The 143,504-nt window shown below is 41.9% G+C and overlaps 2 protein-coding genes across 5 annotated transcripts; both read left to right on the top strand.

Annotated features, from left to right (window-relative positions):
* The first annotated feature begins 2,653 nt into the window (after positions 1 to 2,653).
* On the top strand, positions 2,654 to 25,781 carry DGAT2 (diacylglycerol O-acyltransferase 2). The gene is made up of 8 exons (XM_079319404.1): positions 2,654 to 2,778; positions 9,889 to 10,008; positions 10,971 to 11,078; positions 11,901 to 11,971; positions 19,296 to 19,500; positions 22,552 to 22,726; positions 23,381 to 23,583; positions 24,353 to 25,781. The coding sequence occupies exons 1-8, from the start codon at positions 2,739 to 2,741 to the stop codon at positions 24,505 to 24,507; spliced, it is 1,077 nt and encodes a 358-aa protein (XP_079175530.1). The 5' UTR covers positions 2,654 to 2,738; the 3' UTR covers positions 24,508 to 25,781.
* An 8,266-nt stretch (positions 25,782 to 34,047) lies between these two features.
* On the top strand, positions 34,048 to 120,827 carry UVRAG (UV radiation resistance associated). 4 transcript variants are annotated; one of them, XM_079299209.1, is made up of 16 exons: positions 34,082 to 34,269; positions 35,535 to 35,577; positions 48,394 to 48,511; positions 49,945 to 49,979; positions 51,726 to 51,887; positions 52,710 to 52,784; positions 55,218 to 55,303; positions 68,426 to 68,531; positions 70,373 to 70,499; positions 71,416 to 71,500; positions 72,034 to 72,121; positions 72,681 to 72,741; positions 74,755 to 74,920; positions 87,873 to 87,951; positions 105,576 to 105,667; positions 117,155 to 120,827. In XM_079299209.1, the coding sequence occupies exons 1-16, from the start codon at positions 34,247 to 34,249 to the stop codon at positions 117,852 to 117,854; spliced, it is 2,046 nt and encodes a 681-aa protein (XP_079155335.1). In that variant the 5' UTR covers positions 34,082 to 34,246; the 3' UTR covers positions 117,855 to 120,827. The 4 variants fall into 4 exon arrangements, with proteins under 4 accessions (XP_079155337.1, XP_079155334.1, XP_079155335.1 ...); XM_079299211.1 differs by lacking the exons at positions 35,535 to 35,577; positions 117,155 to 120,827 and adding an exon at positions 112,497 to 113,249 and having other exon boundaries at positions 34,048 to 34,269; XM_079299208.1 differs by lacking the exon at positions 35,535 to 35,577 and having other exon boundaries at positions 34,049 to 34,269.
* The last annotated feature ends 22,677 nt before the right edge of the window (positions 120,828 to 143,504 follow it).

Genomic DNA, 143,504 nt, shown 5'->3' on the forward strand with positions numbered 1-143,504 from the left:
GTGGAGCTACTCGAGACCTCAGAGCCCCTGCCAGTGCCTAAAGGGGCTCCAAGAGACATGGAGAGAGACTTTGGACAAGGGCCTGGAGTGACAGGACAAGGAATGGCTTCCCACTGCCAGAGGGCAGGGTTAGATGGGATATTGGGAGTAAATTCTTGGCTATGATGGTGGTGAAGCCCTGGCACAGGTTTCCCAATGTAGCAGTGGCAGTCCCATTCCTGGAAGTGTTCAAGAGCAGGTTGGATGGGGCTCAGACACCTGGTCTAGTGAAAAGTGTCCCTGCCCATGGCAGGGGGTTGGAAATGAATGAGCTTTAGCTTCCTTACAACCCAGACCATTCTGGGATTCTATAATCAGAATTCAGAGAATTTGCACCAAAATACATAAAAGGTGAATATATAAATAACAAGATGATGGATCTGGACAGATAGTGAACCCAGCAATTCAGCTATTTTCCATCTGCCTATTATGAGCTAGCAGTGTGATTTTTTGCTGGCTTTTCCTTCAGTTACAATAAGATGAGATACCTTAGCCTTTCTTTGCTTGAAGATAACTATTTAATTCAACAGGGAACACAAGGAGAACATTCTGTTTTCACTCAGCAGTATGCCAGAGTGATTTATTTCAGTTCTAGACACCCTTTTGGAGGTCTTAGCCAAGACCTGTTGGTCAAGACCCTTTCTTCAGACAGGCTCTTGCAATTTTACATTATTATGCAGATTTCCACAGGCCACTACAAGTGTTGGAACACAGCCTTATTCCCTAATGGGGAACAAACGAGTCCTGGTGCTATTTTGACTCATAAGGATGGGTGTGGGAATGCCTCAGGGGACTGAGAAGAAAAATAAACCATCCTTTCACCTCTGATTTGCGGATTTAAGCTCTCCACAGCAGAAAATATGACTATTTTTTTTTTCAATGAAACACACTGCTAGACAAGTCTCTCTGGGCCAAAAAGTGGATATTGCAGCAGCATCTCCATAAGCAACTGGAAAAAACTGCTGACACAGCTAGGCATAATCCTGCTCCCACCCAAAAAACTAGTCAAAAGTTGAAGCATTCTCAGGGCTATTTCAGTTGTGATTGTTACCTGTCCTCTGCACCTAAGAAGCTCTACATGCTCATTGCTTTCCATAGGCTTTTCTTTGAGGGATGTTGAAATGCTTCTTAAATACAGATTATTCCACTTTTTCCAAATTACAGAAGATGAAACTGAGATTAGGGAAGAGACAGAGCACTGATCCTTTGTCCAGAGCTATAGCAAAGTCCCTCCTTTACCAATTTACCCAGACGTGATATAGTTATAAAGAATCTGGTTTAATGTCATGGGAGCTGGGACAGACCCATCTGTCCCCAGAAACCTCAAGTGGCAAGTGCAGCTACATTAAAATATTGGTGTGGACACTTGTTTCTTATTGGTCAGTTAATAGACATGTTGTTAGAAGAAAATGAGGCTTGGTTTAGACATTACCTGCAAGTTATCTTCATGAAAATGACACTTAATGAAACCATTAGAGTTTCTGTTAAGTTTTAAAGTTTTCATTGATTCGATTTTCATTAAAATTAATTTTAAAATACATTAAAATGACTAAAATTTCTTCCTTTCTTCCTTTTCTCTTAATTTCATGATTCTGTCAGGAACCCAGAACTCCCAGAGCCATCTGGGGAAGATAAAATCAGCCAAGAGTGGGATGGGAGAGCATCTGAGCAAGAAGAGGGCCAGGGTGCCCTAGAAAAGAAGAAACTGGACATGCCCCATCCATGTGCTCTGCCAGCCCACGGCAGAGTGCTGGGCTGATCCCACAGTGTGGGGACAAGGGGAGGGGGATTCTGCCCCTCTGCTCTGCTCAGGTGAGACCCCACCTGCAGAGCTGCCTCCAGCCCTGGGATCCAACATCAGAACAACGTGGAGATGCTGGAGAGAGTTCAGAGGAGCCATGGAGATGCTCTGAGGGCTGAAGACAGGCTGGGAGAGCTGGGGGTGCTCAGCTTGGAGAAGAGAATGCTCCAGGGAGACTTTAGAGACCCTGCCAGTGCCTAAAGGGGCTGCAAGAGTGCTAGAGAGGGGTTCAAGGGACAGGACAAGGGAGAATGGCTTCCCACTGCCAAAGGGCAGGGTTAGATGGGATATTGAGAGTAAATTCTTCCCTGTGAAAGTGGAGAAGCACTGGCACAGGCTGTCCAGAGCAATTGTAGCTGTCCCATCCCTGGGAGTGTTCAAGAAGAGGCTGGACAGGCTTGGAGCCACCTGGTCTAGTGGAAGGTGTCCATGTCCATGTGAGCTGAAATGTAGCAGGGCATTTGTCTTGGTTTGAAAGACAGATGTCTATTAAGGAAGGCAGGACTCACGACCAGGCTGGATGGAGCTCAGAGCAACCTGCTCTAGTGGAAGGTGTCTCTGCCCGTGGCAGGGTGTTGAAAATGAAAGAACCTGAACGTTCTGTGCCAACCCAAACCTCCTGCGACTCCACAAAACAGGACATGAAACAGCTTGTGTAAGGGGCGGGCTCTACTCGGTCTCCCCGCTCCCAAATCCCGATTTCACGCCGAAAGCAGCACCGGGGGAAGAGCTGAAGCGTTCCCAGCCCGGGCTGAGATCCGCGGGCTCTGTCCCGCCCCGTCCCCTCCCCCGTCCCCTCCTCCTCCCCGCTATATCTGGGAACGGCCGCGCTCTCTCCCACTCGCTGTGCTGCCGGTGCCCTGCTCCATCCCATGGCCCTGCCCGAGTCCTGAGCACCATGAAGACCATCATCGCTGCCTACTCCGGGGTGCTCCGAGGTACCGGGGCACTGGGAAGGGCTGGGGATGGGTCCCGGGGCCGCAGGGGGATGGATGCTGCGGGGTCCCGGGGCCGCAGGGGGATGGATGCTGCGGGGTCCCGGTGCTGCGGGATGGGTGGGAGCAGCCCCCCAGCACTCAGCCTTGTGATATCCCCCCCTTTTATGGCCGCAGGAGCGTTGTTCAGAGGGAATAAGGAGGGGGAAGAGAGATGTGCAATGGCGGGGAGGCAGCTGTAGCTTTTCTTGGGTTGAGGATTACAGGTCTCTGCGCAGGTTTTGTGTTTTAGCGGCTCGGGATGCGCTCCTGGCTCTGGCTGCTCTTGCACATTTTGCCTATATATACATATAAACTACAGTGAGTTTGCACCTTGGAAATGTGGGCGTGGGACACTGGCGTGTAAACGAGTATTTCCTCCCCCTCCTTTTTGTCATGGTAGGAAGAGAAGTGTGGTGTTTTATTGGCACTGCGTGGCTGGTAAAGTTCAGTCTCAGCTCTGTGTCCATAGAATCATTTGGCTTGGGAAAGGCCTCGTAGCAAGTCCTGCTGTTTCATAATTGCTGTGGTCCCCACACCTACATCGAGGAGAGAGCGGAAAAAGGGCAACGTGTTGCTATTTTTGCTATTTTGTAATGAGGAGGTGAAGAGTCGGTGCTCAGCAGGATTTCCGTGGTGACCGCTTCTGCCAAATTCCCTTTAGCAGCCCTCGGTGCTGGTGACTTGTTGAGAGAAGTGGAATGGGTGGCAGTGGCTGGCACCGACACACTTCCCTGCACGCTGCAACATGTTGGGTAAAGGCTTTGGAGGGTAGGAAATCCCAAACCACGAGCTACCTTGCCTGCTGGTAAAGGCATCTCTAAGGATCTTGCAGGAAAAAACATTCAGCAAGTCGAAATGTTTGGCTGAGTAGAGTTTTGTGTCCCTTCTGCAAGGGTGCTTTGCTAGAGAAAGGTCAGGATTTGCAAACTTTGTGTGAAATTTGGGTCTTTGTGTGAAAATGTGGCTGGACAGCGATTTACCCTGTGATTTGTGGAGGGTCCTTGAGTGGTTACTCTGTGTCCTCAAAGACTTTTTGCCCTCAAAAAGCAAACTGCTAATACCTCCTGGGATGAAGAGCCCTGTGGAATGGATTGATTAAACAAATCACAGCAGAGCTGAAAGGACATGAACCTGGTGAATTAACCACTGAGGTCTTGTTTTTGCACTTGTCCTGCCCGGTCCTGGGTGTAGAGCTGCTGGTGCTCATCTCAGCCAGAAGCATTTTGGAGACTGATCTGAAGGATCAGTTGTGAACCTATTGGAGAGAAGACCTGCATGTGTTTCCTGTATTCAGATCTGTTTCTTAAAATAACTTTGCTAGCTTGCATGACTGGCAGAGGACAAGTTATATTTTCAGTTCAGAGAGGTCATTTGAATTAGCAGCATGTGAACTGTTATATTGAAAGTTAACTGCAAACTAAGTGCAGAGAATAAATAATTCAGGAAACCTATAAAATATGTAGGGTTGACCTGAGACCTCAGCAGCCACCCTGTTGGCACTGGCATGTTAATGTTGGATCTAGGACACATGCATAATTCAAAATGGAGTGTGGTTTAGGGACAGTGATTGGCCTCATCTCTAGATAATCCTGATTAGTGATGGAAAGCTGTCTTAACTCTCTTCAGGTCAGTTTTCCTCTGAGGCACCTCGTGGGGATCCTGCAGTGATATTTGTGCTTTTTAACTTAATTTTACTTATTTCTGCCAAGGGAGACTTGGATGTTGCCTTGGTGACTGCAACATCCACCAAGCCCTTGCCAGTGCTGCAGCCTGCCTGGGCAGGAAAGCACAGGGCTGGCTTCACAGCCAAATCCAGGTGCCTCCCTGAGGAGCTCTGACTTGGCCTGGGTTTGGGTATGGTGATGTAGGACCCTGCAGATCAAAACTGCAGAAGTGATGTGGTGTAGAGGTTCATTCATGAGACCTTATGTACTGCTTGAATGTGTTGGACAACTTCTCCAACTACAGAGGATGTGTAGAACAAACCCACTAGATCTTTTTTTTCTTACCTCCCTGAATATTGTTTTTTCCACATATCATGCTTGTGTAAAGGGCTGACTCTGGGGTGAGAATCTGAATGGCTCATACTGTCCTTTAGTCTTATTGCTTTCTGGTGTCTGATTTTCTCCTGGTGCTTGTAAATTTGGCTGAATTAAGTCTGGTTCTATTTAAATACAAAAAAAAAAAAAAAAAAAAGGAAAGAGGCGCAGGCATCTGCCTCTACATCTATCCCTGTATATATACAGAGGATATCCCTTTTTTATATCTTTTGATATCAACCCACCATTGCAAAAATCAGAGCAGATCTTGGACCAATGCCTAGGCTTGGATGATGCTCTGAGACACCTGGTCAGGTAGGAGGGGCTGTGGTCTCCTCTGACCTGCCCCACTTTGGCCATAGGATGCCCAGGAGATCTCCTCCTTGTGTTTGGCAGAGCAGCAAAGTCTGTCTCACCCCTCCCTCCTGAGGAAAGATGCCAGTGTGGCTGTAACACTGAAAGGCTGTCCTGTGCTGAAGTGTCTTTTCTAATGTTGCTTCATCAGTCAGAAGTTTGGGATGAGGAAGGTGATGTTGCTCATCTTTACATTGGAGTTATTCTTACACTGCCTGTGAGGTTTAGCAGAGCTCAGTTCTGCTCTGGGGTGGGCAGCCTGGGAGCTCCACAGGATCACAGCTGCCTGCAATGAGGTGCTTTCTCTTGACAGAGTTGTTTGGGAGGTGGAGGTCTGGGTTTGCTCATATGGAACCCCTCTCTGAGAGCTCTCATGTGCTCTGGGCACACTGATGAGCTGTATAGGAGCTGTATGGGTCATTCTCTCTTGTCCAGACCTGTTCAGTCTTGCTAACTTAAATCTAAGCTTGTTGGCTGGTCTGGGACACTGGGGTCTTGTGGTTTAACCCCCCCACAGCTGTGAGTATGGAGACTGAGGGCTGAGTTTAGTGCTGTGAGTAAATGCACAACTAACATGAGAAATGTGACAGATCAGTTTACTGGGGCTGGAGAATCCAGCTCCTTTCTAAAAGAGCTGATATAAATTGTTATTTGCATGTCCCTGTTAACAATACTGTTGATTTCCAGTTGTAGATACAATGCACTGTAGATAATATGGGATGGAGTGGCTTTCTGGGACAGGAGCAAATTTTAAAGTTGTTTTCAATTGCTCTGGGCTGGTTACTCATCATTTGTCACAGCACGGCTGGTCTGTATCTGGACAGATAAATTTGGCTATAACAGAAATTTAATTTGGTTAGTTTAGTTTGTTATAGAACTAAGCAAGTCTCTGGGTGGGCAGTGATAGGTTGGATTTAAACTTAAAGAGGAGACTTCTGCTAATTCTATTTCATCTTGCATGCTGATATATTATTAGTCAGGGAGCTGAGTGGTGTTGAGACCCTGACCAATCAGTTGTCTAAGCCCAGGAATTTTGAACCCTTTATAAAAGATGATTTGGAACAATAAACCAAGCTGTTTGTTCATGATCCTCTGTGAGTCCTGTGTCTGTCTCTAACCTATGACCTCACATAACAATTTCATAACAAATTGTTTATTCTATAGTGAATATGGTTGTGCTTGGGGCGCCCAGGTAAACCCAAGACACAAAAGAACTTGTGTTGCTCAAGGGGTTTTATAGGTGCACCAGCATGCTGTGTGGGCTCCTGCTCTTGCATGGGAGCCTGAGTCTTTCTGAATGTTCTAGTACTGGTCTGTTTTTCTTAGCTGTCTTTGCTGTGCCTCCAATTTCAGCTTCTCTGCCAAATATGTAGCTCAAAATGCCCATTTACAGTTAATGCTTTGATGGCTCTAATACAGTTTTCCTCTAAATAACCTCGGTGAAGCAGTTTAATTCTTGGCCAAGAATTAACATGCTAATTTTCTGGAAAAGGTGGCAGATGAAGCTTGGCTTTAAGAAGGTTTCAGTGTATTGTTAACTTTATGTAACACTTGTACTTCTCAGTTAATTTTTGTGGCTGACTTTTAATTAAGTCCTGTCAGTTTGGTTTTTCTGGTGTGAAGTTCTGTTTACTTCCACTCTCAGGATCTTTGATTCTACTTCCCTGCCTAGATATATGTTGTTTGTGTAATTTATCTGAAATAAACTGTGCTAGAAGAACACCAGATGCTGAGTCCATATTGCAGGGCTCAAATGCTTGGTCAAACCATTTGCTGACTCGAGGATCTCCTTGGTAGCAACTCCTGCTTTTGATGTTAAATGGAATTAAATGATGGTGAGCCCTTTAGAGGAAGTATTTTCCCTAATGGACTGAAGTCAAGTGTCAGTGTTGGGTTGTTCTTCTGTGGCTGAGTGCCAGCACCTCTTTCCCCCCATTTCTGTTGACTTGTCAAAACTCTTCTGCTCTGTGTCACTAGTAACTGGCCTGGCTCTCCAGAGCAGGGAGGGTCTTTCCGAAAATGCCTCCTGGCTGCTGAAGCTGAAAGGATCCAAGGCCTGCATGGGAAGTTAAATACACAGTGCCAGGTCTGTCATGATGGAAAGGAAGCTCAGGACTGTCTGGAAAGGATTGTCTTGGCACTAAAATCTGTAAATGGCTGGTTGATGAAATAGGTGAATCTGGAGTCTGCAGGTTTGGTGCAGAGGCAGACCAGATGAACTTGCCAGGTTGACTGACCATTCCCATGGTCCTTTCCTTTCCTACTGGGCATCTTTCATTTCTTAACTGGGAATTAAATGTTGGTATTCAGGTCATGGTAACCACTGACTCTTCTGGTGTGGAGAATCTTGTTGTCTTTGAAGGATATCTTTGCTTTCAGCAAGTAACTGGCCCGGGATGCCTGTCCAAGGGCAGGTGCTTAGAGCTGTCTTCCAAGCCACTGCCTTCACTCTGTCTGTAGGAGTTGAATATGAGTTTTATGTGGCTCAAAAAAACAAGCTGACAGGTTGATTTGTGCTACCCAATATTGGTCTATTTACAGGGCTGGCAATGCCTACAATTTGTTCAAACATCTAGAAAATGCAGACGTACAAATTCTCATCTTGAGGGGTAAACAGTTGTTCTCTTTGGGAAAAGGACAGGAATTTAGCTGATGTAAGGCTGGGATGTTTGGTTTATGCAGCCAAAGAGGTTTGGTAGTGTAAATGCAGGTACTGGAAGTAAAAAAAATTACATGGGCTTTTATTGTGAGTCACAAATAATCTCTAAGACTTTTGGCTTCTTTTGATGACATAGACATATGTCCAGTGACACCACTATTGCTAAATGCTTTCTTTAAACTTGTACCTGATAATCCTCAGTCTACATCAAGCCTGTCCACCTGCAACTTTGTAAGGTTTCTGGGATAGCAAGTTCCTGGAGCTGTGGCTCCTCAGCAAGAATTGAGCAACCTGGTCTAGCAGAATGTGTTCCTGTCCATGGCAGGGCATTGGATTGAGATGAACTATGAAGGACTCTTCGAATACAAACTATTCCAAACCCAAAGATTTCTTTTGCCCTTGAACAGGCAACTGGCTCTGTGAAAAAACAGGGTGAAGTTCATCCCTTACCCAAAATTTGGGGATTTGCTTCTAGATTTTACAGCATGGGATTGCTGAATGTCACTGCTCAGTTACTTTAGTGTGGCAAGTCAATGTATGGTGACAGTTTAACTCAACATATTCTCCTGTCTCACCTCAGGAACAGGAGAACTGCTTGCTGGATTCATTCTTCATGCTGCACTATGTTATCTTGTAAAGAACTGCCTACAGCTCTAGCTGCTGCTTCAGCCTGGATTAGTGCTGTAGGTTTGTTTACTGGCAGTTGTAGTGTTATGATCTATCCCAGGCTAAAACTTGATCTGCTTAGAGTACACACTAGTGGGATTGTCCATATAACATGGACTAAGCAGAACCAAGGGTCTCAACTGGGTGGTCTGTCTGTAAATTTAGACTGCAGCCTTTGGTGTGGCTCCCCCCTGAATATTCCAGGGATGAGGCATCCTTGGGTAACCTGTACCAGTGTTTCACCACCCTCACAGGAAAAAAATTCATCCTTGTCTAATGTAAATTGACCCTCATTCCTATGAAACTGTTGCTTTACATATTTAAAGAATGTTCCAGTTAGAGTGTCTTTGTAGGAACAACCAGGGTCATATCTTGTCAGCAAGAACTGAACCTACTCAGTGTAACAGCTTCTTTCATAGTCCTGATAACGGGCTGATCCTTACATAAAAAAGGAAATATGTAAATATACATGAACGTGATTTGTATTTTGGCTAGTGGTTGTAAATAAAGTATTGAAGAAAGTGAAGGAAAAGCCACTTGCAAGTGCTTCCTTCTGGAGGATGAGTGTATTGCCTAAAGCTGCAGTGGCTGGTTCTTCATATAGAAAGTGAGTGTTTTCAGGGTTTTACTCACTTTTGATTTTTTCCCTGCTTGAATATCTTAAGCTTCTACAAGAGTGGCTTTCAGCTCTTTCCTTCTTATTTACTGCTTGAGGAGTGCTGGTATTCCCCTTACTTGCAGAGCTGTGGATCCTCAGGGTTGTATACTGAGGTGTTGCTCAACCAGCCCTTGGGCTGTGCTGAGTAAGGCTGGAGCACAGAGCTCTCCTTGAACAGCCCTGGGAGTTGTGCAACAGGCCCTGAGAAGGGTGGATGAGAATAGCTCAGACCACAGCCTGGTGTCTGCTTGCCTGTGGTTTGAGGCAGCTGATCTTTATCTTGCTGTGAGCTCATGGAGTGCCCTCTTATCAAGCAGCACTTCCAGGAACTGGCAGTTTGAGGTGAGGGTATGTGTTAGGAACACGTGTTAACATCCTCAGCACTTCTATGCTCAAGTGAACAGATGCTTGCTCAGGTGGGTACTGATAGCTACCCATTCTTCCCCTCCAGTATTCTGTAAAAGCTGGATGTTGGCACATGACGATCCTTCTTTCAGGATGCCCAAACTTCATTAAAAATATTAGTTTTAGCAAGCCTTGCTTTAAAAGCAAGCTTTTAATTTATCTGAAACCTCTTACTAAATAAGTTGGACTTGATGACCCTTCCTTCTATGATTCTATTTCAAAGGAAAAACACTCATCCCTTTACTCAGTGTGCAAATGTAACTTTATTTCTTTTATTTTTCTTTCTTTAGGCACGGGATCGAACATTCTTTCTGCTCTGCAGGATTTGTTCTGGCTCTTGAAATCCAAAGCAGAGAAACAACTCCAAATCATCTCTGTGCTGCAATGGGTTCTCACTTTCCTTATCATGGGTAACACCTTTTGGCCTAAAGCAAAAGTTTACCTGTAATTCTGGATGAATTTTAATGTAGAAATGTTAACTTTTACATAAGCATTAATTACTAGATGTGTACTGCGTAGTGTAGTTCCTGGGGTGCATGGATTTTGTAAACCAGTTACATTGATATTTTCAACAATAAATGACTTTTGCTGGCTCTAGAAAATCATAAGAGCTGTGGAAACACTGAGTGATGTTTAGCTCGTGCCTGTGTCTATTGTGCAAATGAGGCTGAAACAATTGGAAATGTCTTACTTGGCTCACTCATGGGAATATCCACAGAGATTTCTTAGAAGCAGCTGGTAACTGATGCAAGTGATTGCAACAGGAATGCCTTCCTCTTGACTTGGTCTCCTTCCAGGAAGGACCAGAGATGGGCAAGCAATGTTTGTGTTAGAGCAGTAAAAGAGTAAAGCCTGTTTATCCCTGGGTACTTGGATTATGTGAAGCCTCAGGCTGCTCTCCTCTGATGGATTGTTAATAATTAAACTGGAGAATGGCTGCTCTCAGCATCTGTCTCACTCTGCCTTCCCAGTTCAGTTTGTGCTAAAATGACCATGTCATTAGTGGGTGGGATCCTTGGCACCCTGGTGGGATGGCTGATGCAGAGCTGGTGTAACCTGTGGGGAAAAAGCCCCTTGGTGTGGGCCACCAAGCAATCTTGGTGCTCATCAAGTCTGATGAAGCAGCTCTCCTACCTGGAGAGATAAGAGATGCCTGGAGGCACCATGAAGGGAAGGTTGAAGTTTCCCAGAGCTCTAGAGGAAGATGCCTCAGCCCTACATGAGGGGTTTTTAGGCAAATCCAATTTAATTGAGGATTAATGATCTCAGACTGAGACTAAGATTTCAGCATAGAAGAGTCAAAAGGCAAGGGGTGTAAATGGAGACCAATACCTGATGCAACCTTGTTTTCTTCTTCCCTGCACCTCTGCAGGTATTGCTTGCACTTTAATCCTCATGTACATACTGTGCACAGACTGCTGGGCAATTGCTGCTCTATATTTAGCCTGGCTGGTATTTGACTGGAATACACCAAAGAAAGGTAAATATTGCAGAACAGATCCTTGTTCTTAAAGTATCCCTGTCTCCATGTTTGTACAAAGAAGCACTTCCTTGTAATGGATGACTTCCTTTCTTAGTGTGACTTTGACTGAATCACTGACCCAAAGCATTATTCAGTGAAGCATTTAAATGTCAGCCCTCAGCATGAGCAGTGACTGCAGGTTTCACTGATGCTGAGGGCAATACAAACTTAATATTTACTATTATTGTGCCACTGCTGGCTTTTACTAACATATTTATAAGGGATAGGTTCTTTTTGTAGTTCAGAAAGGTCTTGAATCTTCAGGTCTATCTGTTCTCTCCAGCTCTTGCAAGGTTCAGATTGTGATGTGATTATTAAGATGTGGCTCCTCTGTGGAGTCAGTGTTGCTTCAAATTAAGCAGAAGACTTTTTTTCAGAAAAACCCTCCAAAAACCCCCTGTAGAAGCCAGATCTGGGAACCAGCAGTTATAACAAGCTTTGGCAACTACTTTCATAGCCAGATGAGCAAGTTCTCCATTGCTTCAGGATGACTGAAATCATGCAGGATTCTGGCATTTCCCAAAGATTGAATCTGAGTGTTTCTGGTTTGAATTGTAGAGTTGTCTACGGTGAATTTAGAGTCAGGCTCTAATTTGCTTGAAGTGCCTTGTATTTCAGAGTGTGCACTGATGATTTCAGTCAATGATGCAGGTGTCCCACTTGGAGGAATGAAAATGTTGATTCCTCTAGTGAGACAGCAAACCCTGGAGTCCTTTAGGCTTTTTTTATGGACAGCCATGTGGAAAGAGCTTTAAAAACATGATTCATTTTTCTCAACAGGGGGAAGAAGGTCCCAGTGGGTGAGAAACTGGGCCATATGGAGGTACTTCAGGGATTATTTTCCAATAAGAGTAAGTAAAAGTTTAACCCTATACCCTAGGATTTAACTGCTTTAGTGTGTTGTAGTGGCACCAGTCTATCTGTGACACTGAATTGTAAGCAGGACATGGCTCAGCATCACCATACTACTGTGATTAGAAAATCTGAAATGTATCACCAGTAATGGCAATGTGATTGCCAGAAGCTGCTGTTTCTAGTGGTTTTACCAGCTTCTTGGAGGCAATCTGCAATCCTTTTTTCTTGTTCATCTCTCTCTTCTGGAGACACTGGCACAGGATGTCCCAACAAATGGTGGTTGCCTTATCCCTCCAAGTGTTCAAAGCCAGGCTGGATGGGGCTTGGAGCAGCCTGGTCTAGTTGAAAGAGTCCCTGCTTATGGGAGGGAATTAGAATTGGATGATTTTTAAGGTTCCTTCCAATGCAAATCATTCTGTGGTTCTCTTCTGTGCTGAAGCAGTCCTGTGTAGTGCCTGACCCTAATATTCTTCCCCTCTCATAAATCATAAAATCTTGCTCAGTTTTTGCCTGTTTTCCAATAACACTTCTGCTCTGGCTGTATTGGATCAGAATATCTGGGACCCCTCTTCACCAAATGTGAAATTTGTCCTCAAGTCTGTTTGCTTTGGAGAAGTGGGTTTCCCCCCAGTGGGAATAGCTTCAGTTCTCCAGCTTGTAACTTGCTCACTACATACTTGTATTTTTCCTGCTGGTTCAGACATGTTGCAGAAAGAGAACAGGGCTGCCAGACTGCTCTGGACTGCAGAATTAGCTGGATGCCTTGGAGGGGAGCAGGGGTCAAATTTGGCTAGGAGGGAACTCGATCCCTTTGGAAGGGCACACAGCTGAAAGGACTATTATGTAAGGTTGTTGGCAAGTTTTATTCAGCTTGAGTATGAGGGAGGGACCTTGATACAGCTTTTGAGCTACCTATCCCCAGGATAGTCCAGCCTCAGAAAGGAGCAGGGAATCCAATTCCAGCAGGATGCCAAAGCAGCTTAGGCTGGATTCTTCCTTTGCAAAGTCACTTGAACTCTCAGGGTCCCTGAACGTGCTGCTGGTGAACAAGTCTTTTGTTGTACTCTTAGGAACATAGAACCATTTAGGTTAGAAAAGACCTTTAAGAGAAGTCTGACCATTAACCCAGCACTGCCAAGTCGACCATGAAACTTGCTGTTGTTAACAGGTAATTCTTGGCAAGTCCAAGTGTACGTGGAAAAATTCACTGTGCCTGCACAGACTGGAAGTCAGCCTGGGTCTCATGGCTGACAGAGAGCTGAGCAGGCTCTGCTGTGGAAGATGGGTTCAGATGTGTTGTGTTCTAGTACCAAGTCCTCAGTGCTGCCTTGGATATTGCTGAGGTGGGCTCTCTTATGCTGGGGACTTGATTCCAAAGGGAATCACCACCTGCACTGCTGGTTCTGCTGTTCTGTCATTCCTTTGATGGCACATTAATCCTTGTCTTCCTGGAAATATGCTCTGCAGAAGCCCTGCAGGTCAGATTCACTGCGAATATTAGAAGTTTGTCAAAGAGCTGGGTTGTTGAAGTAGGTTTAGAGATGAGATGGGGTGGATAAACTAAACTTTGCAGCAGTTTTAAAATAAATACTTGCTAGTTCACATAGCTCATTTGTGAGAACTCCTTATAGGTTTAATTCCTTTGCCACTAAGGGGGAGGAGTTGTGCAAGCTTCATGGAATCCACTGGTAATTCCCATGCAAAGGGCAGAACAGGAGGGCTGACAGCTGGGAGATGACTCCTGCACGTGTTTTGGGGCAACAGCCAGCTGGCTGCAGGCTTGGCAAAAGCTGCTACAGGGATCTTAGGGTAGAGGGGTGCTAGAGGTGTGTTTTTTGCAGTTATGGGACTGTTATGAACAATATCTGCTTAGGATTTTAGGAATGGTACCAAAAACCAGAATGCCTTGAGCATGGTAACTCCTGGGTTGAACTAGTTAACTATTCTTGGTCAAGAGAGAGATGGGTCTACAGAGGATCACCTGTTTAAATGTTCTCTCTGCAAAAATCCCTTTTACTGGATCCTGATCAGTGTAATGGCTCAGTAGGGCTTGGTTTGTGTCCCAGCCTTTTGGTTTGTCAGGGCAGCCTTCTGCTGCACCTCATGCTGTGCCATGTGCTTGCTGAGCACTGCAAGGACAGATCACACCAGTGACAGTCACACTGGTGGCACTTGTCATGCTGAACTCGGCTCTGGCAAAGTCTGCACACAGAGCTGTGGTAGCTGCATCCATGCCTGCACAGGTACCAGCTGTGTTGGGCTATCAGCTCAGATTCAATTCACAGAATCACAGTACAGTTGGAAGGGGCATTAAAGTTGTTTCATTGCATTCCTCTGCCATGGTCAGGGACACCTTCCATTAGACCAGGTTGCTTCAAGCCCTGTGTAGCCTGGCCTTGAACATTCCAGGGATGAGGCAGGTATGCATCTTTGGGCAATCTGTGCCAGGGCCTCACCACCCTCACAGGGAATAATTCTTTGCTGTATTTGACTTGCTGTATTAGAGCAGCTGCATGAGAATCAAGCTCTGCTTCAATGTTTGTGCTGATTAGGCTGGTCTCACTGGAGTCAGCAGTGCCTCCCAGGCTGAAACACCAGGACTATTGTACCCATACCTGGAGATATGAGGTCATGTTTTGTAATACCAGGTGGATTTGGAAAGCTGCCTGAATCTGGCTCAGTTACTCAGCATGAGCAGTGGTTGGCTGCATTCTCTGGGACTTCACGTAGCTGTTCTGACAGCAATCAGCAATTTTAGGGCACTAGAAAATTATGTTTATCTGCTGGTTAATGGCTGGCCTTGTAAATAGTGCTTTAAGCACATGAAGCAGCTGAGGAATGTTCCAGTGAACTGAGTCCTGTCCCTGAAGTGAGAGGTGAAGCCCAAGCCCTTGCAGCTGTGTGCATGGGGCTGGCCTGGGGCACATCATCTGCACCATCTCCATCTCATGCTGTTGATCCCAGCAGCCTCCTGAGCACACCCTGCTGATCTGAGGATGTCATGCTGGGGGTGCCATCATCCAAAGGTTTGGTTTTGGTAAAGAAGCTGAGCATTTGAACATCTCTATGTGCAATAGGAGTCCAGGTAGCCAGGACTTCAGACATTTGGCTCACCTTTGTCAGACTGTGAGCACTTCAGGTGTGTGCAGGGAGACCTGCTCACTTCAGTGGGAGAGTGGGCATCTAGCCAGAGCAAGAATTGCTGCCAAAAGTGTCTTTTTTCCCTCCTCAAATTGTCTTGTATTCTGTGTCTTGGCTAGCTTCCTGGCAAAGCTCCTCCTCAATTGTTTTCTATGAGTTGCAGAATGGAAATAGAAGGATTTGATTGCTCTGTCCTAACCTAGTGCAGTGGAAGGCATTCCAACCCATGACAGGGGCTTACAACAAGCTGAGCTTTAATGTCCCTTTCAACCCAAGCCATGCTGTGAATTTATGACATGTATCATACTGGGAGCCTGACAGGGGGTCTTCAGGTCCTGGCTTGCACTGCTGGGAAGATAAGATAATTTCCTCATAGTGCTGCTGGGTGTGATGCAGTTGAGTGCAGTTCTTGGGTTGTTTTGCAGGCATACATGCACATGAGACCTGCTGCTTGGATCTTGCAGGATGAGCTCTGGTTTTCTGCTCTCTGCATTCTTCCACAGTCAGTGCTGCTCAGCTCTCACTCAAACAACTGATTATGTTCCTGCTCTTTGGCTCCTGGTGCTGAGCAGCAGTGGTTCTGCAGTCCCCTTCCTCCCCTACTGAAAGTGCCACTGTTTCTAAAAATAAAATTGGCAATATGGTTCTTTAAGCTTTGTCTGGCACTTAAACACTAACACTCATTTCCTTTACACTATTGCACTGTTTTACTGTTTCTATAGGCTGGCTTAGTTCTGTGTGAAGAAATCTGTTATTATTAGACAGGTGGATGGACTTTGCTCCCAGAGAAACAGGTTTGGTGTCTAACAGCAGCTGGGAATAGGTGTGTTAGTGCAATGGGGTGAAGGTTCAGCTTCACTTCCAGTGCTGATTGTCTGGCTGAGATGCAGCAGGGATGTGCTGACTCTGCCTCATCATGGGAGCACCAAGGCTCCAAAGAGCTGTATGGGACTGGAGAAGACCTTGAAGGCAAAAGAAAAAAACAGCTGGGGGCTCAGAACAGAGTTGCAATAGTGTTGTTCAGTGACAGCTACAGCAATTCCTTGAGGCAGCCTGATAACACTGTTTGCTTCTCAAGGGAAGGGTTCAAAGAAGCAGCAGGGAGTGATCAGCCTCCTGAAGAGAGGCATGGAATCATAGAATGGTTGGGCTGGAAGGGACCTTTAAATGCATTCTAGATCCAAAGCCCTATCTTGTGCACTTCACTGCCTTCACTCTTGCTTGAGTCTAGAAATACATGATTTACAGTACTTCAGAAATTCTTGCTTCTAGATTAATTTTAGGGAGAGGTGAAGATATTGGCAGGTCAGGCCCCCCTGGGCTGACTTTGTGCATTAGCAGATTCAAGACCTCCACTTGCAGAGAAGTGCCCAACCCTGTCTGATGTCTGTTGGTCTTAGGTTCCCTGGCTTGACTTGGGTGGAAGAACACATAGAATCTCTAAGGTTGGATAAGACCTTGAAGATTGAGTCCAACTATTCCAGTACCTTTTGGGGTAATTTTTCCCTAATATCTAATCTAAACATCCCTTGGTGCTACTTGAGGCTGTGTCCTCTTGTCCTGCCACTTCTTATTAGAATAGACTGACCCTCATCTGCAACCTCCATGGTACAAGCAGAGGAAAAGCACATATGTGTGAATACCAGGCTGAATCTCAGCCCTTCTCCCTTGCCACTGGTTAGTTGGATCCCTGCATAGCCCTTGCCCAGCTCCTGCAGTGGTGTGGGTGATTGATGGTCGTGGATATTGCCAACCCTATGGCTCTGTAACAGGAGCTGTTGGAAAACATCCACAGTGACAAGGCTGCAGCTTGGCTGGGGCTCCTATGAGGTATCCAAGCAATGGTCTCCACTGGGATCTGGGTGTCCTTGCAGTGGTGGAGGGGCTGGAGCAGGAGGACAGTTTGTCTTCTGCATGTGTGGCTCTGCCAAGCTCAACATGCAGGTGCCTCGTGCTCCAGGATGACAAGGACAAGCCCTCTTTCTGCTCTCTTTCCTATAAATGGAGCTGAGCTTGGTGCAAGGGAGAGATGAGGCTTAGAAATCACCACCTTGCTCTGACAGGAGTTTTAAGGGAGGAGTGTCTGCTGCTTGTCCAGCCCAAGACACGTGCCTGTATCTACCAGGCCTGTAGTCAAAAAGTCACAATATTGTCTAGGTTGTAAAAGTCCCCCAAGATGATCAAGTCAAACCATTCTGCCAGAAGTGTCAAGGCCACCATTAACCCATGTGCCCAGGTGCCACATCCAAAAAGCTTTTAACTCCCTCCAGGGATGGGCAGTCCACCACTGCCTGGACAGCCTGTTGTAGAATTCTCTCTCCAGCTGAGCAAGAACTGATAGATGGAGGGGTTGCTCACCATATCACTGCTTTTTTCCTGGAGATTGGTTTTTGGTCCTCAGTCTGTTTCTTGTAACTGATCAAGGGGACCCTCCTACTTTGGGAAATGAAAGCAAAGTCATCTACTAATTGAGAAAGAAGGGAAAGGAGATGAAAGAATGACTTGGTGTAATACAGGCAATGGGGCTCTGCAGAGCTGTTGCAACCACAAGCCTCTGTGCCCTCTTCCTGGAGCTCTGCATGACCTCAGAGCCAGAGGAAATCATGAAGAGGGCCAGTCAACTTGCAGAACGTGCTGCTGCACCATGCCTGCATCACAGACACTGTTTCAAACAGCACAGGAGCTGAGGGCAAGGCTGAGAACAGGGAGGAGGGAATCCAGTTTCTGGGCTTGCTGCTTTAGTGTAGCTCCCTGTAGCATGATCCAACAGAATGAACCTGCCTAGTGCCAAAACACTTCTTGTCCAGGACAGTGGGGTGGGTAATACTGGTGACATCTTGGAAATCTGTGGGGTTTTTTTTTTCCTAGGGAGCTGATGCAGAGTGGCCTTTACCTACACAGTTTGAGGGATGAGGTGCCAAAGCTTCAGCTTGTAGGTTTGAGAGCTGCTGGGGGGTTGCATATGGCAAAAAGTGGCACTACTGCAGCCTACAAAGAGGAGATGTTTAGATTAGGCATTAGGAAGAGATTGACTCTGAGGGCCGCTCCTGTTTCTCCTCATTGTTTTCCTGGTACAGGGTGCCCACAGGAGCTGTGGCTGGCCCATCCCTGGAAGTGTTCAAGGCCAGGATGGACAGGGCTTGGAGCAGCCTGGTGTAGTGGAAGAGGTTTGGAACTGGATTATCTTTAAGGTCTCTTCCAACTGTACTATTCTAAAATATGGAAAAAGTTAAATTTGATCTCTATTTTTGTGGGATGATGCAGCAGCCCTGCTGTTTTTGTGCTGTGTGCTTCCTCAGGGTGCATGTGTACTGCCTGGGGAAGATGCTCTGACACATGGGATGCTGCTGCTACCTATAGCATCAAAAAATCCCTCTCTGGCAATAGTGGGACCAGGGAATGGGGTGTTCTGTGCTAGCTAAGACAGCTGTGGAGAGTCCATGCTGTTCAAACAGAGGAGCAAAGGGTTAAGAATATTGCACAGCCTGACAACAACATGATTACAACTCCTAGAGTATGTCCTGCAGCAACCAGAGATGGCTTGAGGTGTCTTATTGACCCTTTGGCATGTAGGCCAGGGCAGAACCTCTTAAAAGGAGGGATGGTTTCCAGTGGTTACCACCTTCTGCACATTTTCCCCCTTGGAAGGTGGCCAACAGGCTCATTAACTGGTTGGCTCTTTTTTTTTAAGGCATTAAGTGAACTTGTTTCTGCTGTGAGGCAGTGATGTTTATGCTCTTTGTCCCTCATACTGGGATCTGAGCCACTAATGTGCTGAGAGAGGGCCTGGAAGGAGGTGTAGCTGTGGCTACAGAACTGAAGAACTTGGTTGGTTTGGGCAAGAGGTGTGTAAGAATTCCTTAGGTAGGAGTAGAGAAGCAAAAGGCCCAGGCTGCATGCCCTGTTCCTACTTGGCTGGCAGGCTTCTTGTGTCCAAGATCAGCCTGTTTATCCTGCTCCCACTGCTCAGGAAACTGAAGTCTAAATAGCTGCTCCTACCAGAGCCTCTGAAATCCAGGAGAGCCCATACATGAGTTCTTAGGCTGTTCTCCCTGGTAGGAAGAGAGACAAAACCTGGGGGTATGTGACTTTTTTTTTTTTCATTTTCTTTTGCTTCTCCCATTTTTATTTACTCCCTGAAAATACCCATCTTCAATTGAGCTCTTTTTTCTTTCCTAGCTGGTTAAAACCCACAATCTGCTGACCACCAGGAATTACATTTTTGGGTACCATCCACATGGCATCATGGGCTTGGGTGCCTTTTGCAACTTCAGCACAGAGGCCACGGGTGTCAGCCAGAAATTCCCTGGGATTCGACCATACCTTGCTACCCTGGCTGGGAACTTCAGGATGCCCATATTGAGGGACTACTTAATGTCTGGTGGTAAGCACAATCACACTGTGCATCTCTGCTCATGCTCTTGGCTCAGAGCTGTCTTCACTGCTTTCAGGTGCAAAGCTGTGTTGAAAGCTCACATAACCACTTCCTGCTGGTAGCACCACCCAAACATTGCTTTCATATAGTTGTCAAGAGGAAGCTGTAAATAAATGTGAAAAATCCTGTCTAGTGGAAGGTGTCCCTGACCCTGGCAGAGGGTTGGAACTGGATGACCTTTAAGGTCTCTTCCAACCCAAACCATTCAGTGATTCTGTGAATAAGACTAGTTTGGACTGCAGGGACAGGTGCCCTTCTGTTCATCCTTAACTCTAGGATACTCTTGCCCAAAAGCATAGTAAAGATATCTGACAGCTGGTGGTGTGGAAGGTGGAGATGTGGAACCAAGTTCTCCTAGTTATTGTGTGAAGGTACAGGAAGAAGTTGCACTGAGTGAAAATACTGAGTAACCACAGCCAGCTCAGCTGCTGGGCTCACTACCACATGACTTGTCACACATCTGTGTTTTGTGGTGCTGGTGGATGCTGTCTGCACCCAATCATACTGCTGGGTGCCTGCCAGGGGTGAAGAGTTTGGTATTGCAGGATGCCAGCTGTTCAGAGAGCCCCTTCCCTGAAAGGATTCCTGTAGATGGATCCCAGGATTATGCAGTGGTGATTAAGTGTGCTGAATTGCATTAATAGGTCTGTGTTAATGGAGTCCAGGATTTTAATGTTGGAGGGCTTGTAAGTTATAACTGGGCAGAAGAAGAAGTGTTTAAAGTACCAATAAAGTGTTCTTGCATGGCCTGAGCTTCCTTTTTGGAGCAAGGACCCCTGTCAATTAGATAGAGGTAAGGGAGTAGCACATAAAGACAGAATTGAACAATGCAGTAACCTGTTTGCTGTTTCTGGAACTGATTCATCAATAAATGACTTTTAAACAGATATCTTAATAAGTACCATGGCTGGGAAGATGATAGAAGTAACTGTACCTGACTCTGCCTTCTTAGAATTGACTATTTTTGAGATAACTGTCTTAATTGAGGGAGAGAAAAACTTAACTGGATCTGATGCAAAAAAAGGTGTTTATCCCTATCTAGAAAGGGCTGTATCTCAAGCAGGTTTTTATCTTCCTGTACTGATGTTAGTTACCCTGAAGTCCCTAATTTGGGATTTCACAGGACAGCAGGCATATGAGAAGTTGGGATCTGCTTTCCAGTCTGTCACATCTGTAAATTTAGTTGTGTTGCTTAAGTTTCCATGCAGCCTTTTTATACTTTAAAAAACTATCTTCAGTCTGTTCAGTATGACTGGCAGACAAGTCTTGTGGCCAAAGCTGCTTTCTCCTTTTTATAAGGAATGTGGGAGTAGGCATTAGCAACATCATTGCTGGCTGAGCATTTGTGCTTAAACCAGAGGAAAACTGTGCTTCCTCTGTTCCTATGATCTAAGCAAGACTGCAGGTGTGATGAAGTTAACCTTCTGAAAGCCAGAATTTGTCTTCACTTTCCTATATTAGAACTTGAGAGTGCTGATACAAAGGCCTTAACATCACTTGGAATGTGCTGATAATTCCCTCAATCCTTTTTTCTGTGGACAAACCACTTCCAGGTGGAATTATAACAAATCCTAACACTGTCCCAATATGCATAGTTGGTTTACAATTACTATAAATTCTTAATATTACAGTCTACTAGAGGTTAAGTTACAGCAGGAATCCTATAAGGCATGAGGGGATGACCAGAAAACCCTTTATAGTGTGTGAATGTGCTGAAGAGCAGAATTTATGTATTGCCACTTATCTCCATGTCTCATTGCACTTTCTGAAGGAATTATTTGGTGCTGTGAGCAGCAGTCACAAGTGTGAAAGTGCTGAACATAAATCTGTTGCCAGGCTTGTGTAGCCAACATGACCTTGGTGTGGAGAATGGAACAAAGCTGAAAGTTGGAGCAGTGAGTATAGTTTGAGCCTTTCAGAGGAAGAACAGTCAGAGAGATGTAGCTGTGTTGAAAGAAACTGATTCTTCATCTTCAATTCAAGTGTGGTCTGCTCTGTTCTTATCTGGAGCTGGGATAGGTGATGATCCTGATGCCCAGATAGACATCAAGGCTGGCAGACTTGTCCTAAGTCTCCAGGGCCTGTTCATCCTTTAGTTCTTGGCTCAAGCAATTAGTACCATGAGTGTAATAGAGCAATGACCTAAAGCAGTCAGATCAGATGTGTTGTGTGATGGGAATGTAAGTGATGGCATCCCACTTCTCCTTGGCTTATTCTGGCCAATAAAGTGAGCCAGGAGCAAGCTTGGGCACCAACTGTGGGGTAAAAGCAAGAGTTTAAAGAGCAATCAAATTTCTTCACATTTTTAAAGCAATACAGATGAAATTAAAGGTGCTGTCTTCAGGTTTTCATTTCCTCAGAGTGGGGTGTGGTGCTTTAGGGCAGAGATTGCTTACTAAAGGTGAAGGGGGGGGTCCTGTTCTTTCCAGTGTGAAATAGAGGGAAAGACCTTCACAGACACTTTCCTCAGAGTATGAACTTACATAAACACTCTGTCCTATAAATTGCAAGAGATTCATATTATTTCAGATCTGTCTTAAAGGTTTGTCCATTTATTCTTTTTATATCACTAAAATATTCTCCCACGTCTACTCCACCTACCTAATTTTTCTGAGGAATTAGTCAATATCAGACTCTCATCCATCAAAATAAGACAAACTGCTTTCTTCCACACAAAAGGTAAACCAAATCCTTTTGTAAAGTTTACATGGAGGGAGGATGTCTGACACCAATGCCATTGAAATCTTTGCTGAAGTCTTTTGATACAGGAAAACTTTTGAGAGCTGATGTTTGTGGAACTTATGACCAAGTCTAGTGCTGCCAGGTCTATGAACTGCTTGTTTAGTTGAGGAATGGGTTGCCTGCCAATACCACCCTCTCTGACCACAGGGAGGTTGGACAGTTCAATTTGCAATTGAGGCATAAACTTTGTGCTCTGAGAACATCCTGAAGCCATCAGCCAATTTCCTAGTGTGACCTTTATGTGTCTCTCCAACCCAGGTATATGTCCTGTGAACCGTGACAGCATAGACTACATCTTGTCCAAGAATGGCAGTGGCAATGCCATCATCATTGTGGTTGGAGGGGCAGCAGAGTCCCTGAACTGCACCCCAGGGAAGAACTCTGTGACTCTGAGGAACAGGAAAGGATTTGTGAAACTGGCTCTGCGGCATGGGTAAGGGGCAGCCCCAGTGCTGGAGCACTGCTGCTACCGTGTGGAAGGTGCTTTTATTTGAACAACTTGGTCTAGGTGAAGATGTCCCTGCTCAATGCAAGGGAATAGGTTCCCTCCAGCCCAAACCATTCTGTGATTTGGCTCCCTGAAGCAGCTGATACCTTGGAGGGATTCTCCTTTCTGCAGTTTTGCTGTGTTGTGTGGATGTTTGCCCAGAGCATCAGACATGAGTATCCTCTGGCTTTTGCCCCTGAGCAAGGTCCAGGGGTAGGGTGATCCCTGGGACAGCAGGAAGCTTCCAGGGCAAGGAGAGGCAGTGTCAGTATGGGGTGATGACCTGTGCAGCCCCCTGATCCCCATGTGTCTGAAAGGAGATGGCCATCATAGGAGTTGAGTATATATGGGAGCATGTCCAATGCCTGACTGCACAGTGTTCCACAGGCCCATTGTCAGTACAATTCTCTTGCATGTCTTCAAAGTATATCTGTTATGTCATGCCAAGTCTGGCTGGCTTATGTCAGTACCTTGTGCCTCAAAAACAAGCTCTGGGCAGTGGTACCAGGAACTGTGCAGCCTGGCAGAACACACAGCAGCAGGTGTGGGGCTGTCACATGAACTGCAGGGGGGGAGTCCTGAATCTTCCTATCTTTCTAGAGCTGACTTGGTTCCTGTCTACTCCTTTGGGGAGAATGAAGTGTACCAGCAGGTGATCTTTGAAGAGGGTTCCTGGGGAAGATGGGTTCAGAAGAAGTTCCAGAAGCACATTGGCTTTGCTCCGTGCATCTTTCATGGCCGTGGCCTCTTCTCCTCCAACACCTGGGGGTTGTTACCTTACTCCAAGCCCATCACTACTGTTGGTAAGCTTTTGGTATAAACATGCTGTGTGCCTCTCTAGGTAGCAGAATATTTGAATCTATGCTGTACACTTGATGTAGTTTGGTCTCAGAGTCTTGACTACAAAATGGCTTTCCCTTCTATACAAAACCTTGCAGCAAAACTGAGAATGAGCTAGAAGAATTTCCAGATTACAAGCCTTCAATTAATGTTCTGCTTCCAGGCAGTTTTGCAAGAGTTCTTTCTGGGGCAAAAGGCTGTAGCTCTACTTTCCTTGGTGTTGGATAGCTAAAGTCAGAAGCAACCTGGCCCCCCATGCTCCAGTGGGGTGCATGTCTCACAGTTTAATATTAAAGCCAACCCTAAAACTTGTATTTGAGTTTTCTAACCCAAAGCAGTGAGGCTTTGATGGAGGAGGAAAAAAGGTTAGCTTTGCTTTTGTGGTGTGTATGGGGGAATGCATAAGAAGAACTGACTCTTGGCTCCTGTTAACTGAGGAGGGATTTATCACTCTGCTGGAAACAAAAGGGGTATTTCCCAACCACCTTGAACAGTAGAGGCATTTGTGTAGCTAAAGCAAATCTGGTACTGCTACAGATGTGATGTGTCCTTGTTGTGAGACAGTTATGCTTCAGAGCCTGGTAAATGTGGGAGGAATCAGGCAAACCTCTGCTGTAATGGCAAACTGTGCCAGAATGAATGTGCTGAACTGCCATAGCTGTGTCCATAGAGGACAAATGTCCAGGTTGTATGAGCATTTAAGATAACGTGGATTTGTCCCTTTTTTATCAGTTGGAGAGCCCATCACCATCCCCAAAATTGATAACCCATCCCAGAAGGAAGTGGACTTCTACCATAGCATATATGTGGATGCCCTGATCAAACTCTTTGACAAATACAAGAGCAAATTTGGCCTGCCGGAGACTGAGGTCTTGGAAGTCAACTGAAGGCACTGGCTCAGCAGCATCTCCTCTTCTCAGAACTGACACATCTTTTCCAGGAGTCCAAGTTGTCATTGTGTACTTGAAAGCATGTGTGGGTGTATGTATCCTTCAAAGCAAGTGTTTAAAGTACTGCTAGACCACTTTAAAAAATAATAAAGAAAGGCTTTGCTTTAGAGAAAACCCATTACAAACATCTTTTAATACAAAAAAAAGCACAATTCCCCATTGCTGTGAGGATTTGGATAAATTATTGCCTTTGTAATCTGCTATATAATGCTGTTGGATCACCAGCAATGGATTAGAAAAATTCCTACAGCTACTGTACCCACTAGCACAAGCAATTTTGGGAAAGTAGCATGCATATGGTTTTCAACCTAAAAACCAGCAGGTTGATTTGAGCAGCATGGCAGTTTTAGAAGTGTGTTGCACAAGAGCCCTGTTGAGACATGCTTATGTAGCACAAGAGTATTTCTGCTTTGGAAAAGCCCTTTCTGGTGGCACAGTTGGGCTGCCAACCCCCCTGGTGTGGCATCTATGCTTGATGGTGCAGGAAACCAAGTGGGAAGAGTCAGGGTGAACCTTGATCCATAGTGTAGTGGATGATTTTGTGGCTGTAAGTTCACCACTGTATTTGAAATGTCAGTTTAGAAGCAGGTATGTCCCAGGTGCTGCTTGCACAGAGGCTTGTAGCTGGAAATATGGGACTTCCTCATAGCCACAGAACTCCAAGGATATGCTCTAGGAGCTGTGGGATGGTGCAGTCATGTATATCTCTGTTGTTGCAGACCTCTAGGGTAGCCTGTAGGGGGAAAATGCAGTGGCACTATTGATGCAAGTGCTTTGGATCCCAGAAGTATTTGGGGAAATCTAGAAGTAACTTCTGGCCTGAAGATGGCTTCTAATTACTCCATCCAGTGAATGTAAAGAGATAGCCTTTGCACACATAGGAATTAAAGTGAGCTACTTTTAAAAGTATTTATAAACTGTTTACGTGGATGTTAACATTGCTTGTAGTGAGATTTCTTGAGAGTACAATTTGTTTATGTATAAACCTGAAACACTGCACTACTTGCATGTCTGACCTGCCTTTTCAACCATTCAGTTGAGTGTATCTTGAGCTCTGAAATGTGCCTTTCTTCCATGCAAGAGGATGGTACTTCACATTCCTGGAATCTTGCCTCTAAAGACAAATGTACATCTGTCATATTTGATAGATTATTGTATTACAGAGTATTAATTTTTGTACAAATTTCTAGAAATAAACTTGGGCAAAAATAGTGGGCTGCTTTGGTCCCTTCAGTGCTGCAGGGTTTATGGCTGGTATTACAACAGTAGTTTGTATGATTGCTGTTGTGCCTTTTTTCCTGTGGGAAACAAAATGGTTTATCTCTACAAAACAGACTCACAGCAAAATCACCATCTCTGGAAGTGTGTATTGGTGGACCTGAAAGAGATTAAGGGTTGGAATTGATTTTAAGTGTCTTTTTCAACTTCACTGATTCTGTTCTACCATTTTCTTTCTTCCTGCATGAGACAGCCAGGATAATTTAAGCAAATCTAAAAAGTATCTGTGGCCTGTTATAGTAACAAGGGAGGGTTTAACCTGTTTTTGGGCTGGTTCTAACCTGTGAACCATGGAAGTGATCAATCAGTGCTGACTTTCACAGCCTGACAATGCTGTTCTCCAAGGTGAAAGCCAAACTGACTCTTTGCCCTTTTCACGCTTGGCCAATGGAATTTGAAAGTCACCTGTTCAGGAAGATAAACCTGGTGTGTTGCTTGCTCCCCTTTCCCTCACCCTAGTAGGATTGATTTGTATCACTGTTTTCTGCTAGCTGGTTGTAGCTCCAGTGACATCTCTGGAAATGTGTAATGAGAAAAGCTCTTTCTAAATCACTTATAACTGCCTGTGACATGTCACTGGAATCCACCTTTGAGGCTTCCATGAACTGGAGAAGGTCAGAGCTTGCAGAGCTTTTTCCAAGCAGTGTTTTTGATTATCAAGTTTTAGATCAAAGCATAGCTGTAGACTGAAAATCCCCCTAACACAGAGGAGGGAGAGAGTTATTTCAAGTAAGGCTCTGTTCCTGCAAAAAGGGATATACTAATGAATATCCTGTGATTTTTTTTTTTTTCTTACTGCAAGGTTGGATCAGCTCTGCTGAATTCTTGGCTATGCTGGAAGTACTATTAATTAAAGCCTACCATGAGATTGACACTGAACATTGTTCTTTTGCTATTTATCACCAGTCTATGAAAGGGGAATTTTTGTCTGATCTCAGTTTGTGCCCAAGGTACTAGCCCAGGTTGTCTCATACAATAGTGTGCAGAAAGCCAAATGCATCCTGGGTTGATCCTACATTGTGGCAGCAGCCCAAGGGAGTGATCTGGCCCTTTTGCTTGTGAGGGCCCACCTGCACTGCTGCCTTCAGCTCTGGAGTCCCCAAAAAGACAGACCTGCCAAGTCCAGAGGAGGCCACATAGAGGCTCTGAGGATGGAGCCCCTCTGCAGACAGACTGGGAAAGGTGGGGATGTACAGCCTGGAAAAGAGAAGGCTTCAGGGAGACTTTAGAACTCCTGGCAGTGCATAAAGGGGCTCACAGAGAGGTGTAGGAGGATTTTGGACAAAGGCATGGAGGAATAGGACAAGGGGCAATGGCTTCACAGTGACAAAAGGGCAGAGTTAGAAGGGGTATTAGGAGGAAATTCTTGCCTGTGAAACAGTGGCACATCTTGCCCACAGAAGCTGTGGCTGCTTGGAAGTGATCGAGGCCAGGTTGGATGGGTCTTAGAGCAACCTGGTCTAGTGGAAGGTGTCTCTCCCATGGCAGGGGAGTGGAACTAGATGATCTTTAAGATTTGCTTCCAGTTCAAACCATTCTGTGATTCTATAAACTTAAGCACTAATAGGAGTTAAAATTATCATCACAAAGTCAGAGGTGGTAATCATTAGGCAAGTGGTAGAGTCACGATCCCTAGGAGTGTTCTAAGAGTTTGTGGATGTGACTTGTGGACAACAGGTTAGTGGTGGCCTTGGCAGTGGCAGGTTAATTGTTGGACTCAACCATGACTGTGATTCTTTGATTCTGTACTATGCTGTGTGTGGCTGGGGCAGGGTCAGGATGGAGTTGCTATGCTCTTGCTGCCTTATCTAGGTCACTTCCCTTGGCTGAGATAGGCTGCTGTCCACAATAAACCAGCCCTGATAAAGCTGTTCTTACAATTTCTGTTGAGAAATGGGCATCTTTGCTTTCCTGTGGAGCAGTCTTGCTTTTACCTCAGCAACTTCCCCTTCCTCTGCTTTTGTTTGGTTGATATTTGAAGTACATTTGCACTTCTCTGGTTCTTTAATATCTGTCTTCCTAACATTCCTCATCATACCTGCAAGAATCCTGATAAATCTGTCCCTCATTAAAGGCTGGAAGAGGGGACTTTCCACTTTCACCACATTTTCCTCGTGTTTACACATAGTTACTGTCCTATTTTGTTGTCTTTGACTCAAATCAGAGCTCTCCCTCTAGCAAACAGAACAAAAGAGCACAACTCAGTTTATGGAAAAGGCATAGCAGTTGGGTGCAGGCCATCTGCTGTGATTTATCCCTTCCTTTACTGCCAGCCATAGGGCATCCTGAGCATGTTACATGAATCTTGGCTTCAGCTTTGAGCCCTTCACGACAAGAAGGACATTGAGGGGCAGGAGTATGTCCACAGAAGGGAATGGAGCTGGAGAAGGGAGTGCCAGAAGTGACTGAAAGAGCTGGGCAGGGCTCAGTGTGAAGGAAAGGAAGCTTAGGGGGTCTTTCTCACTCTCTACAACTTCCTGACAGGGGAGTGGAGGTGAGGGTTGGGCTCTGCTCCCAGGGGACAAGGGACAGAACAAGAGGAAACAGACTTAAATTTGCACCCGGGAAGGTTTACATAGTGTATTAGGGAAACTATTCACTGAAAGGGCAGTCAGGCATTGGAACAGGCTGCAGTGGCAGAGTCTCCATCCCTGGAGGGATTTAACAGATGTGTGGATGTGGTACTTGGGCACATGGGTTAGTAGTGGGCTTGGTATGGAATGGTTGGACTCAATGGTCTTGGGGGCTTTTCCAACCTTTATGATTCTGTGGGTTTGCCCAGCTGTTTTTTCTCTCTCTGTGAAGCAGGGGAGCATTATTTCCTAGTGCACCCACTATAAAATATGTGTGGGTGCTTTGCTTTAAGACCCTCGTTAATTAACATAGCATAAGCAGAATAATATTGTCTGTAGTGTGTACACAGCTTTTTTTTATTTTTTATTTTTTTTTTAATTCAGTGTGGGAGCAGAGCTGGGTTTAATGAAGGAGATTGAAAAAATAAACAGAGAGGACGTGCTGCCCCCGTGAGGTGCCTGTAACTCCATGATAATATATCAAACCCCCAGGCATTTTGGGGAAATGCCAAGTAGCAATGCCAAGAAATCACTCACTCAGACTGGAACAGCCTTCTTTGAGGAGGAGGCAGAGACCAGAAATGGATGCATTCCCCTCTGAATAATATTTTTGTCAATTTAGCCCAAGCAGCAGTACCACAAGGAATAACAAATTATTTTTCTACAGTGCAAATTCTCAAAGCTTCATGCTGCAAAATGACCCTCTTGAAAATGGTTCTGTTTGGGAATAGCTTAGATAATTTAAGTTTTTCCATTTAAAGAAAAATCCATAATATCAGAAATAGGCGTTTTCTTGGCTGTTTCTGCCAGGGATTCAAGATACCACATTATGCAGCTGAAAGGACAGGAAAAAAAATGCTAATGAAGGAATTTCTCTATTTTGCTTTGTGGTTGTTTCTTTTTTGTCTCAGATGGGGTTTTTTTGGGGTTGAAAATGTTTTGAAAGGCTGTAAAAGGCCATAACATAAGCTTGGTGGGAATTTGAACTCCATCCATGATCTGATTTTTTACTGGTTCCCTGATTCCTCTTAGATCTGATCCACAGTTCTAGCTCATCATACATTGGGAGGTTTTTTTCCCCAACAGTTTTTGGCTTTGCTGTGTGCTTTCTGCTGAGCTTTGATCAAGGTGATGCAGTGCAGGCAGCATTACCCTCCTGCCACATTTGACTGAGCCAATATTAGCCTCTGTGCCAAAATCTCATACTGCCACTGTGTGAAATCTTGGGAATGGTTGAACTTGATGATCTGAGAGGTATAAATTATTCTGTGATTCTATACCTTTATGTAAATAGGCTGTATAGCATCAGCAAGCATGGCACCCATCCATTCTTCTTCCTTGTCACATCAGAAGGTTTGGATATCCCAAACTCTTTCTAAATGCATGTAAAAGTTTCATCAGTGAAGAGTCAGTCAGAATATCATGACCTACAGAGGACACCTTTTAAGTATCAAAGATCAAGAAAGTCTTGATGGTTTTGTATAATGGCATTGTATTGTCTGGGAGATGCTTATAGTCAATGAAAGGACAAAGTTTTGGTGCAAATGCTGTCCTGGGGAGGCTTAACAGCCAGTAGGCTCCAATTAAATGGGTATACTGACTTTTGGTTTTTTATGTATATTTAGCTTGCATCAATGGATCATCCTGCAGAATTTTCATTCAAGGGGCCTTAAAGATCTCTGTAAATATTCCAAAGAAGGATTTACTTTTCCCAAGATGAAATGCAACAACTTCTGGAGTGGAAAGCACAATCGTGACACATCAAATTAAGTGATAAATCACATTACCACCTCTGCAAGATGAAAATGCAGGTGCAGTAAAGGGAGGGACTTTATTTCAAGCAGAATTCAGAAATAAATTTCCTTCAGGGACTTCTGATAATATACCAGGAGATATTTCATGACTGTACTTACCTGGGAGCTTAATAATTTTGCATGTAGTTTGGAAGACAGTCCTTGCAGCAGCTGGCAGTCCCAGTGCTTATTCACTTGGGAACCACTAGCCTTTGGCCTTGATCTGTCCACTGAAGTAACAAAGCATCTTCTGGTTGATTTACATGAGTTTTTAATGTAGTCCCTAGTGGTAGGAACCACTTTGAGGTGTCAGCTCCCTGACAGGAGGGTGGAGCCAGGTGGGAGTCAGGCTGTAGAAGGGGAGGAGGCCCTGCCAGAGCCTCCTTTTCTGCAGGCTGAGCTCCCCCCAGCTCCCTCAGATGCTCCTTGTCACACTTGTGCTCTAGTCCTTTCACTACTCATTCACAATACATATTTAAAATATATGTTTGAGTCTGAGAAGGAAGGTTTTTTCCATATAAATGAATGCCCTTCTAAGCACCAGGAGAGTAACAGATATTCTAAGCATCATTTGCCCTCCAAAGCACCAGGAGTCCTCTTCTATGTTCTGCATGGAAATTGTCTAATGGTTATGAGCTAACTTGAAAATGTCTTCTACTGCAAGTGGATCTCCTCTGTGCATATAATGTGACCTAAACAGCTTGATGGTGTGTCAAAAACACAATGAAGTCTGTGTGAGGTGGGGTTTATCTATAGTGGGACACTCAGGGAACTTATGTTAAATTAATTAAATCAGTTTTACCCTCACATTTATGCAGTTGATGGTGATGATAAAGTGCAAACAATGGTTAGTTGCAAATTAATACAGCCCCCCTTGGAGTTTACTGCATTAAAGACTTATATTACTATTCATTTAAAACCAAGGGCCTCCACATTGAAAAGATCTGACCTTTATTGTGCTTTTCCCTGTGAGCTTTTGATAAACTGCCTAGGGATGATCAGAACACCATAGGTATCTGCAAGTGTCTCACTGCAGTTCAAAATAACCTCTGTGAAGGGAGCAAACATATTCAGCTGCAACTAGCAATACAGATCCAAAGAAATACCTTGGACACAAACAAGTACAAAGTTCAATGCCCACAAAAACAGTTTCCTGTTTTAATAGCTATTGCTTGAGATTGATCCCTCTCAAAGCAAAGCCAAACAAACTCTCTTAACCCCACATTTGTGGCTGTAAATTATTTAATACACATTCAGTGCAGAATTTGGTTTTTTCTCTTTAAACAGCTCACAAACTTCAAGTATTTTGCTCTGCATTTGGAATCCTTCTACCCCCTATCAGTGAAGTGTGTTGTCTCATTGGAGTGATTTTGCAATGATCTCATACCCCAATAAGAAGCAAATTTGACCTGATCTGTGGTAGAACTAGGAGTTGTTGTTAGTCACAGTAATTTCTTCCCTTCCCAAAGATTCTATCACGTAAAAAATTGCAATAAAGTCTATTAAATAATATCTGTAATAAGATGCAGGTGGTATCTCTCCTTGACATCTTTTGAAGGACATGAGTCCTCGTGTCTCAGCTTCAATGCAAAAAGGCCACTGAAAAAGTAGTGCTTCCAGAAATAGCAATTAAATATTCAAATGTAATTTCTTACAATTCCTCACTGGCATTTCATCCAGCTTTCTCTAGAGGCTTTTCAAAAATATGCTTCATTCTGCAAGAGTCTTTACCAGATTTTGTTAATATTCCTTTTTGGAATTTTGTTATTAGTAATTTTAATTATCTTCTGGCTTTGCTTAAAAAAAAAAAAAAAAGCCCAGAAGAAACATTTTCTGGTATTCCACAATGTCAAAGTGAGAAGTTGCCAGTGTGAGTTTAGACAACACATAAATATAGGTCAGAGTCAGTAATCTGGTAATGTCTTCAGGTATTGAATTCAACTGAAGAAACCTGAAGATCACAAAGTCACAGACTGGCCTAGATTGAAAAGAACCTTAAAGCTCATCTTGTTCCAGCCCCCTGCCATGTGCAAAGACATTTTCTGCTAGACCAGGTTGCTCTAAGCCCCATCCAGCCTGGTCTTGAACACTTCCATGGATGGGACAGCCACAACTTCTCAGGGCAACTTGTGCCAGGGCCTCATCACTCTCATGGGGAAAAATTTCTTTGAAATATCCTATTTAACCCTGCTTTCCATCAGTGTGAGGTCATTCCCCCTTGCCACAGACTCACAGAGTCCCAGAATATTCTGAGTTGGAAAGGACCCACTAGGATCATTCTGTCATTCCAGGCCCTTGTCCAATGTTCCTTTCCAGCTCTTGCAGCTCCTTTAGGAACTGGCAGGGGGTCCAAGGTCTTCCTGGAGCTTTCTCTTCTTCAGGTAAACCCCCCAGCTCTCCCAGCCTGTCTCCAGGGCAGAGGTGCTCCAGCCCTTAGAACATCTCCATGGCTCCTCTGATCTCGCTCCAGCAGCTCCCTGTCCTTCTGATGTTGGACCCCAGGGCTGGAGGCAGCTCTGCAGGTGGGATCTCACCTAAGCAGGACAGAGGGGCAGAATCCTCCCTCCCCTAGTGGCCAATACTCTCAAATTCTTCTCCCCAGAGCTGCTCTGGTGGGAGGGAGGTAGATACTGAGGGGATTGCACTGGTGTGTGTAGGCATCATGGTTGGTATGATGTGAGTTGAGTTGGCCTGATGTGGGATGGCTTGGTATGGAATGGGATGGGTCCACCTGATGTGGGATGGGTTTGTCTGATGCTGGGCTGGTTGGCACAATGTGGGGCAGGTTGGTCTGTTGTTGGGCAGGCTGGGGTGATATGAAGCAGGTTGGCATGATATGAGGCAGGTGGATGTGCTGTGGGGAAGGTTCATAGAATCAGAGCATCATGGAATAAGCTGGGTTGGAAGACACTCATCAGGATCATCCAGTCCAATTCCTGGCCCTGTGTGGGACTCCACAACAATCCCACCATGTGAGAACATTGTCCAAACGCTTCTTGAGCTCTGTCAGATTTGGGGCTGTGACCACTGCCCTGGGAAACCTGTTCCAGTGCTCAATCACCCTCTGGATGAAGAACCTTTTCCTAAAATCCAACTTTAACCTTCCCCAGCTCAGCTTCAGGCCATTCCTTCAGGTCATGAGAGTCGAGAGGTTGGTACACGTCCCTCTGCTTCTCCTTCCGAGGAGACTCAAGACCTCAATGAGGTCTACTCTCCTTGTTCAGACTCTTCTCCAGGCTGAAGAAAAGAAGTGACCTCAGTTGCTCCTCATAAGGCTCTCCAGACCCTTCGCCATCTCCGGACCCTCTGCAATAGCCTAAGCTCTTTTTTATATTGACATGACATATATGGGTGTGAAACGGGGTGGGCTGGCCTGTTGTGGGGCAGGTGTCGCATGGGTCAGATGCGGGGCGGTGGATACGATGAGGGGCGGTGGATATGATGAGGGCAGGCCGGAGCGATGCGGAGGGGCGGTGAGGATGACGCCACAGCCGATCCCCACAGAGCGGGCCCGGCCTCGCAGCCCCCCGGCTGCCATGGCGACCGCCCCCCTCCCTCCGCTGAACTATTTTCCGTCCCACCACGTGATGACAACAGCTCCCGCACACGTGACGGAAGCCGTGCTGTCAATCAAACCCGATCTCCTCCAATCACCGCCCGCCATCGGGCGCCGTCCCGCCTTCCGGAAGCGGGCCCTCTAATCGACGCCGGCGCGCGTTCCAGCGGTTTGACAGGGCCAGCGGAGAGGGGCGTTGATTGGCGCCACGTTGAGCCAGTCGCGACTCGAGAATGCTGCCGAGTTCCCGCCCCCACGGCGAGAGGACCAATGGGCGTGCGGGAGGCGGTGCTTCGGCCGCCCCCCGGCACTGCGGTAATATGGCTCCGTAGCGGGCGGCCGGCTCGGCGTTGCTGCCGCCATTAACCCCTGCGCGCCCGGCGGCCTCGGGGGAGTGGAGCGGGGACCCTCCGTGAGGATGACCTCGGCTGCCGCTGCCGCCGCATTACCGCCCGGCTCGGCCGCCCGCGCCCTGCATGTGGAGCTGCCTTCGCAGCAGGTACGGCGGGGCCTCGGGGCGGCGCTCGGAGAGGGCTGAGGCGGAGGAGGGTGTCCTGAGGTGAATCAGGGGTGTCCCCTGCAGTGTGGGGTGTTCTGAGATGAAGGGGGTGTGCTCACTGAGGTGGGGGATGCCCTGAGGTGTGCACAGGGCCGTGCTCGCTGAGGTGTGGGTTGTTCTGCGGTGAAGGGAGATGTTTCCTGAACTGAGGGGTGCTCCCTGAGGTGTGGGGTGCCCTGAGGTAGAGGGATGGACAGGTGCTCCATGAGGGATTCCCCTGTCATTCCTTGAGGAAGAGTCCCCGAGCCCGTGGAAGGGCAGTCCCTGAGCCAAGGGGGAGTTTGAGCAGCTTTCTGCTAGGCTGGTGGCCAGGCGAGAGGGAGCGCGGGGCTGGGGGCTGTGCCTCTCTCCCGGGGCAGTCGGGTGGTGTTTCCTCTCCCAGGACTCTACTGTGCCTGCAAAGGGTCTGGAGCAGACTAAAGCTGGGAGTTGCAGCAGGAATAACCCCCTGAAAATCAGGGTTAAACTTGGGCACCTCGTGAGGCCGAAGCAGCTGGGGTGTCCTCTGCTCCTCTCTTGGCGAGGTGGGGGAGTGTGGATATAACATGAAATGTATTCTTGAAAGTGGTGAAATGTTCTCTCCCCATTGAATCCTCCCTTCACCTAACTATCTTTTTTCCTTGTTGCTGTAGTTGGCTTTTGGTTTCCTGGGCATTTGTCACACGTTTTAATTTTGGAGAGCAAGGAAGATTAGGTTCTGCCTGAGCATTTAGCAATCCCTCTCAGACTCTGTGCCCTTTCCCCTCTTGCATGCGGTGACTGACTGGAGGAGCTGGAGCAGGAGTGGTGAAAGTGGGAGTAAATAGCAAGTTTTGCTTTTCTTTAGAAATACTGTAAGATGTGAGTGTTATTTTGGCTTATTGGTGCAGTTGATGTTGTTAGGAAGTAGATGTGTGATCTGTGTTACTGGAGTTACATGTTACCAGGTGGAAATATAAAGAGTAGAGAAAAAATCAACAGATGTTAACTTGTAGTGGATCTAGAACTGCTCTTTTGCTATACTTGCTCTAGGAGACATCCACTTAGGGACAAAGGCAGGGAATGGGGGTGGCTAATTTGTGAGCAAGTACTTATTCTGAAATGTGTGTCTGCTCTGTTAATAAACAAACATGAATGCTGCTCTGTATGAACAGGAAACAGTGGATTGTCCTCGAGATCAAGTATGGCCTTCTCCTTGCTGAATTTTTGGTTTTGTTATTTCTCAGGCTTGTGCAAGGACCAAGTGAATGCTGCAGGGAGAAGCCTGAGGTATTAGTCATTGGACTTCGTTTGTGAAAGTGAGACCAAAACACAGGGTTTTTCTCCTAGGAGCAGAAACTTTTATAGGAGTTCCTAGGAGCAGAAATTGTGTCATCAATTATAAGATGTTCAAGTTGAGTAAATATTTATTGAGGATGCTTGTATGTTAATTGTAGCAAGTGTAAGGCTGTGATGGAGACTGAGGTATTGTTCTGCTGTGTGCTCTGCTAACACCATGTGCTGAGGGATCTGTGCACTTGGAATCAAATTGAGAGGCTCAGCTGAACACACTGATAGCACATCACCCCCTTTCTCCATATTATCTGAGCTCAAAAGTCTGTTATTGAAGTGCAAGATACCTTGAAGGGGCTCAGCACACTGGAGCTATTTTGCTGGAGAATTTTGAAAAAGAAAAGTCATTCCTAGTCTAATGTTCTACCTCTGTAATGTCATAGTCTGGCTGATGCAAGCTATGTAGTGCTATGTAAGGCAAGGTAATTGTTTGAGCTATGTGCCAGCAAGAAATCAACTTAGTGATTTGTTTCAGTAAGCAGCTTTCTCTAGAACAGCCAGTGCTACATTTTTTTGACTAGAAGAATTGAGAGCAGGATCGTCTGAGTCATGGTTTTAAATCTCTCTAAAGACAAATTCTCAACTGTGAATTCAAGGTGAGTGCTTTTAATGACTGAAGTGGCTTTTTAGGGGCAGAAGTACTGACAGTGTAATCTGAGTTTAGTCTAGTTTGAATTGTTCCAGTAACATTCACATGGATTAGAAAACAACATTCCTGCTACTGACACTTTTGCAGGAGTGAAAAGTTCCGTCTGAAACTTTTTGCTACTGTGATTATGCTTGTGTTAAAACTGACTGACTCCTTCTTTAACTTGTTTGTGTGGTGATGGGATGACTGAGGCAGAATGCCTTTTGTTGTTGTATTCTGTATTTTTAAGAAAGAGAAATAGAGGATATGGCTGTAAAGAAATGCATCTGATTGAGCATAAAATTCCCACTTGAATCCCTTAGTAATTGTGTCTGGATGTTCTCTTTTGCTGTAAGAGTGAGCACAACAGAACTGAAAATGTGAAATAATTGCAGTTCAGGAGCTGAGATTCTTTAGTAATATCTCTTCCCATTTACTTGATGCAAGAAAATTGGAAGTGTCATGAGAACTTAAGGATTTCTGAATGCTCAAAGCAAACTGTTCAATCCTGTCATTATAAGCAGTTCAAAGCAGTGGGTTGGGGGACCCAAACCTTTCAGTTTCTTACATATCCTCAGTGTAAGAGATTGGGCAGAAAAATGCAGCCTGGATGTAGAGAGGCAGTCATGCCACAGTCAAATGATCTGTTGAATGCTACTGTGCTAATTGCTGGCCAGAACAGATTTCACGTGTGGTTGTCTAGTGACAGGAAAGCACATAGTCATGGAGCCAGAAGCAGTGCCTGGGAGGGTATGTGTGAGGGAAGGAGACATGTCTGCTGAGTATGGATGTGGCAGTAGGGAGGGAAGGGTAAATTGTGCTGTTGTGCACATGAATAGTGTCAGACCAGTTCACAAACATCTCCTGACAGAGAGTGAAAGTTTCTGTGGAGAGGAGCAGCAATGATTTCAGCTACAGGTGTCAGAAGTGTATGTTTAGGGTAGAGCAAAACAGAGCAACCAACTGGTGAAATTTCTCAAGGACACTCTGAATTCTCCATTAACATTAAGGCTGTGATTCCTAAAGGTCCAGTTGGAGTTACGCACCTGTAAGAGTCCAAGAGGAGTGCTCACCATTCATGGCTCCTGGGGCTTCCATAACTGTGGGAGAATCTTTACCCTTGGGATTTGACCATCCAAACAATTCCATATCCATCTCACAATGCACTCATTAAATCCATCTCTCCAATTTGGAGAGAAGGATGTTGTGGGAGACCATGTCAAAGGCTTTACCAAAGGCCAGATAAATGACATCTGTAACTTCCTTGTCCACTGATGTAGTGACCCCATCACACAAGGCCACTGGGTTGGTCAGGCAGGACTTTGCTGTGGTGAAACCATGCTGGCTGTCGAGTCACCTCCCTGCCTTCATGTGCCTTAGCACAGCTTCTCAGAGTATCAGTTCTGTGATCTTGCCAGGCACAGAGGTGAGGCTGGCAGATGGCAGCTCCCAGGGTCCTCCTTTCTGGCCCTTTTAAAGATTGGTACTCTGCTTCTCCTTTTCCAGTTATCTGGGACTTCACCCAACTGTCATGATTTTTCCAGTATCATGGAGACTGGCTTGGCAGCTAAATCAGCCAGTTTCCTCAAGACTTATAGTGTGAAGGGCTTTGATCCCCCAGTCCCTATCCTGCTGTCCATCCATTCAAGAGGTGCAGGAAGAGAGGTGTCATTGCAGACTGAGGCAAAAGAGTTGTTGAGTACCTCAGCCTTCCCAGTATCAGGGGGTAACACCTTATTTGAGTTTATTTTTCTGGGTAGCATATGTGGAGAAGCCCTTCTTCTGCATCCCCTGCCAGGTTCAGTTCCAGATTCGACTTGGTTACTTTCTTTAAAGAAGTGTATCACTCAGGCACAACATTTTGGGCAACATGGCAGAAAGTGTGCTGGCAAATGTGTTTGAGGGGTCTTGTCTAGGAGAAGTAAAGAAAGTTACTGTGTGGGCCCAGGGCTGCATGTGCACTTTCAACTAAGCAGTGAGAAAATAGTATTTTTTAAACAATAGTTTATATTATTCTTGTTATATATTCTCCCTGAGTTATTTGGAAAAAAAAGACTGATTATATTTTACTTCCCTTTTCCTATAAAATATGGGGGGAGGGGAGGAATCAGAATAGTGGATGGAAAGTGTTGTATTGGAATATTACTTTCACTTCTCTTTGACACACACTCTTTACATGCTGAGTGAGAGGGAAGTGCTCTTCCAGTGAAACCCCACAATGTAAGTTGTGACCTGCTGGTCTTACTCAGTTGTGTCAATACCCAGCTGCATCAGTGTTTAGTGTTTGTAAGAGGAGTAGTTGTTAAAGTTACTGGAAAATTGAAATTTTACCCCAAAAGACTGGCTGTTAACCTGGGGCTGGATTTTTGCTATCTGCAGTGTACTACCTGTATTCCCTAAGGGATGCAGGTGTGTTTTGCAGACCAAATGATCTGTTGATAAGTTAGAGACTGTTATGTCCAGAAGCTGTACAAAATTGATTTTCATGCTTTATTTGGAATGTTTGTTGTGGGTTATGGAATGCTCTTAATTGAGCAACTTGCTAGCTAAAGACCCAAGTGAAGGGAAACTTTTTTGCCCTTGATTTATTCATCCAGCAACAGATAAGCATTAATATGCTTCATATTATTAATCATCATATTCTGTTTGCTTGTGCAGCCTAGAGCATCCTTAAGTGCTTCTTTAAGGTCAGAATTGCCATTGTTCTGATTTTGTTGATGCTCTCACTTCTGTAAGGCCCTGTGTACTTTTTGGGTGCTTCTTTCTGAGTATCATCTGGATATTCCCAGGTTATTCCCACAGCTGATGTGGACTAATGCTCTTTTCCCCAAGGTCATGTTAAGAGGCTTAAGAGGCTTCTCTCAACTGCTACAGTGTGTTATTAGTGAGGTGGGACTTGCACCCTGATGTTCTCTTTTCTATCTGGTGGGTTAGTTCCCATGCTGTGTCAAAGAAGCAGCTACATTTCATTCTTTCATCTTGAGACTAAATACTTAGACAAACTCAGAGAAAAACATCAATAAGGAAAGATGTTATTTCTAGCTGCCCCTTCTAAAAGGTTTTGGTTAAAGGTGCAAAGGCTGTCTAGTTTCCTATTATTTGCATCTTATGTAAACAACCTAGCAAGAAGAGCTTTGTCTGGCCAGTGAGCAGTATTTGTAAGATATTCTTATCCATAGTTTAGAGCAATTTATTTAGGGTGTGCTGACAGTTCTTGCTCTTTGGAGCTGTGGTGTTTGCCTGCTCGCTGGAGCTGTCACTCTTGATGTTATAGTGACCATAACCAAACACAACTGTTGAAACAATACACAGAAAGAGCTTCATTTGCCCAAGACCCTGTGTAGGCTCGTGATTTGACTTTTGAACCTTTCCTGCTAACATTTTATTTGTTAATTCTGTGTATTAAGTCTTTTTTTGCCACACCTTACCAGCTATCTTGTTTGTGTCCCAAGACTGAATGTGTCTTCTGTACCTGCCCCTACAATATATTTTAAATAAAAGGCTTTTACAGTCTTTCTGCAGATATTAGCACAAATTCTGGATGTGGAAAAAAAGAATAAACATGCAGAAGATTAGTGAGTCGTGTGAGCATCATGAGCTTACATCAGTTTTAGTCTTAGCTCTTTCAGTTGTTTTAGACTCTAAAGTAAGTGGTGTAGATTTTCTACATGTGATTATGGGATACAAAGAGAAGATTTCTTGTACCAGCTGAACAGTTACCAGCTGTTTACATCATTTCATGGGGGTAGAAGTTGAGTTCTGAGTTGCTTCTCAGTGTAAATGCAATCACTTAGTGAGAAGGGAGTTTAGAGGGTTAGCTAGTAGAACATCCAGGGGTGGATAGACCAGAGGACACAGCTGTCTTTCAAGAGTAATACATAGTCCTAAGTTTTTTCAGTTACAGTATAGTTACCTATTTCAATTATTTTCTGATGCTGCTGTTGCTTTAGTTAGTAATAAAGAAGCAGATCATGCCATAGACTAATGTATTTTGTTAGATCTAACATTGACTTCAGATGTTGCATTTTTCAACTCCATAATGACTATGCAAAGGACTGTTTTGCATTCAGATAGCTGGAAAATAATTACATTTCTGCATGAACCTTGTCAAGTATTGAGACATTCCTTATTCTTCCTGTTTCACTTTCTCTTTGTGTGAATTAAGGCAGACTTGTCTTTTGAACATCTTCCATTTGCTGCTGTTCCTGGTGAAGCTCTTGGGGCAGTACAGAATCAGGAGTAACCATGGCATGGGGTATGGATGATTAGAAACCATACTGACCCTGGATATGTTCATGTGAAAGCTTCATAGCTGTTTTCCTTCTTAAGGGAAACTTTCAAAAGCCTTTCAGCTGCCCAGAATCATAAAGGAAAGGAGGCACTTTGATTTAATGAACTGCAAGCTAAAATTCACAGTTGTGCATCTTGGAAAACTTTGAGCCCATGTTGATAAAATAGCTTGTTTTTTCTTGTGGTCATTTAGGCTTTGACTTTTCTTGTGGTCATTTAGTCTGGGTAAATCAGTCTGCACAGGTTCAATGTGTCTGGTTCCTTGCATAAGATCTTTGGGTATGTGGTGTATGTGAGTGTGTTGCACCTTCACAGGAAAAAAGGTGCAGTTGTGTTCCTACAGTGCATCTTCAAACTGATGGTATCCTCAGTTCTGATTCCTAGCAGAAGTAGTTTTTTGAAGACACTTGCAAGAAAGTAGCTAAATCTTATAAAGCATAGCTGTTGGTCACTTGACATGAGAAAGTGGAGATGAGGAGGTGCAAAAGGAGAGCCTCAAGTGATTCGTTGAACCCATTATGGCTGTATATGAACTAATGATGGCTGTGTATCATTGAGGGCCTTACTAACTTCAAGTATGTGCTGGAAGACTTTAAAATAGAATTTCCAAAAATTCCTTATGGTGAGTCCCACAAAATTGCATATCAGATGCATCAGAAGTAGATCTAAAAGCCTGTTTGATTCTCTTACTCTGAACTGTGGAAAACTGTTAAATTGCAATCCTCGTAAATTTTCCTAGGAAGTGTAAATTGGAGTACAAGCATTTTCTTGCCTTTCCTGTGGTTTTATGTAACAATACATCTGAGTGATGCCTGAACTTCCCATGTACATTTTTTGGATATTAAAAACTTTGTTTTGCAGCAGAGTTGACCCAAACCTTCTGTGGGATATGCTCCACTTAAAAAGAAGATATTAAAATGAAAACTTAGGCAGCTTGAAAACTTATATGAAATTAAGTATGAATTGTTGTCTACCATTTGACTTTCAAGAGATTGGATCATCTTAATATTCAAACATGGAGAGGTGAAAGCAAATAGTGAAATTCTGAGGAAGTTGGAAGGTGCAATATGGAGGTGTGGAGCAGTGCTGTGGTAATAAATAATGCTCATGTTGGCTAAATATAGATCATATTTTGGTAACTTTTCTTTGTTTCAGGGCTGGAGGTTTTATGCTTTTTAAGAAAAAGACCCACCTCAACCTGTCTGCTATGAGCTACAAAGCACACAGGGCTCTCTGTTCTAATATGACTTAATTCTGACAAATATCCAGGCATCTAAATAGCTGACATTGCAAGCTCAAGTCCCTTCAGTTCAGAAACACTGGATTTGCTGTAGTAACATTTGTGTTGCTAACTAATCTTTGCCTCCTGCTTTAATGCTAAAATAGTTGGAAGGATTTTGCTTAAATTCTTCCAGAGCTTCTGTGGGTCATAGAGCAAGGAACCAAGCTATGAAATTCATGTGAAAGCCAGGTAAAAACAGAGTGTGTACTATCTTATACAGAGGTCAGAGCTGATCCTGATCTCAAAAAAATTCAGGGAATTTATTTTCTTGACAAAATTGTGAGGAGGGCACCAGTCTGAAAACAGAGATGGTGTCCAAAGATGAAGACTGGCGTGGTGTGTCTTGATTAAAAACTATTTGATAAGTAGGGTACTCCATCAAAGGCTAAGGAAGGAGACCTGGTGCTGAAATTTTAGGCAGTGTTGAAAGTTCTTGTTCTGGAAATACAATAATTGCTTTTCAGCTCTTCAGGCCTCTGAGAGAGCCCTGAGTGGTGATATAATTTTGGTGAATTTGGGCTAAGTAATTTATGTAAACTTCTATTTTGCTTGTATAAGATGATTTCCCAGCCTTCTTAATGCTGATTTTACCATTGTATTTACATTTCAGACCAAAGTAAGTTTCTGATTACATGGGTTTTATGGAAAGTCATCAGGAATGGATGGGTAGGGCAGCCTTTTTCAAATTCAGTCACGCATGTATAAAACTTTCTTCCTGGGAAATTGAATTTAAGCTTCATTCTGGAAAATCTATTCCTGTTTATAAAGTTCTTAAAATATCTGCCTGATAGAATTTCTGAAACTTATTTATGGCCATGGCTACAGTTGGCCCACTGTCACTTAGTAACATCTGGAAGTTTTCAGCCAAACTCTCCATTCACAGAGGGGTCGGTTTGATGGCCTCTTGGTGGCTCTTGCTGGAAGAAACCAAATTACCTGCCTTGATTAAGTTCAGATGTCCCTTGACACCTTTGCAAATTTATTTAACATGGCAAAAGGTCTGCTGAGAGTAGAATTCATGAACAGCTTTGCTAAAAGAGCCTGTACTAAAGGTGGAAGACCCTGCTACTGGGAGAAGGCAGATGTGGAACAAAGAGAAGACAAACCTCCCCATTTTCCCATCTGTGAGCCATTAGATCATCTCAGCTGCTGATGGCATGATAGGCTCCATGTAATTAGAATAGGCTTTGCTGTTGCCCATATTAGTGACCTGAGCTTCACAACTGATACTTGGAGCCAGAGCTAGAGTCAGTGTGATGGCTGAGTACCAGAAATGGGAAATGGTGTTTGGCTGTGTTCTCATCCAGCTTGGATATACAGACATTAGTTTTCTTTCTCAGGGTCATCAGATTCTTGTAAGGGAATAATGAAGTGGTTAAGAGGGAAGAGGAATCAGAACTCTCCATGCTTCCTTTTGCTACCCATTTTATGACCTTGAACAAATAATTATGAAATTCCATGAATACTTGAGGTTATTGTAGGTAGTCCTGTTCTTCTGCCATGAACACTCCAGACCTTGTTTTAACAACAGTGCACTTTTCTCTCATTTGACTTACTCCCTTTTCTTACCTTCCTGCTGTGTCATCTCTGCAGTGATTTTTATTAATTATACCAGATTATTAGACAAAAAAAACCCCCCAGTGAATAGCTTTATCATTTCTGTTTCTCAGGCCTGGATTAAAGCAAAGAGTGGCATCTGGATCAGTTTAAGCTGTAAAGAAACTTAAGTATTGAAGTCTGCCTGCTCTGTCCTCTTTTGTGGTGGGCACGTCTCTGTAGCTGAATTGGAGGAACTTATCCAGATGTTACTCTTACTTACCCAGTTACCCACCCTTACTAACTTTTGGTTTTGGCAGATTTACCTTGGTTTGGTTTTCTGACCCTGACCATAAGACTGCACAAAACACATTGTGCAGGATGGGAACATGCATCAGGATGCTGAAGGTGGCATTCTAGGCAGAGGTAGTGAAAGGTGAGGGTGTCTTAGTGTTGAGGGAACTAAAGCATGAGGGAACCAGGCAGTTTCACTCCTTTAGACCTCAAAAGACTTGGTAGACTGTCTGGAATCATCTGATGAAAAAACATCTTAACGAGGTTGATGATAAAAATGCTTGATTCTGGAGCAGAGAGATTTGTTTATGGCCTGTGGTAAATTTGGAGGGCTTCCCAGAAAGTCATTGAATAGGAACACTAGATATATTACACAACTGCAAATAGTTCCTCAGAATGATGAAAACTGAGTGCTTCTCCTTCTCTGAGTTTTGGGTGAAGCTGGTAATTGCTGAGCAGGGATGGTCTTGCTGCACTCCACAGCAGCTCTGTTAAGATGCTGTTGTAGAATTCCAGAAAGCTGCTTTTCTGCCTGTGCAGGCATGAGGCATGAAACATGATGGTAGGTTCTGTTCTTCAGATCTCCTACAGCTTTCCTGATCAGACTTCCTGTGTTTCTTTGGGTTATCTGTCTGCTTATAACCTGTGCTGTCTTTACATGCAGCAGTGGTTTTAAAATACAAGCTACTCAGGATTTCTCCTAATGGAAAATTAGTGGATCTCTTCTCTTGGTTTGTAGCCATTTATCTTCAACCCAGAAGGAAGCACTGATTTCTTTCATGTGAGTCAACATATTGTTTCTATATAGCAGTTGATTTTAATCAAATGCAACTTAGAATGGCAATTAAAGCACAGGATTACCAGGCCTGTAGTGTAATTTCACTGCTCCATTGGCTTTCTTGGAAATTGCAAAGGTCTAGGACAATTGTAACCAAAATAACTCGTGTCACAAGGCCCAAAGAATGAGCTGTTAGACCTGCTGTACTACCATGCTAAGCACTGATGCCACTGTTAAGGCTGCATGTGCTGAATGGAGAGCTCTTGGAAAGGTTAAATAACATTTTCCATGGTATTAGTTCTGTAAAAATAACTTTTTTTTGGCTGTAGGATATCTCATTGAAATACTTGCTGTAAATGCCTGTCTGAGGTCTTCAGTCCTATATTACTGGCAACTTGTAAACGCTTTGAGGAGATAGTGGTGAAAATTAGCTGTACTCATATATTTTGCTCTTTTTTTAATGAAAGCAGGTTCTGCACTATCATCTTGCACTCACACTGGCCTTTTTGAAGTTAAGTCACTTAGGAGGCTGCTCAAGGCACTTGGATTATTTTTTAGCCCTTGTGTTTTGATTTTTAAGGTGGGCTTTGTGGAATTACTGTTCTGGGTGCAGAGCATCTTATCCTGGGGGAATCATCTCTCATGATGATTTCTTAACATTTATTGAAGGATCAAAATAGCTGAAAATTGTCACTAAAGAAAAGGAACCCTTTTTAGCACTTCACCTAGAAGGAGGAGGAAATGAAAGAGTTGTCTATTATTTGTAGCTGCTGCATTCAAGAGTGTACTGGTTTATTCCCTTGGAGTTGCTTTTGCAGTTTGCAGTGCTGTGGTACTCGGCTCGTGGCAGTGCCAGGCTCTGCTGCCCTATGTACACTTCAAGCTGGTGCTTTTATTCCAGCAGTTCTCTGCCTTCAGCCTCTTGCTGCTGCACTGTCCCCTCCTTGGTCTGCTCAGCTGCTTGTCCAGCCATGTGGTGAACCCTATTGAGGAACTGAGCTGGTGAAACTAACCCAGGAAAAGGGAGAGGTGGTTAATTTCCATCCAGATGGGCTCCCAGATATGATTCTGTGAGCAGCTGCACAAGTGCTTATTTATGGTGGAACGAATAAGAAAGGGTGATGCAGTGCTGGGGGCTGGCAGTGTTTGGCTGATGCCAGTGCTAGCTGAGCTGTAACACAGTGGGGTTTTTGTTTTGTGTATTCCAGTGTCTCCAGCACAAAATGATATGAAATGCATAGGAGGTAACACTAGAGAGATTTAAAATTTCTCTCAAAATAATATTTACTTTGTCACAAAACAAAGCCTTGATAAGGAATTCTAGAACCTGTCTCAGTTGTCTTTGGATATGTCTTTGCAGCTGATAGTCTCCTGGTTGAAGCTAATTATCTTGGATCAGGAGAGATTAATTAACTCTGAATGTTGCCTCTCTAGAGTTCTGACGAAATTTGAATAATTCGGTATAATATCAGCGAACATAGTGGGTAAATGGGAAGATTCATTATGAGGATTCAAGTCTTTGTCATCATGACCTTATACTAAAGAATGTGAGAAGATTGTCTATGTATTTGGAAATTTGTTCCCTATCAGCCAGGCTAAATGGATAGGAGGAGAGTGCTGGCTAAGCTGGAGATTCAAATATTCATTACTGGTTGCACATTGAGTTCTGAACTGTGTTGTGGTCTTACAGGCCTAAATTTAACAGCAGGTTTAGGAGAAGTGAGACTTTAACCCCCATGTCCTGAAGAGTGCAAGGGAGTCACAGGCCATGGAGATAAGGACTCACATCTTGTTCAAAGGTGCAGGTGAAGGTTAGGACACTGGACAGCTTGTTTTTTTCAACCCTCATTGACCTCACTGTTTACTGTGAATGGTAAGAAACTTGTTTGACTTTGCTTGAGAACTAATCAATGAAACATACTACTTAAAGCAGGCACACAAATTAGTTTGCAATCCTAAAGACACCTGGAGAAAGTTACCCTCTTTGTTAGGGTGCAATGTGGGCTGTTCTTTGTAAGAGATGAAAGGGAAAAAAAGATGCCAAAAATGAAGGGAATGAGCATGGTAGTTGATTTTTGTGCTACTGATGGTAATTAAAAGAGAGATGACACATAAAATTCCTGGATCATTTTTATAGGTAGTAAAATGTATGTTCATAGCTGTTCCTTAAGGAGTATTTCAGTTGTATGTAAAAACAGCCAGTGGAGCTACCCAGCTTTGAGGTTAGATGTGAAAAATTATTAAAGGTCCATGTGGCCTCTTTTAAGTTAATATTTCTGTTGACATTTTTGATACCAGTTTTAAAGAAAATAGGACCATGTAGTCTCACAGAACATTTTTTGTTGGTTGGGATTTTTTTTGTTTTTAATTTTGTAGCTCATGTATATACTAGAGGTACCTGGGCATCCTATCTCAGACTCTGTTTTTAGTCTAAGTCACAAACAGACTTTGAATGGAATGATTCCATCTGTGATTTTTAGGCTGCCACATGAACAGAAATTTAATATTCGTCATACCTTTCCATGAAGGAAGACTAATATGTCACTGAAGTGGTGTTAAGTGATATAAGGTGTCATACTATGATTCTAAAACAGATTATGGCCTTTCAACTCTTGTTAAAAGCCTTTTAAGACAAACTAGAGGTTGGAAAATTGTCTTTTGGTTTCAAAAGCTTTTAAAATGTGCCTTTGGTCAATCAACTTGTAAGGTGGATTCAGCCTTACAAATAAAGGTGCTTTTGGGAAAAAATGGTGTAAGATGAGCTCTGAGGTGAAAAGTATGCACTAAACCAGTTGTTTGAGGCTTGTTGCTGGATTGTGGTGATCCACAAAGTATGTGGAGCCATTCATCAACATCCCCATGGTAGTGGGTGAGACACTGCTGAGTTGAGAGATTGATTGGGAAAATATGACACTGAAGGATTTGGTGAGAGCTTTATGTATTTGAAGTGCTGCACTCATGGGAGGCTGTTTAAAACATGGGTCTTTGAAGATAGGAGACAATAGAAACAACAGCTAAGCAATGATTTGAGTGTGGCAGTCTGCAAAATTGCTTTGTTAACTAGTTGAATTTTATAAGAAGTTACTAATGCGAAGTATTTGTCAAAGATTAAGGGTGTGGTGTACCTTGAAGCTAAGCCCTTAGCCACAGCTATTAAAGCTGTTGGGCACAGATCAGGGAGAGAGATTGATTTGGTCTGATGATTTTCATTCAGGGTGCAGGATTGTAGTAAACCAAGATTGTGTTGGAGGAAATGACTTCAACTAAATATTTTAGTGTCATATCCTACTGTATTCATTCCAAGGGAAAAGGACTCTCTCATCACAGCAGATGGTAACTGACAGTGAAAATCTCAAATTTCACTGTGCCCTTAATTTTCCCTGAAAATTTTGATATGTCTTCCTGATGTATTTTATTTAAAGTCGTTAGAGTAGTTTGCAGGATTAGCATGAAATCAGGAAGCTTTGTTCAGCCAGTTCCTTATGGCTCTGGATTTGGTGGTGGTTTGTTTGAGCTCTTTGTCCATTTAATGCTTGTTGAAAATAGCTTTGGCTGGGAATTGTTTCCACTGTGAGGATGCAAAACATCTGGATGCTGCTGCTGCTGTGTTTGAAGCTGATAGTGTCACATATTTGCTTGAAACTGCTCAAAGAGTTGGGTGATTTAGTCATGTGGGATAAAAATGACAGAGAGGATGTGAATAAGAATAGCTGCTCTTGAATACCAGTATTGCTTAGTCCAAGCCTGTAGGTGCTTGTTCTTGTCCTGTGCCTTTGCTGAATCCTGCCTGTTTACACTTCCTGTCTGGCAGAGAAAATTGACTGTTTGGTGGGATTTTTTTTTTTTTTCAACAACAGTGCTTTGGGAATCATTAAAATTAAATCATGAAAAAGGATTAATTTTCAATCTCAGAAAGTTCTTTGAATTTTTTCTTCCTCCTTTTAGCGCCGGCTTCGTCACCTTCGGAATATTGCTGCACGTAACATTATTAATAAGAATGGTTATCGCCTCTTGGATACCTACTTCACTCTTCACTTGTGTGATAACACCAAGATCTACAAAGGTAAACCAGGCTTGCTACCAACCTTTTTGCTAGTTAATCTTTGAATTCTTATGATATGAATTATCTTTTTTCTTTTTTCTCGACAACTTGCTGCCATTAGTTATGTCCCATTTGCTAACACTGGAAAAGAGCTCTTTAGTTTCCTCAGTTTCATGAAAGCATTCAGTGTTAGCAGCCAAGGAGGCAAAACATATGACAGGTCTTGTAGTCTCTTAAATCTGCCTGTATTTGTCATTGCTCTTCCCTGAGTGATGATGTAAGAAATTGGGAACTTCCAAGAGCACATAAAAGTTAAAGATTTTAGAGCTTTAGTTGTCTTTTGTGGGGAAGAGTGTCCCAGTCTTTGCATACCAGTTGTTTTACAAAGCATGCATCAGCACATATTGTTATCAAAGTTTTCAAAAACCAGAATTGTCAGCCAATGACATGAAGCATCCAGGCATCTGTTCTAGTTTAGGTAACTGTATTCAAGTATGAGATCTCCTCTCTTTCTCGCTTTCATTTCTCACTACAGTATATAGTTCTTTATTGTGGAGAGATGTTATTAAAAATATTTTTTCATGCTCCTTTTGGCGTGATTGGAGATGAATTTTAATTTTTCTCTTTGATTTTTATTTTCATCTGACACAGTGGCAGATCTGGCATCTTGCCTTGCTTTTTTTACCAAGGTTGGTCCTTTAGAAGGATAAGAATACAAAACTTGAGCTTGCTGCCTGGATTTTGTTGTGGTGGTTGGTTAAACCTGTCACTGGTGATTGTGTCTGCAGTGTTCAGTGTAAGGGACTGTTTTGCACTTCATCAAAGCTTTTTCCTTGGTCTCCAGGAGGCTGGGATATTGTACAAAATCTATATTCCTGCCTCTAGAGCTGTCTATCTAAAGTCTTTTAAGCTCTTGCTTTGACTGGGAAAGCCAAAGTTCATGTGCCAGCAGTTGCTTATTCCCATTTAAATACAGGGTTGTTGGCACCTCTGTCAGGTAACTTGGCTGTTCCCTCTTTGAGCACCTGGAACAGGTCACCATTGCTCCTCAGGAAAGTGCTGTAATTGATTTATCCAAGCTGCTGTTTTCCAGGAAGATGTTGTGTGGCAAACCAGTCATGTGTGCAAATATCATCCAAATACTGTTAAGTACCATGCCATGTTCACTCCTCAGAAATCAGAGCCTTGTAAACCTTGAGGATTGTCATGGATATAAAGATGAAATACTAAATTTAGATAATGACTTGTAATAAGTAAGTGTGAAGGAGTAATTTTAGTCAAAAGCATGACTGCATTTCAAGTCTGTCTCATGAATCAGTTACTAATAAAGTGGACCCACTAGCATTTGTCTTTCTTGATTAATACTTATTTTAGTTTTTCCTGTTTTCAAATACTAAGATTTGTATCAGTATTTAAGCTAATCTAAATGTGCTTTTTTACTTATTTTTCTTTAGAATTTTATAAGAGTGAGGTGATCAAGAATTCTCTGGTAAGTTACTTTAATGTGGAAAAAGTTTGCTTTTAAAATTATGTATTTAGTGCAGTATATTGTTTTCTCTGCTGAATACCATAACTTAATGTGCCTTTCCACTGTTCACTTCTATTAGGAGCATTGTGTTCTCCTCCTTTTCAGATTCTTTTCATGAGGGCTAGAATAGGGAGCTACTGAGTAGTAGAAATGCTGATTTCTGTTAACATCTGTGTGTTGTGTAGGAAAACAGCAATTAACATGTACCTGCCCAATACATACATATATTCTTTGAAGAGCTAATAGATGTAAGAAACTTAAGTTTGAAAACATGTTAGATTTTCTAAATTTTTCAGTTTAGATGAATGAAGGGGCCAGAACTGAACAGTTTATTACAAATGAGGAAGGGTAATAGTAGGATGTTGCAAATGTTGGCTAAGGGAGTTTGAAAATGTGCTGAAGACTTTTTAATGCCTGCATTAACAAGGTAGAAGTGCTCCATTTATAGCACCCTGGCAAAATGCTTTGAAATCCTCCTGAATCAAGGAAAAGCTGTCTGCATACTCAAGGCTGCTAACTTCTCCAATTTCTCTTAAGTTGTTAGGATTTTTAGTTCTGTCTATTCTAAATCAGGAAAAGGAAAAAAAAAAAAACGGAAACTAACCACAGGATATAAGAGATGGAATGACAAAAATCTAAATAAAAGTTGTCTTGAGGACATCCTGCATTTAACCTATGGGTATTTTAATGTCCTGTTACTCTTGTGCCTGAATAGCTATGAAATATTCCTTCTTGTTAGGAGGACTTGATTAATGTATTTCTTCTGTAAATACTTAGTGGGTAACTCTGCTTCTCCCTTCTTTTCAGAGGCATCCTATTTCAAATTGGCTCATCCCAGTTTGGGGATGCTAGGCCTTTTCCAAGCTGCTTAAGCACTAGAATGGAAGGCGAGTTCTTTTATGGGGTTCCTGCCTTTTGTTTTGGAGGAGCTGCTGTTCCTGTGTTCAGCAGAGGAGGGAGGGATATAAATACATAGAAAAGCACTTTCCTATTTTCACTTTTGGACACCCTGTTTTCTTTTGGCACTAGTAATGTTGGATTGACTTGGTTTTGTTGCAGCCTGGATCAGTTCTTTAGATGTTGTTAGAAATGAGTGGAAATTCTTGGAGCATGTTGTCTTTGCAAATTTGAGTTCTAGTGGAATTTGCAGTTTAGCTTCATGTGTGCTGCTTCTGAAAAGCTCCAGGTGCAAGTCTGATCTCGTGGACTAAAGATGAGTTTTTAGTGACAGCATTTGAGGATTGAACATCAGTCAAGGAGGAGAAGAATGTGAAGAAATATGTCAGCAATTTCTGCAAATTTAATTATTGGGAATTTAACTTTGCATTTAACTTTGAGGGTACAAGCTATACTCTGGTTTTCAGAACCTGAATTATAACTGTGAAAGGAATACTACTTCTATATTGAAAGTTCCTGATGTGGTTAAACTGAATTACTAATTTATGAAGCAAATTCTTTTACTTAAATGTTTGTAATAGAAGGAAGCAAGGCCCATTCAGTTTCTGAAGTACTTTACAGCATGTACCTTTTAACTGAGGAATTCTCTCTAGCAAACAGGGTAATGAAGCAGCAGAGCTTGAAATAGCTCTTGTTCCTCATTCTTAAGATTTTTAAACATCTTTGAAGTGGGATTTGCTATGTCTTTTGTCAATTTATGGACTGGTTTCAGCTTGTTTAAACTGTATTTATCCTTCTTTGAATACGTAGAATCCAACATGGAGGAGTCTGGACTTTGGAATAATGCCTGATCGTCTGGATACCTCTGTCTCTTGTTTTGTTGTGAGGATCTGGGGTGGCAAGAAGGAGCACTTTCAGCTTTTGATTGAATGGAAGGTCAATCTAGATGGGTTGAAGTACTTGGGCCAGCAGGTAATGTGAAAACATTTTTTTCTTAACTTTTTTCTTCAGGAACCAAAACATCTGGATGAATTCATATATAGGATGCTGAGAAAGGAAATAAGTGTGATTGAAGATTGTATTTTAAAGTTTGATTACAGATGTTCATGTTAGTTTAGATCAGAGCTTTAAATCATAAAACCATGTAGTGCTTGGGGTTGGAAGAGGCGTTAAATGTCATCCATTTCCACCCCCTACCATGGTGGGGACACCTTCCACTGGACTGGGTTGCTCCAAGCCCTGCCCATCATGGCCCACTTCCAGGCATGAGACAGACACAGCTTCTCTGGGCAACCTGTGCTAGGACCTCAGCACTCTCACAGCCAAGAGTTTCTTCCCAATATCCTATCTAAATCTCCCCTCTGGCAGTGAGAAGTCATTCCCCCTTGTCCAAAGTCCCTCTCCAGTTTTCTTGGAGCTCCCTGAGCCACTGGCAGGGGCTATAAGGTGTCCCTGGAGTCTTCTCTTCTTCAGACTGAAATCTTGAGTCTTACCTCTTTTAAGTTTGCAGCTATCTTATTTATTTTTTGTCACCTGGAAATGCAATAATAGGAAAGATGTTCTGTCTAGTGTTTCTGATTTCAAAGTAGAATGGCTTAACAAAGTGGCTGTTGCTAAAGCAGTGAAACAAACAGATTTTCCATGGTTAAATTCAGTTTTATGTGAGGTTTTATGTACTTCTAGAGTTACAGGTGATGAAAAACTGCTTTAGACCGGGAGCAATTTGTGCTCATTTGGTGTGAAGATTTGCAGTAAGCTGGCTTTGAACTGGTTTGTTCTCCTCCTTCCCTACAGATCCATGCAAGAACCCCAAATGAGATTATTTTTGGTCTCAATGATGGTTATTATGGAGCTTCATTTGAACAGAAGGTAAGGGTGTCTTGTATTTGTTCTGGCTTGTTGGTACTGGTGTCAAACTGAAATTCAACCTGTGAGATTGATTTTTCACCTTTGGAAGCTCAGAACATTAAAATGCTTTGTTTTGAGAAGGAATAGTTTTTGGCATGACAAATATGAACTAATATCTTGCCTTGGTTGCATGGACATCTGTGATGTTTTGAAAAGACTTTAAGTGTAACATTTATAGTCCAAAACCCCTCTGGTTACTGAAAATAAGCTTTCTCTGTATTCTTTGAGGCAGACACTTCATTTAAACATAGGACATACTGGAAGTGATATGGTTGTTAAGACTCATTTTCAAGGCAATACCTTTTCAGAAATTGCAATGAGGGATGCAAGTGTAGCTTCTAGTTAATGACCAGCTTTCTGATTTCTCCTTAAAGAAGTAAGAGCTGAACTAGGCAATACAGCTCTCTGTAGCTCTAAAGTTGTCAGAGGCATGGGAAAGAGAAACACAGTTATATTTTCCAAGGATGCTGGATTGTAGCTTCATTTTCAACCACCAAGAAGGAAACACCCTCATCTTTGGAAAGCTGCATCTCTCTTTTCAGTCTGTGGCCTCCATCAGTGTAGGTAGTCTTCCCCCATATGCATATTCTTTAAGTATTTCTCAGCAGCTAGATCTTGGCCACTTTGCACAAACAAAGCCTTTTTCTGTGTTTGCAAGTAAGGTGCCTGTATCCAGTAAATGTGGCAGAGAAAAAGACACTCCTCTTTCAGAGGGTGAACTTCCTAATAGCTAAATCTAAAGCCCTTACATTAAGTGTTCTGCAAATTTCCTCAGGGTGGAACACTTTGCATACACCACTTGGTGCCTGATTGTTTGGAAAACTCCTTTTAACACCATAGTACAGAGGAAAAAGAAAAGGCTGAAATAGGTTGTTGCTGCAAATTCTTTCACTCCTGAAGCAGTTTTTCTAGGTCAGTCCTCTTGTCCTCTGAGAAATGTTGCACTTTGCTTTCTGAAGCAAAGTTGTTTGTGGAAACATCATCAGTTTTATGCAGTAGAATCCTAGAATGGTTTGGGTCAGATGGCAGCTTAGAGCTCATCCAGTTCTTCCTCCCTGTCATGGGCAGTAACACCTTCCACTTGATCAGATTGCTCCAGTCCCCATTCATCGTGGCCTTGAACATTTCCAGGGGTAGGGCATGGTGATGCTGACACCTTGTGCATTTTCAGTTTTCCACCATCCTAGTTCTTTCAGACATTAAGATTTTTTTGTTTTGTTTTTTGTTGTTTGTTTTTTGTTTGGGTGGTGGTTTTTTTTTGGTTTTTTTTTTTTTTTTTGTGGAGACATGTCTGGATTTCAGCATTCAGTATCTTGGGTAGGAAAATGAGTTGCTGAGAGAGCTGCTGGGATGGTGTCTCTGTAGCAATGTGATGTGCTATATAGTGTGTAGATCTCAGGATTGTTTAGGTAGAACCAGATTTTTAGTGGAAAGGAATGTCTGCTGTGTGGGCTATGGGTAACACAGTTGTGTCAGGAGATGTTGACGTTTAACTCTGAATTTCAATCTCTTCTATATGGAGAGAGTGTCCTGTTAGGGCAGGAAAGAATCTTTAGGCAGGATTGTGGTACTCAGAATCCACCTGTTGGAACACTGGCTGATCCTGGGTACCAGATGGAGCTGCTTTGTACACTACAGTAAATGCCTTTTTCCCTGCAATCCATAATCTTTCTGATAGTGCCTCCAGGTGGCTTGACCTGCTTAAAATTTACTTTATCATGTAAAGCAGCACTTCCCAGTGTGGGACTTTTCTAGGAGTTTGTGTGACCATGCCTGATACGGAAAAGCTCAATATCTGACATTTGCAGCATGAGGAATTGCTTTTTGTCTGTTTCTGTTTTGGTACCTTTTGAGCAGAATGGATACTTTGGTAACTTACAAGAACAACCTTAGGTCATTCTTACTTTGTAACTTCCAGAAATCATTCTTACTTTGTAACTTCTAGAAACTTGTTCACCTCACTTGAAACTAAGATTACTTTGATCTTTTAATGTGTTGCAGCATGGATAAAGGATAGAGCTTTGTCTCATGTTCATGTAATTCTCTGGCATGTGACTAAGTGGCCTCTCAGGTCTGAAGCTGAAGAATGGCAGTTGCAGCTGTCAGTTACACTTTTCAATGTTTCTGTGCATACAATTCAGACAGTTATGGATTATAAAGTTCAATAAAACATACTGTGTGTCTAGAATACAGATAAACTGATAACTCTTTTATACCTTTATAGGTAAGTGGTGTTATTACCACCTTAAATTGTTTTTACCTAACATAGATAGAACACATGTAAAGACATTTAAAATACATTGCATGCAAGATCATTTATTCTGCTAAAAATGCATGCTCTTAGTCAAGATGAATTTTTTAATTTTAAAAATAATATTCCTCCTTTTCCTCAAGGATCACTCAGGTACCCTGAAGAACAATCTTCTCCAGGTGGATCAGAGCTGTGTTCGTAACTCTTACGATGTCTTCTCTTTGCTTAGGTAAGGTTTTTGATAATATTTTGTGCAGTTATTATAACTTCTGTAGTGTCTGTGTGGGAGGATCTTTCCAAACATTAAAAAAACCCCAGCATGGTGTGGAATGTGCAAAGGAGATATTAAGGCTGTGCCAGTATAGTCATGTAGTGAGGAGCTGGGCTGTGTGTTCAGTGGTGGTTGCTGGACTTCTTCTGTGTAGATGCTTGAGTGCTCTGAATTAGGACTCACTGTGGAGCTGGCCTGTGGACATGCCTTGTGAATGTCAAAATCATGGAGCTTCTTTGTTGGAAAGGTTCTGTGGAAAGCTTCTACTCTGTTCTCAACAGCAGTGAAATTTTTTTATATACATGAGAACACAATCAGGACCCAGTTACTCCAGCACAATTTTGGTCTAAGAAAGGTACAGGGGTTTTTGCTTTTGGGTGGCTGCTTAAATGTTTGTGGTGATAAAAAACATGACATGCTAGTATTAAGGTAAACAAACTGTCCTTTTTCATGTCTGCTTTAATTATATTAGTTCAAAAAGATGAGATATGAAAAAGTATAATTGTGGTCCACCACTGTCAGTAAGTTGGTTTTGAGGAATCTCTATTTAAATGGCATTTTACATTTTACAGGTTAATAACTTCAGTTCTGCAGTAAAGGCAGTAGATATGCTATGAAGGAAGCCCTTGAATAGGAAATATTTAATATGCTTTCAAAAGTCTATGTAAAACTACATTTGACATTTTAAATCGATTGTAAAAGTTGAATCCATTTGACAGTGTTGACAGTAGGTGTCAGTGTTGCCTGTCTGAAGAGAGGAAAAGTCAACTTATGTTGCTTATTCACATGTCCTTATTTAAGCTCTTAAAATCTGGGTGTTCTGTTTCTTGATTCTTTAAAGCATATTTTAACTGAAGGCTGCTTACTAATTTTTTTTTTGTGTGTGTGCTTTTAGTGGGAAACAACCAGGGGGAGTGTTAGGAAATTCTGATTGCACTCTGACACCCTCCATTCATTAGAAGAGAACTTGTAGTACCTAACATTTAGTCTTTGTTAAACAGAAAAAGGAAAAAAAATGTGCAGTGTGCCCTGATGACTTCATTCACGAGGGTTTTTCACATTTTGTGTGCACATCTATGTAGTATGAAGCCTGTTCCAGAAAAAAGACTCACTATGGTCATGAACTTGACTAGGTGGACTCCTGATCAGCCCTGAGAAATTGATCTGTAATCCTTCTTGTGAAGGTGCCTCACTGTTTTTCCTCAAGCTGACAAGAAATTAAGTTGTCAGCTGTGATAAAGTTCACCTTGTTGTGTGCTTACCAGTGCTGTTTTGAACCCTGACTACTGGAGCTTCTCTCTGTTTTGGGGATGTGAGAGTTTAGTCTCTCACAGTGCCTAGGCATGCTGTTGGGTTTAGTTTCTGTTAAGCTCTGCCTCTGAGCTGAGACATTATCCTTTTTCATTTTGTCCCAGGAGGAACAGTGTTTTCCAGACCTCAGAACCAGGCCTGCTAACTGTGTTTTAGTGGGTTCTGCATACCATATCAAGGGGTTTACATTGCATTGTTTAGTTCCAGCAGCAGTTAGAAGCTGTAATTTGTGACTCTATCTAGGTGTCATTTTTGTCTAATTTCATTGTGGTTAGGAAAGTTTGTTAGGAACTAAGGCAGAGTCCTCTTTGTAGTTTAGAATCCTTTCTATTCCCTTTCACATTAACTCTGCATTTTTACAGGTGTGTTTTCTGGACTGCTGCTTACCTTTGATATCAGGCTGAAAAGCCTGGTGATGATGTTTGTTTTAAAATAATCTCTAGTTGGTAGAAGTCCAGTTACATTGTGGCTGCAGTCCTCTTGGAGTGACACAGATGTGGTTCTGTTGAAGCAATGATTCTTGTGGAAGGGTGTAGTTTTCCTCTGAAAGTCCAGTGGTATGTTGTAGATGGGCCTAGTTTTCCTCTGGGAATCCAGTGGGAAAAAGCTGCCTCAGTGTTCCAAATCTTAGATTTTTATATAGGTAGGAAGTGCTTGGCTCCTCCCCATGCGTGGAGAATGGGATGATGTTATTTTATGAGAAATGCAGTGGGACTCAATGGCTCATTAACAGGAGATACCTCCCTCGAGGGAGGATGGATGGATTGTGGAAGAGATAAAGAAAACTGCCCCACCTGGTTTTAACAGCTGGCCCATTACAGAAAGTATCTTCCCAGGAGTTATGAGGGATAGGTCATGGAAGAGATAAAGAACTCTGTTCTACCTGGTTTTAACAGATGGGGATAGAATACATACTGCTGGTTACATCTTGCATTGCAACCTAAGACACCTACCAAGCAGTTTGGTTTGCCACTTCCTCCAGGATTCCATGCTTGAATAACCAGCCCATGAACTCTTCCCAAAGATAGTTCACATGAGCGTGTTCCTCTTTAAACAGAAAAGAGAGATGGGCATAATTTGAGTTATGATTCATTAGACAGGATGTACTTTGGGAGGAAATGAATTGCTGTCTTCCTTCTGTCCATTGACTGTAAAGAGAATACTGAGATGTCCACATCATAAAGATTTCCATCTGGTCACATAAATCTCATGTTTTGAAGAGTTTCTCATGATAAGATATTTGTCTGTAGTAAAAATTCACAAGCTGCATATGTTGTTTCCTATTGTTTTCACAATGTGAATATGAAGAACAGCTTGTACTGGCTTTATTTACACTTGTATGAATGGAAGCAAATACTGGTGACAGTGGGATCTGAGTCCCAGTTGTTGTTGTGGTATTGTGCTGCCAGATGTGGCAAAGCCACCGATAGCCAAAATGGAGAGAACTGGTTCTTGCTCATCCCCTAACTCTTAACAGCACAGTGAGAACTTCTGTGGTTAGTCTGTGCTTCAAAACTGCTTTTGGGGGAAGAAATGATGTAAGAAATTTTTTCCTCAGAAGTGAATAGCTAAAATTTATGAAGCTTGTGAATAGACCTTAATAAAAAGTGTATGCTTGGCTCAAATTATGTTGATAATAAAATTAATTGGGGATAACAGAGTGTGTGAACAATGGAAAATTTTTTGTGCATTGGATTAAAATAGTGCTTGTGTTTAGATGCTGAATTGCATGGATTTACAAGTCAGTTAAGCAGCAGGAACAAGTTAAATGTTCAGGCAACTCTTTACACAGAGAATGTCTCAGCACTTCTGTAGCTCATGACCCTTCTTGTTCTGGGACAGGGACAAGATCCTCAGGCAAAACTGGTGCTGCTTATAAGTTGTTTGTGCCATATAGAAGTGACAAATGGTCATCCAGACATTTGCTTTAAAAGGGCTAACTAACAAAAATTCACCACATCAGCTGGAAAGCTCAAATTTTGAGGTTTTTACTCCTGGCCTTTTTCCTGAAAAGAGATAATTTAAAGGCTTTCTAAACATTGTGTTGCTGGTAGTAATAGGTTATACAGAAACGCCTTTCACACAGCACTCAGGATGGGCCAAATTCATCTGAGGTCATGTTCTGGACATCTCTCAATAATCAAGTTCTGAACACGTTTGCAGCACTAGTGGGAATAGGTTTATATTTAGTATTCTCTTGGTTTTCTAGCCTATTCTTAAAGCTTTGAAAAATAGACATTCAGTATTAAATGGTGTTGAGAAGATGAGATATCGCTAAACAAAGGGTTTAAAATACTATATAATAGAATTTTACTTCTATTTCTAAATACAAAAATTAATATAGTGTCTTCTGCCACAGCTTTCTGTGTTGTTGTGACACTTAGAGAGCAATTGGCTTGTGCCTCGAAGTATATGAATGCCTGAAATCCTCCCATATTCTGCCTGGTGACAAAAAGTGCTCTAAGAGCTAGTGAAAATCTGCTCCTTTGAAGTTTTGCTTTCTGTAGTTTTTATTACTCCATTCAGAACTGCCATCTCTATGGCTTAACTGTTCCTTCAGCAGATGGCATGATATGATTGTGGTACTTAGCCAGCCAGTTAGTGCAGATTGAAAACATTTTGCTTGTGTTTTTGCTTAAAAAACAGTGTTCTGTTACAACAAAACCAAAATCAACAACAGAATCTGACATTGATGTAATTTGAGTTCTAGGATGAGTAAAAAGACTGGCTCCAAGCAGGTGCTTAATATTATTAGTGTCTAATCTGGCAGAATTTGATTAGAATAGTACATCTGGGTATTAATCTCTCACGGAGCAGGGGTATGCTTGAAGTGACCCTTGCTTCGGGGTTTGCCATCTGTAATATAACAGTTCATTTAAAGAAGGGTGCCTGAATCATCACTGAAGAGATACTGTTTAAGAATACAAATGTTGGTAGTGTTTGTCTGTGACCTGAAATTGAGAGGATCATAAAATCATCTTGTGGTGACCAAGGCTAAAACATATTGACATGGTATAGAATCAGCTTTTGTTCAAATCTTCTATCTTTATTAACAGTTTTATTGAACAAACAGAACTTGATCTTTGAAACTAGAAATGAAGACAAAATGCATGGTCGATGTAGGCTGCCATGGAGCTGAATAAGTTATTAGTAACTTCTCAGCACAGTTTCTCTGAGACTACAGAGTCAGTGGGCTTGAATATGCCAAATGCAGTAACTGGCTTTGTGCAGCTATTTTTAACACATGGAAATAAAGCTGAAACTGAAGCTGTTTTTCATAAGCTCTGAGTAGGGAAGAGTGGCACAAGGGCTTTGTGGGCTTAAGCTGCTCAGTGCTGAGGTGCATCTCAGGTACATTGTTCAAAATGGACTGGTTTACAGAAGACAAGTCAATGTCAGTGTCCTGTCTGACAGGAGCTCAGCCTGACTTTGCTATTGTAGAGCTGATTCAAGTAGCAGTTCCAAACTTTAGGCTTCAAGTTGTTTAGTGGGGTGAAGAGGAGAGAAAGCAGGAAGAAGACATCCTCTCATCACTGGCTGTCTGACTTGAGAGTTGCACAGAATTTGATAAATCCAGATGTGAGCCATGCAAAGCTGTACTGCCTTTTGAACTTCCCTGAAGTTCCTCTATTTCCACTTTAATCTCTGTGAAAGAAGTGAACTCAATGGAGCTAGGAAGTAGATAGATCTACATGGAAACAAGTTGCTTTTTACTACTCTATTCCTTGTTGCATGCTGGTAGCTGTATAGAGATAAGGACAGGCAGAAAAGATCTAGTTAAATTTTAAAATATGCACTGACAATTAAGTCTCCTGTTTCTAGCTCTTCCCTTTGCTATTCTTTACTCAGAGAAGGGTCCCAACTCAGCTGTGACCAAAACCTCTCTAAACGTTGCAGTTATGGATGTTCATGTGGAACTGTCACCATCTTTTTGTTAATGTGAATGGGTCAGGAAGGGTGATCACTAATAAATAACCTGATATTCTTGCAGTGCTTTGCTCTAGCTTTTTCTGAGAGCATCTTGGCAATCACATTGCAGGCTTTTGGACTTCAGTATTTCAACCTGCTGCTGCCATCATCCTCTCCCAGCAGAAGTGGAAATACACCATTTAAAGTGTGAAATAGGTTGTAGGATTCCTCTTACCTGCTCTAAAATCCCAAAGTTCCTCTGCTAAAACATCCCTTTGCTAGTGATAAGTGTCTTGGGGGTTTTTTGTGATGGCCAGGTTTGATGTTTCTAAACAGGAAAGATTTGCACCTGAAGTCTTGGCACTTTGTACCCAATAAGCAGCCAAAACCAGACAGGCATCCCCCCTTGGCTTTGGACAGACAAATCCAGGTGGCCTGAGGCCAGGATGAATAAAGAGGAGCTGGAATGGCACCTCTAGAGTGCCTCTGTATGCTTAATTAAGCATTACTGAAATGGATGAGCAGTTTAAAGAGTGTCATCCTTCTTGGCCTGAAAACTTTTTGGGTTGGAATTGTCCTGTGGAGGGTTCCTGAGAAGTAGCAATGGAAATGAAAACTGGGATCTGATTTTTTTATTTCTTTTTTTTTTTTCTTTCCAATTTTGAGAGGCTGCTCAGGGATTTTTATTGATGACATCAGACTTTTGGACAAATCTCTTCCCAGGAATTTTACCTCTGTGGTGCTGAACTGTATGGGAACAGAGGCTATTCAATCATTAGAACACTAAACTTACAAGCCTGCTTTGTGCCAAAATCTGTAGCAGAGAGTGGCATGAATCACAGCAAGTTGAAACAGTCTATGAAGTATAAGAGCAGAATGTGTTTGTTAACTGCTGGGTGAGCAGTCTGCTGCTGCTCTGATCTTCAGTTTTCCTGATTTGCCATATGCAATAGGCTACCCCTGCAGTGGCACATTTTTAGCATAGATATATTACTAGCTCCTGGTCAAATTCAGTTTCAAAACACTTTTGAGAGGTGTTATACAAAGCTGTGCAGGGCTTAAAAAGTAGCTTTTTTTTCTGCCTCTTTATTTGTGACTGTGTGTAAAAGATAATATCAATGAAGCAATACTGAGATGTCAGAACCCAGTCTTGCTCCTTTTTCTGGCTCTATGAAATGTATGAAAACAAATATTTTCATTTCAAAGAATGTTATAGAATTGTAAAATAGTTTGGGTTCAGAGGGACCTTTAAAGATCATCCAGTTCCACCTGCCTGCCATGGAAGACCAGGTTGCTTCAAGCCCCATCCAACCTGACCTTGAACACTTCCAGGGATGGGGCACTACTACCACCTTGAACAGCCTGTGCCAGTGATTCACCATCCTCATTGTAGAAAATGTCTTCCTTATCTTTAATCTAAATAGCCAAGTGCCACCAGGGGAAAAACTAAGTAATTTACTGACAGATGCCTGAAAGTTTTTAAGAAGGAGGATTTTGTGAACATCAGGACTGTTTATTTTTGTTACACCTTTGTTCTGGATATGGCCATGGAATGGTGCTGTGAGTTACTTTCTCAGCCTGGGCAAAGATTTTGGTGAATGCAGTCATGTCTCTAAAATCCTCAGAAATACCCAACCACACCAGGGAAAGCCAAGGCAGAATTTCGACAGAGAACAAATAAAACAGATTAGAGATCTTGGGAAAATGCTATAATAAACTTGCTAATTAAAGCAGGGCAGGATAGGGCATGGAAGTCCAAGAAGCTGCTGCACACTCCTGAGAGCATTACAACCATCCATGTTCAGTGGGAATTTTCACTACTATAGCAGCAGAATTATGCTTCTATTATTCTTATATTCTTATTATGAAGAAAACTCAGATTTGAATTTGAGGGTGGCTTCCAGGAGGAGAGTGCAGCAGTATGCAGCTTTGAAACCTGAGCCACCTGAGTATTGGCTGGTGTTGCACCTCCTTCCTCCATTGCATAAGCCTGTGCTCTGCTGTCACTTTATCAGTCGAGTGGCCTTGGGTGGAAGGACACAATCAAGTGGAGAGCAACTGGTCTCTTTTTGGATGGAACCTGGAACACGTTGTCTGAATTTGTGCATCTTCCTTTTCAGTTTTTCAGTGAATGCTGGTCTTAGGCTTGCTCACTGTTTCAGAGAATTGAGACTTCTATGAAGGTGTGTTAGGAAAAGGCTGTTGAATTCTACAGGTGCTACTGTCCACCTGGCAGGAGTTTTCTTGACATGTTTATGCACTTCAGAAATTAGATTTGCATCTAATTTACCTTTTTTTTTTTTTTTTTTTTTCTAAATACAGTGTCTTGAATATGATTCTGTGTGCCCTTGCAGCAAAGTTTCTGTAATCACAAACTGAGAAGGAACAAAAAGAAGTTTCCTTTGTAACTTCCCACATTTGGTTTTTTAATTAAAAAAAAATCAGCCCATAAATCCATCCATTTAACTGGAGTTAAATCTGTGAATTTAAGAATTAAGGAATAAGAGAACTAGAGACATCTCACATTTTGTCGCTCAATTTCTCAAAAAAAATTGAGTTGTGCTTTAAGACTCTCCTCTTCCATTCATGTCCTGTGAGTATTGAAGGTGATCTATATCCTTAAAAATTCCTCAAGCTGGAGGATGGAACCTGCCCTGCTGCCTGTTTGATAAATGTGTTTTTTCCTTTTCTGCTCTGTTTCCAAATAGGTCAAAGCATTTGCTATTGCAGTCCAGAAATCCACATGGACTTGATTATTTGAAAGCTTAATTTGAGGTTTAAATGTGTAAGGCTTAAATGTAGACTCTCCAATGCAAGCATAAGGCTTACACCTAAGTGATTTACATGTGTAGGACTCCAAATGTTTGAAAGAATGATGGAAAGTTATCTGTGCTGCAACAGCACTGTCTTGTGTGAGTTTCTTATAGCACTGGCACTTGTAGAGGTTTGATGTCACAAATGACTAAGTCAGGCTTGCATTTTATGCTTTTCTTACTCCCTACTGTCTTTGCTTTGCCCTACATCTGCTTTTGACAAATTGTAGGTATAGGTTTCTGAAGAAATTGGAAAGGGAGTATATGATTATAAATTAGGAATTTTTTCTTGTGGGAAAGCAGATGTATCAAATGATGGTTTAAGGGATTATGAAAAAAAAATCTTATAGCTGGCTGGCACTCTACAGAATCTAAATTTGTGGACTGATGTAAAGTAGTCTGCATTCTAATTTCTGAATTTAGTAGGAAAGTCTTTAATTACTTTTTTCTTTAGTAATAGGTTTGAGTACTTTACTTCCAGGACTCTCCAGGTCTCTTATTGCCAGAAGTGCTCCATTCTATTTTCTAAATCCCATGTAGTAATAATTCTCAGTTTAAATTTAGTCTTGTTGCAAACTAAGGTTGTTCTGGCAAACATGACCAGAGGCATTTATTTCTCTTGTGAGAAGGAGCTGTAGTATATGACTGCTATAATTAATTGATGTATTTATGGCTTAAGGTTCTGTACATGAAAAATCCAGATGTGTCTGATAGAAAATAGATATTGGGAGTGGATGATAGAACTGCAAAATCATGTATCGACTGTATGATAAAGCTGAGACTCTTTCATTAATGTAAATACAAGCATATGTTATTTTAATGTTGGGGGTTAAGATTTTTCCTTTTGTTTCTTTCTCTGTGGTATTTAGTCCCATTTGTTGCTAAGATACAATAATGACCAGTACTTAAAAGAGACAAAAGACGTAGCCAAGGGGGAGGGGGAATTGTGCAGCTGGCTGTGCTATTGGAGCTGAGGGGCATTCTCTTGGGAAGGGCAGACATATCTTGCTGCTGTTATTGTTTGTTTGCCTTGTTATTTATATTCTAGTAAAGAATTCTTATTCCTTTCCCCATATCTTTGTCTGAAAACCCCTTAATTTCCAGGTTATGATAATTTGGAAGGAAAGAGGTAATTTTTCCATTCCAAGGGAAGTTCTGCCTTCCTTGACAAATCCCTGTCTTTCAAACCAAGACACTTAATAGGCACAACTCGCTACACTCCAGCTTTCAGTTTTTTAGAGATTGCTGACAGAAATGAACTTGCTGCACAAACTAGTAAATGACTCGACTAATGCATGATCACAAGAGACTAGGATATTGCAGCGTGTTCTAAAGGAAAGTGCTCCAGTTGAACCTTCAGACTTTCTGCAGGTTTGAAGAGAATGAATGTGTCATTACAGCACATTCCAAAGTTGTAAAGTCAAGTCATGTTGGACCAGTGCACTGCTCAGTCCTGGGAAGTAAGGAAAACTCATTGATCTTGCAAACAAGACAAGAACATTATGTTAAATCCTGTAATGATGAAGTAGTACAAAACTTGGTAACTATTCTTTCCTCCTATTCCTGTGCAAGCCAGTACCCAAATTGGATTCATTATGCTAGAATGGTTTCAGATCTTACAGCCAAGGTAGAAAGTGGGTTGAGTGCTATTTTTTTTTTTTTTTTTTTTTTTTTTTGAGGGGGGAAGGGGGCAGTGGTTGTTGGGGAAAGCAATTTGATGTAAGACTTGAAAAGCCTTGAGGAAATAACCCAAAAAGCCTGTATTTCAGGAGCTTGAGATCTAGAAAGTGTAGTGGAGAGATGTTGGAATTTTATGTGCTGGTCCTTTGTAGACCAAGTAGGGCTGTAGTTTTTGTTAGACTTAGTTTACAGCATGTGGATTGCACTTTTAATGTATCCAGCTGTTTTCTAAACTGTCAAAGGATGGGAGGGTGTTTTGTGTCTTTTTAATCTCCCCCATCTCAGAAAGCAGGTGCTATGGGAATGAAAGTAGAACAGCAGCCTTGTGGATCTCCACCTCCAATCAGTCAGGATGCTCAGGAATTTTAATGTCTGCTTTGCTTTCTGGTTCTTTCCCAGGCAGCAGCATGGAGCTGGCCTGATGCAGGACAATTGCACAGCAGCTCTCAGGGCCCCAAGCAACAGCAGTAAATCTGTCACACTTCATGTTCCAGTTGCTCTGCTTCTGGCTGACAATGGCTGGGAGCTGCTGCAGACACTGGATGACAACACTGTTGGCTAAACTATCCCTTTAAAAAGGCTGGAGTTTCTGCTGTAACTGGCTTGGCTTTCCCACTTGCTGGAGGAAATTTGGTAGCAGGCCAGTGGCCTCTTCAAGCCCTCAATTAGCCTTAACAGATCTATGGAACTGCTAATTTTAATAAAATACATTAAAAAATGAAGTCTTGGGCAATGTAGGAAGAATCCCACGTTGGCTGATGGCATGTAGGTGATGTCATCAGTTGGCTTATTGTTGAGAGTTATTAAACCAAGCAGGATTGTGCTCAAAGAACAGCTTGTGCTGACTAAGCTGTAGCATTGGACCTGCATTTAGCCACGAAATGGGAACAAGATGTGGTCAGTTAGGATTGAAGTTTCTCTCTGTTTATTCTGTGTATGTTTTAATCCAGATTTATGGCCCCAGCTTGCTGATCTCCATTGGTGCACTCATAATTGCTTCCACCAAAGTCTGCTTGTGCAGAAGTGATAGACAAAATTTCCATGTTGGCATTTTTAACAGCTTAGTTTGTATTCCTCTTGTTGGATGACCAAAGATTTCCATGTGGGGACTTTTGGCTGAGAAAAAAATTTTTTTTGATAGTTGCTGCTTTTGTGACATGAAGCCCCTAAAGTTTTAATCTTGGAAGATGTAATTTTGGATGTAGTAATGTTACCATTTTAAAGTTGTTAGAACAACAATGGATGTATTGGGGTTGAGTCAACCAATATCAGTAATTTTTCTGTCTTGCAGTATAAAAAGTGTTATTTGACCTCAAGGTAGCGTGCAAGGAATGAGTGGAGTGGATGATGCTTGGCTTAAAAAGATATCAGGTTTTTATTAAAACCAGATTTTATTGCTGAATTATTTTATATAGCAGTTTTGATATGTCAGAAATATATATTTAGATACTGGTTTACCCAATAGAACACTATATGTGTTGTTTTGCAAAGTCAGTCTCTGTAACTGTTTATTCCTTATCTTTTGAACATGGATAGGAGAACTTAGTTTCTACACAATTTGTAGGTTGTTAATGAGTGCTGATTAAATTACTGTGGGGAACTCGCATGGTAAATTACCTTTCTAACAATTTCTCCATTACATAAATAACCTTTCAACGAGTAGAACACCTTCCAGGAAGTTTTGCTGCCTAAAGGGAGTGTTGTGAAAACTTGTAAGACTGTCTCATGACCACTTAATTGCCTAAACTGAGAGTGTTTTTCCAGTGTTAAACTACATAAAGAGAAAGGAGAAATGTCATTCAGTTATTACTCTTTACCTGAAAGTTTTAGCTTGGGTAAAGCTTTCTTGTATGTAGAAGGAGAACATTGCAGACTTTTGTAAAGAGACAAGTTGGAGTGTGAATGTAGAAAATTTAGATCCTGCTGGATGACATGCCAGCAGAGCTCTGAGCAATGCTCAGGATGATTAGCAAACCTTGGCTTTGATCTGCCTAACCTCAAGTTCTGTAGCCAACAGCCTCTGGATGCATTTACAGAGGTGGGAGGTGTAAGAAGTAGGTTCCAGTGGGATCAGGGCTTCCAGGAGGTCTCAGTTCTTCATTAGGTGTGTAGATTGAGCCCTTGGGGGGATGTAGGAGTGTTTGTCTCAGCAGTCCTAGCCCCTCTCACCCCTCAGCAGCCAGCAGAGCAGTGTTTCCTGGTACAGGATGGGGTACAGCTGCCCCTGACCATCTCTGCAGCTGCTGGTGCTATGAGCAGCTTGAGAAACTCAAGAGAAACCAAAGCAATTACTGAGATTTTTGTTTTAAATTATGGTATGACTGGTGTTTAGGAGAAGCAACAGTGTGAAGGAGCTAAAGCCATCTGGTGACTTAAGTGTATTCGTTTAGACCTGTAACATGCAAAAGTCCTTAAATCACAAGATCTTGTTTATTAATGTTATTAGCACTGTTTGTTTCCATGTATAACTTCTCTCTATTTTCTAATAAATACAGTAATTTTTACTCTGTTAATTTTAAGAAAGATGTTAATGTCTCTCTTAGACCTGTTTTTGCCATCACTTTCCTCTGGCTGTTTTTTTTTTTTTTTCCCAATAAATATTGCAAATAATTGATTTCCTCTCTTCACCCTGAAGCCAGGGCTAATGGTCAGTAATGCATCATCATAATCTTTTAATGTTTTCAAACATTATTCAAATAAGAAACCTATGTTCTTCCTAGAGAAGGGCTCACAGCATAGTGAGAGATACTGAGGAATGTTTCATGTTTTTGCTGGGTAGCTGTGTGTTAGCTAAAGGATACTTGCACTTTTTCAAAAGCTGCCCTGTGCTAACAATGCTTGTGTATATCTATCTTCATGTTAATGGTGATTTACCTTAAATGAGGTACCTGTAATTACCTATTCTCTCACCTGTAGCCTAGTCAGCATCTGTTGAATTAAAAAATTGAGGAGATTTTGATACTTGATTGAATTTAAAGACTTGGAGGTTTTCTTAATAAACTATGCAAGTTATCACAGAATGGTTTGGGGTTGTGGAACCTTAAAGCTCATCCAGTTCCAACCCCCTGCCATGAGCAGGGGCACCTTGCACTAGACCTGGTTGCTCCAAGCCCTGTCCAGCCTGATCTTGAACACTTCCAGGGATGGGACAGCCAGAGCTTCTGTGGGCACCCTGTTCCAGGGCCCCACCACCCTCACAGGGAGGAATTTCTGCCCAGTATCCCATCTAGCCCTTCCTTCCTTATGCTTCCTCATTTGGTATTTGGAATGGAAGCTGACAGTCTTGAGTTTGCATTCCTGCTGCTGGTTTTGAAGTGTTTGCATGTGTGGGGCTCCTTTATCTGAGCTGTAACTTTTTTCCTTGCAGGCTCCACAGAGCTCAGTGTGCAATTAAACAGACTCAGGTAACTGTTCAGAAAATAGGAAGGGAGATTGAAGAAAAGCTGAGATGTACATCTACAAGGAATGAACTGGTATGTTTGATTTGTTAAAACCTTATTTTATGGGCTTGCTGAAGCATCACTGATGTAAGCTTTTTTTTTTAAACACTTGAACTTGAAATCTTTTACACCTGTCATTTTAAGTGGGAACTCATCTGGGAGCTGTGTAATATCATCAGTTTGAGTTGTGTGAGTTACTCAGATGGACTGATAAATTGATTGTCCTATTTTTACCTTTATTTTGTACAATCATGCTATCAAAGCATAAACATTGCACAGAGCACAAAAGAGGTCTTTCAGGAAAAACAAACTTCTAATGATTTATATGAAACTTGACAGGAACCTGTGATGGATTTAGACTGAGGTGAGTCTACTGGCTGTATCTTCTTGCACCCTGACTCCCTTTGGATGAACAGAATTCATGGAGATGCTGTCACTCAAGTGACATATTCATTTTAAACAGAAATTGTGCTAGATCTTACAATGGATTTTGACATTTGGTTTTGCCTGCTCTCCTCCCCTCCCCAGAGAAGTCTGTTGACATTAGTTTCTGCTTTCTGCCCAGGAAAGTTGATCTTGGTTGAAAGTGGTTTGTGGTGACTTCATTATGTTGATACTCATTGGTATGAGTCGGGTGCCTTGTAAAGGGCACACTTGCAATGTGAAGGTGATTTATTGCTGTAAAGCAGATTCTGAGTTGAGAATACTCAGCTTAGTTCCAAAAGTGTCAAACTGGTTGAAGGATTTGACAAAATGGGAAAAATGGGGGCTTGTTTGCCTGCTGTAATTACTGGGGTTGCATTGTAGATGAAGAGGTGAAGAAGTCACCTTCCATAAGGGACAATATCAAATGTCTTGTGAGTCATTCCAACCCAGAGCTTCTTTGCCTTCTGATATCTTTAGTGTTTAACCATAACCTTTTCAGTTATGTATATGCTTGTCCCTCCTTGCAAAGGCTTTTCATTTTTAAATATCTCAGAGCAAAACTATATTATACAATCCCAGTATGTTTTTGGTTGGAAGGGACCTTAAGGCTCATCCAGTTCCAACCCCCTGCCCTAGGGAGGCATAGCATACCTTCCATTAGACTAGCCTGCTCCAAGCCCTGTCCAGCCTGGCTTTGAACACTTCCAGTATGGGGCAGCCACAGTTTCTGTGGGCAGCCTGTGTCAGGGCCTCCTCACCCTCACAGCCAAGAATTTAATCTCCAATATTCCATCTAACCCTGCTCTCTGGCAGTGGGAAGCCATTCCCCCTTGTCATGTCATTTCAGGCCCTTGTCCAAACTCCCTCTCTGGCTCTCCTGGACAGCTGGGTCTCTAAGGTGTCCCTGGAGCCATTTCTGTTCTCTGGGCTGAAGACTCTCTCAACTTTTTCTTTGTATCCTCTTATTCTCATTGTCCTGAAGCTGGGAATTGAATCTAATAGTGCAGCTTGAACATCTCCAGCCATTTGTCCAGCTCCTGCCTCCACTTTGTACAGGCTTCTTACTGCTCAACTTCCCTCTTGTTGGTGAGCCCTTTGCCAGGGGATGAATATTCATTCTGCTGCTAGTGCTGTGCTGTAATTTTTTAGATCCTGGTGAAGCACCATTCTTAGTTTTTGGTCTGACTCAAAAGAGGAGATGCATCCCACAGGAGGAGCAAGCACTGTGGCACACAGCTGTGTTCCTTTCCTTCCAAAGCAGCAAAATGATTAGAGTCTTTGGGAATCTGTTTCTTGTGGTAATCTATGAACTCAATCCTTAGGCAGGTGCTAGTCTTGTTCTGTTTATCCTTCCCTCCTATCACCTTTATGAAACTGCTTCTCTGCAATGAAACCTTTTTTTTTTTTTTAATTTTTTTTTTTTTTTTAATCTGTATTTCTTCCCACAGAAAAAGGAGAGTGAATGTTTACAGCTGAAGATCCTGGTGCTACGTAATGAACTGGAGAGACAGAAGAAGGCCCTTGGTCAAGAAGTAGCCTTGTTGCATAAGCAAAAAACTACTTTGCTTGACAGAGGTGAGAGTAGAAACCTTAGCCTAGTTAATGACCAGAATGAAAGTGCAGGTTTCTTTTCTATTTTCATAGTCTGGCTGTAATGTGCTTGTGTTTTTTCTTTATCTGAAATGTATAGCCAGGTGTAATTTCTTCATTCTCTATGTTATACTGAGTTTTAGACAGCAGTTTCTAGTATCTTGTCTCTAAATAACTTCTTACTATGACACCTCTCCAAAGCAATCAAAAATGTTTAATTGACATTTTATGAGAACATGAGAAGAACTGCAGTATAGTACAGTAAACATTGCTATGATAAAGGGATTTGATAATGTCATGATGGAAGTTGCTGTACCTGTGATTTGGATTCAGTTTAAAGTATTAGGAGACAAAAATCCCTCTTAATAGTTTGATATGTAAGTGACAGATTAAATGCTCAGTCATCTTGGTTATCACACTTGACTGGGCAAGTCTCCTATAGTGAAAAGCTGTATCACTGCCTCTTTGGAGCTCACAAAAACCAAACTAAATATGTTTGATCTTTTTGCAGGATATTTTGTTTTCAATACTTAGTTGAGTCTAAATTAATTAGTCACTACTAAAAAAGGATGGTTTTTACCATGTACTTTATTTTGACTATACAAGTTTTGAGACCCCATAATTAGATCACTGCACTGTGTGTTTGTGAGAGAAATAGATATTAAAGGAGGATGAAATCTGATGGGTTGTATTTGGCTGGTGAATGGTGTGTAGTGCATGAAGACAGGTGTTCCTCCTGTGCTGACATTCTCCAGTTTAGAAGCATAATATGAAAAATGGGAGGGTAAGAATAAGTGGAGGATTATTGCCAACATCTTGTCAGTATCTACTTTTAAAACTTTGGATAACTAAGAAAATACTTCATACTATTTTTTCTTTCCTGATTCCTCATGTTGCTTAGAAAATGCATTTGGGACTGAATACCAGAAACTTGAAGAGCATAATGAATCTCTTTATGAATTAAGAAAGGAATGCACTGCTAAGAGGTAAAAGACCTATGTTTGTTCTGTAACTGGAAAAGAAAGATAAGCTTGAGAGCAAGCCATTGAAAATGGGACTTCTGGCACCAAATTCTTCCTCATGTTGTCGTAAAACTTCTGTTAAGACATCCTTGGTACAATTTGTAGATATCTAAACTGATTATTACCAGTGGCAAGTCTAGAAGAGAAGCAACCAGATGTTGGGTTGTGTATATATATATATGTGTATATATATATATATGTATATATATATGTATATATATATATGTATATAGAGTCTGATAGGACTTCTAGGTGTATTTTAGTGTAACACAGCTTTGTAATACCTGATTCTTACAGTCAAAATATGTCTGTAGTGTATTGTGTGCCTGAAAAAAAAAATTAGCTTTGTGTGCTGTATTTTCTTTTGGGTGGATTTTTCTAACTTTATGGAGGATAGGAGGTGATAATTGGAAAGCTGCAGAAGGGATATGACAGCTCAATACCTGCATTTGGAGCTTTTGAAGAAAATAATGGTTTTGGAATCTCTTTCCCCAAAGAGAACAGTTTTTGAAGACAAATGCCCAGCAGACTATTCGATGCAAGCAGCTGCTGTCGGAGCTATCCTACATCTACCCTATTGATTTGGTATGTTTTCAACATTCTGCCAATCTGCTCAATGTGAAATGGACTTCATGTTTATTACACTGCAAACAAATATGCTTTATTTGTGACAGAATCTGCTCTTTGCTCTTTCTGTTTATTTCAGCTTTTTCTTACATTTGGTCTTTGGATTGCAAACTTTACAGGGAAGGAGCTTACACTAGCACCTCTTACACAGTGTCCTCTATGAAAATATATAGCTATAATTTAATGGATGTTTTCCATTTTGTGTATAATTGCATGAAGTAACCCTGACAATATGATAACTGCACAGAAACATATGTTAAAACATTAAGTTTCAAAATCTTCTATATAATGAATTAATATAAAGCCCTTCACTCTTCAAAAGCATTGCATTTAATTTTCAAACTATATGAGATATGGATTAAAATACCGTGTCGGTCACTCTAAGTTTAGTTGAATATTTAGGTTTTTTATTTTTATTTTATTATTTGTTACTTTGTTGTTGTGTTTTATGCAGGCTTTGGTGTTATGAGAGTTACTGTTTTATGCTCACTTTCCACTGTTGGTTTTAAATTTACAGAATAACCAAAAGGATTACTTTGTTTGTGGAGTCAGGCTTCCTAATTCTGAAGACTTTCAAGGTAACTGCAAGTTCTTAATGTAGTTATTACAATTAACACTGCTTCTAAACTTTGTAAAATTAAGAAAACTGGTAACAATAGCTTGGTGTCCACATTTTAAACTAGAAATATCTAGACTAGAGGAAAACTTACAAATTATTTGTTGGTATTCCCTAGCTAAAGCTAAGGAGGTTACTTTTGACTCTTAGTAAAGCACCTCTGTGTTGGAAGACTGCATCTTGAGAGGGTGGAGCAGGTTACCTAGGGAGGCAGTGAAGGCTCCATCCCTGGGGATGCTCAGAACCCAGCAGGACACAGTCCTGGGGGCAGCCTGCTCTGAGCCAGGGATGAGGACTGTGCCATTCCCAGAGGTGCCTTCCAGACTCAGCAATTCTGGAAAATATTTATATCTAACCTAGAAGTCCATTGAGGCTCCTTGTAGTCAATAAATCTTGGTGGTGCAATGAATCTCCATTTGGTTTGCTATAGTTGCTGGTGAACTTGGCAAATAAATACATTGTAAAAAAGGCTTTGGACCTGTCTCACAGTATGGAATACTTTACAAGGGACCCTCTCCTTTAACTGTCAAACCACATCCTATTGCAGAAGCAAATATATCACGTGCCTGCCTGTATAACAGTTGTACAGGTAACTGCATGCATTCATCTACAAATGTTTGACGTGAACTGGAAATTCATTGAAATCCTCTTGAGGATTGCTTGCCCCCAGTACTTGTTCACTCTGGTTTCTTGAGCAAAAACCTCCATCAGTTGTCTAACTTTTTAAAGCTACCCCATAGTAATTAACTTGTACTAATAATATGCATATTGGATGCTCAAATATTGGAATAATGTTTAAAACAAATTAATTTGTCAGTAGGACAAACATCAGTCTATTGCTTTGTTTCTCTGATTGCACTGAATGTGGTAATGAACTCAGTTTGCTAACTCTTGAGGAATCAGTGGTGTGCCATCTTCTGGCCCATTTTCAGTTTCCTGGTATTAATTCATTGCAAATGAATTACTAATTCTTTATCCACGTCTCTAGAAGTATTGTATTGTGAGGAAGAAGTGCTAAGCATTCAATTTAGTGAAATAGACAGTTAAATTTGAAACCCAGCTGTCTGGCATGGATCTTCTCTGACTGAGCAGGTACTATCTTTTAAAAATTCAGGTGTCTGAAGGATCAAAAAAAAAATCCCTAAAAATCCAGTTTTGAGCACATTTTTAACCTTTGTTACAAAACCGATATTGACAGGGATGTGACTTAAATACATGTGTCTTGACAGACCCTGATAGAGCTCACTCTGGTTGTTGAATATCTTATAAGCTTGCTTGAAGGTCCTCTGTTTACCTGGTTTAATGGATGCATTGGAAGGGATGACTATTGCACAATCTGTAGCCCTTAAAAAGAATTTAAAATAGAGAAAAGAGAAAGAAAAAACCTTTATATGGCTAAAATATGTAGTTTCAATTGCAAGATGTGTATTCCTGGCAGGTGAAGCTTTAAGGCTGAAACCTTAAATGTCAAATTGAAAATGATACTTTAAAACAATGAGTTAATCCTAAGTTTTTCCTGCTATTGGCAGAGAACAGTGTTTATAGCTTGAGGTCAGTGTCTCTCCAACTAATCTCACTCGTGAATAAAGTTGAGGAGGAATGCAGCTTTCCCCTGATCCCACTCATACGTGTCAACTCCATCCAGAGAAAGCTTAGTACTTGAATTTTGTCTTGGGAATTTTGTTTCACTTTTCCCATCTCTTCTTTACCTTCTCCCATCCTGGCAATGTAGCTTTGAAAGTAAAATTTGCAGGAAAACAAGCCATCACCAGTTTTCTGTGGCTCATCACAGGAGGCAAACACAACACAGTGAAGTGCAAATGCTTGTAAAGCTCTCCAAAGTCACTCCAGGCCTCCTCCTGTCCTTGAGTTCTGACTTCTGAGGGCTACATTAATTGTTGTTATCTGAGCAATGAAGATGCATATTAGGATTCAATGGACACAATTAATAATAGAATCTCTTTGTCATTGACAGGAAAAGATGATGGAAGCATTGCTGTTGCCCTGGGCTATACTGCTCACCTAGTTTCCATGATATCCTTCTTCTTACAAGTGCCACTCAGGTATCCTATAATTCACAAGGGCTCCCGGTCTACAATCAAAGATAACATAAATGACAAGCTGACGGAGAAAGAGCGAGAGTGAGTATATTGTAAATACACAGATCTGCTTTCTTCAAAACAGCAAACCAACTCCTCAAAAGCCCCATGTGAAACAGTGTTGGGTAGTCTGAGGTGATAGGAAATTTGAAGTTACTTGTTACTGCCTTCAGTAGCCATATAATAGTTGTTGAGTTTCTCTTGTTGGAATTTTGCGATACAGTAGAGTAATTCAGATTTTCTGTTCTGGGTCTGTTGGCACATAAATGGCTTTGCTTTGGCATCCAGTAATGCTAGAAAAACTTAAAATAGTGTTTCTTAGTGTTTCATGAGTTTTGGTTCTATTTGGAAAACTTGCCTTTTATGCCTGGCTATGGGAATAAACTGCAGATAGCAAGTGTAGTTTCACTGGAGAGCTGCTGCCAGTGCTGGAATAGTGGTTGATAAATGGGAGAAAGCAAATAGCTTTCTTTTAACACAGAGTTCTTTAATCAATTGGAAAAGCACAGTAACCTGCCACCTCCTATGCATTAACTGAATATTCAATGTACAGCTTTTCATTTGTTCTGTAATTATTGTCTTTGAACATAGAGCCACACTGTTATTGTTTTCCTTCTGGGAAACCATTTTGCTGTATTTAAATTCTGTCTCTGAATGCCTTCTCCTGCGGTTTTGAACTTAGATTATTTTCTCACTGCCTTTGCACCTGTGTGCTCTAACACAAAACTAGTGGCAACTACTGGTTAAGGTTTCCTTTGTAGCCTGTAACCACTGAATTGTCAGGAGTGCAGCACTGACCGTTGGTGGGAGGCCAACTGTTCAGATTCTGGGCACTGGCAAAGTTTACCCAGAGAGTTTGTGGACTACCCATTCCTGGAAGTGTTCAAGGCCAGATTGGATGGGGCTTGGAGCAACCTGGTTTAACTGAAGGTGTCCCTGGCCTGGCAGGGAGTTGGAATGAGATGAGCTTGGAATCTCTTACAACTCAGGGATTCTGCAACACTGTGTGTGTGGATGGATGGCTGCAGTCAGGCTTGCAGCATCAATAACTTCATTTTCCACAAAAGTTTGAAAAAGGAGCAAAGGAAGTGACTGAGAGGACATGAACTTGTGGAACGTAGCTGACTCTTGACAGAAAGCTGTGAAAAGCCAGATTCTTCTCTTTGGAAGTATACAGTCAAAGTATTACAACATTTTAACACTAATTCCTCATAATTCAAGTAGAGATGGAAGGGTTTTATTGTGCCCAGTTGACAGGGTTGGGATGCTTAAAAGTGTCTGATTTCTCTTTGAAGGTTAGTGACTTTTGGCAGGACAGGCAAGGTAATTTGCCTTAAGATTTAAACTTGCTGAGGTCTTCCTGTTTTGACACCATAAAACACAACTATATAATTATGTCTTGCAAAGTAATTTTGATACCATTTTAATAACTTGTCTGAACACACTTCCTGAGAACCTTGATAGAACATAGCCCTGTTGTGCTTCAGTGTAGTTCTTGAAGCAGGTGTCATACTCCTTCCTGTACATCACTTTCAGAAGGGTTGCAAACTAGAAGATCTGTATCTTGAAAACTAATTTCTGAGTAGTAGAGCTCTGTGTGTGGGTGTGTAAAGATTAATTCAATTTTCTGCTCTCTCATACAGATTGGAAGGTTTAGTCCTTCATGCCACAGCCTTCCAAACTCTTGTGACTTAATACTTGTTTTCACAACAGATTTCTGAAAAGGAGTGAGTTCAGCTGAGTAAATGAATCCCTGTTGGGCTATTTACCTGTGTTGTACAAGGTTTTTTCAGAATTAACTCCTGCTGGAGATCTTCTCTTCCCAGCTATTGGAGAAACAGTCTATCAACTCCAAGGTCTTATGTCAAATGTCTTAAATTGCAATTTTCTTTCTAAACTAATAGATCATGTTTCTCCCTTGCTCCTAATTATGTTGAGAACAGGAGTTAACATGCATTATTAAATTTCTCTATTTCAGTTACCTTTCGCAGCTTTTCAAACTCAACATGAATTGTTGAGTAATTGCAGTGATGTAATCCCTATATTTGATCTTTACTATAACACATAGTGTACTCATTATTGACTGGCTTATACTCTTGGCTTTTGGGTTTGTTTTGGGTTTTTTTTTTCATTGCAGGGTGTTGGAGGTTAGGATTTTTCCTTTTTTTTTTTTTTTTTTTTTCCTTTCTCAGGAGATGTTTCTCCCATTTGTTGTCCAAGAGGTGGGAATGACAGATACTTAAGACAGACAAATGATGTGACCAGTATGGGGGAGGGAGTGCAGTTTTCTTCTGTCTCTTAGCTGAGAGGTTTTCTTTTGGGAAATGCAGAGATACCTCGAGAATTGGCTGGGGGTCAGGGGCTGGCCTCAGCTCTCTCACTCTCTCTTGAGAGCAGAGTGGAGGCAGTTGTGTTTTGGTGCTGGACTCTGCTGCTCTGGGATTCACTGGTGCTGTGGAGTTTTTGGTCCTTTAGTGCTTCCCCTTTCTGTGAGTAACTTCTGGGAAATGCTTCATCTACTTCATGTTGGTTTATTTTCATGGTCCATGTCACTTCTGTGAGGACCTTGAGAATTTACAATTTTTTCTGCTACAATAAGTGTTATATTGGGACTTTGAAGTAGAAGGCTGTGGTGAGAACTAAGCACTTGTCTGGCCACAGTACTAAATGTAGAATGAAGCATATGAAAAAGCATATAAATGAAGTATAGAGTGGCTGTCAGTAGTCTATATGATCAACTTTGTAATTGTAGGGATATTAGTGCTTCTAATCTGCTCAATAACTGTTCCTCTTTTGTATTCCAAAACCTAATTTTGGTACTACCAAAATGCTCTTAAGTTTTCTCCTATAATGTCTACTTCTATGACTTTTTGAATTACCATGCTAAGGCAAGAACCTGATTTTTACAAAATTTCTCATTAATTCACTTCTTCAGTGGTGCCTTCCAGCATCTCCAGAGTGCATGCAATATGTAGGAAGAAAGAATTCTCAGAAGTCCTGGAGTCAGAGAAGTTTTAGGCTGGATATTAGGAAATATTTTTTTCCCTGAAAGTTTTGTCCAGCCCTGATCCAGTCTTGTGCAGTGGAGCCAACATCCGTGGAGGGATTTGAAATCCATATGGAAGTGGCACTTGAAACATGGGTTAGTGTTGGCCTTGGCAGTGGGCAAGTGGTTTGTTTTGGGATGTTCTTAAAGATCTAAGAACCTTAATGATTCTGTGATTCTATGGATATGTAACTCCCAAATTAAAGCTACTTAGACAGCAACATGTTCGTCTCTTCGGTGAGGAACAAGCTTGCTTGCAGAATAAATTGCCTAAATTCTTTGGCAGTATTCTGGTGGAACTGAAACCTAGCACTTCATCACATGCTGAACAACAGAGTGAGAATGCTAAGATGAAGCTATTTCTGATATGTTCTGATACTGTCTCTCTCAAGCCCTGTATTTAATGCTTCTGTTAGTCTGCTCCCAGATTTGTAATAAATAATTACTCCCAGTTCAGGGCAAAATAAGGATTGTTGTGTCTGGAGTGAGACATACATTGTGACAATCCCTCTGTTGGTGTTGCTGCTCATGTCGTAGTATTTTTGAGTATAAACAGCTTGGATGTATATGTATATATATATATATATATATATATATTCCTCTAAGAAGAAAAATGTATATATATATATTCCTCTAAGAAGAAAAATAGTTTTTTTTAAGTTTAATCACCTTTGATAGGCTTTGTATTTCTGAGCAAGTGAAATGCACATTCAGACAAATTATTTATGTTGAATTTTTGCACTATCACTCCTACTATATCTCAGAGATTTTCAAGAACTCTTACTTCTCTGCTAGGTAACTTAGACCTGGAAACTATTTCAATAAATAGTTTTACTAACATTATTTCTCTCTAATAATAGTACAGAGAAATAAAATAGTACACACAATCTGATGGATGCTACACCTTCTTCCCACCAAAATGTGTTAAGGAAAGACTAATAGGAGCAGTTGTAAGAATGTGGCCACCTCAGAGTCACACTTCAGGTTGAGGAAAAAATTGAAGGGGTAGAAAATGGCATCAATGCCTAAAAAGGTTTTATATTTAAAAGGTAGCAAGAACATTGTCATTTGCAAGTGTGGCTACTGGAGTACTTAAAGGCATTGCAGAGTTGTGTGATCTCCAAATTAAACTTGTTGGTTTTCAGTGTTATAAAGGCCAAAAATATATAGGTATAAAATATTAAGATAAGCAAACAGGACCCAGACAGTAATGGAAGAAACCTGATCTAGTCTGGTGCGTTTTTTGCAGGAATATTTGGCATTAGTTGATCTGAGGTAACAATAAACAACTGTAAAGGTTTCCTTGGCATTTTGTAATTTATAGAAAGACTATTTTTTTTTTTTTTCCTTTCACTCTGTCTAACAAACACAGACAGCAAAGGCCAGAGATTCAAACAGCTACCATGCAAGTCTTGGGTGTGTACATTGAGACATCTGACATCTTTGAAGTTGTTTTATGGCTTTGATGTACCTCAGAAACCAAAAGCTGTATGAAATGGTGTAAGGGGGAGTGAAATTAAAGATGTTACCATGGGTTACTTATCCTGTCTAAATACATTTTGTTGTCATTAAAATAGAAAACATCTGTCCATTGGAATACTGGATCCTCATAGAAAATAGGATCAAAATATAGCCTAATAATAATATAGCTAAAAGGGATAGGTTTGTTCCCAAAGTAATTTCCTGTAAACTATTTCTCTGATGTGGAGTGACAGCTCAAGTTTGTCTTTCTGCAGCTCACCCTGATCATTATTGAGAACTTCAAGCATGCCAGAAGATTGCAGTGATTAGTCAGTTTTTGTCTTGATGTTTGATTTCTCTAGGTGCTGATATTTTGAAGGCCAGTTTGATTTCACTACTGTAGCCCTTGTGGGAAGGGCAAATGTATAAATTAAAAAAACAGGTCACTCTCTCCTGGGATGGTGCAGGCTTGTTGCACCTGAAGAGTGTATCAAGCATGAACCAGAGGTGTCCTTCTTGAGTCTTCAGATGCTTTAAGGTTCTTGATGCTTTAAGGATACAAAGCATTGAGTAAGTTTATCTTAATACAACTAAAGTTGATGTACAAAGTCTGTAGCACCTTCGTGTGTGGGGATGAATCTCCACAGTTTGTAACCCCAGCAGACTGGATTACTCCAGTTTGGGGTGCTTTCCATTAGTTTAGGGAACCAAATTTCAGAGAAGTGGAAAAGATTTTAGTAAATCAGGCAGGATATATTTTGAATCTGCACATACTCAAGCAATTATTTGGTACTTTGGTGTTGTGTTTTAGACCTACTCATTTGCACTGCACAGGAAAACTGGTATGTTGTGTGTGGTTCACACAGTGTTAAATCATGAAAAGTGACTTACTGACAGTGGAAGTTCTGATGTAAAAAATGCCTTTTCAGGCCTCTGAGTAAAGTAAACATATGGGATTCCTTGCCAGTTCTGCTCCAAAAATTACCTGCTTCCAAATTATCTTTCTTGATGTATTGTCTTTAATTTCTTTTAAGTGTGGCAAGCTGGAATTGCAAGTAAGTGAAGATAAGTGTTGCTGAACTAGCCTATGGAAAATTTTGGAGCATTTGCAATCCACTTGTTGAATGAGCATAATCTGTAAGTCATCTTCCTTATTGTGGCCTTACTCCAGTTTGGAAGAATGGGAAAATCAAGATTTCAGCTGCAGTACAGGCTTAGTACAACACCACTAAGGTTGTTATTGCTCTGTGCCTGGTTACAGATAAGTCACTTGCAAACAAAGCAATCTGAAAAATAAGAACACAAGCACATGAAGAATAACTTTTCACTGATGTGAAGATTTCCCAACTCAATTGAGAAGTCTTTAATCATATTTGGTACTTCAGCTGAGGTAATGAAATGACAGCTTTGGGAAGAAATCTTGGCAAACTTAGATGGAGGGAGATGGTTGCTTGAGTAATCTAATAGTTATCAAAGAGAAGTTGATTCTTTGGGGTAGATTGAGTGTGTGTTAAGGGTTCAGCTGTATTGCTCAAAGAATGCTTTTTGCCATGAACTTATCTTGAACTGTATTTTTGCATTCTACAATTCTTGAGGATATTTAGCTAGAATCCTGCTTATTTGATTCTTGATTAGCAAAACAATGCTTTTGCCTTCATTGAGTCAGCAGATATTGGTGTGTATAGATAAAGAATTAGATCAGGTGTTGTTTAATGAATTTATGTGCTGTTAACACTGTTTCTGGGAACTGGAAGTTTTTACATGCTCCTGGCCAGTCTGAGAAAACAGATTTTGTTTACTGCAGTAGATGAGACCACTGACCCCAGACATTTGAGACCAGCTGAGAAATGTTTTTGTGAAGACATACTGGTCTTAATTTACTCCCGTTGGAGCACTATAGTCCTGTGGAGATTTTTTTTTTCCCCCCCAAACATTACTTCATTTTTTTATATAAGCAGGGACTTGACCTGTATGAAGTGTCTTCTAGTTAAAAATGATCCTTCAGTGGCAGTGAGATTTAAAGTTCTGATAGCAAGGTTGTCTGCTCTGTCCTTAGAGATAGTTCACGTGTTGTGACATCTAATGGTTTGTATGGTGCAAGCCTTGAGTGCAAGCTGAAATATGTCAAAGAGATGCCCAATTTGCAATGAGCCATCAGTGTCACTGACTCCATGGATTCTTTGCTATGATTTTCAGGTGTTTGGAATGATTTGCTGAAGCAGTAGAATGATACCCTCTTGTATAAAGTGGTTACTGTCTTGTCAGGAACTGCCTGATTTTCATAATCTGGATCTTTGCTTTTATTTTCTCTCTACAGTCTGTACACACTGAAGCTATCATGCATTCCCCAAGAGCAAGGTCACAGCAGTTACACTTATCCCAGAAAGATGCTTCTGCTTTTGATTATCATCATCTGAACTGTTCAGAAAACCATTTTGAAAATATATTTCATAAAGTTAAACTAATGTTTTCTTTTCCCAGTGAACTAATTATTTATGTATTTTATATAAAGCTTGAATGGGGATATGCTTTTTCCTCATGGCAGTCTGTATTTTTGTCATCAAACTTGTTTTAGAAGTGTAGTTTTTTCTGTAAAGCAGGAACTCAAAACCATATAGTAATCCAGTCTGAATTGGCTTGATTTGTAACTCATATTTATGTCTTAATCTGTAATTACAGACTTTTCCTTGTCCTTTTTGCTGTCTTTTCATTTAATTTTGGGTCTTCTGCAGAAGATCTGTACAGTCTCTGCTCTGAAGCTGATAGACCTGTGGTGCAGTTTATCTGAGAAGGAAACAGGTTTTAAAGCTGTGCAGCCTTGATCTTCAGGTGGAGTGCTAAGATGTTAGGAATGCTGGATATTTTGGTGCATGTGGCTCTTGATCAGCTTATTTGTCCTTTTATTTGATTTGATGTGTCCAGGGAAACTGATCTCGAGTGATCTGTCTGGACAGTGGTGGTCCTTCTCACTTAAAAGGCTTTCAGGGTTTTAATTTCTTCTAGTTCAGAGAAGCCCCAGGACTTTTAAATAAAACAAGCTTCCTCCTCTGGATACAACATTCCATTACAGTGAGCAAACAGGATGTGGTTAGGTTGGAGGGAAAACTCTAGTTCTTTCCTAGCCTGCCTGCCCCCCTTGCAGACCCCAAAAGGAGGTGAGGCTGAAATAACTCAAACTCCAGTAAATATTTAAACCTTTTCTTGTACACTCCTCATACTTCAGACGTATCAAACAAGAACTTGTGACTTTTTCAGGCTATTATCTTATCTGGATTGTGCTATTTAGTCCTATCCTTGTAGAGAGTGTCCTATCCATGGTCTAAAGCTTAAAACTCTTATTTTTCCCCCTTGACTGCACCATTTTTAGTAGTGTTGTGTGAGACACAGTTGTTCCCCCAGATCTGATAGATGACTCTGCTATGACACGAGTGACTTACAGTCACAGAAATTGCATCAGTTCTTTATCTGTATGATAGTGAATAACTGGGTTTCAGCTGCTTTCTGCCAAGTTTACTCTGCAGTCATTCTGCTTACTGTCCTTGAAAATGTGAAGTGAAAGAAAAGGCCAGGTTGAGTTTGTTGTCTGACAAATTTGGCATAGTTGGGCAGGAAGTACCAAAGATAGTGTAAATACAGTGATGTGAAAATGTGGTGGTGTCAGCTTATTTAATCTTTGGACTAAGATTCCAATCGGAACTTAACTACTGGGTAATGTCTTGATGTCCAAATGGACAGCAGTGATGATTGATGTTTTGGAATAGTGACCATCACTGTTTTACTTCTAAGTCAATGGCATAGACAGTGAGATGGAGTTTGCCAGTGTCACCAAGCTGTGGGTGCTAGGGGGAAGGGATGGCATGCAGAGGGACCTGGACAGGCTGGAGAGGTGGGCCTGTGCCAGCCTGGTGAAATTCAGCCAGGCCAAGTGTGAGATGCTGCAGTGGGATTGTAGTAATCCCAAGGACAGGTTCAGGTTGGGTGGTGAATGGATTGAAAACAGCCCTGAGGAGAAGGACAGCTTGGGAAAATGGCTGGATGAGAAACTGGACTTACCCTGGCCATGTGTGCTGGCACCCAGAAGCCCCTGTGTGCTGGGCTGATCCCACAGCAGGGGAGGGGGAATTCTGCCCCTCTGTCCTGCTCTGGTGAGACCCCACCTGCAGAGTTCCTCCAGCTCTGGGGTCCAACATCAGAAGGATGTGGAGCTGCTGGGGTGAATCCTGTGGAGGCCACAGGGGCAGCCTCAAGAGCGGAAGGCTCCAGTGAGACCTGAGAGCTTTTTCCAGTGCATAAAGGGGCTCCCAGAAAGCCAGAAGGATTTTAGGCAAGGGCCTGGAGTGACAGGATAAGGGAGGATGGCTTCCCACTGTCAGACAGCAGGGTTAGATGTAATAATGCGAAGAAATTCTTGCCTGTGAGTGTAGGGAGACCCTGGCAGAGTTTGCCTGGAGAAGCTGTGGCTGCCCCATCCCTGGAAATGTGCAGGGGCAGGTAAGACAGGACTTGGAGCAACCTGATGACCCTGCCCATGGTAGAAGGTTGGAACAAGATGGGTTTTAAGGTCCCTTCCAACACAAACCATTTTATGATAATTAAGGGTTCTTAAAGCATAAGTGTCCTAATTTAGTTTATAAAGCTGCAAATATTCCTGGTCTGTAAAGTTCTGAATCACTTGCAAAGTTTAGGCTATGTAACATGATTCCAGTTTAGATTTGGAATTTTACTTAGATTTGCCAAATGAGAAGTAATATGATATTTATATTGTGCCACACTTCAGCCTGTGTAAGACAGTCAGATGTGATGTGTAAAAACCATTATTTTACTAACTTCTTCCCTTAAAAGCTTTCTGAAGTACAGATTAAACACTGAGACTTTAATATGATTGGGGATATGGCAGAGGTCTGAAGAGAAGAGAGAACCAAAGATCTAAAACATATGGTGTATTACCAAAGTAGAAGCAGGTGAAAGCAGTTAAAAATGAAGCAATTTCATGAGCTTTAAAAATAGTTTGTGTTAAAGGCAGGTGGTTATAGACAATAAAAGTGAGCCATCAATATGTTGGTACATATGTGATATTTCTGGATACCAAGTTCATAAATCACAGAACATAACAGTACATGTATTTGGACTTGAATTCGTAAGAGATACTTGAGGTCTGAAATAAATGTGTGGAATAAGGATTCTTTCAACTTTTCTAACATATACCATCTGCCTGAGCCAGGAATCCTGTGGTGTTCATCAAGCACCAAAGTGACTATGTAAAACAGCTAAAGATGAGCTAAAGATACAAAATGGCTGGTAAGTACTTGTTGAAGCTCAGCAGGAGAAGGTAGGACAGTGCACAGTTTTTAGTGGTTAGAGTAGAATAAGCACAATTTATTTGAGTTGTAAGAATGGTCTTATGTTTAAAACACTGCAAATAGTCTAGTCATAGTTTTAGCTATGACTCTGGTTTTCCAGAACCAATATCTGTGGGCAACTCTAAAAGATCTCTTTTTCTGTAGTCAGTTTTCTGGTTTTTGAGCACATCAGTATTAGTGAGCAGTTTTGGTTGAGGACACTATATTGACAAATTGTTGCCTTTGCTCTTACCAAAGCCAGGGGTTTTAAAAGTCAGTAAGAGAGGGGTTGCAACCCTTTATTTTGTTAAGTCAATAATACTCCTTACAAGGAAAAAAAACCCCAGAATAGGTTATGGATATGAACTGCAGGCATCACACCGCAAACTATGAAAATGAAAAATCCTTGCAAGAGGCTTTTTCTTCATCTGCCCCTGAAATTTCTTGGTTTTCCTTTCAGCAGCACATGAGCACATTGCATTTTGAACCATGGAAAATACTTAAATTAACAATGGAAGGTGACTTAAACAACTTTCCTATCCCTAGACAGGATGGAGTTTATTTAGAGGAAAGTGTTACAACAGCTGAATGTACAGGGCAGTTTGAACTTGCCTCAGAGATGATACTTTAGGATTCCTTGTGCCTGTAGCTTCATGATTGCACGATAATCTCCTTGTATCTGGATGAATGGATCACAGAGCAGTGGCTTGTGGTCTCATGGGGTGGGCTGCAGCCTCTGGATCAGATTCCTGCAGGGATCCCATAGAATTACAGAGCTGACTTCCAGCAGAAATGCCTTCAGGCCCCTAGACAAGCACAGCTAGTACAAGTTCATCTGAAATCCTGCCTGCTGCTCCTGTGCTGCCACAAGGCAATGAATGTGTTTAGGTGTATAAAAACACTAAAATAGTGTTTTTCAAAAGTATTTAGTATAACAATCCTTATACATGCAGCTTTTTGCAGCATGCCAAAAGGAGAGACTAAGCATACAGTCAATGCTTTTCTGAGGAGCAGGCAAGAAGAATTTCACTCAGGGAGGCAGCAGTTAAAGTTGGGTTCAATTATACTCACTGAAGCACTATACAAAATGTTTGGGTTCTTCTCCCTTCGGATTATTGCTTGCGACCAGGCTTAATGGGCAAGAAAGATAAAACACAGAGGCATAAAATTTAGTAATATTTTTTTCTCTTGAGTCAGAAATGTGTATATGCAGAGGCATCCACTGACAGTTTTCAAGACTTTGGTTTAAGTTATTATGTTGTGAAAGCTGACCTGAGGATGTACATGGTTTAAAACCTTTCAAGATTAATTAGTGGAAGTTAGAGAATAGAAATGTGAATATTGGCAAAGAAGCAGGATCAATATGATAAACAGAAAAGTCTGATTTTCCCTTTTAAAATCCATGTGGGAGATGGCAGCAAGCTCCATAAACCAGTTTTTACCCCCTTTCTATACTGCATGGATCAAAGAGCTCTGTGTCTAATAATAGAATACATGGTTCCCCTTACCAGTGACTTCATGAAATGCTACCTTCTAAGAAACATGGTTTGTATTCCTAATGGTGCTTTTATTGTAAAAAAAAAAAAAAGGCTAGTTTTGGACTGTTAATTGTAAAGTTATTCTTTAAATCTAACCCTTGATCTGTTTGGGTAGTGTAATTGGAGATATTGAAATTAATTCCTCTTGCTTTGTTTTAGAACACTTACAATAATGTGTTGTGGAATTTTTGTAGTGTGTGTTCATTTGGAAAAGTTTCATTTTCCTGCATGGGGAACTAGTTTGATTTACAGATCTATTAAGCAAGGTGAGCTAGATATATCCTATTCACAGAGATTTTAATGTCCCTCAACTTAAAGACCTAGCAAGTTTGAAAGTAGCAGAAAACATGAAGCTGACATCTCAATATTTGATCTGCTGTGCTAGTGACCCATTGACCTTTAGCTTTAATGGCATTATATAATTCTTAAAACTACAAATGTACACTACTTTGGGGCTGATGGATGATAAAATTCACTTTGCTTAATCACCTCTCCAGAAAGTGTATTGTTTCTAGTAGATACTGATCTCCTGTATTTGTTATCTTATGTTTGAGAGAGCCTTTGCTTTCTGCTGTAGTGTGGAGCTTATGTGGATAATTCATTCAGCATCTTGATTAGGAGCTGCTGGACGTGATTCATGAAAAGGCAAAAGCTTGATTCATGCTGTAGTTCCCATAAAAATAAAGTTTAGTTTGTATTAAGATTGTTGAATTTACCATGATGACCTCATAACCTCTGGTGCTGAGGGGTATTCTTGCAAGTACAGTGTACAGCTGTTAAAGCTGTTTGAGAACTGTTTCACTTAAGCAGAGATTCTTTTAAGCAGATGTATAAAATTATATTCTTAAATGCAGAAACTGACAAAGAGTTTCAATATTTAAGGGACTAATGTTTTAGTTCTCTGTTCTCACACAGCATGTTATGCTATGTTCTTATAAGCTCTTTGCTACATCTGGGTATTTAAAATGGTGAGCAATATTTATTACATAGGAAAAATAAATATCAGTAATAAAATGTTTGCAAGGGCTATAGTGATCTGTGATGCTGTGACTCAAGCCTTTGGTGCTTGTGTGAAGTTTGTTGGAAGGAATCATTTCTGTTCTGAATGTTGTTATGGTAAGTGAGCCTGCAGATTTCTTCTCTGTAAAGGGCTTTGTGCTCTGTCAATCACAGGATAATGATCAAAAGAGAACACCTGTTTTTACAAGATTATTTCTGTTTGGAAGTGAGCTAACAAAGTGTGATTGGCTGAATGCAGAGGGATAATGTGGGATCTGGAATTGTGCTGTTTGCTTCTGAAATTACACTTTGATTGGTGTTGGATGTTGCAGCTTTGGCAGAATCATAATGTCAAAAAACTGAAATATGTTTAAAAATGGAATTCCATAGCTGAGTTTTGACATCAGCTTTTAAATGCTGATTGACTGGAGTTGCAGAGGGTTCCTAAATATATCCTATGGAGGGGTTCCCGGGATAAGTCAACAAGGGAAGGTTTTTAAATCTTTACCTTCTCAGAAAAGGACTCTGGAGGTTTTTGAAGTTTACATAAGCTTCTGAATAATTTCACCTTAAATACTTTCTCTCCCTCCCCCTTTTTCTTTTCCCATCAGATTTCCTTTATATGCAAAAGGAGGGGAGAAACTTCAGTTTGAATATGGAGTTTATCTTCTCAACAAAAATATAGCACAGGTTAGTACACTTGATTATTTTTTATTATTATTTATATCTGTTCTCTGCTTGGTGTCAATATGACATGACTGTGCATGTGCTGTATTGTGATGCTACTCTCTGTAGTGAAAACCTGTGAACTAAGAAAAACGTCCTTGAAAACATAATTTTCACTTACCTTAACAGTTTTGTGTTTGAGATTTTCTTCTCTGGTGCTTAGAGAAGGATTTACCAGATAATTATTAATCTTTTCCTTTTCAAATTGTACATTATGCGAGTCTATAGACTTCCCACTGTTTTGAAAACTGTAAATATTCTGGTTTTTTATTCTGTCATACCTGAATATCTAATAATATAATTCTTGCTCATGTGTCTTTAATTTTGCTGTATTTTTACTTCAGCTAGTATTCTACCCTTATAAGAAAACACAATACATGGAAAATATAAAGTATTGCAAATGTGTCTTCTGTTTAAGAAGTCTTCTAATCAACCTTATTTCCTTGTTTTTAATGTATTTTTTAAACCATTCTTTACTTTGAAAAATGCAAGAGACTTTGCAAACTTGTATTTGAGATGGCAGTAATACCTGCAGCTAACACATTTGGCATGGAATTCAGAGAATGTTCAGGAAAGTGTTCTGTAAGAGGCCTGGCTGTTTCAAGTGGCATGCAGTCCTAGGGCAGGGTCAGCTGCTCTTATGCTGTCCCTGGTGATGTTCTGTGAAGAAAAGTTCCAATGCTTGACTGTCTTGGCCACTAGAGACATCAAATTTGTGACATTGAGTCCAAACCTGTCTTACCTTTGTTTATATATTATGATAATCTGATCCATTTAAGTCTCTTCCTCTTTGCAAACTTTCAAGCATTCTCCATCTGAATCCACATTTTTCTTAAAATGCAATGCCCAAAGCTGATACAGAGAGCAACTGTCACTTTCAAAACATTGAGTAGGATGGGAGAAGTGCTTCCCAAGTCTTGTCCTTTTATTTCCAGTTGATTGGGTTCTAATAGGTTTGTACTCTTAAAAGCCTGGCAGAGTAAATCTTAGGATTCTCTGCAACAACAGCCCCAGGTATTTTCTGCACAGCAACACAAGAGTCCATTCTGAATTGGTGCAGGCAACTTGTTTAATTCACATTTTTTATTCTGTACCTTGAATGCATTCTTATAGATGAACTTTTTTGTTTCTAATCATGTTTCTACTTTGGTGGCATAACATTAGAGGTTCAGAACTCAGTCTCAGCTTTATGCTGGCTGCATCTGAGCCTATGCCCTATCCAGATTACCTAATTAAAATACTGGATAGAACTGGGGTTCTGTTATTCCAGGTGGAGTCCCATCTTGCCAGGACTTCAGCTGTAGCCATGAACCATTCTTTATTACACCCAAAGAGTACTTTCTCTGTATTCACTTGTACTTCATCAATATCCCATTTCCCCAGCATGCTTGTGAGCATATTACACCAGAAAATGCCAAGAGATTTAAATTCCAACAGAAATATGACATTTCTGTTTCTAACCTGTTTGAAATTACATTAATCTTACAGATTTTTTTCTTGAAAAATCTGACCTTTTTAGGCATACTACTAGTCTTGTTTGTTTTTCCAGTTTTCTCTTCCATCACTTTTTTTTGCCATTCCTTATCCCAAATTGAAGTAAAGCTTCTGAGTCTTTCTGTGTTTAGTAAATGCAATCCAAGCTTAGAAAACATTTTCCAGACTTGCCCATGCTTAGTGTATTTTGGACAATGACCTCTGAAATTATTTAAAGGCTAAAATATCTTAAGACAAGTTAATCAAGTCCTACTAATCTTGGAAATTCGCTTAGCTGGGCTGTTAATTTATCTTAAGACTGTACCTCCTTGTTGGTGGTGTTAGTAATGGCAGCCAGCTGTTCACACTTGACCTCCAGAGGGAAGATGAGTGAAAAAAAAGGGATTAGTCTTTCTCTCAAGTGCTTTGATAGAGCTCTCTCTTCAAAATCAATGCTTTCCTTAATCTCTGCTTCCTAGTTCATTCTGCTTACACTAGTTCATGCTGTAACTTGTGAGTCATTGATGCTTTGCTTTCAGCCCTTCCTGGTTTTTACCTTATTCTGGAGTTTGCCATTCAGTTATGTGATGCAAGCAACAAGCTGTTGGTTTTTTTCATCAAAATGATGAATTCTTCATTGAGCTCAGGGTGGTTGTCTTTTGCTGTTCACGTAGTTTGTTTACTTGACACTTGTGCCTGCAGTATTTTTTATAGGAACTGTCACCACTTTACTTGTTTTCCTGTTTATCTGTTGGACTTGTCACCTGTGAGTTGTTACCACTCTTGGACCTGCTGAAACCTCTCATTCTGATTTTCTTGTCCTGTTTCTGAAGGGCTCTGGGTGGTTAAACACACCCATGTTGCCTTTCAATTCCTCGCAGTTGGTTTCTGAAATCACTGGTGTGTGTTTAAACTTCTAAAAGTAAATTAAGACTTTAGGTAAGTAGTGGTAGAAAAAGAGTTTCCAATTCTGCTTGGGGTCATTGGTGCTGTTGCAAGCTAGTCAGTGGCCAAATTTTAAAGTGGTTAGTAGAACACTAGTGGTTCACATCTTAATGCTTGAGATTGTATGCTGCTGGATATAAAAAGATAATAAAAGTAAATTGGAATTTTTGGGTGTGCTTCTGCTACTTATTTAATCATGAAGGTGTTACTGATGTCCACATAAACTGTTGTAGTCACCTTCATTTTGATGTCCTTGGTCACATATTGCTAGTTTTTATAGTTCTGCCAAGGGGAAATTCCATTGTGAAAGCAGAGCAGGTAGATGATGTGCAGAAATGCATCACAAAAACTCTCTGCTCTGGGGCTGACTTGACCTAAAAACACAAGTGTTGGATTGTCTGAATCCTTTGTGTGTTCCTTGGGATGCTGAAACTGTTGAATTTACGTAGCTTTTAGCAGACCTTGTGGCTGCTTTCAGAGAAGTATCCAGATATGCTTAGCTCTTGTGAATGTGTGAAAAATTAAGTTTGTATGGAGACTGAGCAGCTGCCTATCTCTTATCTCCAGACCATCACCCCAAGGTGTTGGCCTTAATTCAGAGAACCAATCCTCTTTGTGGGGAATAAATGTAAATCAGCTGCTTATTTCCCTCTGTGGGCTGTGGGAAGGTTGGAGGTGCCTGGGAAGAACAGTGGTGACTTCACTGGAGCATGAAAACAAGAGCCTGGGTCTCTATCACCTCACTTAAATCATTCATGCAAGGTTTTGAACACTGACAAACAAAGAGTCCAGAGAAACTCAATCAACTTAAAGAAATATTATGAAATGATTTGTATAAGCTTCCCTGGTTTCCTGGATTTTTATGTATTTTTTTTCCTTTTACAATTACCTAGAATTCTGGCAGCAAGTAGAAATGTGAATGTGGACGAAGTGAAATGGGGTTGATATTAAATAAAATTACTGACATAAAGACTCTTCTAGAGATAAAGTGGTACTGTTTTATAAAACAGCAGGATAATAACACTGGAAACCACATCTTGCACTCAGGAGAATTCAGCTGGAATTAGAAGCAGCTTAGTGCTGGCATGGTAGAGTATGTTTTGGAGAAACTTGCTTTGCTGTTACTTTCCAAAGTTGAAACAATGTGTGTTAATTCTGAGAGTTCATAATAACTTCCATCTGTATGTGAGCACGAATTGTTTCAATACCCATATTTTCTGTTTGTAAAACTGACTCCCTTACAAAGTTCACAGTGGAGCTTTTTGAGCTGGATAACATTATCTAAGGCCATAAATTTCCATTTAAGATTTCAGCTGTTTGACTCTTACTAGGATAGAAATGTGGGTTTTTATTCCAAGAGAAATCAGTCACTTACATCTAATAATACCTACCAAAAAAATTCACTATCATAGTCAAAGGTGAGGTACAATAGAGTTGCTAGAAATGGGAATGAATTACACAGCTCTCCAAAGTATTAGACAGTGGGAGAGCATTCAGCAAGTATTAGCCCCATAAACTCTGTAGCTCCTAAGTTAGGGGTGTGTATGGAGTATCTGAGGAAGCTGAGGCTCTAGCAGGAGAAAGAAGTGAACTCTCAGTGATGTAACTGAGATTACACCATGAAAACCTCTTGTTATGGTGGATGAATATTAGGAAATCCCTGAAGATTGGTGAGGTTTTTTTTTGTGGGTTATAAGTAAACACAGAACAGGGTTAAAATGATATCTCTTTGAGTTCTCTTTGTTTTAACTTTGAAGTAGGGAGTATTGAGAGTGCAGTGGCTTTGAGTTTTGAGTTGCAGCCCTGTAGAAAGCAAGCAACTTTGTTGCTGCTTTACTGGCTGCTTTGCTGTCTTCCTTCCTTCCTTCCCTTCCCTCCTTCCCTTCCCTCCTTCCCTTCCCTTCCCTCCTTCCCTTCCCTCCCTCCCTCCCTCCCTCCCTCCCTCCCTCCCTCCCTCCCTCCCTCCCTCCTCCTCCTCCTCCCTCCTCCCTCCCTCCCTCCCTCCCCCCCCCCCCTCCTCCTCCCTCCCTCCCTCCCTCCCTCCCTCCCTCCCTCCCTCCCTCCCTCCCTCCCTCCCTCCCTCCCTCCCTCCCTCTCCCTCCCTCCCTCCCGTCCCTCCCTCCGCCTTAATTGCTTGGCCTACTTCAGTGTAGGGTCTTCATTGCATATGATGAGTTAGTGACCATCATCCTTGAGGTGAGTGAGTCCCTAATGAGCACACACAGTGTTACTGTGGGAGAATAACTCACCCAAGATTGTATGCCCAGAAAGATGAGAAGTGGTGAGGCCCTGGCACAGGGAAGCTGTGGCTGCCCTGTCCCTGGAGGTGTCCAACGCCAGGTTAACAGGGCTTGGAGGCAGCCTGGTCTAGTGGAAGGTGTCCTTGCCCATGGCAAGTGGGGGGTAGAATGAGATGGGCTTGAAGGTCTCTTTCAACAGAAGCAATTCTGTGATTCCATATTAAATGATTTCTGTACTGTATTGGTCATTATGTCTAATGCATGTGTTTATTATTGGAGCCATTGGAGGAGAGCATGTCCATCTTGTTCATTGAATGTAGAAGATGTTACCCCCAATTGAAGTTCCAATTTCTTTACATATTCAAGAGGTTATCTCTTGCATGATACTTGACAGGCATTATTCCTTGTCCAGTTCCCAGATTGCTTGAAGAGGACGTAACTTCAACAGAGCTGTGAAGCTGGATACCAGTAAGAAGGGAATATACTGCAGCTATTTCTTGCATGGGGCAGTCAAGTTATTTGCAATCTAAGTGTCAAATGATTTGCTATTTCAGTCAGCTACTGAAGGACTCCAAATTATTTTGCCTCTTAATCTTCTGGATTTCTTACTCTAAGTCTTATCTCAGTTTTACCACAGAACCAGAGGGCAGCTGTATGACTGTTGTGAGACCCCTTTTATTCTTTTGCTGTGACCTTGGTCACTATCTCCATCTGGCTTTACTGGACATGGCCTCAGAAGTGGTGATGTTCTCTCCTTGTCTAAGTGAATGGTTCTTGGAAAGTAGACTTGCAAAACCAGATGCCAAACAATCTGGACCATTTTACAGCTCTTTGTTTCCGACAGCCAACTCAAGGAGTGAATGTATCCAGTCTTACCTCAGTTCATAGAATCATACAGCAGTTTGGGTTGCAAGGGAACTTGAAGAAAATCTTGTTCATGGGCAGGGACACCTTTCCTAGCTATCAACACCTTCTCTACACCAACCCTAGACCAGGTTGCTCCAAGCCCTGTCCAACCTGGTCTTGAACACTTCTAGGGATGGGCAGTCACAATTTCTGTGGGCATCCTGTGCCAGGGCCTCACCACCTTCTGAGTAAAGAATTTCTATTGTGTTATCTAAATCTGCCCTTGTTTAGTTTAAATCTCTTCCCCTTTTCCTATCCCTGTCTGCCCAGGTAAAAAGTTCATCATCCATGTTTGTTAACAGGGCCTCTGCATATGGTGTCAGAGAAAGTATCACCTTCCAGGCATCACTTCCAGGTCTAGTGAAACCTGTGGAATATGTTACACTGTATAAGTTAAGGTTATTCTTACTTCTGTTCAGCCTGGATGCCATGCTTGGGATCCTTTCACAGGGAAGCTTCTTTTCTCATCCTCATTTGTTTGGTCAGACCACTGTTGAGTTGTGTTTGATGCTCCTGTTTGCATTGGCATGGCTTCTTCAGCCCTGGCCGAAGAATAGCTCTGCTTTCATCTGACAGTCATTAGCAACACAAGAGCTATTTGATGGGACAAATAAATAAATCACTCTCTTGTCAGCTCCCCCAAGGTTCGTTTTCTCATCAATAGAGTACAGATCCAGGGAAATAACTGTTGTCTAGCCCTCCTCCCGCGTGTCCATGGCCAATGTGTCCACGTGGTGACAGGTGGTGTTTACATGTTTTGTGTAAACTATTTGAGAAGCTGAGCAGCCAATGCTGCTTTCCTGGGAATGCTGTTTTGTGGGTCAGTTGCTTGTCTAATGCACAAAGTAACATTCACAGAACCACAAAAGAAAAGCAAAATACTTGTTGTATTGTAGGTGTAGTTAAAGTGCCCTCTTCCTAATATCTGCATGGAATTAAAGTTGAATACTTACATACTAGTGCCATATATAAGAGGCTGGACTGAAACTCGGCTGTTAAACATGAAATGAGGCAAGAGGCTCAGTTTCTGGCTCTGTTAGACTATCAAACATGAGAGAAAATCAGCTCTATAATAGAAACTAATAAACTTTTCCATGGGAAGTTGAACAGCAGAAATGTTAGGCCTAGAAATTTGTTTTGGCAATAAACACGAAGGAGCAGAAGTGTCTTTAAGATTTTTGTGGGCAGTGGTGTATATGCAGTGGTTATGGCCCTTTGAGTGTAGGATACTGTGACTTGCACACTGCATTTTTTATGAGGTCCCTAAACTAAGATTATAAAACATACAGTTCAGAAAGAATGTGCTGTCTGAATCCAAGGCCAGTTTAGCTGCATACGGAAAAGTGTTCTTGAAAGAGCTCAGGTTGAAGCCAGAGTCTTGTCCTTGTCTTTTGAAGTGCCAAGTTTTCATTTTAATGTGAAGAGGAAGGGACTGCACCTGAAAAACCACAAGGTACCTTCTCCAGCTGTGTAGAACCAAAAGCTCTTAGGAGAGGTTTCATTCCTGAAGCTTTCCTTGGGTAACAGTGAACTGATACTTAGCCAGATCATTTAGAATTGGGGAATTTACGTACATGTTTTGCAAACTTTTTGGAAAGGCTTTTTTAAAAAAAAATCTTTTCCTATCTCCTATGCCAAGATAAAATAGGTTGAAATGAGGCTGGATTAGCTGTAACTAAAGTCCCAGCTTTCATTCACCTGAAAGCCTGCCTATCCCTGTCCGTAGGCAAAGGCCAAGATTAATTTACTCTGTGAAGGAGCAGGTCTTGGCTGTTCAACCCATACAGATCCCAGCACCTGCAGCCTAAGCCCAGGCAGTGCTGGAGGCTCCTGCAGCCCTGGTGGGATGACCAGTGTGCTTGGGTGACTGGAGGGATGAAGCACTTGTCATGTATGGACAGGCTGGAAGAGCCTGGAGTTTTCAGCCTGGAGAAGAGGTGGCTTTAGAAAGACCTTAGAGCCCCTTCCAGTGCCTGGAGGGGCTCCAAGACAGATGAAGAGGGAGAAGAGCCTGGAGTGACAGGACAAGAGAGAATGGCTTCCCAGTGCCAGAGGGCAGGGTTAGATGGGATATTGGGCAGAAATTCCTGGCTGTGAGAGTCGTGAGGCACTGGCAGAGCCTGCCCAGAGAAGCTGTGGCTGCCCCATCCCAGGAGGTGTTCAAGGACAGGCTGGACAGGTCTTGGAACAACCAGGTCTAGTGGAAAGTATCTAAGTCCATGGCTGTGAGGTTAGATCTGGACAAGCTTAAAAGTCTTTTCTAACCCAAACTGTTCTGGGTTTCTGTGAATAGGAGATGTGGCATCACCAGCTGTGCTTAGAGTCAGTCCTCCAAAATAATTTTGGGGGTCCAGCCTTGCAGACATGTTCTCTGTTTTATATAGCTTTTGTATTGTGTAGCTGTCATCATCTCTCTACATTTGCTCTTCAGACTGAAGAATTTCCTAAAAAGATGTGTATGTTTTTAAAATAGAAGCAAAATTGAAGAATCAAAAGGCAACTGGATTTCTGATGTAGTTAATCTGACATAAACACGTTGTCTGCCAGCTTCAGCTGCTTTGTAGTGTTTCTAAGTTCTATGTTATAAAATTGAAAGAGATAAGGAAGTGGGAAGTCTGTTACCAAGTCCTGGCACAAGGTATCATTGTAGGAAAAAGCTGCAGTGTATAGTTTTTCTTAACAAGTAGGGTGTGTGCACTAGAGGCAGAGCTGGACATTGAAATATAAAGTGTTCACATCTGTGGAATTCCAGGTCCTGCTTTGTAAGCCTGTTTCTTCTTTTGGAGCCTTACTTTCTGCCATGTGGCCCATTGCTTAATGGGTAAAATGGTAAAATTAATCTCATTTCTTGAAACTTCACTTCTTTAATGCATAAAAATTTATCTTACCTTTTATTTGCAAGCAAGTGGCAAGCTATGACTTGTGGAGTTTATTTTTTTTTTTCTGAGCTTCTGTTACCTTTGCTTCTCCCCCCACATTCTTTGTTCTTCTGTTATATAGTTTAATATGTATCTTTTGTCCTCCTTGGGTCAAGATTGGTCTAATACTTCTGTGTGTAAGATTTGGCACATTAGGGCACTAAACCTTTTTAGAAAGGTTTTGGTATGTAACTACTTAATTATCCATAAATGCCTTTCAAGTTTTTTATATACTGTGGTTGGAGTTTAGAGCAAGTTCTTCTCCAGCAAATGGAATAAAAGTGTCTGATATGTATGTACACTTTTTGGTCAGTCCAGAATGTTTGGAAATCCAGAGCTTTAAAATATTTTCTTTTTCAAAAGACTGGAAATGCTGAAGGGCTTATTGTATCTCTCTTCTTTGGCCATGTGTGTAATTCATGTGAATATTTGTGAAGTTAATGTTGTGTAATTAGGAAGAAACCAAGCTCTGCTTCAATTTTGCATGTGTAAGTTGATGTTTTCAGGAAGATCAGTGCTGAACTGTCCTTGGTTTAATGCTCTCTGACCTCAGCTTTTAAGTTTGAAATGTCATTCATCATGTGGGAAACCATTTCCTGTTGGTGTGTCTTACTGCCAAGTGGAGTTCACTGAATGCTGGTGTTATCCTGATAGGAAGCAAGTCTTTCACAGGTTAAACTGTTCATTCTGTACTCCTCGAGTGAGAGGGCTTCCCATTTGATTCACAATCTAATCTTTTTTTAGAAGTCAGTCTCCTTTGTTCATTGACAGTAATGTAATAGATAGCTGGAAAGCAGTTCAGCTGAAATGCAAGATGTGGCTGGGAGCAGAGAATCCCCAAATTCTTCTTCCTTTTAAGCTCCATGTCATGGGCTGAATCACTTGCTCTTTGAATAAAGCTTTCTTGAAGCAAAAGCCTTTTCACCTGAAAGAGCAGAGTTCACAAACCTGGATGAATGAAGGCCAGAAGCTCAATTTCACCCATTTTAAAACAAGGCTTTCCTGACACAACATGAAAGAACAAATGGCTGAAAGATGTTTACAATCTAATGGAGCTCATTGTTTGCCCACTGAAATAATTCTGCAAGTTCCTTTCCTGCAACATATTAGGGTACAGGATAGAGCTGCACTGATGCCATATGGGAAAATTGCCTGGTTTTGGAGTGGATTTATTATATTGTGAAAGTAACAGATAAGTGGAGGAGGAGTGTGTAGCACTATAACCCTAACCATATTTTCTTTGTTTTCCATCCTGGAATTCTCTGTACATACCTGTGTATTCCCTGAGAATATTGCCCTTTTGGTATTCATAGGTTGATATATAGGTAGAAAACAAACTTCAGGTGTGCAGAATTACATTTGGGGAGCTAAACACACAGAGAAAATTTCACATTTAACATGGAGGCACAGAATGTTACTTATCTTTACCCTTTTGGCTTTTGCACTTCTGACCTTTTGTGCCTGATGTAATGATTTTTAATACAAAAGCTCAGGATAAATGAAGTCATAGGAAATAAGTGTGCCCATTTTCTATAATCCAGTGAACATCAATTAGTGATCCTGAACCCTTTTAAGAAGATCTGACCTGAACCTGTAAAGGTTATAGGCTCTATAGTTTCATCTTATCAAGCTATAAATGCAGCAAGACTGCAGTAAACCTGATTTGAGTTATTTGAGTGCTTCACTAGGGAGCAGGGGAAGCTTTTTGGAGGCAAGTAACTGCTCTGCCTTCTAAATTGCCTTTTTTAATGTTCTTTTATTAAACAGCTGTGGCATATGAGGTGTATCTTTATGGGCATAGGGACCCATATATGCTGGGTCTTGTAACAAGCCCAGTAACTACTAAATTTTACAGGAATACTTTACTTACATGAGTGACTGTTTCTCCCAGCCTGTCTTTGACAATGGTTCCCCTTACTGGACACCAGACTGAAACCATGAAGGCTAATGTTTGAGACCTCTCTGGAGGGGTGTTGTGTTTACTCCTAGAAGGGTTTCATAAATATCAGTGAGAGAGTTCTTGAGGAAATGCAGCTTTTTGGCTCATCTAAATGTTTAGTTCTACAGTGTGTTCTACATGTACTCAAACACATACTCGTATTTCCTTATTTTCTTGAGGTCCATCTCCAATAAACACTATTGCTGTGAAACCAAAATCCAGTATTAATTTTTGCTGAAGTTTTAAAAAGTAGAAGAAAACTGCTTCACAAATGTTTGGCAGGATAATAAAAGTTGCTGTGCATTTGGAATTGAAGCTGCTGTTGTCTTTAAATAAAGATCAGACTTTGTGTTTTGGTGAATGCAAGAGTAAGAAGCAGCTTAATATAATTCTAGGGCAAGTCCAACAAGGTAAAAGGCAATTAGGTCTGTTATCAGATGAGAATACAGTTTCCCTGATCACTTCTGAATAATTCCTCTGTGTAGATTTCATGCATGAATTTCCCCTGCCTTTCGATGGAAGTGAATTCAAATTCTCCAGGCTGAGAGGAGAGGAAAGGAGGTTTCCTTTCCCAAGAAATGTTGTTCTTGGGGCAAAAAGAACCAGTGGTGAGAAAAAGTTCCCATCTCCATTTGATGCAGTTTGTGAGAACTGAATCAGTTAGACCTCTGTGAGGACATTTTGCTCTAATGTACAGATCAAAGTTTCTGAATTGTACCTAGTGACTGTCTTGGTGCAGGGACTGTGTAGCATCTCCAATGTTTTCACTGTTACAGGTCACAGTGAGAGAGTGAGGGGCCCTCAACATCAGAAGGACGTGAACCTGTTATAGTTGAGTCCAGTGGAGGCCATGGAGATGCTCTGAGGGCTAGGACCCCTTTGCTCTGGAGGCAGCCTAAGAGAGCTGGGGAGAGCCTGGAGAAGAGAATGCTCCAGGGGGACCTTAAACCCCCTTCCAGTGCCTGAAGGGGCTCCAGGAGACCAGGAGAGAGACTGGAATGACAGGACAAGGGGGAATGGCTTCCCACTGCCAGAGTGGGATACTGGGCAGAAATTCTTCCCTGTGAGAGTGGTGAGGCCCTGGCAGAGATTGCCCAGAGAAGCTGTGGCTGCTGCACCCCTGAAAGTGTTCAAGTCCAGGCTGGACAGGTCTTGGAGCAGCCTGGTCTAGTGGAAGATATCTAGTCCCATGGCAGGGGAGTTAGAACTGGATGAGTTTAAAAGTCCTTTCCAACCCAAATCATTTTTGTGATAACAAGAAAAATTATTTTGTGATTTTGTGATAACGAAATTATCTTATTGATACTGCATCTCCCTTGTAAATGTGGGACAAATTAGGTTAGTTCAGACTAAGCATGCTTTAAAAATAACTGATTGTAAGTGTCCTTCAAAGATACAGCATAAAATGCAGTTCTCTCCTCTTTGATTGCTATTTGTATGCCTTATTTACTATTGCTAAATCAAATCAATGGTAGGAGTCTTTTCACATGGTTTTAGTGAAGGCTTTAGGCATGCTGGGTTGGCTTGAGGAGCTTGAATGTGTATGCTCAATGGATTAATGAAGGACATGGGTCTTCAAGCATGTGGGTGTAACTTGCTTTCTTGTTAGTTTAATACTCTTGAATGAGGTGCAAAATAAACATCTGCTTTTCAGGTGTAACTGGGAGATGGACACAGGCATATGAAGATAAGTCATGATGTCTGTTGAAATTGCTGTTGTATTTGAGCTCTTCCTCTTGCTTGGATGAGGACTGTCACTACTGTGGCAGTCCTCTGTTCACTCCTTCTGGAAGCAAGATTGAGGACTTCAAGACTTGTTATAATCACAATGGTTATTTCTCTTTTTTCAGCTCCTACTTCCCCAAGAATCTTAAAGTTTTAGAAGCCCTTTTGTTATGATTACTTCTAAACTGTAGTTGATGCTTACTGATAGTCTTTTGGAGTATGAAAAATGAAAATTATTTTTAGAAGCTTAGTTTGGAGGTGCATTTTCTAAAGAGCTATTGATACCACAATATGTTTCACTAATGTTGTAGCTTAATGGTTTTTCAGTAAACCCACATAGGTGTTCAGAGCTAGAACAGCTAGCCAGATTCAATAAAACAAAGGCAAGCAACATGTGAAGAGTTCAGTAATCTAAAATTTTATAATTGCCCCCAAAAGGTATAAACACACAGAACTGTTTATATAGCAGCAGGCATTATTTCACTGATTCCCCATAGTTGTTTATATAGCAACAGGCATTATAACAACACTTCCCATTTTCATTATTGCAGTGCTTAGTCATCTGAATCCCTGCCAGTGCTCTGTCATACTCTGAAAAGTCACCCAGGATCTTGAAAAACAATTAACTATGTCATTTTATTAAAACTTCTAAAGCTTAATATTTCTGTCCCAGTATTTGACATTCTCTGAAAACCTTATGCAAATGCTTGGCTTATGGCCAGCTCTGCAAATTTGATTGAAACAATGCTTTTGCTTCTATTTTTCTCTGCAGGTTTTCACATTTGTAGAGCAGATGTTCTTTTGAAATTCTTGATGCTATCAAGAAAAACTCCTCATATAGCTGAAAATAATTCAAAATTGCTTTTGACTGCCTTAATATTGCAAGATCTTTGCATAGTGTAATAGTGGGTCGTGTCTGCCTATTGTGTAGGTACAGGTGCTGCTATAACATCAAGAACCAGTTGCTTGCAGTGGGGACTAAGGGAAGTCCAAAACACAACAGATTTTGGCATAGACTTGAATATTATGCACAATATGTACTTAAGTGGCTGCTATTTTGAACTTTAATAACATATTCTGGTTGTTAGACTGCTTCCACATGGCTTAGAACAAGATGAATATGGCTGGGGAAACAATATGAGAAATGATGAACAGATGAGTTTACAATTGGAGTCATTTTGCACTCCCTCAAAAAAAAAAAGAATACTTGAGTCCAGGTACTCTGTGGTTTCTGGCTGGAAGCAAATGTATGTGCTTGTATACCATTAGTTATTAAATACTGCTGCAGGAATTAGGATAGGAAGTGGATGATTGTTCTTTCCACAAAAATGCAGGATATCATTATTTTTCTTAAGAGCAGGCCTGGAGTGGCAAACCCCCTAGTTTTGATCTTGAGTGCACCCTGCAATTAGACAGAGATAGAAAATAACAAAATTATTTATTTTTAAGCCAATGTAATTGAAAAACTTCAGTAGTCCTAGTGTTCTTATGGACTTTATAGCAAAGTAACTGAACCTTTGCAGGTTTGTATTTAGTTAGTTAGCAAATTATGTATCTCTACTGGTAGATTTGATGAATGAACATTTTGCTGTGGAATTGTTACCTTTAGAAAGGCAGTAAGCTTTCCTGTTGTCTAACATGATTTTAGGTCATGATTTTTAAGTCTAGCAGTCCAGTTGATGAAATAAATCCTTGGAAGCTGTTTTGTTGGCAGTAGAGATGTTCAGATTGCAGCTGGTTCACTGCTGGGGACAGACACTTTCCAATGAAGTTTAGACCATTGCAGAGAAGGAAATACAGGTAGAAACTGGAGCGGCTGAATATTATTTTTTCTCATCTTAAAAAATGTAAAATAATTGTGCCTATTTTGTTACAATTTAACTTCAGTTTGTTGTGCCTCACCTACAGCTAATCCTGTGATTTTGGTAGTATTAGTCTTTTAAGGAAATTCAGTCTTTAAACACTTTCTTAGAAAGCTAATACAAGTTTTTTAAGAATAAGTCTACCTTTCCATCTTAGAACTACTCTTTTAAATGATGCTTATTTTAACATGTATTGCTTTCTGTGATGTTGGAATATATAGGTATAATCGAAAATACCCACTGGTATGATTAGCTGGTATTCTGTAGAGAAGTTGGCCTTATAGTAAATGTTTCTTCAGAGTTCTCTATACAGATAATCTTTTAATTTCTTCTGCCTTGAACTGTTTATACAATATGATGCATCTCATCTCCTATGTCTTGCTTTTGTGAAATATGAGAGCAGTACTTGGAAAAACAAAGCTGTGCCTAGACACTAAATGTTGGTATGGAAATCAGAATTAATATTTTATTACTGGAACATCATTAATTATTTGCTCAGTCCTGTGGAGAATACATGATCTTTATGTGAACACAAATTTTAGACACCTCTTCACTCCAATTGAAACAGGCACGTTTTCTTTGGATGGCTAGGTCTGTAATATCATGAAGAAACAATCTTTAAAATCTTACACAGAATGCTGCTTTTGAAATTTATTGCATTGGAAACTTGGTGTGGAGATGGGTGAGTTTTAATAGCAACAATTGAAATTTGAACTATTTCTTAGGAGAATCAAGGCAGCACGTGGTTACCTCTGTGTGCTCTTCTTTTCCTGCCCTCTTAATTCTCATGAGCAAACCAGCTTCTCACCACATTTTTCTCTTTTTAAAGTTGATTTTGATGTTAAAAAGTACTTGCTTGAATCTTACTGTGACAGGTGACAGGGAATCATAGAATGGTTTGGACTGGAGCAGACCTTAAAGATCATACAATTCCACTTGGAATTCCAGGAGGGAAACTTCCTCTAGATCAGGTTACTCCAGGCCCCATCCTTCCTAGCCTAGGGCAGCCCCAGGTTCTCTGGGCACCCTGTGCCAGGGCCTTGCCACCCTCACAGCCAAGAATTTCTTCCCAATATTCCACCTAACCCAGTCCTCTGTTAGTTTGAAGCCATTTCCCCTTGTCCTGTCACTCCAGGCCCTTGTCCAAAGTTCCTCTCCAGCTCACTTGGAGCCCCTTTAGGCACTGGCAGGGGCTCTAAGGTCTCCCTAAAGCCTGGTTTTTCCAGGCTGAGCACCCACAGCTCTCCCAGCTTGTCTCCACAGCAGAGGTGCTCCAGCAACCCTTGGTGTATCTCCATGGTGTCCTCTGGATTCAGTCTTTATGACTGTTGTTCAGTGTCTTATTATTTATTGGATGAAGTGGAGTAACTAGCTCTGCATGTGTGGTGTTGGATGTTAAAAAAACTAAATTTAAGTGAAGGTATATGGAAAGTGCTTTATGGATTGGGGAAAAAAATCCAGTCCTTGCTAATTTATTTTTTTTTTTTACATTGTCAGAGTTTAAGGAGAGGAGGAAGAGGAGTTCTGATCTTTTAAGTAAAAAATGTTGTTTTTAGCCTTCCTTCATCTCCATGTTCCCATTTGTTTGGTGTTGCAGTGGTCTGCATCGTGCTGCAAAGCAGAGATTTCTTTGTCAGGATAGGTGAGACTATTGCAGAACTATGCAAAGCAGGAGTTAACCTTTGCTGCATTAATGGAGTGCTAATTTTGGATCCAGGCTAAAATCTGATTCATCAGCTGATTTTTTTTTTTATTTTTTATGTTTCTTTCTGTCCCTAGAAGGCAGGTGAGTTTTTCAACTTTTCTGGGATTGTGAATATATCAGCAGCAGCTTGTATTGATGCAGACACAAGGCATTGCTTTGTTTTTAATCTGTTACAAAGCCAAAATAGTATGTATGCAGTTTGTGAAGACAAACTTTACTTAATATCCATCTCTGCTATGGAAATATGAAAATGACTTTTAGTGGTTTTGCTCATGTTTGGATACTGGGGTCTCCTATGGATTCTTCTGATCTTGGCTGTTGGAGAGATCCCTTAATCCACCTTATTTTTATGCTCTGAAACCTTAAAATGTAAGAATGACTATAAAAAGGGGTATTCTATGCACTTTTAATTGTTGGAGGAGGAACAAATGTAAAGCTTTTGAGGTTTGTGAGTTTTTTCTTCTTTATTTCTTTTGCTCCAGGCTAGTCCTCCAGTTAGCCAAATCCACTATAATCCCATCAGGAGAATGTGGTGATGGTTTTGTAATTTATATTGTATGGTTGTCTTAATCCAGGTTCTGTCATTGTAGCAGAAAATATGAACCCAAGCCCACCACATGATTTGGCTTTGTCCATATGGAAATAATAAACTGTAATAAATGGCCAGCTATTGTACAACACAGTACTGAGGGTGATTTTCTTCCAAAGTAATTTTTCTTTCTGAAACTCAGACAAGCATAAAAATCATTCCTAATTTCAGGAGTCTTTTTCTCTGAAAAACTGATTGTTTGGGAGAAGTAAAAAATTTTTGAAATTTAAGATACTTTCCTGCATCTTACTGTCAGGAATTATGGAAACAGGTGTGTGATTCAAAACAAAAGAAATTTAACTTTGAGTGGGACTGTCCCATGTTTCAGCTAGTAACTCTATCAGCACTAAATTTGAGCAGTTACTGTGTGTGCCTGCATTGGATCCAGCAGAGACTTCTAGAGCATGTTAACATATGCTGAGAACTGCTTATTAAATTGGTAGTGCATTGTTCCAGTAGCCATAGAGATACTGGAATGTAGGGTGTTGGGGTTTTTTTGCATATTTTAATCACACAGGGGATAAAGTTCTTTGCAAATTTCCCTGAAATTTTGAGATGCAAACTTGACAGACTTTTTCCCTTCCATGTGCTGTTTTCTTCAGAGGTATTTTTAATTTGGTGACTTGTTGAACACGGAGTTTATAAATCTCAGCAATGACAGTTATGTCATGTGGATGACATAAGAACAATTTGTAGGAGTCAATAAATATTCAGGTTAAAGCATGTCATTGTTTAAAGCCTTTCCCTTCACTAAGTAGCATCTGATTTGAGTGCTGGATTTAATTATGATACTAATAACAGGAGTTTAAATGCTGATGTAAACTGTGCAAGGAGCACAGATATTGATCAGTTGTGTGACAATATGTATTTTTACTCATTGATGTTACTGTACTAATTCTATTACTGATTCCAGTATACACTGATACACTCAGACTGACAAGTAGACACAAATAAATATTTGGAATTCATGAGTATAGAACACTGTGATGGAATTTGGTCTCTTCCCATAATAGTCGTGCTTTTATTAAGCTGTGAGCCTGCTCTCTTGTTGCAGATAGTAAATGGGAAAGTGTAAGGAGGTTTGAGAGTCAGACTGATTGTTTTGTCCCTGTTCTTGGATGGGTTTTCTAATACAAGTAGTGGAACATTTTCTTAAGGGGAATAAATATCTTGGAACTGCTGGATAATCATCCTAAACTTTCTAGTAACTTAACTGACCATGGTGCAGTTTTCTTTGTGATTTGAAAAACTGTGCTTATTTTAGGATTTTTTTTCTGTTTTTCTAGCTTAGATACCAGTATGGGCTGAGTACTCCAGATCTAAGGCAAACTCTTCCTAACCTGAAAAACTTCATGGAGCTCGGGCTAATGGTTAGGTGGTAAGTATTTATTTTTTGTAATTTAAAAGAAAGAGCTTGGTGCTGCAAAAGAATTGAAGGTAAGGCTTTGTCTCAAACAAGGAGCTCCTCTTCACAAGCTTAGCATGCTTGGTGAGATTCTGACCTTCCCAAAATACAGACCATGTAACTGTCCACAACATTCTACCGCTTTCTTATGCTCTTACAAGTTCTTCCATATGATATTGGAACCCCACAACCCTTCTCAGAGGTTGAGGTAGCAAGGGAATTGTGTTTGAAAAAACAATATTGTTCACTAGAGGGAGTGAATTAATTGTTGTCTTAAGACTGTATTTAATTTTTGCTAGCAGGTGCACCTTCTGTATCAAACTGCTTAAGCAGAACAAGTCTTAGCCTGGGCAGTCCCTGTCTGTGTAATTCAAGTGAGCTGCATAGGAATCTGAATGATAAGCAAAGCAACCTCTCTGTAGTATAATTGCTGCTAATGAAAGCAGCTGTTGCATGTTCAGTGTTGTTGCTAAATGAGAAGCTACATTAATGAATAACTGAAGGTTATAGTACATTCCAGGGAAATCCAATGTCCTTCTGTTCTAATTCACTCTGGAGGATTCAGACTCCTCTTCCACTGTCTGCAGAAACAAGTCAGACAGGTTTCTATGTTTTAAAGCTAAATTTGGTTTAGATTTTTCTTGCAGCAGGAGGCTTAACCAGTTCTCCTTAAATGGAGGTGAGCTTTACTAAATGTGAAGCACAGTCTACTACCCTGTATATTTCAACAGGTGACAGATGGCTTGTATTCACATAGTTTTAATTTATGCTCTTTGAATTGTGTGCACTCATGCAGTCCCTTGCTTTAAGCAATTATTTTGTCCTTCATTCTCATCTTATCATGGAATCATGGAATCCCTGCCTCCTTAACTCTCATGAGCAAAGCAGTTTCTTCTCCTGACATTTTCCTCTTTTTAAAATTGATTTTGATGTTAAAAAGTGCTTGTGTGAATTCTACTATAAGAGGTCACAGGGAATCATGGAATGGTTTGGGCTGGAAAGACCTTAAAGATCATCCAGTTCCCATCCCCTGCCACAGGCAGGGACATCTGCCACTAGACCAGGTTGCTCCAAGCTCCATCCAACCCATCCTTGAACACATCCAGGGATAGGGCAGCCCCAGTTTCTGTGGGCAGCCTTTGCTAGGGCCTCACCACCCTCACAGGGAATGGGGTTTTTTTCCAATATTCCATATAACTTTTCCTGTGGCAGTGAAAAGCCATTCCCTCTTGTCCTGTCATTCTAGAGCCTTGTCTGAAGTCCCTCTCCAGCTCACTTGGAGCCTCTTTAGGCACTGGCAGGAGCTTTAACATGTATCTGGAGCCTTCTCCCAGGCTGAGCAGCCCCACCTCCAGGCTGCTGTTTGGAGTCTTGTCTAAGGAAAACAAATGTAGGAGTAGAAAAAGCTTCCTCTTTAAGCAATACTATAAAAAGTGTTACTTGATGGAAATTCAGCTCAGCCAACACAGGAAGTAAATAGGTCCTGAGAAAAGGAAGCTCAGCCCCTTGTGCAGTTTTATTTTGTAAGTAATTTCAGCCACAGCTGAAAAGATTCTCCCTGCTTTTGTTTTTTCCTCTAGCAAGATGCATAAAGAAAAGCCTTCTTCATTGGGAGAATATCACTGTGAGTTTTTGTGTGGTATCCATCATGTAGTGTAAGAATCCTCAGATGATGTGTGGTCCCCTCAGAAAATCTGAAAATCAAAGGCCAGACTGTCACATCTGTAGCACTTCTCTCTGCTCACCAGTAGAGTTGGAGGGGTGCAGGTCATGAATGTGTCCTGCATACTTGAATAAGCAGAAGTGGATTGACACTGGAACATGTGAAATGGGAATAATTTTCAGTGTGGATACCTGTTTTTCCCTTCTGGCATGTGCTGTCTCTGAAGAACTGATCTGGAAACTTTAGTTATGCCTTGGAGATTTTGCCACTATACAATCCTATTGTTGTTTTCTACATGTGATGCACAGTCATTAACAAAACAAAGCACTTTTTTTTTTCTCTGGGCTGGATAATATTTCCATTAAGCATAGTTCTTTGGGAGTATCACATTCCCTTCTTCTCCTCATGGATGTCTATGCCTCATTTCCTAATCACCTCCAGAACTTGTACTTGTATGAATAGTTGTTCATTTTTAACTTTTTTTTTTTTCTTTTTAGACTGATGATTCCAAACAATGCTTCTTAGTGCTTCCTAATAATATAAATGGAAATCAGGCTTTACAGGGAGTCTATCTTGAGGGGGAAACTGGCTAGACTTTCATAATTGGGCAGAATACAGATGTCTGCTGTCCTGTGGATAATACCTGATTACGAACATTGAAACAAGCAGAAAAGCCACTAGTTGTTAAAATGAATATTTGAAGGATTTTTTTGTTTTTAGGTTACTGTGAGTCATCTGGTACCCTCTGACACAAACTGTAGTCAGTAAAATATTTCCAGGTTATTCTTTGTTTCCCCAGGATAACAACAGGGAGACAAGAGATTTTCTTATCCACATATTCACTTGCATTGCCTGATTGGTTCTCTTGCTGATCTTCAGTTTCCTTTCTGAGCACTGTAGCTGAGTTTTTCTGAATTTAAGTTCTGTCACCACCATAGTCAGTACCATTTTAGATTGAAAACAAACCCAAAAAATCCTCCATGGCTTTTGTAGAAGAGCTCACCTATTTTATGCATCTGTCAGAGCAAAAATGGCTGGAAAGTCTTTTTCAGTCTTCTATGAGTTCCCCTGTTTTGCCTGAGCTCTGGGATAACCTTTGGCCCTTTGAAAGGTCTGCAGAATCCAGTGTCTGTCCATCAAGGTTTAGTGGCTTGTTCCCTGTGCTTGGTGAGATTTGTGTTGTTTTGGTTTGTCAGACATTACACTTAAATGATTAATACATGTTTTCACATCCCAACTTGTGTGATTTATTACAGCAAGCTTGCAGGCCTACAAGCTCTGCTTCCATCTTCATATCTCTCCTGGTACCAATATCCTTCTATGTTTACTTTTGTCCCCTGAATCTTTTCTGTTTTCTTTTGGCAATACTTCTCTCTGTTTCCAGTTTTTAGTCCTGGAGTTCCACTGGCTTCCAGAAAAGTAGCTCAGTTTTTAGGTGAGGTTTTGTGGATGCAAAAGGCCTTATGCAAATTTTGTCTTAAATTATTTTTCTTGTGAGCAGACGGTTTATTCCTGCATTTGAGACTGAATCATACAAAGAGTTTGGATTGGAAGGGACCTTAAAGATCATGTTGTTCCACTCCCTGACCAAACCTTCCACTAGACCAGGTTGCTCCAAGCCCTATCCAACCTGTCCATTAACACTTCCAGGAATGGGGCAACCACAGCTTCTCTGGGTAACCTGTGCCAGGGCCTCACCACCCTCAGAGCCAAGACTTTCTTCCTAATCTCTAATTTGAATCTCCCCTCTTTTAGTTTAAAACCATTCCCCCTTGTCCTGTCCCTCTCTGCCTCTTTAAAAAGTTGCTCTCCCTTTTTTTCATAAGTCCCCTTCAAATCCCCACTTTCATGTAGCCTGTACATTTTGAACATAGTTTTCTTTTTGTATGTTCAGATTTACCTTTCACAAGTTTAGGCTCTTTAGACCATGGTTGCATTAAATCAAGAGACTGACTCATTTTCTCTCCCATTCTTCAGCCTTTTTTTTCCCCACTCTGTAACTTATGAGGGAGGATAGTATCTGTGTTTAACAGAAAGTAAAGAACATGGTGCAGACTTGAACAGTCCAACAAGAAGATTTTTTTCCTGAGTGAATAGACAGTAGAGTTATCTAATGCTGGCAATACAAGATCCTCCTCTGGAATGGCTGATCTGTAGGCAGGGAGATGCCCTTTTGAGCTGCATTTAAAGGCTTTCTTTCGAGTGCCAAGGTTTAAATTGGTGCTTTGAGGCTATGTCTTGATTAATATACTGCTAGAATCAAGAGGAGCCCAAAACTTCTTAGTTCTGAAAACTCTGGTGCCTTGATTTATGAAGGTTTCATTTTTGAAAAACGTGTTGCAGAATTTCTTAGTTGCCGATAGATGCAGTTTCATCTCAACTTCATATTGGCAGCCTTCCTATTGCTATTGTACATTATTTAACCAGTAATCTCTAAGAAGGTGAGAAACTATTATTGCTTTTTAGCACAGTTGACATGATATTGGCTCTGAACTGCTCACTGAGCTTCAAGCATTTCAGATGGCTATAAACCAACTAAAACACCTTCATTTAGTATTCTTACTGCCATGAGGTCATAGTTTGCAACACAAAAAGATCAAATGGTGTTTAGGTTTTTGTGGGTTTTTTTAAAGCATTCTCATAGCAAAGACCTGTAGCTGTGGATTTTGGCTTTTGGCCAGGCAATCAAAATTTAGTATTTTGTCCAGCTGTGATCCAGTAATGTTCCTCACAGGAAACATTTTATGGGGAGAAAAAGATACATATTTGTAAATTGTAAATTGTATTTTTGTCCGTCATATTGCTTTACAGTTTCTCTGAGCCACTTGCAGACAGATAAAATAATCACAGGTGAATCTGACCGAAGAAATGTTTCATCAAAACTGCAAGCAGAATGTGTTCACTAGGAAAATAATTTCAGAGATGTTTGTGTCTTTCTTCAGTCACTTTGTCTCACCTGTTTGCACTGGGGAGTCTGTGTCTTCTACCTTAGGGCTAAGAATGCTCAAACTGACTGTTTATTGAGAAAATTAATATTTTGGAGAAAATAGCTACTTTGTCATTTTTCTGCCAGAAAAACTTACGGCTGAAGTCAGACTGTTAGAACTGACTTTTGAAATTTGGATGCAATTGAAACATTGAAATTGGTGACCTGAGCCTTCTCAGGTTTTTTTTTTTTAATTTAGAAATTCTGCTTTCTGACAGAAACTGTACATACCTGTATGTGTAACCAGTTCTAGTGTCATCCAACCTGATAACTAAAAGTCATTAGGGCCTGATGACCATTAATCAAATCAGTTTTTATACTCCACAAGTTACAGGCCATTACAGGCTTTTCTTTCTGGACAGACATCCACACCTGTCTGCTGTCTCAGCTCATGGCTGTACCTTAGAGTAAAGGGCTGTGCTCCTGCAAGCCAAGCCCTTCTCACTGGGGACAATACCTGACAGTCTGTAAAGTTTCTCAGTAACTGGATGATAGTTTTCTAACAGTACTTTCTTTTTTATATACTTTTATATATTTTTATTAATTTCATGAGCTGTGAAGCTCAAAGGACAAGGGACAATGTATTTAAACTGATGGAGGGTGGGTTTAATTTAGAAATTAGGAAGCAATTCTTCCCTGTGAGGGTGGGGAAGCCTGGCACAGACTGCCCAGAGCAACTGTGGCTGTCCCATCCCTGGAAGTGTCCGAGGCCAGATTGGATGGGGCTTGGAACAACCTGGTCTGTTGGAAGGTGTCCCTGCCCATGGCAGGGGGATTGGAACTAGATGGTCTTGAAAGTTGCTTTCAACCCAGACCCTTCTGAGATTCTATTCTGGGATTCTTTCTCTGGATTTTACCTTGATGTGAGTGCTATGAATTATGGTAACAGTACAGCCTCAAGGAAAACACAAATGGAATAGAAACCCTTCATCAGCTGCTTGTTTTCATAGGTATTAATAGCAACCTTGTATTTCTGAGCTCTATCCCTCTGTCTAAACATTACTTTTAAAATCTCAATATGACTTCCATTCTCACCTGGAGGGAAGAGATGGCACAGGAAAAGACATAACAGTTTAACCCACTGTACTCAGAGCCCTTATGGATTTGTTTTACTTGCCTGCAAGGCTATGACCATTGTTCTTCTTGAAAGTCTATAGAGAGCTATTTATCTTCTCATGTTTGCCTTGTAGACAGTTGTCACTCAGCCTGAGCTTGTTGCCTAGGTTGCCCCTGTGATCAAGGAGAGGCATCTGGGGAGGATGACTTTCCCACTGATCAAAGCTGGCTCTCAAGTGGGGGATTACCACCCTTCTCTCATTTTCCTTCTCCAGTGACTGTGGAAGGAGCCCAGACAATTAACTCTTGAATGGCTGATTTCCAAAGCCCTTCATTCATATTTAGTTCCATGTAGATGCCTTAGGTAATATTTGATAAGCAGATAAACCATACTGTTGACTTAATTCCTCCATTCTCAGATTTGGGATGTTATCCCTGTATTTATCTCTGACTGAAGCTCAACCCATCCTATTCATATTTATTGGTAGCAATGGACAGTTTCTGAACTCTACTCCCATATTTCTCCAGCAGCTTAAAGTCTGATTTTAAATTCTCAAGGTCCATTTCAGTGCATGCCAATCAAGGAATCTGGCTGCAAGCACTTTTTGTTCTAATACATCAGTTTGAATATCTGCACAATAAATGGGGATAATTCCTGCTTTACTGCCCTATAGGACAGCCCTTATGTTCTCTGCTAAGAGAAGTTATTTTGTAGATGAGAGAGATAAACATCTTACTGCTGGTACCTTTAGATCTCTTGGTGTAGCTCATTCTGCCAGTTCAATTTAGTAAGGAAGGGATGACTTTTTTGGCTGCTGGGCTAAAGAGGTATTGTTCAGGCATATCTAACATGTTAGCTTGAGTAGCCTTGTTGTAACAACCTCTGAAAAAACTCTCCTGATCCTGCAAACTAATGAATTTTTCACCCATTTTCCTGTAAGGTATAGTTTTACAAAGGAATGTAAGAATGTTTGTTTTGAGGGGGAATTTAAATTTATACACCCACTATAACAATTTTAAAAGCTGTTTTTCTTGTGCTAGACACCTCAGTTTTCATGTTGGTTTACTAAGATACTTAAATTTCTTCTGCTTCATAGAAGAGTTGCTGCTGTGCCTAAACTGAGCTGATGAAGTCTTGCTGAAGACTCACAGAATATCCTGAGTTGAAGGGACACACAGGGATCATCAAGTCCAACTCCTGGCCCTCACAGTGCCTGAGATGGCACTTATTCTTGTGTGGTCCTGCATCTTGGGCTGCACAGTGGTGTATTCAACAGGACAGTCTACTCCAAACCCAACTACAGGCTGCTCAGGCCACTGTGGTTGGAACTTGTCTGGGCCTGATTCTGACTGCTTATGTTCCAGGCAAGAGTTTTTATCACTCAAATATTATGTAAAGAGTAGACAGTCTTGTCACTATTTTGACAAATGCACATCTCTACTTAAATTTCGCAAGCTTGAAATTCTTCCTGAATTAGGTTTTAGTGTCCCAAATGTTTATTTTAACCTGAGGATGATTGAATAAAACCCAGAGAAGTGGCAGAATTCCCTATAAATCTTCCAGTCATTCTGCCTAGAAGGGGAGATAGAAAGCCCTCACTCCTGTATAAGGTGTTACAGATCTGATGCTTTGACATCAAACTGTTCTTTTATTTTGGGAAGGATGTGAGTGTCCTGTACCATAACTTCTGTAGCTGCCATAGACACTGTTCCTTGCTGTTGTTGTGGAGTCTCTTGATGAATCTGAACACAAACTGTTGGCAGAAGAACTAGCATCATACATTTCTGTATCTGCCATCTGTTGCATATGAGGGAAAATAAGTTATCCTTCCAGTAAATCTTGTATTATACCTAGTCCTGGAGTGGTTTTTTTTGGTTTTTTTTTTTGTTGTTGGTTAGGTTGGTGGGGGACTTTAAAATATTTTAATTTTTTTTTTTAATCATTGTTTCAAACGTGGGAATTGTTTCTCTGGATTGCAGCCCCCCCTTGGTTCTGATTCAGCAGGAATATATTTCTGTTTCCTGACATCTTGATGGAAAGCAAGCAGAATGGTCTTTATCATTGCTGTTACAGGGGGTATAGCACTGGCAATAGTTTTGGGAATGGCCCATTTATTTTGGAAAGGTGCAATCATGGAATCATTAAGGTTGGACAAAACCTCTAAGATCATCAAGACCAACCATTCCCCAGGCCAAGGCCACCACTGACCCATGTCCCCAAGTACTACATCTACAATAAATGTCCCTTGAGTTTGAAAAGGAGCTCCTGTGGGAATGGTGTCCACCCATGTAATACTCACTGTTTTAAATGCTAATTAAAATGCTGATTTGTCAGATAGGTCCAGAGTTAAAAACAAGTTATATACAGTTCATTCTACAGCTGCAAAAAGCTCAAAATTCTTATCTGGAGGCTCCTTTTTGTTCTCCTCCCGGCCTGAATCAGACTTAAGCTGCTCTTAGCAGAAAGAATAGTCCCAGCCTGTGCTTTGGGCTCAGTTCTGTAAAGAAGAGGGGAGAAGCAAATCCAGTAATGTTGCATGGAGCCACTGCCTGTCCTCCTTTCTGTGGCTCAGGGTGGGACATGCATCTTGCCACATCTCCTTGGTAGTACATACAAATCACCTTGTTATATACTGTTCTGCCCAAATAATATGACAGAGAATTCAACTCTGCAACTTGAGTATATCTAGAATGGGAAGGCAGCAAAACCTTAGATCTCTTGCACTGAAAAGCACTACCTACTCGTTTGCAAAGTGTCCTGTAATTTGAGTAGTGATCTGTACATTCAGCTGTCATTTATGCTGGGCAATTAGCTCACATAAAAATGGGATGGTGTGTCCTTTGACCCAGTGAAGTGTCTTGAATATCTGTCTTTGTGAATATTTGCACATCTTGGAATTTGGGATTCCTAGAACTTGTCATTTAACTATAAGATAAACAGAATCTCATCAAATAAGTAATACAGAGTGTTCATTTATTTTTCTGAATAAGGACAGAAAGTACTAAACTGAGGGAAGGGAGGGCAAAACAGACCATCCCTAGTAAATCTGCAGTGCAAATTGCCCGAGTACAGTTCACAAGTCTCCTGCTGCAGATTCTTGTGTTTGTCATATTACATCATTCTGAAAATAAATGGTTGATGGTCTAGGGGATGGTTGAAAGACAAAGCTGTAAAAGCTTTATGGAGTTTGCATTCAAAAGGTCTGAAACAGCTGTTGAAATCTAAGAAGAAAGTTGATATTTTTGCTGCTGCCTTCATGTGTGGCCCTTACCCCTCTACTTCACTGTCTGCAACTGTGTATTCTGAGAAACAGCTTCTCCTTAAGGTGATTGGAGGGTTTTGTGGAAGCCCTACAGATGCATTTAGGGGCAGCCTGGCAGGAGGTAATATGGGAGAGGAAATTCCCTGGCAGTACTACCCACTGCCCTCCCATGGGGACACTTAGGAGGGACTTACTGCAATCTACCTTTCTTGTTTTGCTCCCCTTTATAAATAGAATAATGTGGAAAAGAATCTGTGGTAGAGATTGCTCATAACTGCTGTTTCAAGCTGTGGTGGTTTGAGTTTAGAAACCGGGCAGAAACACCAATTGAGTGTGGTGGTTTTGGTTCATCAATCTGAGCTTCCCAGACAATGCGCCAATTAATGTAGTGGGTCTAGTGCTGGCCAAATCCCACCCAGTGCACCCACAAGAATAATTTATTCATTTTCTGCTGTGAGATAAGGGTTAGGAGGAGAGCAAAGAAGGCTCAAAACTTTAAAGGGTATAAAGAAAACTTTATTAACAAAACTAAAAGAAAAAAATAGTAATCAGAATAAACCTTCAGAAAACTTGTCCTCCCCCCACACCCTCTTTTCTTTCCCACTGACAACGTAAAAAGACAAAACCTGGGACTTTCAGTCAATTTACCACCTCTAAAATAGTATTTCTTCAGTTGTCTTTGGGAGAGGAGTCTCTCTTGCCATGCTGTTGAGACTTCTCCACAAGAATCAGTTCTCTTGTGGTCTCAGTGACACAACAAGTCAGCTACCCAGGAAAGGAAAACCTGTTCACAGTGTGAAAGTTCCTCACCTCAACTTACAGCTCCTGCAGCTTCTTTCATGGGCCATGTAAGTTTATGGGATGACATAGGATGGGCTGTTCTAACATAGAAGCAAAAGTTCTCTTCATCCATCTCTGGGAAACAGAGGCTTTCTCCTTCTATTCATGGGGCAAGGTTTCTCATCTCTCATTTCTTTCTGTTCGAGCTACTTCAACATCTCCTTACTTCAACATGGGTGCTTCTGCTCACAGCTGTGGCTAGAACACTACATTCCCTAATGCATTCCATGAGTTGCAGGATAAAAATATAAGTCTGATGTATCAGTTATATTTTCACCACAGCCTTATTTCAGCCCAAGACTAAGGCTCCTCAGTGTCCTCCCATCTACAATTTAAGTCCTTCACGGATCTCAATGTACCGTGTATTTTTCCCTACATGTCTTCACTCTCGTTTTTCCTGATGCAGGAGAGAATTGGTGTTCATCGGTTCATTTGTTCCCAAGCTTTATCAATTGAAATAGTTTTTTATAGAGTTCTGTAGTGCTGGAGGGTTGATCTCATCCAGGCTCTGTATCAGGGAAATCTCTTGCCGTGCCTCTCACTGCCGCTCCCCACGTGCGAGTCACGCTGGCTGCTGGTGCCACCCTGCACCTTCTCTTCATGAGGGGTAGTGAAAATAAGGAAAAGCTGCTGCCACTGCTTCTGTCCTTTTGTCCACAGCATGGCTGACTAAAAGCAGCTGAGCAAACAAAGTTCATTGAGATCCATACCAAGACATCCGTGACCACAGGGCGCTGCTCCAGCCGCACCAGTTTCAGCCAAGCAGTCCCAGCCATGTGGCTGCTCCCAGCCTCAATAATCAATTATTAAAAATTCAATAATAGCCCTTTTTTTACTTTGTTTGTTTTTAATTTGGAATGAAAATTAACCAGCTGCTTATGTTAATGTACAGCACCTATTTGCATATAAGGTGGTGATTATAGTTGGATAAGTATTGAGCAGATGGAGGAAATTCCTCATAACACACCTCAGATGACACAAAGTGGATTTTCCAAATTATAGAGCTTGAGACAGTGAAAGTGGCCTGTGGAACTATATTAAACAATAAAGTCAGACTTGTAAATTAGGCTTGATTGGTTCATGTTCCTTAGGAAATGGAGGTTGGCATTTGTCCAAAAATTTTGGAATAACTGGCACAGAAAAGCAGAAGATCTGGCAAGAATAACCCTCTGCAAAAAGTGAAGTTGGTGTGTTTTTTTTCCTTTGTGCTGCTGTCAGGGAAGTCCACTGTTGGGTTATTTGCTCATAGAGATTTAATCTGTTATTACTCACTTTTAAAGATTTTATGATGACCCACTACATGCCTTAAATACGTAAATATATAGTCAATAGTAATATTTCATAAAGTGCAGCTTGGTCCTATAAAAGGGTGTTAACAGTACAAATTAGCATAAAGTGATGGTTTCTTGGGTGATTGGCTTGCCAAACCATAGAGCTGTGTAAGTGTTCCTACACAACCTCACTGTTTTTCAGTACAGCTGTCCTCTGGGGTGTCTTCTGTGGTTCATATGGCACTAAACACTTTTGGGGTTTTAGCACTTTGGGATACAAGTTGTTGCCAAACAGAACCCAGAGTTGGGATAAAAGTTAAACATCTGTCTTGCTGATGAATGTGCCTGACAGGTGTGATGTGTTCTTTCCTTCTTCTATAGCGATCGACACCATACATCCAGTGCAATTCCCGTTCCAAAGAGACAGACCTCTAGCTTTGGCAGATTGGATATTGGCTTTTCCAGTGGGCTTCCTTCTCCAGATAAAGGACTCCGAAAGCGAGCCAACACAGGAAACGAGAGACTACAGTACAAAACTCCTCCTCCTAGTTACAACTCTGCTGTAACACAGCCTGTTGCTGTCACAGCCTGTGCTGGAGAGCTGGATAAAAAGCCTGGACCCATATGTTCTTCCTTGGACACCTCTATGGACTCCTCCAAAAGAATTACCAAGAAAGGCCAGGACTCATTCAGTAGTTTAAACGTTGAAAACGGAAGCTTCAGCAATACCCAAGACGGGCAGGAGTCTTTCCTAGGTTCTAGTGCAATAAACGGGGCGTTTCTGCCCGGCGAGTGCTCTGACACGGTGAGCAGTGAGCAGCCCTGTGAGTTCCAGCCCGCGCTCCAGCCCGTGCTTTGCTGCACTGTGGAGCAGGCAGAGGAGATCATGGGCATGGAAGCGACAGGCTTCAGCGCAGGAGATCAGCTGGAAGACTTTAACTCCATCCCGGTGGAGCGCGCTGTAGCGGTGGAGTGTGATGAACAAGTGCTGGGGGAGTTTGAGGAGTTCTCCCGGAGGATCTGTGCACTGAATGAGAACATGTCCAGCTTCCGCAGACCTCGCAAAAGTTCGGACAAGTGAGCTCGCACAGGCATTTGACAGCAGACATTGAGGTGAAATCAGTGGTCTGGAATAGAAATAAAATTGCACTTATTCTTTATATTAATTATGAAAAAAAAAAAGCTAAAGTTGTCCCTATGGTGTTAGACAAATGGACTTGAGCACAATAACACAGGATCATGGTGTATTCACAGCCCAGGTAAATTTTCATTCTGCTCTAAGTCCTTTTATGTCAGGTATTTATAATCTGCTAGAGGTTTGTTTTGTTTTGTTTTTTTTCTTGGGCATTGGAATCCATTTATAAAAGCTTTCCTGAAAACGACTTCTAGTGCTGATCACCCCCTTCTATGAATGTTTGGTAAGTTCTTAATTATTATTTAGAGTTAAATTTATTTTAATCTTTTTGGAAGAAAAAAACCCTTTAATTTAAAATACTTTTATGATAAGATGTCTTTAAATTCTCCCATGTACTCCTGTGTTTGATTGAGCAATGTAGTCAGTATTAGAGAAATACCATTAATTTGTTACAATTCCACGACTTTGTTTTGGCTGTGCTCTGTAGCCTTTGAAGTTCTAGTTTGCACTGAGGAGTCTTCAGTTGGTGATGTGAACTTGCCAGAGAATGAGCACTTGTAAGATTTTTGCAGTTTCCTTGCACCTGGTTAATCAGAAATGACATTTGGGGGTTTTTCCACTCCTCCTTTCCTCCATACTTGCTCTTCCTACCAGTGGAAACATTGAGGTAGACACCTCTAAGGTTCTGTGTAATATTCTCAAACTGACCATTCCCTCACCTAAGTTGGGCACAGACAGAGACTTAATGAACCCATTACCATCATGAGGATCAGCTGCCACTCTCCAAGGTGTGCAGTGAGGACAGTGTGCCCTGAGGCACTTCAGATATCTTCCAAAAAACCCAGACTGGGAATGAAGCACTTTGGGATCAGGTGAATGTGTGGAATTGCTCCACCCTCTGTAAGAAGGAGACACTTAACATTATTCATCTGAATTAATAGGGGTTTTTTTAGCCATCTATACTTTGAGGGAAGAAACTTCCAGTGGTTTGCTGGAGCTGCAGTTTGCTGTTGGGTAGGTTACCACTGCCACACGTGTTCTGCTGCACTAATGGGAAAGCAATTTGCAGCCTGCTTTGTGATTCCTGGTATGTGTTTCAGTTTGGATTTCATTGCTCTTGCTTTCTATATTGTATACCCAAGAATTTGGGCTCAGTTGTGAGCTCTGAAATATAAAGGTATATAGCAGAATAAAAATACTTCATCATGCCTGGCTTTTTTTTCTCTCCTTGGTTTATGTTTTCTTTTGAGCCCACAACCAAGTCTTTTCCTAACTTCACTGTAAGGCTAGTTGAAATTAACTTTTAAAAAATATGGGTATGTATAATCTCAGCTTTCTGTTGTCAAAACAAGGTGTGTTTGTGAGAACCAGTATACATAATATCACTGTTCTAGAATATGCATTTTCCCAGGTAACGCCTTAATGATTGTATTAAAACTATATTCACATTTCTTCAGTTAGCTGTTAATGGTTGTGTCCACGGTTGAGTGGCTCTATTGAGCCTCTCTGCAGCAGTTTGTTGGCTTTGGTCTGTCCCAGGATGATGTGCTAGATGGGAGCACTTGGAGACCTTGATGTTGAGACACTGAACAGGTGCAAAGTTGGACACGTCCATGAGTATCTTCTCCCCCAGATCAGCTCCTCTGTTCCAACCTCATGAAGACTTCCTCAAAGGGAGTGCTGCAGTAGCTCAAGGCACTGCCATCATCTTTGGGAAGGAATAGGTAAGGAAGCTCTTGCTGTGCTTCTTCTCCTGCCTAGAGAGGGAGAAATAAACACCTGAAAGAAAGCACTTCCTAGTGATGAGCATAAGATATTCTGTCCTGGGCCCTGTACCATCTTCTGCTACCAGTATAATTTCAGGTGAAATTCAGTAACTTTAGGTCAGTTTTGCACACTGTGGATGGGACCTGGCACGCTGGAGGCAGCACAGGCCTGTTTGTACACACACTCGTGTTCCTGTATAACAGAAAAGGATTAGCTTGTGTGTGATGGTGACTTTTCAAAGCAGCCCAAAGAGTAGTTGTGAAGTCACTGTGTTTCGTAGGTGAACATGGAGCATTTCAGCAGTTGAGCAATGTGTGAAATTAGGTTTGTACAGCATCAGTGGGACTTCTTTTTTTTTTTTTTTTTTTTTCATTAGTTGTTTATTTCTCAGGTTGCACAAACCAAATGAAGTCTAGTTCTCCTCCCCAATGTTGTGTTGCTGTTCCTGTTTAAGCCCTGTAATTGTTAATGTGTCAAACACTACAGTTGATTTTTTGCATCTGTTGCACAAAGCTGCTCAGATGGACTTTCTATGGATGTATCTTTAGTTAGCCTTAAATTATCCCTGTGTTTCTCTTCCACTTCTGCCAATTTCCATGTAGCAGGTGGTGTGAAGTAGGACAGCATCACAGGGCTGATGAAGCATTGACCATCTCCTTGTGGCTGTGAGGAAGGGGGGTGTACAGTCTGCAGCCATGTCATAGCTTTCTCCTTTTGGTGTTTATTTTTTTTTCATCCCCTGTAAATTACTTTGGAAATAGTGTAGTGGAAGAGAAACAAACTGGAGGTTTGAGGGTGAGATATTGGATCACAGTGTGCTTTCAATTTTCAAGAGCCTTTCAGTTCCTGCACAGCTGTGGCTTAGAAGACTTAAAAGTCTGCAACTGTCTTCAAATGAAGAAAGCATTTAATTGCAATCTCAATCTAATCCCTCATTAGAAATCCTTAAGGTTTTTGAGCATATTAGTTTTGGAATATCAGATCCCACTATATTTTTATAGTAAGAACAGCATTGGTTTATCCTTGCTTGACCAGGTATTCAAAATAAGTGAAACCAGAATATCCCATAGTAAATGACACATTAAAGCTATGTTGGCAATTGCAGGAAAGCTCATCTGTCTTTATAAAATAAAACTGATTTGTATCTCACAATTTGAGTGTCTTCTTCAATGGCTCCTTTGTGTTTGCTTTCTTTGTGAGCCTGGTTTAAACCCCAGTGGCCTTCCCAGCCCCAAAATTCTTTGGCTTATTGTTCATCAAACAATATTGCTTCAAATGTGAATCTTTGGGTAAGAAGATTTGCCTGAAGAAGTGACTGCCTTGATGGCTCCAAATCCTGTTTCAGAAGAGCTGTTACTGCAGTTCTTTTTCATGCTTCTCCTCAAAAGATGGCATGCAGCTAGGAGAATAACTCCAGCCTGTGTTGGGGCTGGGATGAAGCTGGATTTGTAGACATTTATGGATAGTGAAAATACTGTCTTCATTGGGGAAGCATTGCTACTTGATCAGCACCTTCTGTGATGCCAGCTAATAATCAACATATGTCTGCCCAAAATGTTGATGAACAGGAGTGAACAGGAGTCTGTCCTCATGAGTCTCTGGTGAGAAGCAGTGAAATGTGAAGAGCTACAGGGACTCTCCAGGCACCATTAGGAGATTTTTGGGGTTGGTTGTTTTTTTCATCCCCTCCTACCCAGTCTGTCTACCAGCAGAGGGTTAAAACCCAAGGCATCATCTGTGTAGTCCAGGAGCTGAAGTGGGAAGGAACAGGAGAGAAATTTTACTTTAAGCTATTTTACAGTATTGAACAGCATTACTGAAATATAGTTGCATGAAAGTGAAGAATAAGGAGTGGAAAGAATAAGATGGAGATGCTGCTGGAAGAGTGGACTTAATCTAGATAAACCTTGGGCTCTTCTGTGCCTCATTCTGTCACCTTTCAAATGGCCAGGGAAGGTATGTCTCCTTGCTGTCTGGATTTGGACCTTTTTCATTGGAACTGTTTGCATGTGCTCTGTCTGCTCTGAAATGATCTGGCATAGCTGGTGTCTCTGGGCAGCTGTGAGCACCTCCAATCTGCAGGCAAACTGTGCTTAATCCCAGGGGGAAAGTATTTTCCAAGGGAAAAAACATTATCTAATTAATTAATTGCTCATTATTTTAATATCACTTTATTTTTTATATGATAAAATGCAACATTGGTTTACAATTTTCCATTGACCAGTATGAAAGCTTTTTTTTCCCTAAATAACTATGAGATGTCAGCTCTGCTGCTGCTCAATTTAGTGGTGAATGTATTGCATTGACTGGCTCAGCATTTAATCTGCAGGACTTTTCAATCTTGCTCTACTAAGGGAAGGGGCAAGCCAAGGGGCTGAGACTTCATATCCTGGGGCTGTGACCCCAATGTGCAGATGAGCAAAACTTACAGAAGTGTAAAGACTCCTGAGTGGGATCCATCTTGGATTTGACTTGGCTGTAGCCCCAGCTGGGCTCTTGCACTGCCCAGGGTCTATCCTTTCAATAAATATCTATTTTATTCCTTTTGCTCTGTCTAGTCTCTGCTCCAGGTCAGCCTTTCCAGGCATCAACAGAAGGTGGCAAGATGGTGACATCACGATGGATGGTTGAGTTACCTACCCAAATCAGAGTCCCAGCACTGTCTCTTGGTGATTGTTCTATTATGAGTCTCTTTGGATTTCTCCTTTCAGGAAAGCCCTATCTAGCTGGCCAGTTGATTGCTGCCAATACTACCAATGCTAAGTGCATCTATTTTCACCTGAGATCTGCACATGCTAAAAGCAAGGCATTTTTTGGGAGGAAAATCTCCTTTTCCTTACAGGATGTCTCATAGGAGGATGTGCACAGACTTCCTTGTCCTTCCTTGGAGGAGCTCTGCTGCAGAAAACCATGTGTCTCCTTTTTTCAGCCCTTGCTTTTCTGGTTTTTCTTACAGGGGTCTGGTTTCAGTTGTTGGTCTGAAATTCTTGACAGAGTTTGGGGTTGTGTTCTGTAGTTTCATTTGGCCTGGCTATCTCTGCTCAGAATACAAGTCCTGGGTTTGGAAATAATTTTCCTGTATTAATCTTCTTCCTGTAAATTGGCACTGATGGTGAAATTTCATTGCAACTCAATATATCCTCAATGATTTAATTGAATATACAGGTGCACAGCAGAAAGAGGACCTTTCAGTGGGTTCAGTTGTGCCCTTTGTGGGACTAAGAGAGAATAATTCCTTTAGATAAGGTGTGGCATCTGTTGGAGGTTTTGATAACATCTCAGCTTTGGGTTAGTCTCAGAGACTTTCTCCTTTCTTTCACAGATGTTGAAACTAATGCTGAAAAAAGCATCAATAAACAAAGCTCACTGCTGTCTGAATGCTAGGAAGTTCTTCTGTGTCTTGATGCCTCATCTGGAAGATGCTGAGGGTTCCTGTTCCTGAGCCATAGTGCTTCTGGCCACAGCTTCACACCTGACCCTGAGAGATCTGAAATCAAATATACCTGGTGTTAAAAGATCTCTGGGCCTGGATGAATTGGAGCTTCTGCCATGGGAATTGCTGGTTGTACTCTGCTCCAGAAGCACATTGAATCACAGAATGGTTTAGTTTGGAGGGGACCTTAAAGACCATCCAGTTCCACCCCCCAGCCATGGGCAGGAACACATTCCACTAGGCCAGGCTGCTTCAAGCCCTGTCCAGTCTGGCCTTGAACATTCCAGGCATGAGGCAGCCACAGCTTCTCTGGGTAGAAGTCCTCAGTCCTTGGTAGAAGGCAGAGATGTTCCCTACTGTCTTGCAATACCTACACAGCATCAGATTCCTGTTCCTCCACCTCAATACCAAAATGTTTTTTCACTGTTTACTGTAGATGAGGTTCTAGTGGTGAGTGTTGAAGCTGAGCTTAGCAGAGGAGCTTTGAGTTCCTCGTGACCTGGCTGTGATTGCCATGAGATAGGCATTGTGTCAGAGGAGTGTGTGTGGTGAGATGGATGTTCCAGCCACTGTAATGAATTGGAAAGCACCTTTCTGGAGGCAAATAAAGGTAAAGACACTCTAGGTGTAAGGGCAGTTGGGGAAGTGCACAAATGTTCTTCTCCTGGTGACCAGAAACAGGACTGATAGTTGATCTGCAGAGCAGAAACACTGCTTTCCCTTGCTGATGGGCTGTTCCTCCTCCAGCACAGGTTGTGTTGTACACTCAGGCAGGACACCTTCAGTACAAGAGGGTGAAAGCAATTGTGTGGTGGTTTTCTGCAGTCTGGGAACACCTTCTTTAAACCCCTCTTGGCAGGCTGAAAGCTACCTGGAATTCTCTAAAAACATTCCCTGTTTTCTGTTTGTCTGTTTCATTTGTAACCACAAAAAAAATTACTTGTCTTGGAAAGAGATTGGTGACCACATATTTTTCAGATGGCTGTGAAAGGCAAGTGCCCTATGGATTCTGTATGGCTTCTCCACCTATTGATGTCTGTCACATCTCCCTTTGTCCTTTGTGAGTGTTGGTCTCTCAGGACAAGAGAAAACAGGCTCAAGATATGTCCCAGGAGATTTAAACTGAGTATAAGGGAAACTTTTAGGAAAAAGTTTTCCAGCCCCAGCAGAGGCTGCCCAGGGCATTGGAAGAGTCCCCGTTCCTGGAGGGGTTAACAGATGTGTAGATGTAGCACTTGGGGACATGGGTTGGTGGTGGCCTTGGCAGAGCTGGGGGAACAGTTGGACTTGATGATCATGGAGAGCTTTTCCCACCTTGATTCCATGTCCGTTCAGAGTATTGACTTGGGCACCTAAAATTTCTTGAAATTGCAGCATCTTCTCATTTAATTCCCTGGTGAGTTTAAGCACATGCAACCACATTTTTACCATCTACCTCATTTCGCTTTAATATCTTTTAACATCTCTGCATTTCATATTCCTCATCCCCAGATGGACCCCTCCTTTCACAGATCACCTTTCTTGGACTTTGAACACTGACACCAGTGTATCAAATGCAGGTCCACAACCTGTGGCAGCACTCTGCCTCCAGGAGTGCCTTCAATAACCTTTTCCCCTGAGCTAGCAGGAAATGTTCTCATGCTGGAGTAAGTGGAGAGCCCTGGCTGGCTTGGCTTGGTGTTTTTCTAATGATAACTTTGTCAATAACACATAGTGTGACAACAAAAAGCAGTTTGGCTACCCTATTGTCCATGGAGGAGGCTTGCTAAATCGGGGTAGGATTTGTCCTGGGTGAGAATTCCAAGATGCTGTCAGCTTTGCTGGGAATTTGAAGGGCCAGAGAGGGAAGCTTTAATCCTCCCTGATGTTAGCCAGATATCAGGCACTGGAGTGTGTGGGTTCACTCTTGCAGCAAAGCTTCCAGCCTTAATGAAAAGTGTTGCTGCCTTGAGCAGAGTCTGTCAAGCTGGGGAGCAGTGGAGTAGAGGAACATTTTTCATGCTCTTTGGCTAAGCATCTTGAAACCTGTGCCTCAGCTGTGATTTTCAGCAAGATAAACAAGCAAAACAGACACCATTCATCATTCTCTACCTGCCAAAACAAATGAGTCCTAAAACCTTTAATCATTTTCATTATAAGGCTGTCCAGCACCAGAACAGGCTGCCCATGGCAGTAGTGGAGTCCCCATCCCAGGAGAAATTTAAAAGCTGTGTGGATTTGGCATTTGGGAACAAGGTTTAGTGGTGGGTTTTGCAGTGCTGCAGGAATGGTTGTAGTCAATCATGTCAGTGATCCTCTTCCCTGACAAAACCACTGTGAAACAGGTGTGACTTTAGTTTGGCTTAATATCACTCACTTTAATTTTGTTGCTAGTGCAGTTAGTGAAAGTAGAGCAAATTAGAGGTTCTGGAATCCAAATCACACAAGCAGTCACTGAACAGAAGAGGAAGAAGAGCATGAAATCTCCAAGGGTGATTCTTAATGACTTGGCTAGGGCAAACACTTCCAGCCTAAGCTGTTCCCAGTGATTGGAAGCTAGGAGTGGACAAAGAATAGAGATGATCAGCTCCTCATGCTGCTGAGTGTTTGCAGGAAGGAAAGGAGGCTCCAAGTGCCCTGCAAATGCCATTCCTGAATTCAGGAATTCACAGGGGTGCATGGCCACGTCTGCCATGATTGCATGTGTGCACGTGCAAGGCAGAGGAAGTTCAATCTCCCCCAAAGCAAATAAAGGTCTCATCCCCAGATTCACCATAAACAGGTTAGAGAATTACGGGGTAAAGTTATGAATAAAGGTTTATATTTGTTTTATTAAATTTTTTTTAGGACTTCAGGACTATAAAATGTCAAGAGTCTCTGTGAGAAGAATTTAGAGGAAACCTCAGGGAATGTGACATTAATTAGGGAGAACATCAAGAATAATTACATTAGTACCTAATGAACAGAAGCTCCAATGAAACCATTTATTTAGAGATGATGTGCTTTTGGACAAGACTCTCGGGTGGTTAGAATTGATGATCCTTGTGGGCCCCTTCCAGTTCAGGATATTCTATGATTTTGTTGGATTCTTCTCACCTAGCTTGAAATAAAATCTGGCACTTGGCTTGTACCTGGGATTTCAGCTTCCTCTGAGCATCCCCTTGGTAGATGCCTTTTCCCACCCCTGTGTGATGGTGTTACCCCTCTGTGATGTGAGCCTGTGCCTCCTGCACTGTGTACAGCCCCCATGGGTGCTGCTGTGTGGGTGCAGTGTGTAATGGGAGCAGAAGAGAATCAATTCTCATTTCTGAGTGCTTAGGATGGAGCATAAGAAATGAATGGAGTTCCCCATTTCCCAGTCCAGCCTCCCTGTTTCCATATGAATCCAGGCTGGTGCAGGATGAAATCCCAGGCACAAGCTGTCAGAAGCCCTTGAACAGGGGCAGCATTGTGGCAACGTGCCTGGCAAGGAAGATGTGTTATTCCTCTCCTCTGGCATCCCATGCTCTGGATTAATTCCTGTGCCTTTAGCACGAGGGCTGGGAGCTTGTCTTTACCTGTGTCTGGGAGATGGGAACCATGATTGCACCTGGGACTTCAAGCTACCAGAATGACACAGGTGGCTGTGATTTAGATGTGTACTAATAGAGGAATTTAGCCTCCCAACACCTCTAAACACTCCATTGGACAGCCCCTAATGGAGCCTTCCAGCCAAGGAAATGCTGTGCAAAGTAGGGAAAGTGCTGGGGAGAGGATGAGGGGGTGCATCTCCAAGCCATAGTAGGTTTATTCAGTCTTAGCTGTTATATTTGCACAGGGGAAAAATATAAATTAAAGTTGTGCTGATCTATATCTGGCCAATTTCACTCTAGAGTTCCTGACAGGTGACCCCAGAGTCCAGCTGCATTCCCTCAGTGCTTATTTTTGACGTTGTAATCCAAATTGACATTTAGTGCTTGAATATACACTAAGTTAATTACAGCTAAACCCTCCAGCTCAGGGATTTCCTGTTGGTAAGTCTCAGAAAAATCAGGATTCCCAGTGGTATCGGGCTGAAAATATTTACAGATAAAATTCAAGTTAGCAAGTTACACCAAAATGTTTTTGGAGCCAAAGTGGAACTGTATTTTTAGCCCATTACAGTGGTGCCTTATCCTTCCTTGTCCTATCCTGCCTCTTCCTGCCTGGGACTGGAGGTGGAGGTGCCTGCCCTGCACAGGTCCTAAATAGGGTTTTGGTGCTGCTCTCAAGGGGAGCTCATTAAATCACAGCAGATGAATCCACAGTCCTACAGCCAAGCACATTTCTTTAGTGTGTTTTTGCAATTTAAAATGTTTCCTCTTGTTCCTCTTTCTAATGAGCACGAGAAAAATCTGCACAGCATCTTACCCAATCACTGTGTGATAAACACCACAAGACTTCAGATACCCAAATTACCTCTAGGAGTGGGACACATCTTCCAACTTTCCATGTCTATATGAGGATTGCAACACAGTGGGGTCACTGCTAGAGCTCTTGACCTGCTGGTTAATAAACTGTTATGATGAGGTGTGAATTTGGCCTGGGACTGGTCCATGCCCATCTGGCATGTGGACAGCAGCTCTTCTGCTTCCACCTTCTCCCCTTGATGGAGCTGATACCTTATAAAAACAGACACAGCTCTCTTCATCCAATGGATCTCAGCTGGAATTTGAAGCTGGTTTCCTAATAGGATGAAGGTAAAACATTCATTGCTGTGTTCCAGACAGGAAACGTGAAGTGGCTCTGTGTGAGGATGGGAGAGGAGCTGAGAGGTTCCCCAGCACAGGTGATGCCAGAGTCAGAGGTACTGCTATAAAAAAAGAGATACATCTCCACACAGAAAATGTAATGGGGTATTAAAAAAAAAAAAAAAAAAACAAAAAAATCAGGAGTAGGGAATATTAGAGAAGATGTAAACCCTGCTGCTGGAGAGTGTAAGAACCAAGACACAGAATCATAGAATGGTTTGGGTTGGAAGGGAGCTTAAAGCTTATCTCAGTCTACCCCTGTGCCAGGGGCAGGGACTCCTTCCACTAAACCAGGTTGTTTCAAGCCCTGTCCAATCTGGTCTTGAACACCTCCAGGGATGGAGCAGACACAACTTCTCTGTTCAATCTGTGTCAGGACCATGGAATAATTTATAATTATAGATTCAGAGTAAACAGGACTGGAAGGAGCAGCTTTGAAGCTTGTTCTGAGGTTGCCCAGGTTTGTTTTTGTCAAGAGAGTTTCAAGTATCTCCAAAGGTGGGGATTCTCTAACCCAGATCCCTGTTCCACTGTTTGACCACTTTCATGGGGAAAATGTTTCCCAATTGGATTGTCTTCTCTCCTAACTGGGGTTGTTAACTCTTTTCCTATCACTGAGCATCTCCCTCTCTCATCTCTACACCATCCCAGAGCTGCAGACACTAATAAAGTCCATCTTTGCCTGAGCCTCTCCCTGTGTGCCCTGAGCTCCAGTTCCAACCAGCTTGGTGGTTTTGCTGCATTCTCTCACCACTTATCTGGTACTGGGGAGCCCAAACTGGTCCAGTACCCTGTTTGACAAGTGTCAAATGGAAAGAAGGAATCACTTCCCTGGTCCTGCTGGCTCCATTCCTGCCACCACCACCCACAGCATGGTTTTTCTTCACTGTCCCAGGTTCTTTCCCCAAAAGCGGTTCTCCAGCCCAGCAGACTCCAGGCTGTAGAAACCCTGAGAGAAGCCCCATCCTGTCTCAGCAGCTGAAGATCTACTCAGGCTCCTGAACTCCTTTCCAGCTCCTTGTTTTTGTTCATCCAAGTCACACATGTCCTTAATTCCCAAAGAATGCAATAAAACCACTTGGGAAAAGGGTTCTGTTCTTTCCTTCCTATGTGGTTTTTAAATTTTGTACATTTTAAACCCAAATAACTTGCTTTTCACTGGAAGTGTAGCATCCTGTAGGCTGCTGTGAGAAGAACATGTGATAAAAGTAGGATTATCCCTTGCAGGGGCAGCACAAGATCAAACCTGGTAACATCCCCTTCTGTAGAATGGGACTGCATGGAGGATCAGCCATGAGTTCTCAACCACCACACCTGGAAGCAATTCCTTGCTGCATGCTCCTGCCTGCTGCTCTTGGTAGCTTCTTGTTGTGGCAAATGACACAACTGCTTTTCCTACCAGCTGGTGGTTTTGTGGCAGGAGTGTTTAAAAGCAGCAGCTGAGCTAAGCCTCGTTCCTCCAGGGGCTGCCTGGTCATTTAGAGGAGGATGGGGCTCCTCCTGGTTGCCACATCTAGACTTTTCCTAGGATTTGGAGAGCAGAGGCTGCTGTGGGGGTTGGTGAGGAATGAATCTATAGGTGAGAAAGTCCTGCAAAGCTTGATCCTTGAAAATGCCCTAGAAGAAGGGATAGAAACCTGCTCAACCTGAACTCACAGACCTTCCCACTCCAGATTCTTTCTGGTGACACAGAGTAGGTCTAGGTGTTAAAACTTCACATTTCTAGGACTTATACATTCCCAAATTGTTCCTTCTCCCTGCCTCTGTGTCCTTCTTTCTTCTCTTCTCCAGCTAAATGAGAGAAAGAGGCTGACACTGCCAGGAAGGCAGCAAATTTTCCCCCACAGCCTGACCATTGCCCTCTGGTCCCGATAGTGAGAGAGAGCAAGGAGCTGAGCCCAGCTCCTCATCCTCCAGCCAAAATCTCATGGTATCTCTGCACTTCCCAAGAAAAATCTCGTCAGCCAAGAGAGTGCAACCAGCTGCACCTCTTCCCTCATCTTGGCCACTTCTTTTCTTTCTCTTAAGTATCCTCATTACCATCTCTTAGGCAACGAATGGGAGAAAATTCCCTGAGAGGAAAAAAGAAAAGAAAAAATCTTACCTTCCAACACCATGGCGGGGGTGTTGGAACAAGATGAGCTCTAAGGTCCCTTCCACCAAATCATTCTGTGATTATAGGATATCTTTCTTCAAATGGAGAAGTTATAACCAGTTTTGGTTTTTTGGAGACTTTGGCATAGATGAACAGAGTAAAAGCAATCTCTGCCCCAAAGAGCTTGAAGTCTTACATGAAAGAAGATGAGGATGACTGAGGAAATAATGAATCAGTAAATCAGTGAGGAGAAAGGTATTCTCTGTATTTCAGTTCCTTTATGAAATCCTTTTCAAGTATCTCAATGAATCAGAGGTTTTGCTCTGGCTCAGTGTTTGGAGGCTGCCCTTGAATTCAGGCACTGAAACAGCCCTGGGATTGTTCTCTTATTTTCTGTTTAAATATCAGAACTCCTCATGTCTCCTGGAATATCAACCTGTCAGGCTGCAGAGATCATTAGACCATTAAGATCATGCATGGAGCACCTGCAGCCTTTGCTCTTTATTGTTACAGCTGTGCATGTGCCTGTGCACTTGGGAAGAATTTAGGAATTAGAGAGCAACATTACTGAACAACCCAGGAACAGTGGAGCAACCTGACTGAACAGTAGATTTAGCTACAGAGCACCTGGTTTGTGTTTCCCTGCCTCCATAGCTCTGGGCTGGGAGGTGTGGGGTGATCTACTGCACTTTGCTATGGAGATCACACTTTGCTCTCTCTAAATCAAGGCAGGGAGAGCTGCAGCACTTTGTGCCAGAATAAGGCTGAGCTGAACTTGCAGAATAAAGGTGGGGTTGAGCAGCCTGATCTGAGAGAGCTGTGATCTTGCTGTGAGCAGAGGTTGGACCACAACCTCCAGGGGTTGGTCCAACCTCAATTATTCTGTGATTCTGGCTCTCCACGATGATGTGAGCCACAGGTGACTAGTTCTGGTGCAAACATCCCAGGTGGTTCTGGTCAGTGGTGCAAAGCCCACCTGGCAGCCAGCAGTGCTATTCCCCAGTAATCAATGCTGGCATTGGTGAATGTCTGCACTGACCACCTGGGTGAAGTTTGCTCCCAGAAAGGTTAAGTGGGTGGCAGGAGGCTTGGTAGGGAAGTGGCCAATGGACTGGAGATCAGAGCAGGCCTGGGAAATAGGCTGGCAGGACTTGACCAAGTTCAACCAGGGCATTTGTGAGTTCTTACATCTTGGATTGAACAATCCCATGCAGGATGGGCATCTAAACCTTAGACCACAGCTCTGCAGGCAAGGAAGGACAAGGCTCTTCCCCCATCATCTTTGTGAATAACTGAGCATTGCAAGCTCTTTCTGCCCCAGAAAGGGGTGCAGTTCATCAGGTAGAAGTCAGAAGGCTTTTCTGAATAAAATACAAAGGGATGTCCCTTGAGGAGCTACTGTACAGCCAAGCAGAACTGACTTTTTCCCAGCTGTCCAACACATCTTGTAGCTTTTCCCAAGAACTGCACCTCTCAATCCTTGTCTTTCCACCTGCAAGCCCCACAAAACTATGCACTCAGCAAGTGGAGCAGGAAGCTCTTCACCCGCCATGTTGGTCTTTGCCTTTCATTTTGCCTCTTAAATGGTGAATCACAGAATTACTGAGGTGGCAAAAGCCCTCTAAGATCATCGAGTCCAACTAATCCCCAACGAACCACCAAGGCCACTCTTAACCCATGTCCCCAAGTGCCACATCCAGGGGACTCTACCACTGCCCTGGGCAGCCCTTGCCAGGCCTGAACAACCTTCTCAGGAAAGGAATTTTCCCAATATCCAACCTAAACCTCTCCTGGCACAATGGAGGTTCTTTTCTCTTATTCTGTCCCTTGTTCCCTAGGTTCATTTCCAGCCAGCTCTTAATCAAAATGAAGGAAGAAGACAAAGCCTGGTGGACACTTGTAATTCCTGCACTTGTATATGTGCTCTGCCACAAAGCTCCTCTCTGCTAAGCCTCCCCAGGCAGAGGAATCTCCAGGAATTCCTCTCAGGGGCACCATCAGAGAGGTGTCAAAGTGTGGAGGTGTTCCAGGGATGGGGATTCTCACACTCAACCAGCTGTAGTGGGGCAGGGTGTGTTATGCCCACAAACAGAAGCATTTGGGCTGCTGCTAACCTTTGGTGGAGGCCAGGAAGATTTTCTCCAGCCTTCACTGCCCTGCTGAGATGCTGATGAGAGGTTGTCTGGAGAAATTGTGTTGCTGAAATGCCCAGATTTCCTTCCCAGGCAAGTCAAAATAAGGAGCTTGGATTCTTTTCTGCATTGGCTGCTGGTGCTGACACCTCTCTGGGGATGGTGCTGGAAGGGCCAATGTGCAAATGCCCTCTGATGACAGGCCCAGTAAACACCTTCTTGGGCTGAAGAAGTGAAAAATGACAGTAATTTCCTGCCCACACCAACCATGCAGAAATGTTCCCCCATGAAGTTTTATGAGGCTGCAGAGCCTGAAAATGTATTAGAGGCAGAAAGGACTAATCAGCAGAGAGGGAAAAACTGATTGAGAGGAAATTAATGGTGTGGAACTTTGTGAAAATTTAGAAACTCCTCTGAAGACCCAGGGCTTGATTCTGACCTGACCCAGAGAGGTGGCAAAACCTCAGCTGATCCAAGGCTGCAGATTTACAGAGCCCCTTGCAGAGACTTTGACACACCCAGAGTGGGCAGGAGCTGATGCAGAGTGTGGACACAGAGCAGACAGATGCCTAAGCACTGGTGTTTCCCTGCCCCAATGATAGGATGAGTCTATCATTATTATCATGAGTTTTGTGGGTCTCTTGGTGTCTGCAGGAACATCCCAATCCCCAGTGTTCCATGGAGCCCTGCTCCTTGGTGAGTCCTTCAGGGAAGGACACAGGGATGTCTCACCCTACTCCAGGGCACTTACAGGCATGCATTTTCAGATGTCCTGGCTCCAGCCCAGAGGGGACATGTCTAAACCCTGGCTCCTTCTTACACCTTCCATCCTGAGCAGCCAAACCTGGTAGTTTTCCAAGGGCTGAGGTTTTTTTCCAGCTGTTCAAGGCCTCAGGTCCCAGCTTTTCTAGTCTTAGCCACCTTCCACAGCCCTGTGCTTATGCTGCAGAGCTGGGAATGGGTGATCTTGCCATGGGCTAGACAGGATGGGGTGAAGCAGTGTCCTCTGTGTGGGAGCCCCAGGAGAAACAACCACTCTGGGGGTGGCTCTGCTGCTCTTCCACTGTGAGGGGTTCCATTGACACTGAGGAGTCCAAGCACAGGGAGAACATAAATGGGAAAAAAAAAATCTCCAAAATGGAATTAAAAAAGAGAAATACTCTAAGTTTTGTATAGGTTGTGGTATTCATTGCCTTTGACTTGCCAAAATGCTGAAAAATATGGTAATTGCACTGAGTGTGGTCAACTTTTGTGAAATATCAAGTGGGTCACTTTAGAGAAAAAAACCCTTTCTTTAAGGTGTCATTTGAAAATTGCTGAAAGAAGAAGAACGCCTTTTGGAGGTTCCAGTTTGGGCTATGGGGAGACCATAGACATGATGTATGAAGGTGTTCCTGCTCATTGCAAGGGGATGGGATTAGGTGACCTTTAAAGGTCCCTTCCAACCCAAATCTTTGATTCTTTGATTTTCCAAACTGAGGGCCACCTTGGTTTTTTGCAATTCCACTGCAAATTTTCTATATTAACTCATTATTTGTTGTTAACCTTGCTCCTACCTTTTCCCTCAAGGATCTTCAGCTGCTTTTGAGACAAAGGCAGGCTTATTCTCTCTGCTTTAGAGATGGAGAAAACAAGATGTATAAATGGGATTGGTCTGGTGTGATGGAGATTTTTACATCTGGGCTAATTGCTTGAGGCTCCTTTTATTGTTTCTGGAGAGAAACAGACACTCCTACTCATTTCTTCCTAATACAGATGATTAAAATAGTCAGGTGACCAGCTTCAAGATATTTATGCAGTGTTTGTGATGGGCACCTACAGGAGAGGAGGGGGAAGCAGAGCCAGCCTCTCTAGGAGCATTTTTTCTCTTTAATTACACATGCAAGATACTTATATCTAAATAGTCACAGGCTCTTTCCTGTCCTAGTATGTGATGATGGATGGATAGATAACCTTTCTCCATAAAAATATATGTAATTAAGGGTAAATTTTTCATTGTCATCTCCAGCTTGTGTTGAACAATTTATTGCCCCTTTTTTCCCTTTTTTTTTCTTTTTTTTTCTTTTTTTTTTTTTTTTTTTTCCCATGGAATATTGTTGTGAGTGAAGAGATCTGCCCTGTGTCTAACATAATAATCTTGGATGGTTTTTTTGAGTAATGGCACTGTTATTGTACAACCTCCAGCAAGAACAATTTGCAAAGTGTTGTGAACTTTTGAAAACGACCTGACAACAGCTCTCCAACCAGAGCGGTTTTACAGGGCTCTGTTCCAGCTCCACAGGGCTTGGAAAGAGGGAGAAAAAACCAAAAAAAAAAAAAATAGCATCAGAGGTCTGTGCAAGCTGCACTTCAAGTCTGTGGTGTTGGTAAAGGGGCCTAGCAATGCATCATTCTCTTTGGGGCATGAAAAGCTCCAAGTGCTCACTGTTTTTTGGAAATAGCCTAAACCTAGAGTCACAAGGTGATTTTATTTTATTTATTGATTTTATGTATTTATGATTGTCTCAGAGGTTTTTCTTCACCCATGTGAACACAGAGCCAGCAGACTCATGCTCAGAATCTGCAGAGACCTCATAGATAACAAGGAAAGCACATGATTATAGATAATGTTTCCTCCCTTGTGGCCACACAGTTCCTCTGGGTCACCAGGACTTTGCTTTGGTCCATTTTCTCCCAACTTGCCAGTGGGAAGATACAGGTCCAATCACCATGAATTCAGGTGAGATTTCAATGCAAGCTGCTGCTGCAACAACTGAGCTCCTCATGGTGCAGCACAGGCTGGTCTGGTGCATCCAGAATCCTGGTGTGATTCTTACTTGCTGGGATTTTTAGAAATTAATTTCTTCCTCCATGTGGGGTTTGGGTCTCCTGAATGGAGAAGGGGAATGTTCAGAACCAGGCTTCAATCGGCTGAAAGCCAGTTGTCTGCAAGATTTACTGCACAATCCCAGGGTAGAAAGGTCTAACGTGGGACACCAAGAGAAACAGCAGCAAGAGAAATTGGCTGTGGAGTCAGGGTGTGACCCAATTGTTAAGGTGCTTTGATGGTTATTCAAGGGTTTAAAGAGAGGTTTTGCTGTATGGGTGTTTTAACAATAGGAGCCCCATGCTGGCATCCACCTCCCAGGAACCTCTGATATCCCTCCATCCAGTGAGACTAAAAATTGACTACAAGAGAGACATCAAGTCTGCCTGGACTCCCAAAGATGTGTGACCAACATCCCTTTTCTCCCTGCTGAACAAAACTATGCACAGCTGAGATGAGCCCTTCCACCTTTGTGGTACCAGGCTGCTCTGGAAGCAGTAAAGTTGGCTTGAACCATTATTAAAATAATATAAAGACACCATAGGATCTTTAGCCAGGAGACCTTTAATAATTTCTACCTCTAAGGCTGTTGCTGCTCGATTTGAACCAGGGCTTCTCATGCTGAGTTCTGGAGCAGACCCCAAGTCCATTCCCACAGGGCTGTGAGTGCCATGTCACTTAATTGTCCTTGATATTTTTGTAGTCACGTCAAGGGTTTCCCTGGAAATGTTCTATAGCTGAGAAAGAGTTTATTATTTGCTGTCAGGGGGCAAAAACACCAAGGCATCTCTGAAGACATCTATAACATATCTGTGTAATGTGAAGGTTAAAATAAATCAGTAAAAAGAGCCACTCTCTTGAGGGCAATATACTGTAAAATATTTCATCAGAAGGCCTGGATATTATTGCACTTGCAATTAATCTTCTTGGTTATAGCTCAGCTTGTTTTCTCCTGCCACATTATCTCTCTCTGTTTTCAGCAGCCACTAGATGTCAGGGGAAAATTCTTTTGGCATTGTTTTTGAGAAAATTCCTGTCTAAGTTGGAAGCTGCTGAGTTTCTTGATTTGTTTGAGGTCCAAAAAACTGCCTGATATGGTTGGAGGTGCCTTGGTATCTCAGCTGTCCCCCAGCTTCTCCCCTTGGTTTGCAAGAATGGATCACTTAAAGCAGCTGAAGAGGCTTGGCTCTGGCAAAATGATAACCACAGCACTGACCATCCTTCATCCACTGCCTGCAAGTCATGGATATTTTATTATTACTAATTCTGAATTTTGCCTGGGTTTAAAACTGGCTTTTGGAGCATTTGTAACCCTTCTGCTGTCAGATCATCATGTTGCAAGTATTCTGTGACTTGATTTTTATGACTGGAGTGAATAGTTTTAGTTTGTAAGATGAGTGGTGGGGACAAATCTTGTATAACAAAGAGATTCTTGCAAGGAGCCAGGACACCAAATGGAGTTTGGGAGGCAGTGCTTGGGAAGGTGATGGGAGAAGATACTTTGTGGGTGGTTCTTGGATCTAAGCAGCCCAACTTGGTGCAAATGTTCCTCTCCTATCATGTGTGCATCAGCATGCACCTCCTCCCCAGGAAGGGTCAGGAATTCAGGAGGAAGGTGCCAGAGACCTACAGGTCACTCCCTGTCTCCTAGAGTAATTCCAACACTTTTTTTTTTTTTTTTTTTTTTTTTTCCTACACAGGAGAAAGGGGGAAGGAATGCAAACCATGAGTCCCACAAAATGGAAACACTATTGAAATGTTTTCTTGTAAGTTTTCCTCAGCTCTGTGTTTCCTGAGCCTTGAGCAAGAGCTGATTGCTGTGATCAGCTCTGCCCTCAAAGCAGTGACCTGCTGGAGAGGGACAGTGCTCTTGTGAGGGGTCCTGTCTGAGGAGAAGCTGAAAGGTAAATGCAGGAGGACAGAGAGGGTCTGACTGGGAAAGGAACATGCTCCTCTGTTGGAAGGATGGAGATTTGGGTTAAGAGAATGAACAGCAGCTCTGAGGCAATGACACACAGGAAAAGGCTTTGGTCACAAAGCCATTTTTCAGCTCAGTGAAAGGAATAATTAACATCTCTCATGTCTTGGGGAAGGTGAAATGTAGCATGGCAGTTAAAACAATGAAACACCCAGCAAGCCAGAAAGGCTTCTGCTGCTTCCTTCCCAGCAGAGGATGCAGTTATAGATGGGAAAGGCAATGGCTCTCACAATTAAGGAATGAATATTATGTATATGTTAAGAGAAGTTTTACAGATGCAAAACTATAGCTATGTCATTGTGATTTGTTCTCCCCATAGTTCTTTTTCCCCTCCCCTTGTTGCCACTGGACAGCCTTGGGATTTGGGGCATTTGGGAGGAGGGCAGGCTTGAAATTAGGAGGTGTGGCATGGCAACACCTGGCCTCCAATCCAGCTGGAATAAAATAGTCTCCACCAATGCATGTTGAAGAAGGAGCTGACTGACAGACTGTGGGAAGGACTGAGAGTATAAAAGGCAGAGCATCCTTTTTGTAGTAGAGCATGAGGCTGCTAATCACAGGGACTCCCAGTCCTTCTGTTATATTTTGTTAAGGTTTAATAAACCTGAAATTTAAAAAAGTGAGTGGCATTTCTCACATTACCATTCTACTGGCAATATATTATGCACATGGCTTTTAGAAAACATTGGTATTCCTCCCTACAAACAAAACTGTACCAGCAGAATGATTCACCTCTGCCCACATGTGCTTATTTCAGCATTTCTGCTTGAACTTTTCAGACTGGTCCCACCCCATCTTTTTTGCTTTCTCCAGCTAATGGAGTTGTTTTAGAGATAAAGACTAAATGAAGACAAACAAACACAGCTTTTGGGGCACATGTACAGACCTAGGGATAGACTGAACTAAATTACCTTGGAGGTTTTTTTCCAACCTTAATGATTCTATGATTGAAGAAACTGCTTCTTTTGTTTGATTGTTCACATATTCGAATTAGTATTTGAGACAGAGTTAACATCCTACCAAAATAAAAGAATTAGCTTCTTTTCCTTTTTTTCCCTCCTGGGTGAAAGGATCCATTTGAATGCCCCAGATATGAGCAGCCTCTCAACAGGATGGTATGGAGATGTTTTCCTGGTGGATCAGCAGCTGGTGTATTTCAAGAGCAGAAGAAAGAGTTAAAAATACTGAGAACCAGAAGAGACTAAGAAAAAAAACTTTGGACAAAGGGTATGTAGAATCTTATGGAGTTTGAGAATTTCCCCTTTGTCAGGGACTAAATTGTTTTGTGCCTTCATTGTTATGAAGGAGTTTTGCCCATTATAGCAAAAACTGTGTGAAGAAGCTACAACCACAGAACCCACCCCTCCTTGGAGATTCCTGACTGGAACTCTTCACTGTGAGTTAAGTGCCTAGGGGACACTATTGTTCAATCATCTCAGGTCTAGAGAGAAACAAACAAGGCTGAGGGAGCATCCACAAGAAAGCCAAACCCAGCAGCTGTGCTGAGAATCATCCCTGGCTGGGTTTGGGGTGGGGGAGACCTCACCACCAAGAAGGCCAGCTGGAGAGGATGAACAGAACATCATTGGGATCCACAGAGGGGTGATATTTTCTTTATTCTTTCTCTGTCACTCTCTTTCTATCCCTCCACCTCTTTTCTGTTCCTTTCCCTCCCTCTCTCTCTCTCATATTTGCTATCAAATAAAATCCATACTATTGACTTTAGCATATGATCTAGTTTCCACCTTAATTCTGGCAGAGGCATTTTTAATCACTTTCAAAACCAGACTATAACACCCTTGTAGCAATGATCTGTTACCTAAAAGGATTTCTGTTTTCTCTTTTGGGGTCTCCATTGTCTGCTGCCCTATAAACCTTGCTGAAGATTTTACAATTTTTGGGAGATTCCCAGCTTCTCCTGTGTAGATCTTCCAGGGTCTAATATGGACTGAAACCATATACTGGCCTTTCCTCAATGGGCACATTTATATTGTTTCCCTCTTTCCCCCCTGCCTCCTTCAGAAAATATGTTGAAACTCAAGTATTTTTGAACTGCTGATTTTCAGTCAAATTTGCTAGAAAACTGTAGAAGGCTAGAGGAAAATCAGACAGATAAATGCTCCCTCCCACGTGCTTCAGGACTGACTGCACAAACTTCATCTTCTTAGGATGCAACAAATCATTCCCACCCTCATCAAACTCTGGAGCAAAGAGAAATTGCAGCCCTCAGTATTTCTCAGTAGTAGAGTTATGTGCTTATATTTTTCCTATGTGATATCCTGTTTCTGCAGAAGAAGTTGTTGAACCTTACAGCACTGATTTTCTGTAATTTATTGTGTGCTGGCATCAGGGTGGTGATTCTTACTTGAAAAAAATGGTATAAATGTGTGTCCCCAGGTACTGATGATGATGGTGATGATGGTGGTGAGATGGTTTTATGGCTGTTTGATTTGACCAGCTTAAACACCAGGGAAGGTCAGGGTGCTTGATCTGTGACCTGTTCCACGAATGGGAAGAGCTTCAGGGAACTGCTCTGCCAGCAAGTTCAGTGGACACTTGCCAGCTGCAACAGGCAAGGTTAAAACCAGACACTTGCTCCAGTTTCTGTGCCTTTGGTTGTCCCCATCTTCCCAGAGCTCTTTATCCATCACCTGTCTCCTTTTCAGGCTTGGGCCAGCTTCATCCCCCCTCCAGAGAGTACCAGAACCCAACATTCCATGTGCCACTGAGACACTTTGATCCAGCCATGCCCCTGCACCACAGGGCTGTTGAGGACAAGATGATTCTGAAATCCCTTTAATGGTGGGGGCACATAGTCTGCCTTGTCCCCCACACATCCCATTTTTCCAGACCACTGGAGGTGAGAAAACCAAGGACTTTCTCCCTCCTGGAACTCCTGTATGTGTGAATGAGCCTGATTTTGAGAGCCTTTGTGTGGCTGACAGTGTAGACTTTGGGGAATCCAGTGGGGCCTCTAATTTCACCATGAGCCAGGCACTGGTAGAGGAGTAAGCAGACAGAGATAAGACTGAAAAATGGAGCCCTGTCTGCAGGGGATGGGGAATCTGTGCCCTGCCCTCCACACTGCCTCCTCTTGCCCTTTGCCTCTGACACTTGAACCATAAACCCCCCAAAGACATCAGTGTTCCCTTAATGTGTGTGCACATGTGCTCAGAAGCTGAGGGCCTTGAAATCATCTGTAACTTCTACACCCTTCTATGATAAGGCATTAAATAACAGGCACATCAAAGGGTCATTGGGATGCTCTGTCTTGGCATAGCAGAGAACCCTGGGAAAGCATTGAAAATAAAATCTCTCTGAACTGGGGAGAGTCACAGAACCACAGAATGACTGGGTTGGAAAGGAGCTTAAAGCTCATCTTGTTCCAAATTCCCACCATGGACAGGGACACCTTCCTCTAGATCAGGCTGCTCCAAGTGCCATTCAGCCTGGCCTTGAGCTCCTCCAGGCATGGAACAGCCACAGTTTCTTTGGACAACCTGTGCCAGAACCCACCACCCTCACAAGGAAGAATTTCTTTCCAATATCCCACCTAATCCTGCTCTCTTGAGAGTGTGAAGCCAATACAAGACAATACAGTGAGGAGACTTGGAGTCTTAGCAATTTTCTTACTGAGTGATTTATCTTTCTGGTCTCATTCACTTTCATTACTTTCAAGTTGGCCCTTTAAACTACTTTTAAGGGAGAGAAACTTGGTGATGTAATTCATGCAATGTACTGCCAGACTCCACACTGAATTATATGCTACATATACACTCTTGGTGAGATCTTGGAGCAATTCAAAACTCCAGTCTAGAAGAAAATGTCCTTTTTTCCCCTTTTTTCTTTTTTCTTACCATCAGGACAGGTGGTGATATTCAAGACAGTTAGGCACTGGCTCTGGCCTCTGTGCTTGCTGAGTTTCATTTTGAATGGTTGTGATGCACACACTGTATCTAGAGACAAAACATAACTGGAAACCATTTGAAAATGGGTGTTCTTGAAGAACTTCTGATGATTTTTATTCAGATATTTCTAGACAGCCTGGAAATACCAGAGGCCATTTCCTTGTCTTTCCAGCAAGGCTTGAGTGGACTCAAATCCAGACAGAAATGAGAACAAAGAATGTCAGGAAGCAGAGTCTGATTGTGATGGATTTCTGTCTCAAGGCTGATGGCTTGTTAAACTGATTTATTTTAAGATTGTCCATTTTTTTCCTCTGTTTCCCCTTTAAAATTCCCTTGGGCTTTTTGTACATTTTGCCTTCTAGAATCTGCTATGTACATCACCTACCCTGTAGAAGTCAGCTAATAGGATAAAAATTAAGAAGAAATTGTTTGGCTTGAAAACATTCCTTTCTCTGGATCATTATTTTAATGTTGGAGTAGGAACATAATATCTTTGGAGACCTGCAGTTTCCTGTCAAAATTGTTTGAAAAATCAACAAGTGGAGAAATCTGTGGGGGGCAGGTAGATGACAGACTGAATGACCATGTAAATTTAAATTCTTGTGGGGAAGTTTATATAATAAATGGTAAAATGAACTCAAGGGGGGTTCCCTCACTGTATTTCCTGTACTGAATGGAGGAGAAATGAATTGTGGAAAACCTCAACCCAGGTTTGAATCTGGGACTGAGGCTATCTTTTAAATAAATTCTATTTTTTACAACAGATCTTGATTTGACAAACACTTCATAGATTCTGAAGCACTTCCTATAGTGTGAAGGGTATCTAATTTGTCCATAATTTGTGGTCATCACTGGAAGAAACCTGAATGACTTGTCCATGTGGTGAGGTTATTATAAAACCCTAATTGTTGAGTCTTTGTTGATTAGCCTAAAACAAAGGAGTAATGGCCCCAGTGCAGAGCAGGAGTTATCCTGGCAGAAAATATCAGTAGTTCAACTTACACAGCAGGATTTCAGCAAGGAATCATAGAATATAGCATAGCTTGGGTTAAGAGGGACCTTAAATCTCATCTCATCTCCACCCCCTGCCATGGGCAGGGAATCTTCCACTAGACCAAGTTGCTTCAAGCCCTGTCCAACCTGACAAATGATGTTCTTGGAAGACTGGGGCAGGTGCTTGAGGCTGACCATAAAAAACAAGAGTATATACATTTTATTACTGTCTCTCAATGTCTGACAAAATGAAAAAAAAGCTTGATCTGGGGTATGCAATCTGTTCAGGAAATCCAGGGAGTGCTACTGCAGGTTGTTTCCTTGCAAGGAGGATGATTACAAGCTGGGAGGAAACCTGGGAGGGACAGAGAAGCCACACTGCATGGTGAGAGTCTTGACACCACTGGGTTGGAAAAGTCACATTTGGGGAGAACTTAAAGAAACACAATTTCATCTGAATACCGACTATTCAAAGTGTGTCACACTTCTGGGGACAAGTGTTTCAGAAGTGGATACAGATCCCTGCAGGGCCTAGACCCCCCAGCTGGTTGTTCTCTTTCTGGGATCACAGTCTTCATGTCTGGCAATAGGAAATGTGCTAAATGCAGAGAGCCTTATTTAGGTGCTCAGCAAAGCAATGTTTGGACAGGCAGGATTACCTTGCTCCTGGTTTGTGAAGTTCATACCTTGTGTGGCACATTTATCTCCCCTCTTCCCTCTTGGAATAGGGGTAAGGGAACAGTAGGAGGGAAAAGAAAGTGGAAGACAAGAGTGGGGGAAGCAGACAAGGGAGGGGGCTTGTGGGGCATGTCTTCCCATCCTGAGTGATTTATTTTTCTTCTGGGAAGCACTGAAACTTCCAAGTTGAAATTAATGGGAGAAAAACACTTTCCAGGTGCTTGTAAGTGCAGAAGTGCAATAAATCAAAGAGGCAGTCTAAAGGAGGAATCTTGCAGCCTAGGGAGAAAAAGCAAAGCAGGTGGAAGAGCTGTGTCCCCTCTGATGTGAAGGACAGTCTCCAAGTTCCTGGGGTGCACTGAGGGCGTGTTTTGGGCTGGAGCTTTCCTGGGCTGGTTGAATCTGTCAGTGGAGGATTCTCACTCTGGGACCCAGCTCTCTGCTAGCATCCCAATATCCTACAGGATTACATTTACTCAGCTCCTCTTGCAGGGGTACAGAGCCAGCCTTAAGGCAGACAACACACCATGAGCTCTGCCTCAGACTTCCAAATTGTCCTGTTGGTGATGAGGATGGAGAGTAGATCAAGCTCAGGCTTTGTACCCCTCTGCAGGGCAGCACAGCTCCACCCCACACGATTTCATGCCACATACATGACAGATAAAACACCTTTGACATCAGCAAAGTGCTTTAGGGGATGTGGAATTGTAAGCTAAGGGATGTTGTTGCCTCATGGCAACTACAAAGGGCTAAGTGTCCAGGTCTGGGGCTCCAAAAATAAGAAGGATGTAGAATTTTGGAACAAGTCCAGAGAAGCCCATGGAGGTGCTTCAGGAGCTGGAGTTCCTCTGCTCTGGAAACAGGCTGGGAGAGATGAGGGTGTTCACCTGGAGAGGAGAAGGCTCCAGGGAGACCTTGGAGTCCCTGACAGTGCCTAAAGGGGCACTAGGAGCTGGAGAGGGACTTTGGACAAGGGGGTGGAGGGACAGAACAAAGGGGAATGGCTTCACACTGCCAGAGGGCAGGGTCAGATGGGATATTGGGAAGAAATTCTTCCC

This window comes from Erithacus rubecula, assembly GCF_903797595.1.
Source record: "Erithacus rubecula genome assembly, chromosome: 1".
NCBI classification, from domain to species: domain Eukaryota; kingdom Metazoa; phylum Chordata; class Aves; order Passeriformes; family Muscicapidae; genus Erithacus; species Erithacus rubecula.

What these genes read in the sequence shown, in the direction of transcription:
- DGAT2 (XM_079319404.1), top strand. Translation starts at nt 2,739, where the DNA reads ATGAAGACCATCATCGCTGCCTACTCCGGGGTGCTCCGAG. An exon ending in AAACTGGCTCTGCGGCATGG is followed by an intron (nt 22,727 to 23,380) that starts GTAAGGGGCAGC and finishes CTATCTTTCTAG; the next exon opens with AGCTGACTTGGTTCCTGTCT. An exon ending in CAAGCCCATCACTACTGTTG is followed by an intron (nt 23,584 to 24,352) that starts GTAAGCTTTTGG and finishes CTTTTTTATCAG; the next exon opens with TTGGAGAGCCCATCACCATC.
- UVRAG (XM_079299208.1), top strand. Translation starts at nt 34,189, where the DNA reads ATGACCTCGGCTGCCGCTGCCGCCGCATTACCGCCCGGCTCGGCCGCC. An exon ending in GAGCTTCATTTGAACAGAAG is followed by an intron (nt 52,785 to 55,217) that starts GTAAGGGTGTCT and finishes CTTTTCCTCAAG; the next exon opens with GATCACTCAGGTACCCTGAA. An exon ending in AAGGAATGCACTGCTAAGAG is followed by an intron (nt 71,501 to 72,033) that starts GTAAAAGACCTA and finishes CTTTCCCCAAAG; the next exon opens with AGAACAGTTTTTGAAGACAA.